The sequence below is a fragment of the Mauremys reevesii genome, linkage group 13 (assembly GCF_016161935.1).
Source record: "Mauremys reevesii isolate NIE-2019 linkage group 13, ASM1616193v1, whole genome shotgun sequence".
Classification (NCBI taxonomy): domain Eukaryota; kingdom Metazoa; phylum Chordata; order Testudines; family Geoemydidae; genus Mauremys; species Mauremys reevesii.
In genome coordinates, this window is record NC_052635.1 from 17,698,949 (window position 1) to 17,820,844 (window position 121,896).

Consider the following 121,896-nt stretch of genomic DNA (forward strand, 5'->3'; position numbering starts at 1 on the left):
CTTTTGCAGCCCGCCACTGTGCCGCCTGTACCACTTGTCAACGCCACAATATTGGTAAACCTGTAAAAGTGGCTCAGGGATTCCGGGGCCTGCCCCAAGCACCCTTCTTGCATTGGCAACTTGATTTTGTACAAATGCCCAAGTGCCAACGATATGAATTCATTTTGGTTATGGTATGTTTATTTTCTGGTTGGATTGAAGCCTTTCCTTGTCACAAGGCTGATTCACTGTCTGTTGCTAAATGTTTGTTAAATCATATTATGCCTGCCAAGGGAATTCCTGCCACTCTGTCCAGTGACCGGGGTACACATTTTACTGGACAAATTGTTCAACACTTGGATCGTATATTACATATCACACACCTGCTGCACTGTCCCTACCACCCACAAAGTGCAGGTGCTGTGGAAAGGCGAAATGGTGTACTTAAGAATAAGCTTGCTAAGATTTGTGACTCCACAGGGTTAAGCTGGCCAGCAGCTTTACCACTAGCCCTTATGGAAATGCGATCCACTCCATCCCAAAGACATAAACTGAGTCCCTTTGAAATTGTTATGGGACGCCCTATGCGAGCTGTGGCTACCATTACTCCAGTCCCAGACTTGAACTTGACTCACAGTACGCTCCTTCAATACTGCAAGGGATTAATGCAAGCTGTAAGTCACTTCCATTTTCAGGTTCGAGCCGCCTGGCCGACGGACCCCACCTCCGACGCTTGCCACAACCTCGAGCCAGGTGACTGGGTCTACGTACGGCACCATCATCGAAAACACGCCTTGGAACCCCGGTGGAAGGGTCCTCATCAGGTACTGCTTACTACCCAGACGGCTGTTAAACTATCTGGCATCGCAGCGTGGATACATGCTTCGCAGTGTAAGAAGACACCCTCCCCGGCGAACCAATCATCACCTCAGGACTGCGCAGAGTCAATTTTGACTCCAGAAGAAGACGCAGAGGAACAGCCTGCAATACCTTACAATCTACGCTCTCGTAAGGGTTGCCAGAAGCAGACGACAACCTAAAGCAAGGCCCACCAAAAGAAGCAGTAGTGAGCCTAGCGCCTGCTGCCTGGTGGATGTAAAACCGTGACTGCGGTTCCCTCAGTTGAGGTTGTCAGAACCAGAAGGGCCTTGCCTCCAACATGCACCTCTGGTGGCGCCTGTTCCTCGGCTGCTGGTGTCTTAAGGTCTGGGGAGCCCACAATGACAATTCTTTTATCCAGCAGCAAGTGTGGATAGCTCAGACCCTTAATATTTCTAAATGCTGGGTCTGCAGCCACATCCCAGCCCATTCTCAAGCTGGTATTCCTGTCCTGGCTATCCCACTCAATTCCCCAGATCTCACTGGAGGACCTCGTCCGTTTAACAAAACATGGAACAGCAATGACACTTGGGAAGCAGTGGGAATAAATGTATCTAACTGGATAAGTGTGGTGGAGGGAAAGGGTCACTGGTGTTGGGTGTGTAATGGGACAGGGCTGGATCTGGGAAAAAGCCGTTGCCTTCAGCATATCGTGGCCAATGATGTATGGGATTATTCAAACAAAACTAAAGAGTGGCGGGCCGGGTATGGGGATATGAATTTTTTCTCAACCTGGGATCAAACAGAAAAATCAATCTCATGTTTCCCTTACAGTAATCTTAGTAAAAATAATACAATCTTTCAATGCCATACAAACACTACCACTCCTCGTAAGGAGGATTACCCTGTTCCCTTTGGAGGATATTACTCCTCATTTACAGACACCTATGTAATAAATGGATGCAATCGACCCTTCCCGGCCTTAATAGGCCATCATTGGGTTTGTGGAACCAAAGCTTATACTGCATTACCAGCTAACTGGTCAGGTATCTGTTATCCCGCCCAACTCTTCCCACAATTCCGAGTGCTAGGTTCTTTCCCACGAGAACGCCTCCGTAATTTCAGGCGAAAAAGAAGGGACTTACCAGATGCCCAATGGTATATAAATAACATAAGCCCCTTAACCTGGGAAGATGCCATTGGCGGTTCCCTTATCCCACTTGGGGGAGTAATACACCATGCAAAAAGGCTCCTGAGGTTACAAGCAGTAGTTGAAATAATGGCAAATGAAACCGGAGAGAGTTTAAAAACTCTGGCCAAAGAAACAGAGGCGATCCGACAGGTGGCCCTTCAAAACTGTCAGGCATTGGACATAGTGCTGGCGGCCAAAGGAGGGACCTGTGCACTCATTGGAAAAGAATGTTGTGTGTATATACCTGACAATACCAATGAGGTAATAGATCGTGCTAGCCACTTAGAACAAATCGCATATCTTCCCCATGAAGAGCCGAGTTCTTTATGGAAGTGGCTAAGCAACCTGTTCAATTTCTCTGGCCTAGGAAACTGGTTGTTTCAGGGAGCCCTGACTATCCTGTTTGGAATCTTAGTGATTTTTGTATGTTTTCAGTTAATCTCCTGTTGTATCCAAAATTGTGTAAAATATGCCACCCAGGTGACTGCCCCAAAACAGAGTGCTAATATGATGATTTTAAATATTGCTGATGAACAAAAAGATAAAGAACGGTTAATATGTGGAACCCAGTCCATCGTTGGTCATGGCGAAGCGTGACCAAAAGGAGGGATTGTGAAAGTAGAATGAATTATGTTACAAAAATAGATAGGATTAAAGAAATGCTGTCTGTACCTTTAAGGAAAGTCACTGGAATGCTGGAGTCCAGGTGTCAGGAAAACAGACATTAACATAGAACAATTGCACCGTTTAAGGGCAATTGGTGAAGCATTAGCCTTAGATCGATAGGAGTTAGTAAGGAAGTAGGATATGCATGCTATGCCCCAGGTGAATTTTGCTGTTTTCTCCTTTGTCCCTTTGTTTGATTCCCGCTCTTTTATCTGTATAAATAAGACTGTTTGGGTCTTGCATGGCCACTCACATTATCTGAATGTTATTGGCGGAGCGCTGCGCTAATAAAAACAGAGTGGTCTGACAAATTGTGAGTCTTGATTCTAACTTTGACACAAACAATATGTATTTTAATACTAGGAATGAAGAATGTAGGTCATCAATATAGGATGGGGGACTCTATCCTGGGAAACAGTGACACTGAACAAAATTTGAGGATTGTGGTGGATAATCAGCTGAAAATGAGTTAGCTGTGTGACGCTGTGGCCAAAAAAGCTAATGTGAGCCTGGGATGCATAAACAGCAATCCTGAGTAGGAATCAAGAGGTAATTTTACTCCAGTATTTGGCATTGGTACAACTGCTGCTGGAATATTGTGTTCAGTTCTGGTGCCCACAATTCAAGAAGGATGTTGATAAATTGGCGATGGTTTAGAGATGAGCCATGGGAATGGTTAAAGGATTAGAAAACATGCTTTAGCATGATAGACTCAAGGAACTCAATCTATTTAGCTTAAAGGTTAAGGGGTGACTTGATTACAGTTTACAAGGTGCCAGCTCAGGCTGAAGCCCCAGGCCAATTCACTTGTGTATTAATATAGATCAAAGTGATTGTTAAATGTATAAGAGTGTATTTGGTGTTGAAACTTCATGAAAAACTAATGGGATGTTCTTTGTATTGTTTTCACTCATCTCTATCCTGTTATAATGTAGTAACAAACATTTATATTGTGTATATACCCCTGTAAATAAACAACCCACCAAAGGAGAAAGAAGCCTTGTAGGATGCAAATGAAGATCTCTAACAGAAAAGAGCTAATTTCAAAGCAAATGGTCAGTGTGTGCGTGATGATTAGGGCCCTACCAAATTCATGGTCATGAAAAATGTGTCACAGACCGTGAAATCTGGTCTCCCCCCCCCCCCCCCGTGAAATCTGGTCATTTGTGTGCTTTTACCCTATACTATAGAGCAGGGGTTTGCAACCTACAGCACACGTGCCAAAGATGGCACGCGAGCTGCTCTGGGGTTTCCGCTGCCAGCCCCTGCCAGGTCCCACCGCCGGTCCCACTCAGCACCCACTGCCAGCCTGGGTGAAGGAACCCCAGGCTGGCAGGGGGCTGAGACCCCGGCTGGCAGGAACCAGCTGCCAAAACCCCAGAGCGGTGGTGGGCTGAGTCGCTCAGCACGCCACCGCTCTGGGGTTCCCGCTGCTGGCCCCTTTCTCCAATTTGTCCACATCTTTCCTGAAATGTGATGCTCAGAACTGGACACAATACTCCAGTTGAGGCCTAATTCGTGCAGACTAGAACGGAAGAATTACTTCTCGTGCCAGGCCATCCTTACTTCTGCACTGCTGCCTTCAGAGCTGGGCGGTTGGAGAGTGGCAGCTGCTGACTGAGTGCCCAGCTCTGCATGCAGTAGCCTAGAAGGGTGGCAATACCATACCATGCCATCCTTACTTCTGAGTTGCTGCTGGTGGTGGCTCTGCCACTCCTGGCCAGCAACCACTGCTCTCCAGCTGCCCAGCTCTGAAGGCAGCACCACTGCCAGCTGCAGTGCAGAAGTAAGGGAAGCAGTGCACAACCCCCCTACAATAATCTTGTGACCCCCCCACCACCTCCTTTTTGGGTCAGGACCCCTGCAATTACAACACGGTGAAATTTCAGATTTAAATAGATGAAATCATGAAATTTATTATTTCTAAAATCCTATGACTGTGAAATTGACCAAAATGGACCATGGATTTGGTAGGGCCCTACTGATGATCAGAGGTCAAAGACTCAAAATGCATTTCCTCCCCACCCCCCAACCCCCCGTCACACAAGGAAAAGCCCATGTGGGTAGTGACACTGTCAGCTTGTTTTCTGTGAGAAGAAGCTATACGTGTGGATTCAAGGAAAGAGCCTGGATCTCTGAACTGTTTGAACTCTTACAGGGAAGTAAGTGCACCAGATGCAAAGTGGAGATTCCCAGAGACAATCTGGGTACCCTGAAAAGACTTTTGGGAAACTGGCAGTTTATTACATCACTGCCCTCATTTGGAATTACAAACTGTGACTCATCTGTGCATATGAGTGCAAAAGGAAGAAGTGGGACCGCTTAAAACTTTAAACGGAGTGGAGATTAGGGATAATCTTGGAATGGCACAATATCTGAATGAATATTTTGCCTCGGTCTTTAATGAGGCTAATGAAGGGCTAGGGAATAGTGATAGAGGGACCGATGGGAATGAAGATATGGGGGTAGACATTACGGTATCTGAGGTAGAAGCCAAACTTGAACAGCTTAACGGAAGTAAATCGGGGGGCCCGGATAATCTTCATCCTAGAATATTAAGGGAATTGGCGAGTGATATTGCTAGCCCGTTAGCGATAATTTTTAATAAATCTCTAAATTCGGGGATTGTACCATTTGACTGGAGATTAGCTAATGTAGTTCCTATATTCAAGAAGGGGAAAAAAAGCGACCCGGGTAACTACAGGCCTGTTAGTTTAACATCTGTAGTATGCAAAGACATGGAAAAAATCTTAAAAAAGAGAGTGGTTACGGACCTTGAGGCCGATGGCAACTGGGATAAATTACAGCATGGATTTACGAAAGGTAGATCGTGCCAAACCAACCTGATCTCCTTCTTTGAGAAAGTAACAGATTTTTTAGACAAGGGAAATGCGGTGGATCTAATATATCTGGATTTCAGTAGGGCGTTTGATACGGTACCGCATGAAGAATTACTGGTTAAATTGGAAAAGATGGGGATCGAAATGAAAATCCAGAGGTGGATAAGGAGCTGGTTAAAGGGGAGACTGCAGAGGGTAGTATTGAAGGGGGAACTGTCAGGTTGGAGGGGGGTTACCAGTGGAGTTCCTCAAGGTTCGGTTTTGGGTCCGATTTTATTCAATCTATTTATTGCTGACCTGGGAACCAAGAGTAGGAGTGGGCTGATAAAGTTTGTGGATGACACCAAGTTGGGAGGTATTGCCAATTCGGAAAAGGATCGGGATATCCTCCAGGGAGATTTGGATGACCTGGTAAACTGGAGTATTAGTAACAGGATGAAATTCAATAGTGAGAAGTGTAAGGTAATGCATTTAGGGATGACTAACAAGAATTTTAGTTATAAGCTAGGGACGCACCAGTTGGAAGTAACAGAGGAGGAGAAGGACCTAGGAGTCCTGGTTGATCGTAGGATGACTATGAGTAGGCAATGTGATGTGGCGTTAAAAAGCTAATGCGGTCTTGGGATGCATTAGGCGAGGTATTTCTAGTAGGGACAAGGAGGTGCTAGTCCCGTTATATAAGGCGTTGGTGAGACCTCATTTGGAGTATTGTGTGCAGTATTGGTCTCCCATGTTTAAGAAGGATGAACTCAAACTGGAACGGGTACAAAGAAGGGCCACTAGAATGAACCGAGGAATGGAAGGTCTGTCGTATGAAAGGAGACTGGAGGAGCTCGGTTTGTTTTCCTTAACCAAAAGAAGGATAAGAGGAGATATGATTGCACTCTTTAAATATATCAGAGGGATAAATACCAGGGAAGGAGAGGAATTATTTCAGCTCAGTGCTAATGTGGACACGAGGACAAACGGATATAAGTTGTCAGTCAGGAAATTCAGGCTTGAAATTAGACGAAGGTTTCTAACCATCAGGGGAGTGCAATACTGGAACAGCCTACCGAGGGAAACAGTGGGGGCGAAGGACCTCCATGACTTTAAGATTAAGCTAGATAAGTTTATGGAGGAGATAGTATGATAGGATAACGGGCTTAGTCAATAGGTCAATTAAGTGCCACACTGGTAAATTGTACAATGGGTCAATGATATGATATAACCTTTTTCCAGAGGGTATGGCTGGAGAGTCTTGCCCGCATGCTCGGGGTTCAGCTGACTGCCGTATTTGGGGTCGGGAAGGAATTTTCCTCCAGGGAAGATTGGCAGTGGCCCTGGAGGTTTTTCGCCTTCCTCCGAAGCATGGGGCAGGGGTCGCTTGCTAAAGGAGTGGGTGGATCGGGTTATGTGGCCTGCATCTTGCAGGAGGTCAGACTAGATGATCATAATGGTCCCTTCTGATCTTGAATTCTATGATTCTATGATATATTTTACCTGTTTTAACCTCTCAGTAACTCATTTCCTTTTCTTAGTCGATAAACCTTCAGTTAGTTTACTATAGAATTGGCTACCAGCATTGTCTTTGGTGTAAGATCTAGAGCAGTGGTTCTCAACCCAGGGTACGTGTATCCCAGGGGTATGCAGAGCTCTTCCAGGAGGTACATCAACTCATTGAGATATTTGCCTCGTTTTACAACAGGCTACATAAAAAGCATAGCGAAGTCAGTACAAACTAAAATTTCATACAGACAATGACTTGTTTATACTGCTCTATATACTATACACTGAATGTAAGTACAATATTTATATTCCAATTGATTTATTTTATAATTATATAGTAAAAATGAGAAAGTCAACAATTTTTCAGTAATAGTTGCTGTGACACTTGTATTTTTATTTCTGATTTTGTAAGCAAGTAGTTTTTAAGTGAGGTGAAACTTGGGGGTACACAAATCAGACTCCTGAAAGGGGTACAGTAGTCTGGAAAGGTTGAGAACCACTGATCTAGAGTACCAATGATCTGGGGTAAGTGATTGGTCAGATAAGGAGGTGTTAGTACCGTTATATAAGGCACTGGTGAGACCTCATCTGGAATACTGTGTGCAGTTCTGGTCTCCCATGTTTAAGAAGGATGAATTCAAACTGGAACAAGTTCAGAGACGGGCTACTAGGATGATCCGAGGAATGGAAAACCTGTCTTATGAAAGGAGACGCAAAGAGCTTGGCTTGTTTAGCCTAACCAAAAGAAGGTTGAGGGGGGATATGATTGCTCTTTATAAATATATCAGAGGGATTAATATTAGGGAGGGAGAGGAATTATTTAAGCTTAGTACTAATGTGGACACAAGAACAAATGGATATAAACTGGACACTAGGAAGTTTAGACTTGAAATTAGATGAAGGTTTTTAACTATTAGAGGAGTGAAGTTCTGGAACAGCCTTCCAAGGGGAGTAGTGGGGACAAAAGACATATCTGGCTTTAAGACTAAGCTTGATAAGTTTATGGAGGGGATGGTATGATGGGATAGCCTAATTTTGGCAATTAATTTGTCAGTTGATCTTAAGTATGCCCAGTGTCTGTGATGGGATGTTAGATGGGTTGGGATCTGAGTTACTACAGAGAATTCTTTCTTGGGTGCTGGCTGGTGAGTCTTGCCAACATGCTCAGGGTTTAACTGATCGCCATATTTGGGGTCGGGAAGGAATTTTCCTCCAGGGCAGATTGGCAGAGGCCCTGGAGATTTTTCGCCTTCCTCTGCAGCATGGGGCACGGGTCACTTGCTGGAGGATTCTCTGCAGCTTGAGGTCTTCAAACCACAATCTGAGGACTTCAATAACTCAGACATAGGTTAGGGGTTTGTTATAGAAGTGGATGGGTGAGATTCTGTGGCCTGCATTGTGCAGGAGGTCAGACTAGATGATCATAATGGTCCCTTCTGACCTTAAAGTCTATGAGTCTTTTGGGACTGGGAGCAACCTGATGTAATGTGATTTTTGGTGTAAGAGCAACCTGATGTAATGTGATTTTTGGTGTAAGTAACCAAAGTCTGTGTGTTCCATTCTATGCTTCCGAAGTAGTGAGCTGTAGCCCACAAAAGCTTATGATGAAATAAATTTGTTAGTCTCTAAGGTGCCACAAGTACTCCTGTTCTTTTTCCAGTAAGCAGAGTTAAGGTAATGCCTCCTATCCATATCTCCACACTGCTGGCTGTGGGACATGGGGACCAAACCCAACCAACCCATGCCTGACTTATTCCAAACTAAAATCTGTCATTTTCTGTCGTGTTGTGTCCAGTACAATTCTATATCTTCATTCCTCCATGCACTGCCACTGACCACTGCGATAGATATAGGTGTCATGATGTAGGAGTTAATTGTAGCAAGCTATCAGATCTTCCACGGTGATCTGAGGACAGGTGCAACTACAACTAGAAGGAGCTGGGAGCAGGTCTGAGCAGATGATCCAAAGGGCCTGTCTTGGCTCTAAAAGAGAGGAATGTTTGAATGAGATGTAAAAACTACTGCAGAGAATCAGGGCCATTAGAACATCTGCATCCACCCTCTGTAGCAGCTGATACTCCACTAGGTATGTCAGGAAACGTGAATAGAAGAGTGCTTCCCTCCATTCTGACACTCTGCTGCATGCTGTCAGTGCCCTCCTGAACTCCACTTCTACCCTGGCATTCACACAGTGCCAGGTGGCCTCCCTGCTCTGGTGCTGCACTGTTGCCCTGGAAAGTTCTAGCAGGCTGTTGGCATACACCACAGTGCATCACAAGGCTCAGTCTGAGCAGCCGAAGGGGATGTCCTAGAGGGAATGCACAGGATAAGGATGAGCAGGCGCTAACAGCTGGAATTTCTGGAAAAGATGACATAGTCAAGTGTATGTTAGGCTTAAATAGCTTGTGTTTGCTAAACCCAGGCTAATGTTGTATTTTATTGTAATCGAGAGAAGGCCTAAGGAATTCTCTCACACACTATTCTTGTGTACTTTCCTCACTGTCCTCCACTTGTCCAAGAAGGAAATAGTCCTATGGTCTCTAACAGGGACATGGCTCAAAGGGAGCAGAGTTAAGGTTGTGTAGGGGCAGTTAACAGATACCAAGGCCAAAAGGGACCATTGTGATAATCTAATCTGACCTCTTGTTTAACACAGGCCATAGAACTTCCCCAAAATACTTATTTTTTTTAGCTAAATATGGTGTGGGAGGCATTACCTTAAAACTAGGCATTACCTGGTTTTCAGAGGTTTAATGTAATCACCCTCCATGGTCTGGAAGGGAACAAGGTAATCTTAATCAGGGCTGCCCAGAGGGGGGGGCAAGTGGGGCAATTTGCCCCAGGCCCTGGGCCCCACATGAGAGTTTTTCATGGCCCCTGGAGCGGGGTCCTTCACTCGCTCCGGGGGCCCTGGAAAACTCTCATGGGGCCCGGACCCCCGGAGCTTCTTCCGCTCCGGGTCTTTGGCGACGGGGGGTCCTTCTGCTCCGGGGCAGAAGGACCCCCCACCACCAAATTACCACCGAAGCGGGACCCGCTGCCAAAGTGCCGGGTCTTCGGGGCACTTCGGCGGTGGGTTCCGGAGTGGAAGGACCCCCCCACTGCCGAATTACTGCCAAAGCGGGGGCCCCCCACTGCCGAAGCCCGCAGGCCCCCTGACTCCTCTGGGCAGCCCTGATCTTAACTCTGCATTAAGAAAGTGAATATTTATTGAATACTTCAGCATTTTCTTCATTGTTATTGACAATTAAACCATCTCCTTCTGTTAATGGACCTATACCACCGCTAGGTTTTTGTTGTTGTTGTTTCTGATATGCTTTAAAAATTTCCTCTTATATCTGTTAACCCTATTGACAATAGATTTTTCATTGATACCTTTAGCTTCCCTTATCAATTATCTGCACATCCTAACATCTCTAATTCCCTTTATTTTCCCATTTATTACTTTTTTTGTTTTGTTTTGTTGTTGTTGCTACTTTCATTTTCCTTCTTCTTAACCGGTATGGGTTTTTAGCTGAAGTAACTTTTTATGGCCATGGAGCTGCAGTGGTGGCTTTTTTTTGTCTTGGCAGCTAGTAAAATGTTTCTAAATAATTCCCTATTATCATTTACATTTTTCTGTTTATTCCCCCTGCCCCAATCAATTTTGTTCATAATTGTTTTTAGCTTTGAAAATTTGACTCTTTAAAATGCCTACTATATAGATACAAGTTGGGACTGTATTTTGTTTGCACATAATGAATGCTATTAGGTTGTTTCAGATGAAGCATTTCAGCCATTTCTGAGAACATTAGGGGAAAATATGTTGTTTTGCCCATCTTAAACATTCTTACCACCATCTCATTGATCAGCTCCAGTGCCTTCATGCTTCAGAGCAGATATTTGAAATTTGGTAAGGGGGAAATGTCACATTAGGCCAGGCATGGGCCGTTTGTGATCCCTGTGAAAATCTGACCAAATTTGGCCACATTAGAAGTGTGTGAAAAATCTCAGTTCATACATGTTCAGAAGAGGTTTGTTATTCTATGAGTCCACCTGCACCAAGCACACATGTTCCACCCCCAGTCACATCCTACATGCCAGCCAGACTCCACATGCACCATTCCTATAGAGTAACTGAGCATGCTCCATCCTTTGGCCGAGTGAAACTCCCTGTAATGGCTTTAAGGAGCCACTGTGGCACCAATCACTGGAACTGAGAGTATAGAGACTGTCTTTCCTATTCTCTCAACACCCTCTGTCTCTCGCTAGTGCCCAGGAAGCACGGAGAATGGGGAGGAAGCAGTCTGACCCAATGGAAAGAGATGAAGAGCAGAGGGTGGGGGGAACAGAAGTAGACTGGAATCGATAGGAGCAGAGGGAAACAGGGGCAGAGGGACAAAGACTGACTGGGAGGACAGAGGCATAATCACTAACTCATACTTCCACTCAGAATCTGAAAATGAACCCAGGATTCCTGAATCTCACCCTTCCTCTCCTGTCTGCGAAACCACTGGCAAAATGTGCGCTTCTTCCCCCTCTATTGGCTGGTCTACAAGAGGATAACAGCCTACTACTGTTATTAGTGCTATAGAGTGTTGTGAAGGCTGCTAAGTTGTTAATGCTGCTAGTGCTGCTGTTCTTGGAGCTCCGGTATTAGCTGCACAAGCAGAGAGTACAGCTTGCTGAGCCTGCAGACCTCGATGTTATCCACAGGTTTGGTGAAGGTGCTTGGCCAGGTTTATTGTCAACAAAGCATGGTACTATTGCCTGATAGGAGCTACAGGTACACTAACACATGCATGCCCACAACAATGGTACTGGTTCAATCAACACACCAGGATTCCATCCCCTAGACCAGCACAAAGATGTCCCTCCTACAACTTCTCCTTTTATACACTGTGACAAAGTTCCTCTTCTACCTTGGTGGGTCCTGCGCTTCTTGGCGGATTTGCTCACCTCAGTGACCTTCCCCTCTGGTGGAACCCACAGTCTGGGTCAACTCCTCCTGTGTCTGATCAGGAGTTGGGAAGTTTGCGGGGAACCCAGGCCCACCCTCTACTCTGGGTTCCAGCCCAGGGCCCTGTAGATTGCAGCTGTCTATAGTGCCTCTTAATAACAGCTGCATGACAGCTACAATTCCCTGGGCTACTTCACCATGGCCTCCTCCAAGCACCTTCTTTATCCTCACCACAGGTCCTTCCTCCTGGTGTCTGATAATGCTTGATTGTATGATAATTCCTCAGTCCTCCAGCAGCACACCCTCTCCGTCTCAGCTCCTTGTGCCTCTTGCTCCCAGTTCCTCACACACACTTCTCTCCCCTGACTCCTCCTCCCCTGACTGGAGTGAGCTCCCTTTTTAAACCAGGTGCCCTGATTAGCCTGCCTTGATTGGCTGCAGGTGTTCTAATCAGTGTAGCTCTCTCCACTGCCTTCTAGAAAGATCTTAATTGGCCCCAGGTGCCTTGATTAACCTGGAGCAACTGCCATTTGGTTACCACGGTGCTAGGGATGTTTAGCCTGGGGCTAACATACCTGTTCCTCACTACTTTACTGTAGCCATCTGGCCTTGCCCCATCACAACACTGATACAAACAAGTTATGTATCGCATGCCAGATGATGTTATTTACTACCCTTATCCTCATACCTGCTAGTTTGAACAAAATATCTTTATCCATTATCATGTCATCCCCTCTTCATCTTTATGAGGGGTTGGTGTTGTGACACTACACCCCATATTCTTCAAGTATCAGAGGGGTAGCCGTGTTAGTCTGGATATGTAAAAGCAACAAAGAATCCTGTGGCACCTTATAGACTAACAGACGTTTTGCAACGTCTTGCATCCGAAGAAGTGGGTATTCACCCACGAAAGCTCATGCTGCAAAACGTCTGTTAGTCTATAAGGTGCCACAGGATTCTTTGTTGCTTTCCCATATTCTTCATAATTGTATGATTATATGATTATTACATAATTATGATGCATCTGATACAAGATATGTCTTGTGAGGTGTCATTGGAAAAGTTTGATTTGCTGAATTATCCTATTTGTATGCAGGTATCATTTTTGTATCTGAAGTTAGGAATATTGACTACATATCTGCATTTCAAAAGTGGTTACACCTGGGTAACACCCACTAGGCAAAAGGCTTCCAGTCTAGACAGCTGGTTGTGAAGGACCTATTCAGGGTAATGGGCCATTAGGGGAAACAACAGGCCTTAGGAGAAGCTTATCCCCCACCTAATGAGCCTTCCTGAGAATGCTCCAAACAGCCTATGATTAATGGCTGCTATGACCAGACCACATGACACTGAACTCCATTTTGGTACCTGTATTTTTTCCAGAAGCTGTCCTGGGAACTGAGTTTGGAACAAAGGGTTCCCACCATATGGAAAAGCTATATAAGCTATATAAGGTGAAGTGTGACCTCATCTTGTGGCCTTACTCCCCACACAAGAGAACTCCGGAAACACCTGAGGAACAAAGACTGAACTGGGGGAAGTGCTGGTGCCAGGCTAAAGGGATTTCTAGCCTGTGTATGGAAACCTGGTGGACGGTTTGTATTGTCAGTCAGGGTGAGAAACTGCTAATACAAATCCAATCCATCTAGTATGACAGGCTTAGTGTGCGTTTTTGTTTATTTGCTATCACTTATAATCACTTACTTATCTTTCTGTAGTGAATAAACTTATTTTATGCTTTATCTAAACCAGTGTGCCTGTAAGTGAAGTGTCTGGGGAAAATCAGTTAACGAAGGCATTGTGCATATTCATCTCCACATCGAGGGAGGGATGAACTGGGTAATAAATTCATACTGGGTGGGTTTTTAACCAGGACAGGCTGGTACAGCTCTGGGGTCCTGGGCTGCAGAGCTGGGGGTACTGTGGCTGTAGCCTCTCCCTTGTGGTGCATGCAGTGGCTGGCCAGAGCCTGCATGTAACTGCAGCTGGATGTGTCCTTGCCTGTGTGAATGCTGGTGGGAGTGCAGGACTGGGAGTGGTCTGCAGCTTGTCACAGCAGCACAGTGTGAGAGGGATCCGAAGCTGGTGAGTCAGGAGGCTCTGTGGGACTCCAGTTCCAGGTGGCACCCCAGGGCGCGGGGAAACCCATCACAGGTGTGTTCTTGTACCATCTCTTAGGAATATGTTTGAGAGATCTATGTATTTACTTGAGGTCTGTGTATTTTTGTACAATCCTCTCTGGTCAGGAATGTGCTTGCTTGGTTAGCGGACACCTACTGTGTTACTATTCTGCCAAGACCAGGCCTACTCTGTTCACAGCCTTTGGTTCACACTGCTAGTTATGCCTAGGGCTCCAGTAAGACCTACAACTACCTCTAGCAATTGTCTCAAGTGGCAGAAGTCTGTGGTGTGTATCTAAAGGCCACAACCCTGCTGTCTAATATAGGAGTTAATATGGTTCCAAATTCTGTATTTCAGGGTGGGTGTAAATCTACTACAATATTTAAATGTCGTTTTGTATGTATAGTTAAGGTTGCAAAGTAAAGCACTCAAAAGTCAGGAAATGCCAGAATTTAGACTGCCTGGGCAACCTTACTTTACCCCCTTGTGCATATGCATTTTGATACACTCCACCATTACAAGGTGTCACACTATTTTTTCCCACAGGATCCCAGCTTCATTCAGTACACAGGACGGACATTGCTTAGGGAATGAATCAAGATGATACCTTCCCTCATCTCACAGGAGTGTTGTGAAAATAAGTTCATTAATATTTGTGAAGCACCCAAAGCATAGCAATGACCAGCACAGAGGGTTTGAGGAGCATGCAATAAATAAGATCTAGAGCCCCACACTGACCAATGAATAGCAAGAGAAATACTGAATAGCTGCTCATTCAGTGAGCACCGTCCACCCTTCTTTAGAGAGCTGGTTGGCCTGTTAGAGCTAAAATTAGTCTCTAGGAATTATGCTGATTTTGTCTTTATGCATTTTTAAAACAACTGCGAAGGGCACCTGAAGATTAGGGATTATCACTTCTCTCTTTTTTGGCTGCACTTAGAAACCTAAATAAAAATAAATATATACAAATAGTCCAGGGCTTCCAGGCTAGCTGGCTCCCTGGGCTGCCAATCTGGGCTACTGGCAGTGGTAAAACTGACAATAATGTCAATTTCACTTAGCTGCTGTTGGGGGTCCCAGGGAGCAGATTTAACCCCTGTGTTGGTGTTTCTGAAAACAAAACTATTTTGGGATTTCTCAGTTGCAATTTTCCCCCATGAACCAGAAATCCCTTGTTTTGGTGAGCTCTAAATGCTCTGAGTCTGCTGCTGGCATAAATTACATGGCTCTGAGTGCCTATGTGAAGGGGGATGTTTACCACCTGTGCTGCCAAAGGGTTGGATAGGGATGTGGCAGGTTGTCTTCCTCCTGGACATCCCTCTTTCTTACTGCCACTCCTCAGTGGTTTGTCCTTCCAGTGACTGTCCAGGTCATGTTTCCAAGTCTGTCCTTCTCAGGGTATGTATAGAGGAAGAGCCTTCAGGATTAAGCAGGGGACTCAAGCTCCCCCGCACTTGGGTCAAGATCTCACAGTCTGCACCCTTTTATCTTCAGGGTTTTCTCCCCCAACTAGGGTCCCTGCATCAGGGCCAGGCCGCTGTAGTTGTCCTCCTTTCAGGGTTGATAGCGGAGCCCAGGCCTACCCTCTCCACTAGGCTCTGATCCAGGGCCCAACAGTAAGCAGCTATGTCCTACACCCTGGGGTGCTATGCAGCTGCCTCCCAGATCACTTCCTATCAGTCCCCTCTCTTCCCACAGGATAAAGTAAAGAACTAAAACATAAAGATAAAGTCTCTAACCTCCAGAGGGTGACAGGTGCCTTCTCAATAGGCTTGGTCAGATTACTATAGCCAAGTCCCAGGAGCTCAAAGTGTGGGTCAGCTCACCTCCACTGTCTACAAACCAGTGAGCCACTCTGCTTCCCTTTTTAAGATTCTCCTCCAGCCTATGCAGGCTTTGTAGGTGCCAGAGGCACCGACTTCACCAGTTCCTGGGGGATGCTCGACCCCTTCTCTGTCCCAGGCTCCCCCCCCAGCCCATCCTGCCCTCTCACCCCCAGCCCCTCCTGCATGCTGCTGAACAGCTGATCATGACTTGAGCTTGAGGTCTTCAAATCACAATTTGAGGACTTTAATAACAGACATAGGTTAGGGGTTTGTTACAGGAGTAGGTGGGTGAGATTCTGTGGCCTGCATTGTGCAGGAGGTCAGACTAGATGATCATAATGGTCCCTTCTGACCTTAAAGTCTATGAGTCTATGACAGGCGGGAGGCACTAGGATGGAGGGGGAGGAGCTGATACTCAGGGCTGCCGGTGGGTGCTGAGTTTTCCATGGGTGCTCCAGACCTGGAACACCCATGGAGTCAGCGCCTATGGAAGGTGCCATGGAACGGGGCCTCCTGGGCCCAGAGCAGTTATTCAACCCCTTCTTTTCCAGTGTGGGGTTTATGCATTCCATCACAGTCCCCCAAAGATTAATCCATCTAGGTATTCCCTACTTAAGAGAGCCTTACATCCAAAATTTCTGCACTGGAATAATAGTATCCCCTTACTTTAGGTTTTCTGGGGGAAAAAACACAAACTTTAATCAACATTCCACTATTTTTTACCTAACATACTTACATGCCCCCATTATCATAGTACTTGAACTCTTCACACTCTTTAATGTATTGATTCTCACAACACCCCTGTAAGGTAGGAAAGTTCTATCGTTCCCAGTTTACAGATGAGAAACTGAGGCACGGAGCCTACATGACTTGCCCAAAGTCAAAAGAAATTGTGCACAGCAGAGAATTGAACTGGGGCCTCAAGCTGCAGGCAAATGCCCCAACCACTGCACCATCCTTCCTCTAAATTAGCAATTTTATTTGGATTTCTCCTCCTTTTGCTGCTTTTTAATTTTGCTCTGCTAGTGAATGGCAGCTTCATCAGTTTCTTTGAAACTTATATCTGACAGGACCACTCTTTCACCAATTTCTGCAATCTCAAAGTTTTCATCAGTGATAGTTTTGCACATATATCTTGTCTGTTTGATAAACCTGGATCCTTCCCATTTGCCATGGCTTCTGCTATGGTCTCTTACAGCAGCATCTCCTCACTCACTCCCCACCTCAAACTGACCACACAGCAAGGGATGATCATCCTCTCCTGCTGGTTCATAGAATATCAGAGTTGGAAGAGACCTCAGGAGGTCATCTAGTCCAACCCCCTGCTCAAAGCAGGACCAATCCGCAACTAAATCATTCCGGCCAGAGCTTTGTCAAGCCTGATCTTAAAAACCTCTAAGGAAGGAGATTCCACCATCTCCCTAGGTAATCCATTCCAGTGCTTCACCACCCTCCTAGTGAAAAAGTGTTTCCTAATATCCAACCTAGACCTCCCCCACTGCAACTTCAGACCATTGCTCCTTGTTCTGTCATCTGCTACCACTGAGAACAGTCTAGATCCATCCTCTTTGGAACCTCGCTTCAGGTAGTAGAAAGCAGCTATCAAATCCCCCCTCATTCTTCTCTTCTGCAGACTACACAATCCCAGTTTCCTCAGCCTCTCCTCGTAAGTCATGTGCTCCAGCCCCCTAATCATTTTTGTTGCCCTCTGCTGGACTCTCCAATTTTTCCACATTCTTCTTGTAGTGTGGGGCCCAAAACTGGACACAGTACTCCAGATGAGGCCTCTCCAATATCGAATTGAGGGGAATGATCACATCCCTCAATTTGCTGGCAATGCCCCTACTTATACAAGTTCCAAACACACTCTACTGTCCTTTCTCCTACTTTGAACAGCATTTCATGCAACTCTTCTCTCTTCCATTGATTTCACACCTATTCCTGGTCTCTTGCCACTTGTACCTCATTTCTAACCCCTCCCTCCCAACACCTTGCAGATATTTCCATATTTTTCAAAGATGAATAAAATCTGATTATCTTCATGCTCCTTCTTAAACCCAGTCACCACCACTTAAGTGTGTCACTGCTCTCCACCTCTAATTCTTCCACTTGCTCCAGTGACTGTCCTTTGCCACCACTATCACTTTCTCCCTTATCTTTCTCAACTTCCCATACTTCTCAGGTTCCTTCCCCTTACAAGTATAAAAAAACCCACCAACCAACCAAAAACATGTTTCAACTTCTATCTCTATCACCCTATTTCCCTTCTCCCCTTGCCTCAATTCATTGATCTTGCTGTCTACACTCATTGTTGAAAGTTCCTCTTCTCCAACTTCACAGTCTGGCTTCTGCCCTCTCCATTTCACTAACTCAGCTCTCAGAATCTCTACTGACCTCCAACCAACCAAAGCTCAGAACCTCTACTCCAGCCCCATTTTCCTTGACTTCTGCTCTGCCTCTGAAAGCAGTTATCACACCTACGTTCTCTATGTCATCCATAACTCTCTTCTCCTGATTCATTCAGTGGATCATCCTCCTGTGTTCTCCCACTCTCCTTGGCCCCCTCCGCTTCTCTCTTTATATCCCCTCTCTCTTGGCAATCCTAATCTGCTCCTGTGATTTAAGTACTCTCTCTTCCAACAGTCTACCTCTCTGATCTAATACCACCTCAGTCTGTTTCTCCAATAATTCCTCTTAGCTAAATATAACATGCCCCTCAGTCTTTCCTTCCAAACCCAGTGCTTTCCCCTCTCTCCATCACAGATAACACCACTACATTTTCAGTTGATCAGGATCGTAACCCTGGTAATTTCACTCCATACACATCCTAGACCTGTACATCCTGGCTATTTTAAAAAGTTGCCATTTCCTCCCACCATAACAATTCCATGATCTAGCTTTTCTTCTGTCCACAGAACCAGAGTTCTTGTTCGGGGCCTCATCTCTCAGCATGGCTATGATTTCCTTTCCACAGGCCTTCCTACCATCGCACCCCCTCCTCAGCACCATTCTAAAGTCAGCAGAGTGTCCTGTGGCACCTTATAGACTAACAGACATATTGGAGCATGAGCTTTCGGGGGTGAATACCCACTTCATCGGATGCATGTAGTGGAAATTTCCAGAGGCAGGTATAAATACACAAGGATCAGGCTAGAGATAATGAGGTTAGTTCAATCAGGGAGGATGAGGCCCTCTTCTAGCAGTTGAGGTGTGAACACCAAGAGAGGAGAAACTGCTTTTGTAGTTGGCTAGCCATTCACAGTCTTTGTTTAATCCTGAGCTGATGGTGTCAAACTGCTGAGATTCAGTTCATCTGCAAATTTGACACCATCAGCTCAGGATTAAACAAAGACTGTGAATGGCTTGCCAACTACAGAACCAGTTTCTCTTCCCTTGGTTTTACCAGTACAGTACTGGTTTTTTGGACATTGGTCTGGTTAGTCGTGAGATGTAACCAGTACAGTTTAGGACTACAAAATCAAAAATTATTAATTTATCAAAAGATTGAGTACATCAAATCAATCCTTGATAAACCAGCCTAAATCAATTTTATTAATTTATCCTAGTTTTAGTTTTATTTTACACGACGGTTCTCGTCGTTGGATCTCGGCAATACTCAGCATTCAGCACACGCACTCTCACTATATTGTGGCTGCGGCGACTCTTCGATAATACTCCCGCGCATTACATACAGCCCGACTGTGGGAACTCGATGATGATGTCATCACACAGAGCCCGCCAAAATCGACCAATTCGGTGTTAGCTTCGGACTATAAAAGGCCCTCCACAGCACAGGACAGGCACCAGTGATCTGGCATCTTCGGACCGTGACACTGGCCCTCAGAGCTCCGTGCTCTCTCGGTTACTCGAGCTTTTCGCTCCGCCGTTTTCACGGCGCACCTCGCTGCTTCGCCAGGACCCGATGACTTCGCCGCCTTGGACCAGGATCGACGCCTTCGCCCCTTTGGACCAGGACCAGCATCTTTGCCCCCCTCGATCCTGGACCGGTGACTTCGCCCCCTCGGACCAAGACCGACATCCGACGAAGTTTGTAATAATTGTTTATTTTTGGACACCCATGGCACCAAAACGATGAAAGTGCGTCTTCAATGATGAGTTAAAATCGAAATATACATTCATCAAAGCAAGTACTAATAATAACAATAGTGAGGCGGAATGTGTAAAATGCAGAAGTATATTTTCTATTGCAAACAGTGGAAAAACCGACATTGAAAACCACATACAAACAGTCAAACATAGGGCTTGGCTACACTTACAAGTTGCAGCGCTGGTGGAGGCTTTCCAGCGCTGCAATTACACCCCGTCCACACTTGCAGGGCACAACCAGCGCTGCAACTCCCTGGTTGCAGCGCTGGCTGAAAACCCATCCTGGCAGGGGTATAAGGAGTGCAGCGCTGGTGATCCAGCGCTGCTCAGCAGGTGTGGACACTCACCAGCGCTTTAATTGTCCTCCAGGGAATAAGGAGTTATCCCAGAATTCCTGTTCAGCCACTCTGCTCATCAGTTTGCACTCTACTGCTCTTGCCTCAGGTGACCCGCCCTTTAAATGCCCCGGGAATTTTAAAAATCTCCTTCCTGTTTGCTGCAGCCAGGTGTGTGTGGAGTGCAATCAGTTAATCTTTCCAGGTGACCATGCCTCCACGCGGCAAACGAGCCCCAGCATGGAGCAATGGCGAGCTGATGGACCTCATCAGTGTTTGGGGGGAGGAATCTGTGCAGGCACAGCTGCGCTCCAGCCGTAGGAATTACAATATCTTTGAGCAGGTATCAAGGTCCATGCTGGATAGGGGCCATGATCGGAACGCACTACAATGCAGGGTGAAAGTTAAAGAGCTGCGGAGTGCCTATTACAAAGCCCGCGAGGGCAATCGCCGATCCGGAGCTGCCCCCACGACCTGCCGTTTTTACAGGGAGATGGACGCGATACTTGGGGGTGACCCCACTGCCAATCCCAGAACAACGATGGACACTTCTGAGCAGGCTGGGGGACAGGAGGAGGAGGAGGCGGCGGAGGTGGAGGCGGGGGGGGGGAGGAAACCGCGAGTGAAGCTCCTGGGATGGGGGAAGACACCCCAGAGTGGGCATGCAGCCAGGAGCTCTTCTCAAGCCAGGAGGAAAGTACCCAATCGCAGCAGCCAGCAGTTGCAGAAGGACAAGCAGAGGAGCGGGTTACCGGTAAACGGCTTTTATTTTCTGGGTGGAAATGTTTCTGGAGAGGAAGGGGGGTTATGGCTGCATGCATGCCAGACTAGATGTGGAATAGCCCGTTGATGTGGTCTATCACGTCGCGGTAATCTGCTTCAGTTATCTCAGCAAAAGTTTCATCCAGAGCGTGGGCAATATGCCTGCGCAGGTTTATAGGCAGAGCCACTGTGTTCCTTGTCCCAGTCACGCTGACGCGTCCGCGCCACTGTGCTGCGAGTGGTGGGGGGACCATTTCTGAACACAGGCAAGCCGCATAGGGTCCCGGGCGGAATCCACATTGCTCTAAAAGAGCCTCCCGCTGTTCCCTAGTGACTCGTAGCAGGGAGACATCTTCCAGGATTAACTCCTGTGAAAAATGTTGGGAGACTCTTTAGTGAAGAGATAGGGAGATAGTGAAGATCACCCCTGCAGCTGCATCTTCACTCAACCCCTCTATCACTCCAGATTACCCGAAGCAACCAGCTCCCCTCTATCAATCAAGCCCCACTTCTCCCTCTATAAGCACCCCTCACTCACCATTTCGTGGCTTCTGTCGTGTTATGCGTGTGGTAAAAGAATGCTAAAGTGAGAACTCCCTCAGTGTAACAATTCATGTCTGGAGATAGTGGATAGTGGATAGTTAAATGTTGTCATTTCTGGGTTTCTACAGTGACCTTGACTACTGGACTGAACAGATGTTCCACAGCACAAAGGCTTCAAAATTTGAGAAAAAATCCCCGAAAGAGCAAAGAGGACATGCTGAAAACTGTTCTTCATCACTCTGCTAGAGAGAGTAAGGAATTGAAGGAGTGGAGAGAGAAGGAAAGCAGGATCCGCAAGAGAAATGCAGTGGCCAAGAGGAAAAGCACAGAGCGGCTGCTAAGCATCCTGTCGCGCCAAGCGGACTCTATCGAGTCACTCGTTGCCATGCAAGCAGAGCACTACCGTGCTACTCCCCCACCCCCCCGTCCCAAAGCTTTTTGCCTTGTGCCCCAATGTCAGCTCAAACCACCTTTCCCCAGCATTCAGGTTCTTACCACCACCAGCTGCCTCCAACACCTGTACGTTCCCCAACCAGCCCTGATACCTACCACCACCCTTACCCTCTGCACTCAACCCCCATCACCATGCAGTATATGCACCCTGAAGTGCAGGATTCATTAAACAGCACTCCAGACAGGACATATGCAAACTTGTGACTGTACAGTTCACCAACCCACACTCCTGCCCTCTTGTGTTCATGAAATGTTGTGTGTCTGTCTGTCAAGGAAGTTTTTTTCTTTTCAATAAAACAATTCTTGGCTTTGAAAACAGTCTTTATTATAGCAGATAGTGAAAGATACCTTAGCCCAGTAAAGAAAGAGGCACTGCAAATCATTTTAGGGATAATAGAATAACAGTGTAAACAGTGCAATTCACTCCCATGCAAGGCAGCAAACATTACTGTTGGCTTTCAGCCTCAAATTCTTCCCTCAAGGCATCCCTAATCCTTGAAGCCCTGTGCTGGGCCTCTCTATTAGCCCTGCTCTCTGGCTGTGCATATTCAGCCTCCAGGACTTGAACCTCGGTGGTCCATGCCTGACTGAATGTTTCACCCTTCCCTTCACAAATATTATGGAGGGTACAGCAAGCGGATATAACCGTGGGGATGCTGCTTTCCCCCAAGTCTAGCTTCCCATACAAGGAACGCCAGCGTGCCTTTAAACGGCCAAAAGCACACTCCACAGTCATTCGGCACCGGCTCAGCCTGTAGTTGAACCGGTCCTTGCTCCTGTCAAGCTTCCCTGTATAGGGTTTCATGAGCCAAGGCAGTAACGGGTAAGCGGGGTCTCCAAGGATCACAATGGGCATTTCGACGTCCCCTACTGTGATCTTCCTGTCTGGGAAAAAAGTCCCTGCCTGCATCTTCCTGAACAGGCCACTGTTCCGAAAGATGCGTGCATCATGCACCTTTCCAGGCCAGCCTGTGTAAATGTCAATGAAACGCCCGCGGTGATCCACAAGCGCCTGGAGAACCATAGAGAAATGCCCCTTACGATTAATGTACTCTGATGCCAGGTGGGGGGGGGGGGGCAGAATAGGAATATGCGTCCCATCTATCGCCCCTCCACAGTTAGGGAAACCCATTTGTGCAAAGCCATCCACAATGTCCTGCACGCTCCCCAGAGTCACGGTCTTTCTTAGCAGGATGCGATTAATTGCCTTGCAAACTTGCATCAAAACGATTCCAACGGTCGACTTTCCCACTCCAAACTGGTTCCCGACCGACCGGTAGCTGTCTGGAGTTGCCAGCTTCCAGATTGCAATAGCCACCCGCTTTTCCACCGTCAGGACAGCTCTCAATCTTGTGTCCTTGCGCCACAGAGTGGGGGCGAGCTCAGCACACAGTCCCATGAAAGTAGCTTTTCTCATACGAAAGTTCTGCAGCCACTGCTCGTCAACCCAGACTTCCATGACGATGTGATCCCACCACTCAGTGCTTGTTTCCCGAGCCCAAAAGCAGCGTTCAACGGTGCTGAGCATTTCCGTGAATGCCACAAGCACTTTAGTGTCACACGCGGCAGGAGAATCGATATCGATATCATCGTCAGACTCCTCACTGTCACTTTGGAGCTGAAGGAATAGCTCGACTGCCAAACGTGTTGTGCTGGCGACACTCATCAGCACAGTCCTCAGCAGCTTGGGCTCCATTTGCCACAGAAATCGCGATTCACACAGAGAGTAAAACAGAAAGACACTCACAATGGCGCCAAACGTTGCCGGAAAGAGTGAATGCTGGGATGTGAAGCGATGCACCACGGGGCGTTGGCACACAGGAAGCGGAATGACCCGCACACTTCCTTCCCCTTCCCACAATACTCAGCGCCAAAATGGGACGAGGTGCTCTGTGGGATAGCTGCCCACAATGCACCTCTCAATACAGCGCTGGAAAGTGCTGCAAGTGTGGCCACACTGCAGCGCTGGTAGCTGTCAGTGTGGCCACACTCCAGCGCTGGCCCTACACAGCTGCATGACCAGCGCTGTAACTCCCAGCGCTGCAACTTGTAAGTGTAGCCAAGCCCATAAACGGGCCGTGTCTGCAGCAATTGCAAGTACGAGTGTGACATCATATTTTAAGAAAAAACAATTTGAAGATGCTGAAAGAAAACTAGCTGCAGCTGAAGGTTTATGGGCGTACCACACAGTAATGCATAATCACTCATTCCGATCAATGGATTGTACCTGCAAACTGATTAAAACATGTTTTGATGCCAGGTTTACATGTTCTAGAACAAAATGCGAGGCAATAGTTACCGATGTGCTGGTGCCTTATGCGAAACAGTTATTGGAAGAGGATTTAGATGCTGCACATTTTATTTCTATTTATTTGGATGCATCAAACCACAAGGAAGTAAAGTTGATTCCCATAATAAGAAGATATTTTTCATACCAGTCTGGAATACACGTCAAAATTTTGGAAGTAAGAGATTTGCCAGGCGAAACATCTGACATAGTTACTGGTTATATTTTGGAAGTGTTAAAAAAGTATCGTTTAGATACCAAGGTACTTGGATTTTGTGCTGACAACACCAATACTAACTTTGGCGGAATGCGAAGAAGTGGGAAAAATAACATTTTTACCAAGCTGAAATCAAATTTGGGTGGAAGAGAGCTTGTGGGAATTGGTTGTGCCGCTCATATTTTGAACAATGCTATACAAACTGCAGCCGACTGTGTACCAATTGATGTGCAAACTTTCATCACCAAGATTTATTCATACTTTTATATATATACAGTGCGCATTAATGAATTGAAAGAATTTTGTGAATTCGTGGACATCGAATATAAGAAAGTCTTGGGATACAGTGTCACATGATGGTTGGCATTACGACCCGCGATTGAGCGCGTCCTACAAATATATCCTGCCTTAAAATCATATTTTGTCTCAAACGAGAAGAGCCCCACAATTATCACAAATTATTTTGATAATTCAGAGACAGAGTCTTGGCTTTACTTTTTGCATAACGTGTCATCAATGTTCCACAATGCTATTTTGAAAATAGAAGGACAGGAGATTTCTATTATAGAAACTAGCAATATTTACAGTGACTTAAAAACAAAATTAGCTGACAGAAAAGCAAATGTTTTTTTGCCGTTACAGGTGCGGCAAAATTTGAAGCAGCTTGAGGAAGAAGGCATATTAAAACCTGCTATTTTCAAAGAAAAAGTGGTAGAATTTTATGACACATGTATTCAATATCTAGAGGAATGGGAAGGACCTATTAAGCATACCAAAAAATTCAATTGGGTTTTGTTAAACACTAAACTCACCCATGACAACATTCAAGTTTGCAGTGATTACATTCTTCAGTATTTTTCTGAAATCAATTTAGTAGAAGATGAACTGTTTGATGAAACCTGCTTTGTCCTGCGCTACATTACAGATGAAAAAATTACTCACTGGAGACAAAATTCTGTACCACTATCGAACAGATGGATTGAAATATTCAAAGCCTTCAGTGAAAATGATGTTTCCTACAAAAATATCGGCAAATTGGTAGAATATTGTCTCTGTTTACCAGGAACCAATGCACCTGACGAACGTCTTTTTTTCTTTGATGAACAATATCTGGTCCAGTGATAAAACTCAAGTACACGTTGAAACTTTGAAATGTTTGCTAATTACTAAATATAATTTTAACCAAACTTGCATGGAATTTTATAAAAACATCCAGGAAAAGGAATTATTAAAATCAATCCACTCTTCACAAAAATATAAGAAGCAAAATTAGGAATGTAGATTAAGTACTTTTGTATCATTTTTTATTAAAACCATTTTGTTTTACTGCTACACTTGTTTCTTTATTACTTGGATCCCAAAATCCTAAGTATACAATTATGTACTAATCTACCCATATCAATTTTTTTTCTGCAAAATTACTTTCATAATATATAATATATATAAAAGAAGTACATTTTATTGTATTCTTTCACTTAAAGAAAAAAAAAGATAAGCATACTCTGCAATATTTTTTCAACTTATATTCTACGACAGCGACTATTACTCATGCTGGCTGAGCTATTTTAAATGTCCTGGTTTTAAATTAGAAAAAAATGGTCACCTTATACTTGACTCTAAAGTCAGGCACTAAGGTCACCCTGCCGGGCCCATGGTTCCAAGCAGCCCCCCCCCCCCCCCTTCCCTTATTGCTTCAAACTGAAGCTCTGCCTAACCAACCCCTCCCCCCCGTCACCCTTACGGGGGACCTGTCACGTCGCCTCCTGTTCCCAGGCTCCAGCCAGGAGGCAGCCACCTCCCCCACCCCCCGTTTTTCTGCTCTCCCACAAGCACGTGCTTCCACGCTGCCCCCTCCCCGGGGCTGGGCTTTCCCAATGAGCCCCCCCGCCACGCGGCTCACAGAGCTACTCAGCCGGCGCAGGGAGGGGGATGGGCTGTTCCCAGAGCAGCGCCCTCGGAGCGCAGTGTCGGGCCAGGACGCGGGGCTGCTGGGCAGGGTAGGGGACTGACACACTTCCGCCCCGACGCGTGACGTATAGTGACCACGCGCGGCACAGTTCTTACTCCCCGCAGCGCGTGCGAACTACGGAGGCCGAGTAGGGAGGTATATGCGCACGCGCAGTTTTGATTTCAGCCCCTCCCCACTAGCCTGTGAGAAGCGGAAGTAGTTACCATGTTCCGGAAGTGCTTCTGAGTGTCATGGCGGCGTTGGTGAGAGCTGTGGTAAGTGACGGGATGGGTCAGAGTTGGAGCCCGAGCCACGGCCCCAGCGGCTGTGTCCGGCCGGAGTCGGAGCCTCCCTGCAGCGCGGACGGTCTGGCTCAGGAGCCGCCGACAAATGCACCGGGGGGCTGCGGTCTCCGCGGGTGACAGGGTCCTTGGAGTGGTGGCCCCCGGCTCCGTTACCCTGGGGGGCGGGTTTGCCGGGGCATGTCTGGTAACTTCCCAGCGGCGTTTAACAGAAGGTGGCTCCGGAGCCTTGGCCCCGCGCTGTGTCCCGTTGTCGGCAGTGATGTGTGTGGTCCGGGAGGGGCAGGGCCGGCTCCAGGGTTTTTACCACCTCAAGCAGCAAAAAAAACCAAAACAACCCCAGCGATCGCGATCTGCAGCTCTCCCGCCACCGCTTCAGTCTTCGGCAGCAGTTCGGCGACTGGCCCTTCGCTCGGAGAGGGACCGAGGGATCTGCTGCTGTATTGCCGCGGAAGACCCGGACCCTCACCGTTGGCCGCCCCAAGCAACTGCTTGCTGGGCTGGTGCCTGGAGCCGGCCCTGGTGAGGGAAGCTGGGCTGGGAGCACAAGGTTGCAGTGTCTGGGATACCCCAGCCCGGCACTTCCATCCTCTCCAGTAGTACAATGATTTGTCTTTCGAAAAGATTCTGAATTAGGAATATTTAGTTTGGATTCCTTTGTTCCATATGGTGGTTTTTCAACAGCCATTCAAACACCTCTTTTTCTCCACCCCTCTCAAATACTGATCAGCTTACACTTTACATGTGTTTCTTTCTTGATCTTTATTCATGAATAGGAGCATCAAACATGGTCCACATCAGAGACTTTGAATCCTTCTTTCCCCATTCTTTGTAGAAGTTTCTGATTTTTATTTCATGATCTTTTCACTTGTTGGAACCCTGTATGTCAAGACACTTACTTCAAGAATTACTGTTTGCAGTTCTCTGTGACCTGCTGTGCTAACTTCCTGAATGTTAAACTTTTTATTCATTCAATATTTGCTAGTCATTGTTGCAGTTTGTCCAGTTAGCATCAGAGACAAAAATTTGATCTTCTAACACTTTAGTATATAGAGAAGGCACATCTCTTCCATCTTAACTCGCATGTCCTTCCAGTAGCAGTGAAAGTGCATGCTTGAGTCTCTGCTCTTATTATTAATCATATTTATTGTGGTAGCACCTAGGGACCAAATAAGAATTGCACAGTACTTAGCACAATGGTGCACAAGCACAAAGTAGTAGAAGTCAGAAAATACTGGAGGTGAAATGTTGTCTGCATGTCTGGTATGAAGCTTAAGGCTTTGGTTATGTTGGAGCTTTGGGATACGTTTCAGTGGGAGAGGTAGTTGTATGAGTGGGATAGCCTGCATCTCACTGGGATGAGGGGAGTGGTAATGTTCTCAGTTGGAGACTAGCTGGATCAGTCCGGGAGACTGCTAAACTACCAATGCAAGGGGAGGGTGGTAAGGAGGTAAGTGTTGTATAAACTGGAATTTGTAATGTAAGAAACAAATTGGATCAATGTGAAAGAAGATTTTTTTCAATGGCTTATATACTTTTGCTGGGAGTCTGAGTAACAAACATGGGGAATTGGAAATTTCTCATTGATTAGAAGAAATTTGATAGGCATTACTGAAATTTGCATAGTTGGAAAGTTAAGTCACTTGTTATATCCTGCCTAGCAAGGTCAGAGCAGGTGAAAGAAGTAGGGTTGGCACTCTACATTAAATACATCATTATTTGTTTTACAGTTATAGATAACTCAGAACCACAGGATCTTTGATCCATATGCATTCATGTGCTAACTAACAAAGTACAGGAAGGAGTGCTGGTGAGGAGTCTGTTACAGACCACCAAATCAAACAGGGACATGATGGAAAGAAAAGTTGTGTTATGAAGGACTTCAGTTTGGGAGACAAATACTGGAGGTTTCATGCAGCCGGTTGTAAATCATGATTAGGGATTCTAAAAACTTATAGAGGGTAATTTTTTAATGCAAAAGGTATCACACCCCAACAGAAAATAACTATTTTATAGATAGGCAAAGATGAATATAGATTTCAAAGCCAGAAGGGAGCATTGTGATCATCTACTCTGACCTTCTGTATAACACACAGAACTTCCCTAAAATAATTCCTAGAGCAGATCTTTTAGAAAAGCATGCAATCTTGAATTAAAGATTGTCATTGATGGCAAATCCATTGCAACCCTTGGTAAATTGTTCCAATGGTTAATTACTGTCCCTATTAAAAATTTACACCTCATTTCCAATCTGAATTTGTCTAGCTTAAATTTATATCCATTGGATCCTGTCTGACCTTTCTCTGCTAGATTAAAGAGCCCATTATTAAATATTTGTTCCCTATGTAGATACTTATAGACTGTAATCAAGTTACCCCTTAACCTTTTAAAATATGTTAGGATCAAAAGAAACTCAAAAGCACTGGTTATAGGCCCATTTCTAGCTGGAGATGGTAAAATTGTTAATGATGTAGGAAAGGCAGGAGTGATCAACAGATATTTCTGTTCTGTATTTGGTAAGAAGCAGGATGATGTACTCTGATCATGAGAGGATGATTAACTACTTTCCAATCCATTAGTAACTAAGGAGGATGTTAGATAACATAGAATAATAGGACTGGAAGGGACCTCGAGAGGTCACTTAGTCCAGTCCCCTGCATTCATGGCAGGACTAAGTATTATCTAGACCATCCCTGACAGGTGTTTGTCCAACCTGCTCTTAAAAATCTCCAATGATGGAGATTCCACAACCACCCTAGGCAGTTTATTCTAGTGCTTCACTACCCTGACAGTTAGGAAGTTTTTCTTAATGTCCAACCTAAACCTCCCTTGCTGCAACTTCAGCCCATTGTACTATCTTCAGAAGTTAAGAAGAACAATTCTTCTCCCTCCTCTTTGTAACAACCTTTTATGTACTTGAAAACTGTTTTCATATCCCCTCTCAGTTTTCTCTTCTCCAGACTGAACTAAATCATCCCTCATAGGTCATGTTTTATAGACCTTTAATGATTTTTGTTGCTTTTCTCTGGACTTTCTCCAGTTTGTCCACATCTTTCGTGAAATGTGGCGCCCAGAACTGGACATAATACTCCAGTTGAGGACTAATCATCGCGGAGTAGAGTGGAAGAATTTCCGTATATACTTGTTCATAAGTCAGATTTTTTTAGTAGAAATGGGAAGCACCAGAGAAGGGGGTTGGCTTATGAACAGGTATATAGAGAGAGAGAGAGGTGGGACACAGCCCCTCCCCCCAACAGAGGGAGCAAGGAGAGGCAGCAGAGCCAGAAGGGAAGAGCTGGGGCCAGAGTCTCTCTGCTTCTGGCCACGCTGCTCTCCCCCCAGCCTCCGAAGCAGCTGCAGCTCCGCACGCTGCTCTCCCACCAGCCTCCGAAGCAGCTGCAGCTCCGCATGCTGCGGCCGTGCCGCCCGATCTGGCCCAGCGGAGCATGCTGCGGCTGCACTGCCCAGCCTGCTGGAGCAGCTCCAGCCAGGCCAGAGACATCCTTCCCTGGCCTTCTCCAGATAAGGTGGGAAGGGATGGGATGGGGAGAGTGTGGGGGTCCTGAGCTAGGGGTGGGGTCGTGTGGGGGGTGGTCACAGGGGTTACTCCCCTGACTCTCAGCTTCTCCTCTTCTCCCCCCCACCCCAAAAAAAAATTCCCCACCAGTTGCTGTCCCAGCCCATCAGGGTAAGCAGCTGGTGTGCCAGGAGACTTTGTTTATTTAGGTTTACCTCCATGGCTGCGGACACTCGAGGTAAACAAACCATCTCGGCCCACAGCGGCTTATCCTGATGGCCCGGGAGCCAGAGTTTGCTGACCCCTGAATTATAGGGTTGGCTTATGATCAGGTTATAAAAATTTTCCATTTGTACTTATCGATTTGGGGGGGGGGTCGGCTTATAAATGAATCGTCTTATGATCGAGTATATACATCCCCAGAGAGAGAGGGACATTTCTTACCTCCTCTCTGGGGGAAAACCTGTTTTTCACCTCTGCTAGTGACCCTCCATAGTAGGGTGACCAGATGTCCCGATTTTCTCGGGATTGTCCCGATATTTACTTGTTTGTCCCATGTACTGACGTTCGGTTGGGACGCAAATTGTCCTGATATTTTGCCGTCCGGCGCACAGGCAGAGGGGGCTTGTGCCCCTGCCCCGGTCCCGCCCTGACTCTGCCCCCTTCCTCCCCCATTGGATCCCTCCCCAAATCTCTGCTCTGGCCCCGCCTCTTCCCCAAGCATGCTGCATTCCTCCTCCTCACCCCTCCCTCCCAGGCTTGCTCTAATCAGCTGTATGGCAGCACAAGTGCTGAAGGGAGGGGGGAGAAGCAGGATGTGGCAGCCAGCTCAGGGGAGGTGGAGGCGCAGCGGAGGCGAGCTGGTGCAGGGGGGCAGGGCGTGGAACTGCCAGTGAGTGCTCAGCCCCCACCAATTTTTCCTATGCTCTGGCGGCTCTTTTTGCTTTTGTTTTTGTTTTTTCATCCGCCGCCGGCTCTTGGGGTTTTTTTTTTTTTGCTCCGCCGGCACCCCCTGCCCGCGTCCCAGTATTTCACATCTCTCATCTGGTCACCCTATTCCATACACATACATTAACCAATGATATTAATGGCCAGTTTGACACCAGCTTTCATTTTGAGACCTCACGTGACATTTGTTGGTGAATCAGAATGTACGTACTAGAATCAGTATATTTCTGTAACCATCTTACCAGTTGGCATTACGGGCAAAACAGCATAGGGTATTCCTGTGTGAATTTGTTATGGATGACCATCAAGTTGGTAGGAATAGCTGCCTTTGCATTGTTTTGATTTTCTTGAATGCCCACAACTAATAGTTATTATGTAGCTGGAAATTCCTGCCGTCTTCTCTTTTTGCTGGTTTCCAGTAGAATATATGAATCCTGGGATGTTCCCTTCACTGCTGGTTACTGTGTGCTTGCTGATCTCTCTATTCTAGAAGTGCCAGACTGGAATGCCTCAATGGATTACAGTATGCAGTGGATTAATACAATCAACCTTGCCCCAAGCACAGTGGGACAGAATGCTCTATGGCACTCTTCAGGTAGGATATTTCGTTATTCTAAAGCGTGTAAGAATTGGGGATTTGCGTAGGTCCTCACATATGAAATAAAAGGTCACAGTCTTCTAGCACATGAGAGTGGCGGGGGATAGTCCTTGTCAGTGCTGCTACCTGAGCCTCTAGAAAAAGGGGTCTTGTAAAACTGAAATGAAAGGCCTGGCTGGGATGATTTAGTTGGGGTTAGTCCTGCTTTGAGCAGGGGGCTGGACTAGATGATGACCTGAGGTCTCTTCCAACCCTAATCTTCTATGATTCTTAATTAAGGGAGCTGAAATAATCTCAGAGAGTTCTTCTGACTGTTTCCCCCAGCCCAAGTCATTACTTCTGTTCAAGCCCATGTCTATTAGACACTGGATAAAAGGCTGAACCACTTCAGCTAGATTAGGTGGTGGAGATATAAATGTGTCATGCAGGCCATGAAAACACTGCAACCCATGTTTGTTTACTAATTGTGTTTCACATAAGAAATAAATATGTGGAGCTTGGCTAAGCAGTAACTGGTTTAGGAGTGGGGGTGACCTGATTGTGTAACCTGGTGTATCATTTTTATAGGACTCCGATAACTATAGTATCAAATCACCAACCCATGTAAAACGTCTTTGGCATTGAAAGGGTGTTAATGCCAAGGAGAGAGGAATTATTTACTGTTGTACAAGGAGGTATGACTAGGATTAATGGAACAAAAATCTGAGAGAACATCTAGGTTAAATTTCAGGACAAATTGTGTGATGTTAAGATGCGTGGGACTGCCAGCCCATTCCACAGGATATTCAAAATATTACCAAATGCACAGTAGGGAACAAACCTGCACTGGGCCCGGAGAGATGGGCTTGATGACCTAACAGGCCTTTTTCATCTGTAAATTCTCTGACTGTAAATTAATGAATGTTTGAATGTCACACAATTTTAGTGCTTATTCCTCAACACTGTTCTCACTTCTCTTTTGTCACTTTAAGCAGAGGCATGAGACTGGCCGACCCCAGTTGAATAAAGTATGTGGTGGATTGATACAAACCAGTGGTGCAAGAACACAGCAAAGGAGAATGCTTCACAGCACTGATCAGGTTAGAATAGTTTGATACTATTGTTTATTATCAGAGGCTTCGTTGTAGCAATCACTGTACAGACACCTTTAACTTGTGAGAGGGATAACTTTGACAGCATTACTGGCCTAGTGGATGAGGAGAAACAGTAGATGTGCTACATTTTGATTTTAGTAAGGCATTTATGACATGCTCATAAGCAAACTAGGGAAATGTGCTGTAGATGAAGTTGCTATAAGGTGGATGCAAAGACTGATAACTACTCTGAGTATGATGTAAGACGTGGCAGGTAATTATCTTGCTCTACTCGGCACTGGTGAGGCCTCCGCTGGAGTATTGTGTCCAGTTCTGGGTGCCACACTTTAGGAAAGAGGTAAACAAAGAGAGTCCAGAAGAAAGCAACAAAAATGATAAAAGGTTTAGAAAACTTGTCCTCTGAGGAGAGATTAAAAAAACTGGGCATGTTTAGTCTTGAGAAAAGAAGACTGAGGAGGGACCTGATAATATGTTCAAATATGTTAAGGGCTGTTATAAAGAGGACAGTGATCCATTGTTCTTCATGTCCACTGAAGGTAGGACTAAAAATAATGGGCTTAATTGGCAGCAAGAGAAATTTTAGCTTAGATATTAGGAAAAACTTTCTAACTATTAGGATAGTTAAGCTCTGGGGTAGGCTTTCAAAAGAGATTGTGGAATCGCCATCATTGGAGAATTTTAAGAACAGGCTGGACGACAAACACCTGTCAGGGATGGTCTAGGTTTACTTGGTCCTGCCTCAGAGCAGGGGGCTGGATTGGATGACTTCTTAAGGTCCCTTCTAGCCCTACATTTATATGTTTCTATGTGATGATTTTTTTAAATTGTCCAGGGGATGAGCTTACTCAGTCGGAACACTAAATGTTATAGAGTAGACGTTATCACAGACCAAGGCCAGTGATTTGAGAGCTGCCAGGTATCCCTCCAGGAGGCAGAGCACTAAGTGTCATGTTCCCGTCTCTCTCCCCAACTGGGTGACAGGGAGCTGCTGGGAAAGGTCCAACAAACAGCCCTGCAAGGGATGGGGCTGAGATGGGAAGAGAAGTAATAATAGGGGGCAGATTCTTCCTTGTCTCCCTCAGGAGAAAAGAGACAGAAGTGTTGCCCCCACTTTTAAAGGGGACCGGATGCTTCCCCTCTCTTTCTCGTGTGTGAGAGTGGGTGAGGGGGATGATGGGAGGTATAGCAAATTTTGCTATTCACTAAATGTTTAATGCTGTCATACTAAATATTAATAGTGGTAACTAATGATGGTGTGCTATGAACACAGCGTATCCTGCTGACCGGTATTGTTTTGTTTCCTTTTCTACCCGCATCTGTCCATTACATCTACTGTGGCCTCTTGTCTTGTACTTGGATTGTAACCTCATTGGGGCAGAAGCCATCTCTGTTATGTTTTTGTTCAGTGCCTAGCACAATGGGTCCTTGTCTTTGGTGATAGCCTCGAGGTATTACCATAATGCAAATACTAACTCTGGTGGTCCTTGCTCCATAGAGGTTGCAGGCTAAGAAAATGACAAAATACAACAGGTGCACAAGATATAAGAAGGGGAGCGGGTTGGGAGAACGAAGGAACAATAACATTCGCATACAATGCCTGACAACAATCCCAGCTTGCTACTGGCATAGGCTTAGTCAGATGGCAATGGTTTGTAGGCATTATGGCAGAGCTAAATTCTAAAGAGAGATTTGAAAGAGAACAAAGTAGTGGCTTTACAGATATTTACAGTGTCTTTCCCCAGTGTAAGGGAAAGGCAGTATGAAAGAAAGCATGGAGGTATATGTGAGAGAAATGGAGTAGCAGTTAAGACAGGCATCTTGTCCTGAACAAATTTTCCTGGTAGTGAAGTTAGGTTTACTGGCCTGTAATTGCTGGGATTGCCTCTGGAGCCTTTTTTAAATATAGGCATCACCTTAGCTACCCTTCAGTCATCTGATACAGAAGTTGATTTAAATGATAGGTTACATACCACAGTTAAATATCAGAGGGGTAGCCGTGTTAGTCTGGATCTGTAAAAGCGGCAAAGAGTCCTGTGGCACCTTATAGACTAACAAACGTATTGGAGCATGAGCTTTCGTGGGTGAATACCCACTTGGTCGGATGCATGTCCACAGTTAGTAGTTCTCGCCACTGCTGAGCATTCCAGGTCTTTCCTTCCAATCCATGCTGGTTTTCTGAACCCAGAGATGATGCCGCATGCTGTAAACCTGCTCCAGGAACTGGTCTTTTACTATCAGTTGCTCTTCTTCTTTGTCTGCTTCCTGGTTCCACTGCTATAGAAGAAGACCTGCTACTGTTGCTGCCACATCATCTGCTCAGTGGTGTGGCTGGCGAATACATCTGACTTTGGGTGCTGAAATATAGCCCAGGCCGCCTATGTATATTCAAGGCTGTCAGCATAGCAGCACAGGGCATTAAGAAGTATGGGAATAAACAGGAAGAACTAGAAGTACTAGTGAATAATCATGGCTGTGACAGAGTTGGCACTGTAGAGACTTGGGGTACATCTACACTACAGGATTATTCCGATTTTTACAGAAACCGGTTTTGTAAAACAGATTGTATAAAGTCGAGTGCACGCGGCCACACTACGCACATTAATTCGGCGGTGTGTGTCCATGGTCCAAGACTAGTGTCAATTTCCGGAGCGTTGCACTGTGAGTGCAACTATCCCGTAGCTATCCCATAGTTCCTGCAGTCTCCCCCACCCCTTGGAATTCTGGGTTGAGGTACCAGTGCCTGATGGGGCAAAAATCATTGTTGCGGGTGGTTCTGGGTACAGCCTCACCCCTTCCTCTGTGAAAGAAGGAGACAACCGTTTCGCGCCTTTTTTCCTGGGTGAACTGTGCAGACGCCATAGCACAGCAAGCATGGACCCTGCTCAGCTCAATACTGCAATCGTGGACGTTTTAAACACCTCGCGCATTCTCGTGCAGTCTATGCTGAACCAGGACCTGCAAAGCCAGGCGAGGAGGAGGCGGCTACGGCAGCGCAGCGATGAGAGTGATGAGGACATGGACACAGAATTCTCTCAAACCGCGGGCCCCTGCGCTTTGGAGATCCTGCTGGTAATGGGGCAGGTTCTAGCCATTGAACGCCGATTTTGGGCCCGGGAAACAAGCACAGACTGGTGGGACCGCATAGTTTTGCAGGTGTGGGACGATTCGCAGTTGCTGCGAAACTTTCGCATGCATAAGGGCACTTTCATGGAACTTTGTGACTTGCTTTCCCCTGCCCTGAAACGCCAGAATACCAAGATGAGAGCAGCCCTCACAGTGGAGAAGCGAGTGGCAATAGCCCACTGGAAGCTTGCAACGCCAGATAGCTACTGGTCAGTCGGGAATCAATTTGGAGTTGGAAAACCTACTGTGGGGGCTGCTGTGATGCAAGTAGCCAAAGCAATCACTAAGCTGCTGCTACGAAAGGTTGTGACTCTGGGAAACGTGCAGGCCATAGTGGATGGCTTTGCTGCAATGGGATTCCCTAACTGTGGTGGGGCGATAGATGGAACCCATATCCCTATCTTAGCACCGGAGCACCAGGGCACCCAGTACATAAACCGCAAGGGGTACTTTTCAATGGTGCTGCAAGCACTGGTGGATCACAAGGGACGTTTCACCAACATCCACGTGGGATGGCTGGGAAGGGTTCATGACGCTCGTGTCTTCAGGAACACTACTCTGTTTAAATGGCTGCAGCAAGGGAATTACTTCCCAGACCAGAAAATAACAGTTGGGGATGTTGAAATGCCTATAGTTATCCTGGGTGACCCAGCCTACCCCTTGATGCCATGGCTCATGGAGCCATACACAGGCAGCCTGGACAGTGGTCAGGAGCTGTTCAACTACAGGCTGAGCAAGTGCAGAATGGTGGTAGGATGTGCATTTGGCCGTTTAAAGGGACGCTGGCGCACATTACTGACTCGCTCAGACCTCAGCCAAACCAATGTCCCCTTTGTTATTGCTGCTTGCTGTGTTCTCCACAATCTCTGTGAGAGTAAGGGGGAGACCTTTATGGCGGGGTGGGAGGCTGAGGCAAATCACCTGGCCGCTGATTATGCGCAGCCAGACACCAGGGCGATTAGAAGAGCACACCAGGAAGCGGTGCGCATCAGAGAAGCTTTGAAAACGAGCTTCATCACTGGCCAGGGTAGGGTGTGACTGCTGTGTTTGTTTTCCCTTGATGACCACCACCCCTCCCCCCGATTGACCCATTCCCTGTAAGCAACCCACCCTCCCCCTTCGATTACAGCTTGCTTAAGGAAATAAAGTCACTATCGTTTAAAAATCATGTATTCTTTTTTAATTCATTATAAAAAGAGGGAGAGAACTGGCAAGGTAGCCGGGTGGGGTTTTGGAGGAGGATAGGAGGGAAGGAAAAGGCCACTAAAAAAATTTCACAGTAATGACAGCCTTTTGGTTGGGCTGTCCACAGGGGTGGAGTGGGCGGGTGACGGAGCCTCCCCCCACGCGTTCTTAGTCGTCTGGTGGGTGAGGAGGCTAAGGAACATGGTGAGGGGGGAGGGTGGTTATACAGGGGCTGCAGCGGCACTCTGTGATCCTGCTGCCATTCCTGAAGCTCCACCAGATGCCGGAGCATGTCAGTTTGATCACGCAGCAGCTCCAGAGTTGCATCCCGCCACCTCTGATCTTCCTGCCGCCACCTCTGATCTTCCTGCCGCCACCTCTCATCTCGAGCATCCCTCCTGTCCTCACGTTCAGTGGCATCTTTCCTGTAATTTGATACCACCTCCTTCTACTCATTCAGATGAGCTCTTTCCTTGCGGGTTACTTCCATGATATCCGAGAACATTTCATCTCGCGTCTTCTTTTTCCTCCGCCTTATCTGAGCTAGCCTTTGGGATGGAGTAGGGAGGATTGAAAAATTTGCAGCTGCATGAGGGAGGGAAAAAAGGGAGAGAAGTATTTAAAAAGGTACATTTTACAGAACAATGGTTATACTCTTTCACAGTGAACAACACTATTCACCTTACATAGCACATGTGATTTCACTACAAGGTCGCATTTTGCATCTTAATATTGAGTGCCTGTGGCTCTGGTGTTACAGATCTCACAGACCCAGGTCCGGGCATCAGAATTCAGCTTGCATGCGGCCATGGTAAGCCACTGTCTTTCGGCTTCTGCAGCCTTCATATATACAGTGCTTTACCCCTCCCCCCACCGCATGGCTGGTATCATGGAAGATCACTGCTAATCACCCTACTGCGTGGCTGGTAGCTGGGAAGATCCCTGCTAGCCAAATGCGAAAAAGCTCATCGCTATTTCACTCCTCCCGTCCCCCCGCTTGGCTACATGCAAGGAAGGATTTCTTTTAAGCAGCAGGCCACAAGCCCAGTAGGAAAATGGCCATCTGTCCCCTTAATTAAATTCCTGATTTTCAACCAGGTTACCCTGAACGATATCACTCTGCTGAGGATAACACAGCGAGATAAAGAACGGATGTTTCTTGAATGCCAGCAATCACCGGGACCATACGCAGCTATGCTTTGTCATGCAATGATACCCTATTACTTGCTACATGCATGGTGTGGTAAAGTGTCCTACCATGGTGGACGGAACAAGGCTGCCTTGCCCAGAAACCTTCTGCAAAGACTTTTGGAGTACCTCCAGGAGCGCTTCATGGAGCTGTCCCTGGAGGATTTCTGCTCAATCCCCAGACATGTTAACAAACTTTTCTAAGTAACTTTACTGGCCACGAATGCATCCCAAGTCCTCAGGGCAAATCAATCATTAAAAAACGCTTGCTTTTAAACCATGTTTTATATTTACAAAGGTACACTCACCAGAGGTCGCTTCCATGGCTTCACCGTCTGGGCTAGTGGCTTGGGAGGGCTGGTAGGGTAATTCCGTCTGGGTCAAAAAAAGCTCCTGGCTGTTGGGGCTAACGGAGTGCTGTGTGCTCTCTGCAAGCTCGTCCTCCTCTTCTTCATTGTCATCTTCCCCGTCCGCAGAATCCTCAGTCATGGCTGAGATTACAACCCCCACCTCGGACTCCACGGACAGGGGTGAGGTAGTTGTGGCGCAGCCCCCTAAAATTGCATGCAGCTCAGCATAGAAGCGGCATGTTTGCGGCCCTGCCCCAGACCTTCCGTTTGCTTCTTTGGTTTTCTGGTAGGCTTGTCTGAGCTCCTTAACTTTCACTCTGCATTGCACTGAGTCCCTGCTGTGGCCTTTTTCCATCATAGCCTTGGAAATTTTTTTCAAATACTTTTTCATTTCGTCTTTTGGAACGCAGTTCTGTGAGCACTGAATCCTCTCCCCATACAGCGATCAGATCCAGTACCTCCCGTGCAATCCATGCTGGAGCTCTTTTTCGATTCTCAGGAGACTGCATTGTTACCTGTGCTGATGAGCTCTGCGTGGTCACCTGTGCTGATGAGCTCTCCACGCTTGCCAAACAGAAAATGAAATTCAAAAGTTTGCAGGGCTTTTCCTGTCTACCTGGCCAGTGCATCCGAGTTCAGATTGCTGTCCAGAGCGGTCACAATGGTGCACTGTGGGATACCACCCGGAGGCCAATACCATCGATTTGCGGCCACACTAACCCTAATCCGATATGGTAATACTGATTTCAGCGCTACTCCTCTCGTCAGGGAGGAGTACAGAAACCAGTTTAAAGATCCCTTTGTATCGATATAAAGGGCCTCGTTGTGTGGACGGGTGCAGTGTTAAATCGGTTTAACGCTGCTAAAATCGTTTTAAACGAGTAGTGTAGACCAGGCCTTGGTGGGATAATACACATGACTGGAATATTGGTATAGAAGGGTACAGCATATGCAGGCAGATTTCTGAACTATACCTATTAGAAATGGTGACATAAAACAAACATTTTAAAAAGGTGTAAATTTTTATCAGTAAAATTAATCACTGGAACATCTTACCAAGGTATATGATGGATTCTCCATCAATTGATGTATTTAAATGAAGATGGATTCTAAAAATACACTGTAGCTCCACCACAATTTATAAGCTCGACACAGAAATTATTGGGTAAAATTCTATTATCTGTGCAATAGAGGAGGTCAGACTAGAAGATCATTAAAGGTCCCTTCTGCCTTAACATATATGACTGTGTACATAAGGTAACCAAATTCACAGTGCACGAATGTTAATTCTGTCATTTTCTAACTTTTGTGTAAATGTCTTTCAGTTCTTCTAATGTGATTTAGTGTATCTGTGTCTGGGCAATCTTTAATGTTTTACAGTTCTACTTTAATTTATTGGTTAGGCCCCGAATAAAGTAGGCTGGAGGTGTGTATACAGATTCTTATCACTCTAAATAAAGTGAAACAGTGAGTAATCTGTGTATAGGTGCAACGTGTTCTCAGGAGTGCTGGTATGTCAGTTTTGTGCACTGCATTACTTATAAAGACAACTTATAACGGAAGTTAAAATTTCCAGTTTATTTTTTATTTGTCTAAAATGATCAGATTGAATTGCTGGGATAAGAACATGTGATTCTGTGTTTTATTTGATTTTACCTTGTTTTACTTCACAGTTTCTTGCTGCAAAAGATTCCCTGCAGCCATCTGAAGAGAAAGTGGGTGCCTTTACAAAGATAATAGAAGCAATGGGATTCACTGGACCACTGAAATATAACAAATGGGTAACACAATTAATTTGGTAGTCTTAATATTTTTGTGTACACCTCTTCCCCTATATAACGCTGTCCTTGAGAGCCAAAAAATCTTACCACATTATAGGTGAAATTGCGTTGTATCAGGTTGCGTTATATCGGGGTAGAGGTGTAGTTGGTTATTTTATATCTGTTTTGAGAACTAGGTTCTTTGTGACATGGATGGGATATTTATGGGCACAGTCCCATTCATACTACCCATATAAAGGCCTCTCACACAATATGGAGAGGCCTTGATTAACCTGCCTTGATTTATGCACAGGACCTCCATTGACACAAGTAGGAGTTTTATTATTTTGGTGTGTAAATGAATGAAGGCCACTTGGATTCCCAAAAACTTATATCCTCACTTTATTCATCCATCAAAGTTCCTACATCACAGTTACCCTCCAGCAATGGAAGCTGGCAGCAATTCCCTTTGGGAGCTTGTGAACGCCACTCCAAGTTGTCCAGAGGGTTTTGCCGAAGAGCGTTGCATGTTGCTTCCTCTCTTGGTCCCAACAAAGGTGGACCACACTGCCTCTGTTTTGTTACCACTTGCTTAATATTACATATGGCAGATGCTGGAGATCTCTGCTATAGATTTCCAGTGTGATCCTGGATCAAATCACTTAATATTTGTGCCTCAGTTTTTCCAATCCCTAAAATAGTGATTGTGCTACTCTGTCTCACATGGATGTTGGGAGGATAATTTCATTAATGTCTGTAATATGTTCAGGTACTATGGTGAAAAGAGTAATTGAAAAGACTGAAAATAAAACAAATGAAAATGGATTATATATTTAATGGAGGATTATAAAGACAGGATGAAAATTAATTATGGGATGGGGCCCATATTAACAATATGGGTTTCAGTCATTGTGCAGTGGTAACAATACATCAGAACAAAAGTTCCATAAATCTTAACTGAAATAATTTTGCATTGATAATCTTTGTTGTCACAAAGTCTGAACTCAAGTGGATTGCATTTTCTATTGTAAATTGTAATTGTAATGGCACCTAAGAGTTTAGGCATAATTTTGATTAAGAGAGCTTTGGATGTCAAAATCTTCCATTTTTCTGGTAGAACTTCAGCACTACTGAATGAGGAGAACAATTGTGCCTTAAAGCTGTTCTCCTCCTTTGGAAATTATTTCCCTAGTGTCCTTGTAGTCAGATCAGACTTAAATTCACCTTTTGGTATTTTGAAGTGCCGTCTTAAAATGCAGAGTATGCACATTCTGATTAGGTGGTCTGCTAGTACAGTGGGTTCATGGTTCACCTATGGGGTGGGTTCACCTAAAATGGTGGGTTCATTGTTCCCTAGCAGTCCCAAAGGCAGGTGGATGGAGAGTGCTGTGAATTCTCTACTTCTCCGAGTCCCTTCCCAACGGTGAGTGAAAGGGAGCAGTTAAGAGTTTTCCTCTCTGTCTCTGATTTGTATATAAGCAGTCCTCGGACTTATGACACAATTGGTTCCTTACAATTGTGTCGGAACTTGGAACCACAGTCTACTCCATTGCGGGACCGAGTGTCGTAAACTCGAAACCTATAGTCATAAGTTGAATCAGGGTGTCAATGTAGAATCGTCGTAACTTGAACATGAAGTCGAGGACTGCCTGTATCCTATTTTTAGAAAATGTAATGAATAGGCTAATGTTGCACTGAAAGGCAGTAAACAAGACTACCAAGTCTTGGGGCATGTTAAATCTATATCACCAAAGTCTTCGTCTGAGATTCTCTTTTAGCACCTTAAACATGCTTGTTTTATGAGTATATTTGAAGCCAAAAAGAGAAACTTTGATGAGTCTTTGGCACATCAGTGGTTTATTTTTTAAAATATTTAAAAAGTGACTTGTGCAAAATTAATCTCAGAACAGTGTAAATCAACATTAAGAGAGATAGGAGGAAATCAAAAAGACAAAACAGGCCCATCTTCACGTTTCTTTTTTAAATCCCTTGGGATGGCTTTAAGGAGGGGCATTAAAATGAGTGTCTAATCCAACATATGGATAAACAAATCTGATCATAGAAGATCACTGTGTATGCTTGTGTAACTTATCCAGTCTTCATAGTGACCTTTTGGTGGGTACTACAGGTGTTGTTTTCTTTCTCTCTAGAAGATTAAGATAGCGGCTCTGCGCATGTACACTTGCTGTGTGGAGAGAACTGACTACGAGGAATTCTTTCACAGTAAGTTATTGGTCTCTAGGATACTAGAACCTGGAGTGTGCCCCAGATGAGGTCGGGGCTGGCTAGAACCTGGCTACCCAGTGCCTGTGACATGTTGGTCTGGTTGGAAACCAAACACGTTCCCCTGTGTTGGGGCAGGGCTGAATAGAATTTGGGCATATTGTGCCACTCCCCTAACTGTCCTGCCATAACAGAGGTGCCCCATGTCCCCCCCAGGAGGCTGGGTCAGACTATAGAAACTGAATTTGCTGCTACTATCTCATTCTCCCTACACCTTCTGCACTGTGGGGAGAGATGGTTAGAATTCCAAGATGTAGCCAGACAGAACCCAGTGTGATCCACCCATGAGGGCTGTCTACAACCTGAAGATGCCCCTCCCCTGTGGCCAAGGTAGGGCAGGCTATATTCCCAGCCTTTCCGTATTTGTGTTGTAGCTGGCTGGCTACAGCATGACCCTGGCACTCTACCCATTCCAGCCCTGTGATACGGCCATCTGGAGCCTGAATGCGCACACACATGCAACCCCACCCCCTGACCTCTTGTCAAGGGCAGGGCCACCTATAACCCAGAAAAAAGAACAAGAATAATTGTGGCACCTTAGAGACTAAAAAATTTATTTGAGCATAAGCTTTCGTGGGCTACAGCCCACTTCATTGGATGCATAGAATAGAACATGTAGTGAGGATATATATATACAGAGAACATGAATTTGCTGGTGCAAGTGCTGGAGGAACCAACTAGGGGAAAAGCTCTTCTTGACCTGCTGCTCACAAACAGGGAAGAAATAGTAGAGTAAGCAATAGTGGATGGGAACCTGGGAGGCAGTGACCATGAGATGGTAGAGTTCAGGATCCTGATACAAGGAAGAAAGGAGAGCAGTAGAACAGAGACCCTGGACTTCAGAAAAGCAGACTTCGACTCCCTCAGGGAACTGATGGGCAAGGTCCCCTGGGAGAATAACATGACGGGGAAAGGAGTCGAGGAAAGCTGGCTGTATTTTTAAAGAATCCTTATTGAGGTTGCAGGAACAAACCATCCCGATGTGTAGGAAGAAAAGTAAATATGGCAGGCGACCAGCTTGGCTTAACAGTGAAATCCTTGCTCGTCTTAAACACAAAAAAAACCAGCTTACAAGAAGTGGAAGAGTGGACAAATAACCAGGGAGGAGTATAAAAGTATTGCTCAGGCATGCAGGAGTGAAATTAGGAAGGCCAAATCACACTTGGAGTTACAACTAGCCGGAGATGTTAGGAGTAACAAGAAGGGTTTATTCAGGTATGTTAGCAACAAGAAGAAAGTCAAGGAAAGTGTGGGCCCCTTGCTGAATGAGGGAGGGAACCTAGTGACAGAGGATGTGGAGAAAGCTACTGTACTCAATGCTTTTTTTGCCTCTGTCTTCACAGACAAGGTCAGCTCCCAGACAGCTGCACTCTGCAGCACGGTATGGGGAGGAGGTGACCAGCTCTCTGTGGAGAAAGAAGTAGTTCGGGGCTATTTAGAAAAGCTGGATGAGCACAAGTCCATGGGGCCGGATGCGCTGCATCCGAGGGTGCTAAAGGAGTTGGCCGATGAGATTGCAGAGCCATTGGCCGTTATCTTTGAAAAATCATGGCGATCGGGGGAGGTCCCAGATGACTGGAAAAAAGCTAATGTAGTGCCCATCTTTAAAAAAGGGAAGAAGGAAGATCCAGGGAACTACAGGCCAGTCAGTCTCACCTCAGTCCCTGGAAAAATCATGGAACAGGTCCTCAAGGAATCAATTCTGAACCACTTAAAGGAGGGGAAAGTGATCAGGAACAGTCAGCATGGATTCACCAAGGGCAAGTCATGCCTGACTAACCTAATTGCCTTCTATGATGAGATAACCGGCTCTGTGGATGAGGGGAAAGCAGTGGATGTGCTATTTCTGGACTTTAGCAAAGCTTTTGATACAGTCTCCCACAGTATTCTTGCCAGCAAGTTAAAGAAGTCTGGGCTGGATGAATGGACGGTAAGGTGGATAGAAAACTGGCTAGATGGTCGGGCTCAACGGGTAGTGATCAATGGTTCCATGTCTAGTTGGCAGCCGGTATCAAGTGGAGTGCCCCAAAGGTCGGTGCTGGGGCCGGTTTTATTCAATATCTTCATTAACGATCTGGAGGATGGTGTGGACTGCATCCTTAGCAAGTTTGCAGATGACACTAAACTGGGAGGAGTGGTTGATACGCTGGAGGGTAGGGATAGGATACAGAGGGACCTAGACAATTTAGAGGATTGGGCCAAAAGAAATATGATAAGGTTCAACAAGGACAAGTGCAGAGTCCTGCATTTAGGACGGAAGACTCCCATGCACTGCTATAGACTAGGGACCGAATGGCTGGGCAGCAGTTCTGCAGAAAGGGTTACAGTGGATGAAAAGCTGAATATGAGTCAACAGTGTGCCCTTGTTGCCAAGAAGGCTAATGGCATTTTGGGTTGTATAAGTAGGGGCATTTCCAGCAGATCGAGGGATGTGATCATTCCCCTCTATTCAGCACTGGTGAGGCCTCATTTGGAGTACTGTGTACTGAGTACTGTGTCCAGTTTTGGGCCCCACACTACAAGAAGGATGTGGATAAATTGGAGAGAGTCCAGCGGAGGGCAACAAAAATGATTGGGGGCTGGAGCACATGACTTATGAGGAGAGGCTGAGGGAACTGAGATTGTTTAGCCTGCAGAAGAGAAGAATGAGGGGGGATTTGATAGCTGCTTTCAACTACCTGAAAGGGGGTTCCAAAGAGGATGGATCTAGACTGTTCTCAGTGGTAGAAGATGACAGAACAAGGAGTAATGGTCTCAAGTTGCAGAGGGGGAGGTTTAGGTTGGACATTAGGAAAAACTTTTTCACTAGTAGGGTGGTGAAGAACTGGAATGGGTTACCTAGGGAGGTAGTGGAATCTCCTTCCTTAGAGGTTTTTAAGGTCAGGCTTGACAAAGCCCTGGCTGGGATGATTTAGTTGGGTTTGATCCTGCTTTGAGCAGGGGGTTGGACTAGATGACCTCCTGAGGTCCCTTCCAACCCTGAGATTCTATGATTCTATGAAAAGGTGGGAGTTGCCCAACCAACTCTAAGAGGTTAATTAATTAAGATGAACTGTTGTCAGCAGGAGAAAAAAAACTTTTGTAGTGATAATCAAGATAGCCCATTTAAGACAGTTTGACAAGAAGCTGTGAGGATACTTAACATGGGGAAATAGAGACAGTGTGTATAATGGCTCAGCCATTCCCAGTCTCTATTTAAGCCTAAATTGATTGTATCTAGTTTGCATATTAATTCAAGTTCAGCAGTTTCTCGTTGGAGTCTGTTTTTGAAGCTTTTCTGTTACAAAATTGCCACCTTTTAATCTGTTACTGAATGGCCAGAGAGGTTGAAGTGTTCTCCTACTGGTTTTTGAATGTTATGATTCCTGATGTCAGATTTGTGTCCATTTATTCTTTTGCGTAGAGACTGTCCGGTTTGGCCAATGTACATGGCAGACTCCTCTCCTTTCCACATTTCAGGAGCATGGCTGGCTAGAACATAAACAGGCTCTGCATCCTACCCACCCATACCCTGTCTTGGCACATAGGTTTAGAACTGGGACAAACCCCTGGATAGAGGGGAAGGTCTTACTAGAACCGGAACACCCTTTTCCCTTGATGTATGGGAGTGCCTTGGACTGGGATGACCCTTCTCCACTGTTGTGGGTGTGGGACAGCTAGTTCCTGGAGACACAACTCCCTTTCTCCAGCCACACAACAGGGCTGGCTGTTTATCAGTGTGGGAAGCATGGTATTTTTTTCATGCTTATTTAAATTGTCAAAAAACCTGATGGGAATTGCATATGAATTTCCTAAGAACTAAGATTCACCATTAGCTCTGAAAACTTGGGACCTTTTCCTTTATGCACAAACATTCTCTTGGCTAAATTCTCTTTAGTTTTGGTATTTTATATGTGCTCACGACAAGGGTTTTCCTTTTAATTTTTAATTGGGTCTCTGGCTCTATTTAGCAAAACATTTACTTAGAGAATTTTTACAGTGATGATAGTGGGTAAAATTTAGAAAAAAATTCAGAACACATCTAATATTAATATTAGTAAGTGAAGACCTCAGTACCTTTCCTCACAATGTAATTTTGACAGGTTTCCATGCTCTCTTCTATGTCCTGCTCGGGTCTCATTTTTGAACAGGTACACTTTTGGCATGGCAGCCATTTTAAATTTAATTTTAACTGGGGAGCATTAGGACTAAATGTATAAATAGCGTTTGTGTGGGGTTTTTTATGTTAAGGTCATTTTAAGCTATTTTTAAACAGGCTACAGCATAAAGAAGCATTAAGCCCTTTTAAGATAATTTACAAAACAGAGGATTATCAGAAAGTAAGAGTTAGTTACATGGACAGGAAAAAAGGTAGAAAGAGAAAATAAAGGGGATTAAACAAGACAAAATGGGAGAAAAATTTAAAACAGCAAGACAGGAAAAAAAGGCAAAAAGGAGAGAGAATTAAGTGGAAAATTACAAAATGTTACAGATGGCAGAAAGTGAGAAAATAAAGCAGAGTAAACAAGACACAAAGTGATAGAAGGTTTTAAAATAGCCAGAAAGGAAAAAAGCCTCTCACTGGTCGAATAGCAGAGAGAAATTAAAATGGATTATCACAGAGAGAGCAAGCTTTAAAATAGAAATCGAAAAGCATCTGACCCCAATGGCTGTCACTAGTTAAATACCAGCAATTCCAGGACAATCAGCCACACCTCTTGGCTGAGCCAATCAGAAGATATTCTTTAGACACATCATAGAATATTAAAATGAATGCATTTTCCTGAACCAAAGTGAGAAGTTTGTCTAAAGCCAATTGCCTTTTAGGAACTTGTGCCAGGAGGCTTGATTTTCCTAACTCACTATGAATGCAGCAGTTTTTTAGTAAGGATGTGTCATAGCTGAAGCAATATGCCCCTTCCTGCAATAAAAGAACTTTTTAAATTCTAGAATTAGATCTGAAACGTCATACCCCTATTAGAGAGATTTCAGTAATATTTTCTTTAAAAAAAAATGAGATGAAAAATGCAGATTTTTGTGTTAGTGATATTGTGTAGAAAGACCCCAGACTTTAAAAAAAAATAGTGCTTTTTAAAAGTTTGCCTAAATGAATTGCCCACTGTGCAAAAGCAACCCCAACCAAAAACTGTTCCAAAGACTTATTACTGTATATAAAACACACAGCCTAATTTGAGAGGTTAGTTTAAACAGAGTGACCAGACAGCAAGTGTGAAAAACCGGACAGGAGTTGGGGGGTAATAGGTGCCTGTATAAAACAAAGTCCCAAATATTGGGACTGTCCCTATAAAATCAGGACATCTGGTCATCCTAAGTTTAAATGAATTTGTGAGAGTTGCTAACACTTTACCAGAGATAAGAATGCTATTTCTTCTTGACTTAAAAAAAATAAATGTAAATCCTGTTAAACATGAGTTTTACACCAAGTACAGTTTTACAAATAAACTTTTAAAAGATTAGCATAAAAAGCAGGGCATTAATAAGTGCTTTGTAGCACACACTTCTAAAGGTAATGGGAAAAAAGGGCACTGTTAAGTAAGTGAAGCAGCTTTGTAGATGTCAGACACACATTTTTAAAGGTAAAATAACCAAAATCCATGTCTTAAGGATATTTGTAGAGGGCTAGTGAAATAAAAATGTTTTACACAGGCTTATCTGTATATTGTGGAGAAACCCTTTGGGAGGGCTATTTTTTCCTTTTGCTAAAGAATTGTGTAACTTCAATAAGGGGGCGTTGTGGAATATCTGAAAAAATGTGTCCCTCCTTTCTGCTAAAAAACTAACAATTGCAACAAGAGTATTTTTAATAATAGGATTAAAATTTCTGTAACATCAGTTTACAGCAGAGGTGGACAAACTACAGCCTGCGGGCCACATCCGGCCCACGGGACCCTCCTGCCCAGCCCCTGAGCTCCTGGCAGGGAGGCTAGCCCCAGGCCCTTCCCCTTCAGCCTTAGCTCACTGTGCCGGCGGCGGGGCTGCGAGTTCCTGGGGCAGCGCAGCTGCAGAGTCAGGCCTGACCCAGTGCTCTGTGCTGCGCAGTGGCGTGGCTGCCTCCAGCCGGGCTGCGCGGCTGTAGTGCCACCAGCCACTGGTGCTCCAGGCAGCGCAGTAAGGGGGCACGGAGCGGGGAGGTTGGTTAGGGGGCAGGGGTCTGGATAGGGGTTGGGGTAGGGAATGGGGGGTTGAATGAGGGCAGGAGTCCCTGGGGGGGGTTAGTCAGGAAGGAGGGGGGGTTGGATGGGGTGGCGAGGGGCAGTCAGGGGTGGGGGTTCCAGGGGCAGTCAGGGGACAGGGAGCGGGGGGGGGATGGGGCAGGGGTCCCGGGGGGATCATTGGGGGTGAGAAGCGGGGGGGCTTGGCCATTACCTGGCTGTTTGGGGAGGCACAGCCTCTCCTAACCAGCTCTCCATACAATTTCCAAAACCCGTTGCGGCCCTCAGGCCAAAAAGTTTGCCTGCTCCGGTTTACAGGATATTTGTAAAATGAAGTTTTTTGGGGGTAGTATAATATCACTTACATTTGCAGATAAAATATAAAAGTTTTTTAAAAAGACAAGCTATAGCTTTGTAACTGCATAAAGGAGGGAGATAGGAATAGTCCTTATCTTAAGAAACATATCCCCTCCTCCTTTTGTCTAAAACAACTGTCTTTTGCAGCAAACATTTTTTTAATCACAGGACTAAAATTAAATACAATGAGAATTGAAATAAAGTGTTAGTATAGATTTTAATGACAAATTTTAAAAAGGCTTGACTGGTTCATTGCGTTTGTGGTCATTAATTCTGCACTGGATCCCAGCATTACACTATGTCCAGCAAGGAAATGCATCAAGTTTTTCACCTTGTTTGTGGCTTTCTAGCAATAAATAAATAGGTATATCTCCAATTATTAATCTCCTAGAACCAGAAGAGACCTTGAAAGGTCATCAAGTCCAGCCCCCTGCCTTCACTAGCAGGATCAAGCATTGATTTTTGCCCCAGATCCCTAAGTGCCCCCCCTTAGGGTTGTGAGTTCAATCCTTAGGTTTAGCAGGCAAGTGCTCAAACCACTGAGCTATTCCTCCCCACATGACCAGTGTGGCTGGATATTTGCCTTTTCAGGGCAATGCAGATCACAGTCCAAGTAAATCTACAGCTTCTTAGGCTCCAGTTGCAATTTCTGTCAGTTTTCACACACAATCATTAACTACTTCTTTAACTTTGAGGACCTATTTATCACATAATTTGTTGTGGTTTGGGTTTTAATTCTGTAAGAGAACTGACTCAGGAAAGTGAGAGATAAAAATAATGCAAAACTAAGTGTGCAACAGCCCCTGTTCTCCTATTCCCTTAAACAGAAATTCCTCCTTATTTAAGGAGGCAGACCAATGGACTTTTGAAGTGCTAGCCCTAAACTATTGGCTAAGAAGGTATTGTGTAAGTATTGTATAAAAGAGGAATAAGAACAGACCTGTTGATTAAAGATGGAAGCACCTTGAAGTATGCCTCACGAACACCGTCAGTCAAGCAGCTCATGAAGAGACATTGTATGAGCGAAGTTGAAGGACTTGAACACACATCCCAGTGACACAAATTATGTTTGAGACATGGAATGGGAGTAGAGCAACAGGGATAGCTGTTGATGAACAACGTGGGCACAGGGACAGCGTGGAGGAGAAGCATGAGGCAAGACCACTGACCCACGTCAGGAGATCCCAAATGATTCAAATAGTGGGTTGTACAGAGATGAGTCATAGGTATGCTGCATGTAAGAATGGTTAGGTGCTTGGAGAGGACCTGGCCACGGTAGCTTAATTGGCTAGAGCCTTTTGGTTTGAGACCCTACAGAAACAATGTTCTTTGAAACTGCAAACTGAAGAGGTCTCTTGACACACTAAGTAAAATGTTTTAAAAGTACATTATTTAAAAGTACATTGATACTTTAAATTTTTCAGCAGTTGAACATTGGTTTTTCAGATACCTTGGAGAATCTGGACACTGACAGCTTCAAAGGGCCAAATGGATTGGGCCTGATCTGATCTTATCCAGACCCAAACAAGATGCTCAAAACGATATCGAAAGAGAAGGGAATGTTTATTCAATAGGCATGTACTAGCTAACTTTGTGGAAGAAATATGGTATCGAGCCCGTGTGAGCCTGTAATCCTAAAATCATTATGCAAGCAATTGTACAAGTTGATGTCAGGGAATCATCAAGCACTGTCTGAAAGACAAGCAATTTAAGCACTGCCCAGGGGATGTTGTAGAACCCCCAGCTAGAGAAGTCATGACTATAATTCACATCATCTACAGTACAGTTCACATAAAGTCAAAGAGAACAGTAGTAGTAATCTTACGTAGACATATGTCAGTGTTTCTTCAGCCGTGTCCAGATGTTTCTCTACATATATATCTCAACTTCTCAAAAAATGGTATTGAAAATTAATCCATACAAGGGTCCCCAAAACTAGTTTTTAAATTAAAAAAACAACAACCTGCATTTGACGATTTTTGACGAATACCCTATTATAAAACATGCTAACACATTTTTAATTTACAAATAGTATAGTTTATGCTGTGAAACTTTTTCATTAATCCTTTGTTAAAAACAATTGCTTGAGCAAAAGAATGGCACTATATAACAAGTTTTGCAATTTTCTCAGATCCTTTAAATTATAATGCACATATTTGTGTATGAAATTCTGCTATTTGTTTAAAGAAAAAGTTACTGAAAATTCTCTAACTGGATTAAAACTAAAGGATGCCTCTGTTTTACAAAACGATGCATTAACTGTGTTCTTAATGTCAAGTTTAGATCCAATATGAAAACATGCTACTATAGCTTTTTTTCTAATTAAAGTTCTTTTGTTGCAGGGGGTAAGGAGGGGCAGATTTATTCAGATATGCCATGGCTCTCCTTTACTGCAGTTTCACAATTGTTTAGCAGACAGAAAGAATGGCAGTCATACAGGCATTGCCTCCCTACAATTTACAAATGATAAACCTGTGCAAACTGTCCTTTTTATTTCACTAGCCTGCTACAAAATATCCTGAACACATGGATTTTGATATCTTTAAAAGTGTATACAGTAATTCCTCACGTAACGTTGTAGTTATGTTTCTGAAAAATGCGACTTTAAGTGAATGGTGTTAAGCGAATCCAATTTCCCCATAAGAATTAATGTAAATGAGGGGGTTAGGTTCCAGGGAAATTTTTTTCACCAGACAAAAGATTGTGTATCTATCTAATATATACACACACACACGGAGCATAAGTTTTAAACAAACAATTTAATACTGGTACACAGTGATGATGATTGTGAAGCTTGGTTGAGGTGGAGGAGTCAGAGGGTGGGATATTTCCCTTACTGCTAAATGATGAGGGATAGCTCAGTGGTTTGCGCATTGACCTGCTAAACCCAGGGTTGTGAGCTCAATCCTTGAGGGGGCCATTTAGGGAACTGCGGTAAAAATCTGTCTGGGGATTGGTCCTGCATTGAGCAGGGGGTTGGACTAGATAACCTCCTGAGGTCCCTTCCAGCCCTGATATTCTATTATTTCTATGAACTAGCAATTGGCTGAGTCCTCAAGGGTTAACTCTCTCTCTACACAAGGCAGCAGGAACGGAGGGAGATATGTGCATTTCCAGTAAGTACACTGCCTTGTTAATTAGATCAGCTTGCTGAGATGCAGCTGCTGCAAGTCCTGGTCTGTCCCCCCTGCTCTATGGAAGATGGGGTAGGTGGGGTGCAGGGGGAGGGGGACACCCTGACATTAGCTCCCCCCTTCCTTCCCGTGCCGCGCAACCCCCCCCCCCCGCACAGCAAGCAGGAGTCTCAGGGAGCAGCTCCAAGGCAGAGGACAGGAGCAGCACATGGCAGTGGGGGGAGGGACACAGCTGCTGATAGGGGGCTGCTGGTCCACCCTGGTTCCAAGCCCCCACCAGCTAGCTGCAACGGGCAGCTCTTTCTGCAAGCAGTAGACAAAGCAGGTGGCTGGAGGGAGCATTACACAACTTTAAACGAGCATGTTCCCTAATTGATCAGCAACGGAACCATTAACTGGGACAACTTTAAGTGAGGAGTTACTGTATGTGATGACTACAAAACCATTACCACACCTGAAGAAGAGCTCTGTGTAGCTCAAAAGCTTGTCTCTCTCACCAACAGAAGTTGGTCCAGTAAAAGATATTACCTCACCCACCTTGTCTTTCTAAGCAGTTTTGTACATTTAATCCTAATGCTCCCCATTAATTTTTTTTAAATGTCCATCACACCAAAAGTGTACACATCCAAAAATGAGAGTGGGGGGGGAGGGGTGGAACATAAACCAAGACAGGGGCTTGGAAACTTGTCAAAATTATATGGTGATGAAAATTATAAAAGTCTCCACTTCTAATATTAAACATAAGGACGTTTCAGAAAATAATTGTTGCCCCTTTGACGTGAGCAGTTAGCCAAAAATCAGGGCCTTACAGAGTTGATTCCATTAGGATGAGAAATCAGTGTTATGAGTCAGGTGTATTTTGGGTGTAATCTTGTTTACAAAAAAAATACACGCTGTCCCCGTTTGCCTGATCACAATAGAGATTTAGTAAGCAGTTTCCTTGCCCAGAATTCTGCAAGTCTGCCACTGTAATGAACTCTGGGTCCACAAAGCTCTGTCTCTGCTTCCTCTCAGGGTTACACTCACCATTCCTCCTGGCTTTCTATCTCTCTCCAGCATGCACACGCTGCAACCAATCCCCTAGGCACTGTGTTTGCAGCCACAGAAGGGCATTTATCTGTCTGGGTCAGCTCACGCTTGATTATGCAGTTTAGGGATTTGGTGGTAGTGTCTGCAGCTGTGTTTATGACATAAAGGGACTTGAACGCTCCTTTTATTGAACCCGAAGAAGTGCTTGGCATATCCACTGGCTTTAATGAGGTCTGTTGTTGTATCTAAGACCTTCTCTTCCACCCCCCCTCATGGCAGCACAACAAGTTCTCATTTTTCATTGTACCTGACTGATAGCACTCAGCCTACAGTAACCACACCCAGACTTTACAGCATCCCACAGAGCTTTGTTTTTCCTTCCTCTTGTGAACTGCATGTATGTTTGGTTTCTTTGGCTGAAAAGGAACTGACAGTTGGAGGCTGTGCAATTCTAATGATCCCTCTTCACGTGATGCTCACTCCTGAGAGGTGTAATGCTTTGACTTACTAGTTGGCTTCTGAATCTCTTGTCTTAAGCTCCAGGAGAAATTGTCTATAACCTTTACCTTGAAAATAAAATTTAGTTATTTGAAAACTGTTATATCGGACTGTTGAGCATCTTGGTGAGGTAGGAAAGGTAGCAGGGTGTTGCTCTGTGAGTTGAAATTCAGCTGAATTTTTTAGCCATCTATAAGGCTCCTAGTTCATGGTATAACCCTTAACCAAACACTTGACCGGTAGGTGGCAAGATTCCTTTCTGTTGCGGACAGCTTTGCTTGAAAAAGGACAATAAGTTTAGCTGCGTTGAAATCTTAGCCCATGGCATTCTTGCAAGCTGCAAATTGGGAGATCTGATTTTTCCAAAGTTCTAGGTATCTTTCAGTTTTTGCATGATGTTGTTTTTTTGGGTAAGTTTGTCACATTTAACAGCTTGAAATTCCACTATCTTGCCCTTCCTTTATAACTTTTTAGTTAGCCCTGCAAGTTGGTAGCCTTAGCCTCACATGAGGTTATGGGAGATAGCAAATGGTCAGCTTGTACATGTGGAGAGTAAAATAGTTTTTTAATAAAGTTACCCCTTGTGCAAGGGTCAGCAGTGGAAAATAGTACCAGGAATCTGAAAAGGTGTCTGCTTCATGTAGCTTGTCATGCAAAGCAAAGGAAGCTAATTGCACATTTTATCATCATTTATTGGAGGGTAGATTTATTTTCCACTGTTGTTTTTTTTTAAGAAACTTTTTCTGATTAAAAGAAAAACACATTTAGCACTCTTTCCAAAGTTTTTTGGTTACACCCAACATAAATATTCCAGTTTCATGTGTTTTAATTGTTGCTAGATGGCAGATCCTGCTAGTACTATATTTGATACTATGAAGTAAAATTTACACAGAACCTTAATATTGCATAATTGAGTACAATGTATGCGAGTTGGCATTGCTGTGAGACCTGCCAATTTAAAAAATGTGTATAGTAGATGTTGATTAACATGAAGTTGCATATCAGCCAGATCTTACAGAGTTTTCCAAATGCAATAGTGGCTCACCCATGTCGTCTTTTTTATGTCATCTTCAACAGTTTCTTTTCTTTGATACTAGTTCTCCAAGGTACGCAAATTTTTCCACTTGTTCTAGTTCTTTGTCTCCAACTTTGATCTTTACTTCTTGTCTTCCACTTGCCATAGTTTTTTGGCTTCTCTTCTCCATGCTCTCTTTGGATTTGGTAAGCCCTGGAAAGCTAAAGACATTTTGATAAAAACAAAAATCAGTATACAGAGACAGTTGTCTTATCAATACTGCTATACATGTTGAGATGTTGGAGTATGAGGAAGGCCAGTGGATTTAAGATATTGACTGCAGAAATGAACTGGCTGAGGGGAATACTGAGAGTTTAAAGATTGCAGAAAATAAAAAACGAAGTGATAAGAAAATGGCTAGGGCAAGAAATAACGCTGTTCCAGAAAATTAAAGGAAGCTGACGGCGATGGTTTGGACAAGAATGGACCTGGAAAAGATCCCATACATGCCACTACGTATCAGTGTGCAAGGAACTAGAAATAGAGGAAGGCTGAGGATGCGATGAATAGGCACAGTGAAGAATGACATAGCATAAAAAGGTTTAAAGGTAAATGAAGTGGTGAAGTTGGTACGAGACAGAAAGTGGTGGAAAGACTTCATTTGGCCCCATTGTTGCTGAGCTGATGGATGGACATCAAGAAGCACATCAACCAGAATGCAGTTAGCCCAGCTTTTGCCCTTGCCCACCAACAACAAAAGAAGCAAACCTAATGAACAGTGAGCAGCTGCGAACCTAGTGAGCCATGAACAGAAGGGAAGCAAACAGAAGGAGTTTGCCTGGGAGTTCACCTAGGGAGAGAGCCCACAGAGTTTTTTGCCTTTCAGGCTTCTGGGAACAGTAAATACATCCTCTGAAAAGGCTCTTGATACAGTACAAGGAAGAAAATATGGATTGTGATGGATCAGCTGTTGTGACTTGCACAGGATGTGTCATGTTTGTCTTTCTCCTGGAGGGCAGAAGCGACTTCGTCTGCACAAAATGCAAGCTGGTCTTCATACTGGAAGAAAAGATCAAAGCACTGGAGGCCCAAGTATTGACCCTGCGTTGCATCAGAGAAAATGAAGATTTCCCGAATAGAAGTCAGGATTTGTGTAGCTTGATCTGTGGATTATATATTAATTATATTGATTACTTAAAGAATTCCCAGTTATTACTCTGAGGTTTGATTGATTCTCGTCCCAAGATCAGGCCCAGTATTATCAAAATTACTGTTCCTTTGGGAACCCTGATATGCACAGTTGCAACACTCACACTTTAGAAACCTTTCTGTATTTGTAATAGTTTATTAATAATTTAGCAAAGTCACAAACACTCTAACCCAGCAAGGTGGAGATAACACAGAATATACATCTGGACCTCTATATACTTACTCCATCCCTTTCAGAACAACCTGAAATGTTAGCCATTATCATTTTCATTACCATCCCCTTCCTCGTCATCACCAGTAGCCATCATCCTGGCACCTGCCAAGGGCTACATCTCTCTCTCCTGCTCAGAGGCTGGGATACAACTCTTATAATATGTTATGCTGATGCCACTATGCCTAATGCCTATTCAGTGGAGGTTTCTCCTCTCTTTCTTATTTGTATTTCCTCACCTTACTAATGTTGGGGTGCCCTTCTCCTATAGTACAGCGGTTCTCAGACTTCATTGCACCGTGACCCTCTTCTGACAAGAAAAATGACTATGTGACCCCAGGAGCGGGGACCAAAGCCTGAGTTTGCCCAAGCCCCACTGCCCCAAGTGGTGGGGAGCCAAAGACAAAGTCCAAGTCCTACCGCCCGGGCACGGGGGCCAAAGCTGAAGCTCGAGGGCTTCAGCCCTGGACTTGGGGGCCTGAGCCCCGCTGCCCTGGGCTGAAGCCCTTGGGCTTTGGCTTCAGCCCCAGGAGGTGGGGTTCAGGCTTTGGTCCTGAGCGGCAGGGCTCAGGTTACAGGCCCCCCTGCCCAGGCTTCAGCCCCAGGCCCCAGCATGTCTAACGTCAGCCCTGGTGACCCCATTAAAACAGGGTCACAACCCACTTTGGGGTCACAACCCATAGTTTGAGAACTGCTGGATTATATATTATCAACTTATTACCAAATACATCAGTTTGTTGCCATGGCTTTCTTGTGGTCAGACATCTGCATAGGTTCCTATCTTAAAATATCCAAAAGCTGGTGTTAGCTCATATTCCTGTGGTTGCCTGGTGTCAGTACGTACAAACTTCCTCCTTAAACACACTATTCCCAGGTCTCTCAAAACTTAGTTGGGCCATTGATCTGTGCCAGAGTTTATAGGCCTCGAGCTTTATGCTAACTGCTAAAGCCAATGTCTTACAGGAGACAGGCCTGCTAAATAAAATAAATGCTAAAGCTAGGTCTGTGGGCCACATTCTGGTATTGTGGGCATAGCATGCTGAAGAATCGGAGAGGGAAGTGCAATGGGGGCTGAAAACAGGGAAGAAAACTGGTAGCGTGTGACCTCCTGAAGAAGGAGGAGGAGAACCAGTGTGCCCCCAACACTGATAGAGGTAAGCAACTGCTTTCAGGCTCTCTGTACAGGTAATACTGTTGATAATGCCTTGGAAAAGTCATCGGAGGAAGGGGTCAGAAGGGATGGGAGTTTCACGACCACCACTTCCAAGAGGAGTAGCAGAGTGGCGGTGGTCGGGGACTGAGTATCTATCTGCTGCCCAGACTGAGACTCCCTAAAAGAGTGCTGCTTATCTGGAGCAAGAATTCAGGATGTGACAGAGAATCTGCCAAGATTCATCAAGTCCTCTGAAGTTCTCCTAAGGTGCATTGGATTTCCATCTTAGCCAGTATATTCATCTATCAGTATTTTTTCCTAAACCAAATAAATCTCAGCATGAGACCTCCTTTCATATGTTAGATGTACGTCGGACTTTGGCCTTTTACCTGAATAGGACCAAGCAATTTTGGAAATCACCTAAACTGTTTGTCTCCATCGCAGAAAGATCTAGGGGGTACACGATTTCTTCACAGAGACTGTTAAGATGGATCTCTGGATATATTACTGATTGCTATAATGCAGCTGGTGCTTTGCCTCCCCAGAGGATAACAGCACACTCTACTAGATTGCAGGCAGCTTCCACAGCATTAGTCAAAAACATTCCAGTATTTGAGATATGCATAGCTGCTACATGGGCCTCAGCGCATACCATTTCTAAATGCTATGCCTTCGTCCATGCTACCAGATCTGATGCCGCACTTGGTAATGCAGTACTGTCTTCAGTCTTGGGCTTGATTCTGAAACTCCCTCCTCCCTGTGAGGATACTGCTTGGGAGTCATCTGAAGTGGAGCACCCATAGGGGCACTACTTGAAGAAGAAGAAAGGGTTACTTGCTTTGTTCAGTAACTGTGGTTCTTCGAGATGTGTGTCCATGTGGGTGCTCCACTACCTGCCCTCCATCTCCTCTGCTTTGGACTGTGCTTTGTTGGACATTTGGATAGAGAAGGAACTGAGGGTGGTTCACCCATGCAGCCCTGTATACCCTCAGAGCATGCCATGAGGTTGCACAGAGATCATGCATGGGCCAAACGGACACTGCTAATGAAAAATTTCCGATCAAGGTACATGCACACCTGAAGTGGAGCATCTATAGGGAGACATCTCGAAGAACAACTGTTACTGCACAAGGTGAGTAGCCCTTTCTTCTGTTTGTTGAGAGAAACTGGCCATACTGGTGTGTGGCAGTTTTTGTTATGATTGTGGTTTTAATCATGTGGAGAACTTGATCCTGCTCACATTTGTCAATGGCAAAACTCCAGCTCGCTTAAATAGTACAGGATCAGTCTCCTAGAGACCTTAGATAAGCATCTCATGTCTTTCTATGTACTTAAATCAAACCAAATAAAGAATAGTCTAGTTAAAGGGCAATTTACAACAGGTTATTTGAGCCATCCTTTAGGAAATGCAAATCCACCCCTAGGGAAGACAATAAAAAGAAACATAAACAATGGCAGATAGTTTGTAAAGTGAGAGTTAAAAGTAGGGAGCTAAGAGGGATGTTGAAGAGCAAATAGAGGAGAGACATAAAAACATAACAAGAAATTCTTTAAGTATATGAGAAGCAGGAAGTCTGTGAGTATTGATGGGTACGCTGGACCACTAGTGGGTAAAGGGGGCAACTAAGGAGGACAAGGACATTGCAGAGAAGCTAAACGATTTCTTTGCATAAGTCTTCTCCCACAACTGATACTAGAGAGATACCAACCTGGACCTACTCTTCAAGTAAAAATTAGAGGACACTTTCAGAGATTGAAGTGTTAGGAACCTGTGCTAGAACAAATTGATAAATTTTCAGAACAGCAATCACTAGGACCAGATAGACTAACAGACGTTTTGGAGCATAGATGCTCCAAAACGTCTGTTAGTCTTTAAGGTGCCACAGGACTCTTTGCTGCTTTTACAGATCCAGACTAACCCGGCTGCCCCTCTGATACTAGGACCAGATGGTATTCACCCCAGAGTTCTGTGGGAATCAAGTGCTTGAGCTGCCTCAAGATTGAGCTGCAGTGCATTTGGCTGTACGTAAACATGTTTGTTATTGTATTTGTTTTTCTGTAGCACTTGGTCCTGGCCCATGACTGAGACTATCTTGTGCTAGGCATGTGCAAACACATAGATACAGAAAGACAAGAGGAGCACAAGGAAACTGTGACGTTGTGCAGTCTATATGGGTTTATAAAAATATGGTAATAAGTGAATATAATGTAACTGGAATATGCTTCATGCAAAAGGTCTCTTGTAAGGTATCATTACAAAGCTTATAATCTACTGCGTCTGATCATTCTATTTGTATAAATGTACCACTCTTGTATCTGGGACTAGAAATATGAAATATAACTCTGATGGCCTATTGTAATTATGCAAAGTGTGGGTCATTAATGATGGTTTGGAATCTTAATGGCTCCCATCAACCGGGACAATTGACTGGGGCTCTGTTTGCAAGCAAGCCTTCCTGTGAGTCAGGCTGGGAGGAATGAAGGCTTGGGGTCTTACAGTGACATGTGATCATGTCACATGAACTGGAATCAGAGGTGAAAGTAAGCCGGTCCGGTCCACTGTACTTACTTACTCGGGGCTCCCCCCAGTGACAGGAGCTCCGGGCCCTTTAAATCCCGGCCCCAGCGTGGCAAAACTTGGGGTTCCCCCCCGTCCCGGGGGGCTCCCAGCCACCTCTTCAGCTGGGAGCCCTTGATTGATTTAAAGGCCCTGGGTCTCCCAGCCACAGCTGGTGAACCAGGGCCTTTAAATCTTAAGAGGCCACGCCTCTTGCAGATGAGGCCACACACCCCCCCTCAGGACTCCAGCAGTACCGGTAAGTCCTGTAAGTTACTTTCACCCCTGACTGGAATCCATCTTTAATCTGGTGCTTTTCCAGTGTGTGTGTGTGTGTGTGTTTGTGTGTGTGTGTGTGGGGGGGGAACCCAGAGAGAGACAAAGGATTCCCGCCTTATGCAAAAGATATATAAAGGGGTGGAACAGAACAAAGAGGGAAGAGGAACCATCATGAAGAATCCCCTAGCTACCACCTGAGCTGGAACAAGAGCTGTACCAGGGGAAAGAATTGTGCCCAGGCCTGGAAGGTGTCCAGTCTGAGGAAAAAAATTACTGAAGCATCTCTGAGGGTGAGATTATCTGTATTCAGTTTAATTAGACATAGATTTGCGCATTTTATTTTATTTTGCTTGGTGACTTTGTTCTGACTGTTACTGCTTGGAACCACTTAAATCCTACTTTCTGTATTTAATAAAATCACTTTTTAGTGTATGTATTAATACCTGGGGGAGGAAACAACTGTGCATATCTCTCTATCCATGTTATAGATGGCGAACAATTTATGAGTTTTATACAGGGTAAAACAGATTTATTTGGGTTTAGACCCCATTGGGAGTTGGGCATCTAAGTGCTAAAGACAAGCACACGTCTGTGAGCTGTTTTCAGGTTAACCTGCAGCTTTGGGGCAAGTAATTCAGACCCTGGGTCTTTGTTGGAACAGATGGGAGTGTCTGGCTCAGCAAGACAGGGTGCTGGAGTCCTGAGCTGGCAGGGAAAATGGGAGCAGAGGTAGTCTTGGCACATCAAGTGGCAGCTCCCAAGGAGGTTTCTGTGACCCAACCCGTCACAGAAACCATGAGACAACATTGGTCAGTATAATGGGCAGCTTCTCAGCCTACCAGCTTCCTATCTGTTAGGTTTTTTTAAGCAACATGGCAGAGGAGAGTTTTAAGGAGGACAGTGAGGTAGTTTTTACATGTTTACAGCGAACTCCTCTGATGTGTGAGGGGCAACATGGAAGACAGCATGAAAATGCTAGTTTGAAAATTTAACAAGTCATTGGGAGCTGACGACTTGCTATCAGGAGTAGATGTTTGATTGTGTCCAGTTTACCAAGCAGTGGGTGATCCTGGGAGTTGCAGACCCATAAGCCTACTTCAGCATCAACTAAAATTGGTTAAAAGTAGAATTATCAGATTTCTTTAGACAGGAATGGACAAACCAGCAACAGCATCTGTAAAGGAAAACTGCCTCTCTAATCAATTAGAATTCTTTAAGTACATCAGCAAAGTAATGGATAATGGAGAAACAGATGTTGTAATTGACTTAGAATTTTAAAAAAATTGGCCAAGTCCTCAGATGGCACAAAATATTTAGGTTAGTCAAGATTTGAGAAACCTGTGGGGAACTTCTGAGGGACATAGCCAAGGTAGGAAAATGGACAGCATGCAGGAAAATGAAATTCAGTGTTAAGTGCCAAGTTCGTGCACATCGGAAGGACTAATTTAAATTGATCATACACATTGTTGGTTTCTGAATTAACTGTAGACACTCATGATAAAAGTAAAGGTATCCTTGTGAACAGTTCAATTTAAAACGTTTGTGCAATGCGCAGCAGTGATTTAAAAAAAAAAGTAATACTGAAAATATTATCATTCCATTATATAAATCGATGATAATGCCTCACCTGGAATATTATGTTCTGTTCTAGTTATATATATTAAAAAAAAGAGCAGAAATAGAAGGGGTCCAAATATAGGTAGTGAACATTATTAGACACATGGAGAGACTTCCATATGAAGAGAGATTGAAAAGATTGGGACTCTTTACCTTCTGGGGATGAAAAGAGAGGAAATGGTATAAGTATGAAAAAAATGAACAGTATAGTGAAGTTAATTAGGGCTCTTCTAGTTTCCCTCAACTAGCAGGTCATCCATTTTGGATCTGCTTTTGACCAACAGGGATGAACTAGTTGTGACTGTAAAGTGGTCGGGAACTTGGGAGGAAGTGATCATGATCTAATAGAATTCAAGATCCTATGGAAAGGAGGGCATGAGAACAGCAAAAGAAGGACACTGGACTTCAGGAAGGTGGATTTCAACTGAGTCAGAGAAATAGTAGGCAAGGTCCCATGGAAAAACCAATTAAGAAAAAAAGGAGTCAAAGGGGGCTGGCAGTTCTTAAAAGATGTAATACTAGAGACTCAACATCAAGCTAGTCCGATACAGAGGAAAGATAAGAGCCAGTGTGGCTGCACAAGTAGCTTTTTAGCTATCTAAAACCCCAAAGGGATGCATACGGGAAATGGAAGGAGGGGTATGTCACCAAGGAAGTATACCTGGGAATAGTGCAAGCGTGTAGGGCCAAAATCAGGAAAGCCATGGCAAAGAATGAGTTACTGCTGGCAAGGAATGCTAGAGACAACAGGAGGGGATTCTTCAAATTTGTTCAGACAAAAAAAAGAAAGATCAAAGACAGTGTGGGTCCACTGGTTAACGGAGAAGGTGAGCTGGTAACAGAAGATGATAGAAAGGTGGAGCTGCTCAATGCCTACTTTGTTTCAGTCTTCTCACAAAAAATAACGTGATCGGATGACTAGCCAAATTACTATAGACAATAAAAGGGAAAGGATGCAGATCGGGATAAGTAAAGAACACATTGGAGATCTTCTGACCAGTTTGAATGAATTCAGATCAGCAAGGCCTGATGCTATTCACCTGAGGGCACTGAAGGAATTAGCTGAAGAAATCTTGGAGCCAGTGGCAATAATATGTACAAACTCATGGATGACAGGAGAGGTCCTGGAGGATTGAAGAAGGGCAAATATAGAGCCCCGTCTATAAAATGGGGGGAAAGAGGAGCCGGGGAATTATAGACAAGTCAACCTGACCTCAATACCTGGGAAGCTAATAGAGCAATGTGTAAAACATTCAATTTGCCAATACCTGGAGGATGAAGGGGCAATTACTAGCAGCCAGCTTGGATTTACCAAGAACAAATCATTTCAAACCAGCTTGATTTTCCTTTTAGACAGGGCAACTGATTTGGTGGATTGGAGGAATGCTGTGGACATAATATACCTGGACTTCAGCAAGGCTTTTGACATAGTCCCACATGGTATTCTGATAAGTAAGCTGGAGAAATGCGGGGTTGTAATTAAGTGGACACACAATTGGTTAAACAACCGCAAACAAAGAGTAGCTATTAATAGAATGATGGATTTGGAGGGAGGTCTCAAGTTGAGTTCCACAGGGATCTCTTCTGGGTCCGGTGTTGTTTAACATCTTTATTAATAACTTGGACATAGGAATAGAGAGCATACTGATCAAGTTTGCAGATGACACAAAGCTGGGGAGGTTGCCAACACTTTGGAGGATAGAGCTAAAATTCAGAGGGATCTTGATAAATTCAGTGAAGACAAATATTAAGGTGCTACACTTAGGGAAGAAAAACCAAATGTACAAATACAGAATGGGGGAAAACTGGCTTGGCAGCAGTGCTACTGAAAAAGATCTGGGAGTTGTGGCTCACAACCTCAAAGTGATGCGATGCTGTTGCAAAAAAAGCAAATGCAGTTTCAGCTTGCATTAACAGAGGCATAGCATGCAAGTCACGGGAGGTGATAGTACCGCTCTGCTTAGTTCTGGTTTGACCTCAGATGAAGCACTGTGTCCGGTTTTGGTCACTAATGTATAGAAAGGATGAAGAGAAACCAGAAAGAATCCAGAAACGAGTGACAAAGATGATCAAAGGGATGGAATGCAAGCCAGCTGGGCAAAGGCTGAAGGAACTGGATATGTTTAGTTTGGAAGCGAGAAGATTAAAGGGGGATATGATAGCAGTCTTCAGATACCTGAAAGGCTGCCATAAAAAAGGTGGAGAAAAGTTCTATTTTGCTAGAGAGGGCAAGACAAGAGGCAATGGGTTTAAACTACAGCATAGTAGATTTAGATTGAATCTCAGGAAAAACTTCCTAACTGTAAGAATAGTGGGACAATGGAACAGATGCCTCGGGAAGTTGTGGAAGCTTCTTCACTGGAGGTTTTCCAAGGAGGCTGGATAGCCATCTATCTTGGATGGTTTAGACACAACAAATCCTGCATCGTAACAGGGGTTAGACTAGATGACCCTTGCAATCCCTTCTAACCCTATGATTCTATCATACAAGAACAAAAGGTCAAAAAAAATTGAAGGCAACAAATTTAAAACGGTAAAACAACGGTAAAATAAAATGTATATATAATTTGTGGCATTCATTGCCACGAGGTATCACTGAAGCCAAAAGGTTTGTAGGAGTCAAAAGAGGATTAGACATTTTCTGTCTCTCTCATTCTCTCTTTCATCCTGAAGCATCTTTGCAGAGATGGGGAGCAGTACAGTGTCGCTACTCATTCCTGTCCATGGCTTGTTCCTCTATTAAGCCCAGCCTGGTTATGTCTTTGCACATGATGTTCTGCCATCTAGATGGTAGTTGACCTCTAGGTGGGACTGACCTTGGTTGTGCTTGCATTATTTTGTTTGGCATCCTGTCATCTGTTTGTCATCTGCAGCGTCCCCACCATTGTAATCTTTTTGATTTGTAACCAATCTTATACCCTGATTTCACAACCTACTCTCCTTCTAACTTCTTCATTGGTCTTAAATTCATTCCATTTTACACCTGCCATCTTTTGAAGAACTCTCTGCCTTCAGCCTTGTGATGGCTGCTTCCAGACCATAGAACAGTGGTTCTTAACCTTTACTGCAGCCTGCACCCCTTTGGTTCTCAAAATATGTTCTCACCCCCCTTATCAAAAATCAAAATATGTTCTTGCACCCCTTAAACCTAGATATTTTTTGTTTGTATATTACAGTAATCGTTAAAAAATGTATAATGTTAATAAATACGTAGGTTTGATGAAACGAAGTAGTTGTACTTACTTGCCTGTGCTTAATTTGTGTTTTTGATGATTTATCTTCTGAAAAAATCTGGCATGTCTCACACCCCCAGGGGGTGCATGCTACCCCAGGTTAAGAACCACTGCCATAGAGTATTACTGTTAGATATTTATACAGATAATGAAAACATACTCAGTTACATTAGATACAATGAAAATAAATTGCAGCCTTGGGGAATCTGTCTATCAAGGATATAAAAATAGTCCCAGTAAACAAGTTGTTGAGTTAGTTTTGTAACATATGTGGCATATACAGAATACATTACACGGTTTTATTGGCACTCATTTGGGATTTGCTGATACTGAAAACTCATATTGATAAAATCTTTATACTACACCATTCTATATTCTCTGCATAATAGATGGTATGCAGAGGTGAACAAAAATATATGAAAGATTGCATTTTACAGGGAAAGCAAAATACATATTTTCCAGCTTGGCCAAATTAACGCAGCAGAAAGAACCTTTACATTTTGAAATTCCTTAATTGAATGCTTGGTTCCACAACCTGAATGTTGCATTAACATTAGCTTTTTGCACTTAATATAGAAAGGCGCCTAGTGTATCAGCAAGTCGGGTTCTTAATTTGCATGTGATTAGTCGCTGTGCTTCTAGAACTCCCAGCTGTTTGTTTACTTTAATTTTCCCAGTTTATAGACTGTCTGTTAGGATCTCTGGGCATATGAACAATGAAGGATTTAAAATATCCAAATAGTAAATAATCAAATTGACATGATGTCAGAGATGACACTCAAAGGACTTCCATAGCCTAATGAACCCCTTCTTTCCCACCCCTCCAGAAAAATTCGAGAGTGAAATTCTCCCTTGTGCAGAGACCCATATGAGGTCTGTGCATCTTTGACTTACATGGTGCATAGGCTTTGTATGGCCTGCTTTATAGAGTTGAACTTTGTCTTGGGTAAACAGAAGAGCCTGTCAGTGTGCTCTGAATGTCAACATACTCTACCTCTGTCAGACCAAGGGAGGAAGTCTGTTCCAGAACATGAGGGGCCTTGACATATGCAGACATGCAAAAGAAGGAACTGGTAGCAAGTCTGTCCTAACTGATCTCAACAATCAGGTTAAAGCATGAAGAGTGAGACAGTTTCTGAATTAGCAGGTGTGAGGTCTGAGCACTGAGATCAGATAAAGAGGTATGGGATGAATAGAGGTCTTCTCTGTGCTAATAGAGTTAGACCTGGAAAGAGAGATGGGTCTTCCTTATTATTATTTGTTTTTAACATTTACAATGTGGTAGCACCTAGAGGCCAGCCAGTCAAGGTGCTGTCCAAACGTACAGTAAATGACAATTCCTTCCCCCTAAAAAGTGAGTAAAATTTGTTTTCGGAGCTCTCTGTGGAGTAAAACACAAACTTTTGAAGTAGATCTAGGCAGGATCTTCTAATATATGTTTAGTGTATGAAACAACAAGTTAAAGTACAAAAATATATTTAAGGTAAGAATGTTTCTTTAAAATGTAAAAATCAATGGAAAACATCTTGCAATTTTTCTGTGTTTAGTTTTGTTTTGTTTCTCCTAGGGTGCCATATGCCTGATACATTGAACTCTTGGTTTCTAATAGCCCAACTTCATGTCTGGTAAGTGAAAGTTATAATAATAAGTTGTTTATTTTCATCATGCAGACTGAAGCAATCCTGTCAGGTCAAAAAGCAGTTCCATGGTTAGCTTCGGTGTTTTAGCACATTTTTATTAAAGGTCAAAAAGACCCAAAGAGAAACTAATATTTGTAGTATTCTCGAAAATCCTCAGTAGCAGAAAGAGCATTGCCATGAGCTTATCAAAAAGCCTTACTCAGGCTGGATGGAAAACTCTCATTTAGCTGTTTTAGGAAAAGTTTACATTTACGTAAAGTGGTTTAAATTGTGAGAATTTGTGGCGATTTTAATTGCTGGCTGTCAGAAACCTTTAACAAATTATAGCACTGACATTTACACTTGCACCTCTAAAATGGCCCTGCAAGTTCAGTAAATGCCAGATTGGGTGCATGTAAAAATATTTAACGCCATAAGCAATATTTTTTTCTTCATTTGTGAAATAAGTAGCCAAAAAAAATCTAATTTTCATCTAACATAACACATTCGAAAAGGTCAGAGGGACGTAGCAGGGACACACAAGGGAATACAGTATTTTCCAGACTGCCAGTTCTCTTAGGAGCCTAACGTCTGAAGAATTAAGTTTACTACTGTAACCTATAGGATCTATCCACAGGCCAAAAGAAATTTCTGGGAAGAAATAGTCACTTGGCCCAGCAACCCTGTCCCCCTCATTTTTCTGCATCTCTTATTTCCCGTCTTTCCCCTTTAATTTCCAGACTCTGAAATGTATTGAGAGTCTTTGCATCTTACTTCCTTGGCAGCTTATTCCACTTAAAAAACTGTTAACATAACATTTGAAACCTGTATTGGATATATATGAATATGTTGTGTGATTATTTAATGAAAGGCCCTATTGTATTGTATCTTTTTGGTCACAGAGTTGGGAGTAATGTGGGCACCTAAATAATAATTTCCTGACTATTTGGGTTTAAATTTTCAACCTAAAACTATGTTTGGACTCTGTTACCTTGCTTTTTAAATATGTGTGAATCAGACTGAGAAACAACTTTGATCTTAAAACAAAGAAACCCTAAAAACATTTAATGGAAATATTAAAAATAACCTCTGTTTGCCCTTCCCTTAATTTCCCTTCCATTACCTCACTGAAAGATTCATTCCCCCCAACAACATAAGCAGAACCTCTGGCAATTATCTCTGTGGGTAGCCAAAGTGCTGGAAAGAGTTTATCTTCAAAGGTAAGGCTGCTACTGCTCCAAATAGTCTGTTGTTACTTGCAGCTAATCATAGGCACGTGGCCTCCCAGATCTTCACCCAGTCACGTGCTTCTCCTTTCCACTTCCAGTCCAGATTCTGCTGTACCCTAAGATGTTTGAGGTTCTTTCTGAAGATACATTGGCAGTTTCTTATATTCTTCTGTTTTAGAGGAAGGGGAGTTCATGGTGCTTTAATGTGTGTCTTGCATTGTCCATCAGCTTTCTTTAATATTTCTTTCCATTGCACCTTCATTAGATTTAATTCCTTAAAATCTGTTTTCCTTATATCTAATGGTCTTATTCTGCTGCACATTCTCGTCCTCGGTCCATTCCTATCCCCTAATTATATACAACTCTAAACAAAGTTTTTTCTCTTTCAAGTACTTTAGGAAAATTATGTATCCTGCTTAGCAGTGATTTGGGCAAACAGTGCATATTTAGCTACTTTAATCTTTCCTCCTAATTAATTGCCTTCAGCCCTCTGTTAATTTTGGTTGCTGGTTTCAGATTTCTTTCCAGTCCTTTGACATTTTTCTGTTATTGGAGTTCCCACAACTGAAGACAATATTCCAAGGAGGGGGACTAGCTATTTATGCTAAGGGACTATGCTGGCACAAGACCAAATGGGTATAAACTGGCCATTTGTTCTGGGATAAAGGTCTGATTACACCCAAAGTCTGAGGGCCAGTGTCTTTTGACCCTCTTCAACTGAGATTGTGAGTTTCCTCAGGCTTTTTCTTCAGGTCTTGTTCTCTCTGGTCCAGACCTGCCCAAAGTTACACTCCTTGTAGTGACAGTCGCGGAATCAGTGCCCGTGTTGTCCACAGGAGTTGTCATGTCTGTCCTTCATCTTCCAGCAGCTGTGTTACCTTCTTTCTGAGTAGCAGTGAGCCCCTGCTCCTATGTAGGTGTGGGACAAGGACACTTAAGGGCAGAAGCCTATTGTCATAGGGAAATCTGACCCATGGACCTTGAGGTGTATTCCTGTGTGAGGTATGTTCCTCGGATAGCAGTCTGCATTTTCTACCACCACTTTTGAGTCCTTGGCTTATTTCCGTCTCTAACATATTGGGAGCCATCATTCACTTCATAGTAGGCCCCTGAATGGCTTGAGTGACCAGATAGTCCTCCATGAGATATGTGGCCTCAGCTAGGGTTACTGGCCATTATCTGCAAACCCAGTTTAGACCAGCAGTCGGAAGAATCTGTATGAACTGTTATAGGACTATGAGTTCAGCTACCTGGGGTCAATATAAAATCCCAGGCAAAAGCTTCAGTGAAATAGATTTTAAGTTCTAAATCATAGAATCATAGAATCATAGAATTCAAGATCAGAAGGGACCATTATGATCATCTAGTCTGACCTCCTGCAAGATGCAGGCCACATAAGCCGATCCACCCACTCCTTAGCAAGTGAACCCTGCCCCATGCTTCGGAGGAAGGCGAAAAACCTCCAGGGCCATAGCCAATCTTCCCTGGAGGAAAATTCCTTCCCGACCCCAAATATGGCGGTCAGCTGAACCCCGAGCATGCGGGCAAGACTCTCCAGCCAAACCCTCTGGAAAAGGTTATATCATACCAGGCACATAATTGACCTATTGACTAAGCCCGTTATCCTATCATACCATCCCCTCCATAAACTTATCTAGCTTAATCTTAAAGTCATGGAGTTCCTTCGCCCCCACTGTTTCCCTCGGTAGACTGTTCCAGTATTGCACTCCCCTGATGGTTAGAAACCTTCGTCTAATTTCAAGCCTGAATTTCCTGACTGACAGTTTATATCCGTTCGTCCTCGTGTCCACATTAGCACTGAGCTGAAATAATTCTTCTCCTTCCCTGGTATTTATCCCTCTGATATATTTAAAGAGTGTAATCATATCTCCTCTCATCCTTCTTTTGGTTAAGGAAAACAAACCGAGCTCCTCAAGTCTCCTTTCATACGAAAGGCCTTCCATTCCTCGGATCATTCTAGTGGCCCTTCTTTGTACCTGTTCTAGTTTGAATTCATCCTTCTTAAACATGGGAGACCAAAACTGCACACAATACTCCAAATGAGGTCTCACCAGCGCCTTATATAACGGGACTAGCACCTCCTTATCCCTACTAGAAATACCTCGCCTAATGCAACCCAAGACCGCATTAGCCTTTTTAACGGCCACATCACATTGCCTACTCATAGTCATCTTGCGATCAACCAGGACTCCTAGGTCCTTCTCCTCCTCCGTTACTTCCAACTGGTGCGTCCCCAGCTTATAACTAAAGTTCTTGTTAGACATCCCTAAATGCATAACCTTACACTTCTCACTATTGAATTTCATCCTGTTACTAATACTCCAGTTTACAAGGTCATCTAAATCTCCCTGGAGAATATCCCGATCCTCTTCCGAATTGGCAATACCCCCCAACTTGGTGTCATCCGCAAACTTTATCAGCCCACTCCTACTCTTGGTTCCCAGCTCAGCAATAAATAGATTGAATAAAATCGGACCCAAAACCGAGCCTTGAGGAACTCCACTGGTAACCCCCCTCCCACCGGACAGTTCCCCCTTCAATACTACCCTCTGCAGTCTCCCCTTTAACCAGCTCCTTATCCACCTCTGGATTTTCACTTCGATCCCCATCTTTTCCAATTTAACCAGTAATTCTTCATGCGGTACCGTATCAAACGCCTTACTGAAATCCAGATATATGAGATCCACCGCATTTCCCTTGTCTAAAAAATCTGTTACTCTCTCAAAGAAGGAGATCAAGTTGGTTTGGCACGATCTACCTTTCGTAAATCCATGCTGTAATCTATCCCAGTTGCCATCGGCCTCATGCTCCGGAACCACTCTCTCTTTTAAGATTTTTTCCATGACTTTGCATACTACAGATGTTAGACTAACAGGCCTATAATTCCCCTAAATACTATGATATCTATTAATTTAAAGCATTGTATTTATTAAAATAAAAACACAATATCCTTCATAGAATCTCAGGGTTGGAAGGGACCTCAGGAGGTCATCTAGTCCAACCCCCTGCTCAAAGCAGGACCAAACCCAACTAAATCATCCCAGCCAGGGCTTTGTCAACCCTGACCTTAAAAACCTCCAAGGAAGGAGATTCCACTACCTCCCTAGGTAACCCATTCCAGTTCTTCACTACCCTACTAGTGAAAAAGTTTTTCCTAATGTCCAACCTAAACCTCCCCCTCTGCAACTTGAGACCATTACTCCTTGTTCTGTCATCTTCTACCACTGAGAACAGTCTAGATCCATCCTCTTTGGAACCCCCTTTCAGGTAGTTGAAAGCAGCTATCAAGTCCCCCCTCATTCTTCTCTTCTGCAGACTAAACAATCCCAGTTCCCTCAGCCTCTCCTCATAAGTCATGTGCTCCAGTCCCCTAATCATTTTTGTTGCCCTCCGCTGGACTCTCTCCAATTTATCCACATCCTTCTTGTAGTGTGGGGCCCAAAACTGGACACAGTACTCCAAATGAGGCCTCACCAGTGCTGAATAGAGGGGAATGATCACATCCCTCGATCTGCTGGAAATGCCCCTACTTATACAACCCAAAATGCCATTAGCCTTCTTGGCAACAAGGGCACACTGTTGACTCATATTCAGCTTTTCGTCCACCGTAATCCCTAGGTCCTTTTCTGCAGAACTGCTGCCCAGCCATTCGGTCCCTAGTCTGTAGCAGTGCATGGGATTCTTCCGTCCTAAATGCAGGACTCTGCACTTGTCCTTGTTGAACCTCATCATATTTCTTTTGGCCCAATCCTCTAATTTGTCTAGGTCCCTCTGTATCCTATCCCTACCCTCCAGCGTATCAACCACTCCTCCCAGTTTAGTGTCATCTGCAAACTTGCTAAGGGTGCAGTCCACACCATCCTCCAGATCGTTAATGAAGATATTGAATAAAACTGGCCCCAGCACCGACCCTTGGGGCACTCCACTTGATACCGGCTGCCAACTAGACATGGAACCATTGATCACTACCCGTTGAGCCCGACCATCTAGCCAGTTTTCTATCCACCATACCGTCCATTCATCCAGCCCATACTTCTTTAACTTGCTGGCAAGAATACTGTGTGAGACTGTATCGAAAGCTTTGCTAAAGTCCAGAAATAGCACATCCACTGCTTTCCCCTCATCCACAGAGCCGGTTATCTCATCATAGAAGGCAGTTAGGTTAGTCAGGCATGACTTGCCCTTGGTGAATCCATGCTGACTGTTCCTGATCACTTTCCCCTCCTTTAAGTGGTTCAGAATTGATTCCTTGAGGACCTGTTCCATGATTTTTCCAGGGACTGAGGTGAGACTGACTGGCCTGTAGTTCCCTGGATCTTCCTTCTTCCCTTTTTTAAAGATGGGCACTACATTAGCTTTTTTCCAGTCATCCGGGACCTCCCCCGATCGCCATGATTTTTCAAAGATAACGGCCAATGGCTCTGCAATCTCATCGGCCAACTCCTTTAGCACCCTTGGATGCAGCGCATCCGGCCCCATGGACTTGTGCTCGTCCAGCTTTCCTAAATAGTCCTGAACTACTTCTTTCTCCACAGAGAGCTGGTCACCTCCTCCCCATACCTTGCTGCAAAGTGCAGCTGTCTGGGAGCTGACCTCCTCTGTGAAGACAGGGGCAAAAAAACATTGAGTACACTAGCTTTCTCCACATCCTCTGTCACTAGGTTCCCTCCCTCATTCAGCAAGGGGCCCACACTTTCCTTGACTTTCTTCCTGTTGCTAACATATCTAAAGAAACCCTTCTTGTTACTCCTAACATCTCCGGCTAGCTGCAACTCCAAGTGTGATTTGGCCTTCCTAATTTCACTCCTGCATGCCTGAGCAATACTTTTATACTCCTCCCTGGTTATTTGTCCACTCTTCCACTTCTTGTAAGCTGTTTTTTTGTGTTTAAGACGAGCAAGGATTTCACTGTTAAGCCAAGCTGGTCGCCTGCCATATTTACTTTTCTTCCTACACATCGGGATGGTTTGTTCCTGCAACCTCAATAAGGTTTCTTTAAAATACAGCCAGCTTTCCTCAACTCCTTTCCCCGTCATGTTATTCTCCCAGGGGACCTTGCCCATCAGTTCCCTGAGGGAGTCGAAGTCTGCTTTTCTGAAGTCCAGGGTCTCTGTTCTACTGCTCTCCTTTTTTCCTTGTGTCAGGATCCTGAACTCGACCATCTCATGGTCACTGCCTCCCAGGTTCCCATCCACTATTGCTTTTGAAAGTCAAGGAATTCAGAGTTAAAGTTATAAAACCAACATTTTGAAAGTGAGAAAACCTTTGGCTTAGAAAGCTTGGGAATACTCAGTTACAATTTAACAATAGCTTTAACTCTGCCACTTCACTCTGACTTATTTTCACTGTACTCATGGGAAAACCCCACAAGTTGTTACACAAACTGAAGTCTGTCTTGTTTTATATGGATTGCAATAGGATTTTTTGTTGTATGATGAAGTAATAGGCTAGAGGGTGGCTCACATCTCAGGCTCATTGGATGAGTAAGATGTTGATTGCTCTGGCTGGGACAGGGTAACTTGGAAAAAGATGGTTTCTAGCCTGTGTCTGAAGCATTTGATCTTAGACCACTGTGGGAGGATGAAAGAAAGGGTACTCATCAACTGTTATTCTTTGAGAGTCTGTACTCACCCTACCTGGCCACCTTCCACAGCCCTCCAGCACAGAGACACCAAAGTGAGAGCTGCACTGACTGTTGAGAAGTGAGTGTTGACTGCACTGCGGAAGCTTGCAACACCAGATTGCAACTGGTTAGTTGAGAATCAATTTGGAGACAGGAAATCCACCGTGGAGGCAGTTGTCATGCAAGTGTGCAGGACCATTAATCGCCTCCTGCGACATAGGACTGTGACTCTGGACAATGGGAAGGATATAGTGGATGGTTTTGCAGCAGTGGGGTTCCCGAACTGGGGTGGGGTGATGGATGGCATGCATATCCCTATTTTAGCACCAAACTGCCTTGGCATAGAGGACATCAACAGAAAGGTTTACTTTTCTATGGTAATGCTGGCGGATCACCGGGGACATCAGTGTGGGCTGGTCAGGAAAGTTGCATGGTGTATGCATCTGTAAGAACACAGAACTATTCAGAAAGCTGCAAGAAGGGACTTTCTTTCCCAACTGGCGGATTACCACTGGGAATGTTGCAATGCCAATAGTGATTGTGGGAGACCCAGCCTTCCCCTTGCTCCCATAGCTCATGAAGCCATACACTGGCCACCTTGGCAGCACCAAGGAGTGCTTCAACTATCAGCTCAGCAGGTGAAGAATGACAGTTGAATGTGCCTTTAGTTGTTTGAAGGGTTGCTGGCATTGTTTGCTAACAAGATTGGACATCGGTGAGAAAAAAAAATCTACATGTAGCTGTCTGCTGTGTCCTGCATAATATCTGTGATACAAAGGGGGAAAAGTTACTGCCAGGGTGGAAGTGGAGTGTCTGTCTGCTGGTTTTGAACAGCCAAATCCCGGGGCTATAAGAAGAGCTCAGTCATTAAAAGACCATGTTAATAGTGAGTAGTGTGTGTTGCTGTAGTGTGCTCTACCTGGCCTTGCTCTTTTGCAGCGTGGTATGAATCTTGTAGTCATTGCTGTGTACGTAGGAATATAACATTGTCAATGTACCTATTAATATTGTCTGTGATTGATGCTACGGGTTCTATGACAAAATGAAGTAACAGTAAATTGGTGGGTGTCAGACCTGCTCAGCACCAGACAGCTTATGTTGTGAACTAATAAAGATGAATTTTGTTCCAAAAAATAGAATTTTATTCTGTAAGATGAACCAGGTAATTAAAAAAAACATTTAAAACTTAATAAATTAAGGGAACAGAACTTATGAAAGGGAAAGAACACTCCATTTCAGATACAAAACTTCAAAAATTCATGGGCCTTTAAAGGGGAGGGGGGCTTCCTGTCTACCAGACCCCTCGGCAGCAGAGTTCAAAACGGTGACCAGAGCAGTCAATGTGGGGCATTGTGGGAGAGCTCCTGAAGGCCAATAAAAGTAGATGTAAGTAACACAGTGTCTACACTATCACTGCATTGGTCTAACTACATAGACTGTGGCTCTACACCACTCGGGAAGATGGTGTTAGTATGTCAGTATAGCAGGGCACTTACGTCGGCAGAGCCAAATGTAAGTGAAGACACATCTACGGCTAGGTTGATGCAAGCTACCTTGCATTGACCTAGCCATGTAGTGTAGACCAGGCCTTGGTGTATTTGTCAGATAAGTCCTTAAACTGAAGCTTTGGTGGTCAGATGTGAAATGATGTTACTTAACTTGAAACTATTAGTTTAACTGCTGATTAATGGTGTGAAATTTAATTTGTATCAAGTACTTTAATCGTGATTAGTCAGGTATAAACTCAAAGTTACTGTCTTTTAATAAGATTAAAGAGTGGCTAGCTGTATTTCACTCGCTGGAAATGTAAAGATTTTAAATGTATTTTTGTGTTGGAATTGCATGGTGGTTCTAATCCAGTTTATTATTTGGCTGTAATAAAAGTCTCGCAGTACAATTATTTCTTCATTGTATTCATCTAATTTTTTTTGTCAGGCAATATGATTTTGCCTAGTTTCCTCACTACTAACTTCAGGATATTGCATTGGAAACAATCTGGGTCATTTGGTGGGACATCCACCTGTAGGACACTTACTGATTTAAAAAGGGCACCCCTGCTTGTGCTTATGAAGACAGAATTTGTCCCTTAGATTTGATTTCAATGTACATAGAGCATAAAGGATCCAATCTGACTCTAACTGGTTAAAAATGCAAGTATTTTAACTGACTGTGGGTACTATCTGCTTTTTCCACCACCAGTGCAGAACAGTGATTGTTTTAGGTAACCAGATAAAAATATTAGAAGATATTTTAAGCATCAAAATATCATAGTTTTAAAGTAATGGTGCAAACAACTTTTTAAAACTAGTAATCTGAGGTGGAACAGTTTCACCTTAGTGGTGTGACAAAGATGAGTCAGTATTTGAGTGGACTACAGAACGTGTTCTGTAGTGAAAAAGTAAAACATTTCATACCGTGTTGATCTAGGTATAAAGTTTATAGTCTAAGAAAATCTGTGTCTTTTAAACCTCAGATGGCAGGTGTAGTAACAAACTACCAAATTTTCAAATAAACTGCAGAATTCCATGACCTCACTCTTGGTGCTGCTGAACTGCTCTATGACAGAACTATGCATCCAAACACACAGCGTCCATTCAGGCTTCAAGAGGAACAAGGTTTACTCTGAAAACTACTCCATTCTTGCATTACTAGTGATGGATTGTAATTATTGGTCTGTTGCACTCCTGCCTTCTACCATGACACCACTGAGGGATAGTGTAGCTTGGATGGGAAGCAACATTTGTATTGAGGGAATCTCTTGCCAGGGCTCCTTGCTTTCTTCCTTGGCTTCACTACCCAGGCTGTAACATATAAAACCACTTTTGTTTACCAGAGTTGGGCTCCCAAACATGGTCTTTTGTTATCTATCTTAGTAGGTGTGGGGAAAGCAATGGGATTCCAAGATTATTACTGATCATAGTGTTTGTATGGGCAAAATATGCAAGAAAGAGAGCAGAAGATGTGACAGAAGCTGCCTTAACCTTAGAATATCAGGGTTGGAAGGGACCTCAGGAGGTCATCTAGTCCAACCCCCTGCTCAAAGCAGGACCAATCCCCAGACAGATTTTTACCCCAGTTCCCTAAATGGCCCCCTCAAGGATTGAACTCACAACCCAGGGTTTAGCAGGCCAATGCTCAAACCACTGAGCTATCCCTACCCCCATCCCTAGCCTAAGGGCTCCATAACCAACTCCAGCCAATCAACACTCACCATTTCCAGATGTCCTCCATCAAGAAATTAGGTCCATGAGATGTTTTTCATCTCCAGTTTCTAAGTTTAAAATAAACACTTGTGTGCGGTTTGGAAAATGTGGCTCGATTCTGACAAGTGTCTTGGTACAAATGGCTTTATGGGGCTCTAGTTTTATTGTCCATCAGTAATTCACCTCCAGAATAATTTTTGCTCCGTTTTCAAGAAAAAGATGTTTTTTTCCTAATGGTCAGGACCCTGTCTGGAATCTGAGATATAAACTGATTTCTTTCCTTTTTGCACATCATCCCCAATAATAAAGATTCTGCAGCTAATTTATTCTTTCTACTGAGGCAGGAGCCACAATATGCAAAGGTAGACACAGGTCTTGTGTACACTAGAGAAACATCTAGTGAAACAGAGAGAAATGTCTAAGCACTAGAGAAACCGATCTAAGCGCCATTTTAATCTCCTAACCTATGCACTTTGCATTCACACATGAAAGTGCTCCAAATGGTTTACAAGCACGCTACGAACCAAGCAGAGTAGAATATATTTTTTCAGGGCTAAATACCGGTTTAGCCTGAGCTGTTTTAGTGCCAGTTTTGATGCAGAGAAGCTGAACCAGTTCAACCTAGTTTTCCTACTAATGTCCCACAGTGCACTTGGAACCTTGCAAAGTCTCCCAGAATGCGCTGGTCTGAAGAGTGGGTCATTGCAGCTGAAACAGTTTAGGGCAGTGCTAGGGTTTGTTCACAGCAAGCTGAGTTGTAAATCTGCCACATGCTGAGTTTCCATGGGTATGTGTGGATCCTGCTGCTGTGAACTAAAAGTTTTCTAGTGCACTTTAATCTACTCCCATTTCAAAGCAAGGTAAATGAAAGCACACTAGAGAACTTTTTGTGCACTGTAGCAGGGTCCAGGTAGACACTTAGTGCACAGCAAATTACTGTGAGGTAGATTTACACCCCACATTGCCACAAACTAAGTTGCAATGTGGGGTGTACAGAAGTCCTTAGGCTATGTCTACACTACGTACTATGAATCTCATCTTGCATAGACATACCCATACTAGCTCTCATGTGAGCTAATGTGCTAAAAATAGTAGTATGGCTGTGGTAGCATGGACAATGGAAGCCATGGTAGCAGGAGCTAGCCGCCCTGAGTACATACCCTCCTGAACCCCGTGGGCATGTACTCGGGGCAGCCAGTCCATTCCGCTGCTGCCCATGCTACCACAGCTACCCTATTTGTAGTGTTCTAGCTCAGATGAAAGCTATCATGAGTATATCTGCACAAGCTGGGAATCACACCGCTAGCTCGTAGTATAAACATAGCCTTAGTGTGGACATGGGTCAAACCTGCAGTGATTCTTAAACTGATACAGCTTGAGTAATGAGGACACAGAGGCAGTTCAGTACAGTCAGTTTAATTACAACAGGTTCAGTTCCCTGAAGGTGACCTGGCCCTGCTCCAAGGACCTTCACATTCTTAAAGAATTGTTGAGAAATGAGCTTGGACAGACTCCAGTGCCGCCTTCTGTAGCTGGACTGGCTCTGCAAGGCTTACAGGAATAAAAAGCAATACAAACATACTGTCACCAAGGCTTTATCTACATTTGGGAAATTTTCCCCAAAATTCAATCTGGTTTTAAAACTGATTGGAACTGCACTGGCTCCAGAAGGCAGAGCCATTTTTATAACCTGCTTTCTGAGGGTTTCACTAATTTGAAGAATAATTACAGCTATGGTAGCCTTGTCTATGCTGCAGCTCCAGCCATTTTTTAAACAGTTTTAATATTCAGGTAGATTTCCCCACTGTAGACTAGTCTGAAATCCAGCAGATCTGACTTTAAATACACAGAAGGAAAGTTTGTGAAAGTAAAAATGTGCCATTTTTATAGAGGAACTTTTCTAAGCAGAGCAGAATATTATTTATACTTATAGCACTTTCCATGCTGCAGTGAGATTTGTAAGGAATTTAAAATAAAAATAGCTTTTTTTACTCTTCTAAGACCTGAAGAAGCAGTTGTAAATCAAACCAACTTCTCTGGTGCTTGTTCTCTTGCAGGATGTGTCTGGTACGAATGAAACAGGAGGGTCGAGCTGGAAAATACATGTGTCGCTATATAGTTCATTCTATGTGGGAAGACGTTGAACAGCGTGGTAAGGTGATGGGGGTAAGTTATCTTTGTCTGGTGTTGACTTTCTTGATTATTTTGATGACACAAACCATTTAATGTTTTGTGACCTGGCACATATTAGAACAGTGGCTGTGGGATTAAGGTGGAGCAAGACTTGGTCTGACTGGTTTTAGCTGGGATTTCAGTATTCCATGTACCCAGGACAGTGGATGGGAGCAGGGAGAGAGGACAGAGTTTCTATATAATGCTATATAACTAACCGCAAGTACGATGTACAGTTTGGATTCTCTGCATACTGGTCCTGATCTCAGAAGGGAGCTTATAAAGGAACAAGAGCTTCAAGGGCAGTTCAATCACAAGTTAAGGGTTTAATGCAGGAAGCACTGAGTGACCTGTACTATGCAGAAGGTCACCCAAGGTAATCACAATGGTCCCTTCTGGCCTTAAAGTCTTTGAATCAGAGTGTGCCACTCCATACCAGCATTGGCCTGGGGCCTCAGAGAGTGCAATGCATGGGGCAGCAGCACTAGGAGATGACCTTCACAAACCTTGAAGTATAGCGACCTCTGCAAGGCTGATGGAAATGAATGTCCTCATCTTCACAGGACTCCAGTACTTCTGCAGGCAACGGTTGGATGGGGAGGCAATGTCTATTGTGACTTGTATTGGGAAAAGAGGAAACTGTGGTTATGCTATGGCAGGAAAAAATGGGATTGTTCAGGATTAAAGTAAATAGAACAGATAGAAAACCTAGAAGAGTTAATATACCAGTTGGCCTATATGGCCCCAGTTACTAAAGAAACGAGTCCAAGGCAGGGTCAGCTAGGGAGCTGGGTCAAGTAACATTCAAAAGAGGGAATTTTAACCATAGGTTAGAATTAATCTTATCTCCTCCCCCGCACTCCCTTTTGTTTCTAAATTGCACTAATTGTATTGTGAGCTCTCTTCTGTATGTGCAATGGGTCCACAACACTTGAAGGTACTGCTAATGATATTGGTTGCTTCAGTATGCAAGGGAGTGTTTCTCTATTAGGTGTACACTCTTCTCTTTTCATTGCTCAGAGAGTCCTAGGAAGTATTGATTCTGGGAGATTTCAGTTGCTCCCTCAGTGACAACTGGTTTTTTTGTTTTTTGTTTTTTAAAGTTGCCTGAAACTTTCTGAGAACTCTGCTGTCCAGGTGCTTTACCCAGTTAGTTACAGAAAGTGCACACAAGGCAGCCCCTTGTTGGATCTAGTCTTTGGAATAGATCTGAATTTAGGGGTCTCTCTGTCTCCTGTAAATCAGGCTATCCCCATTGCCTTCAAAACTCCCCTTGAAGACTTAAAAAGAATCTTGAGAAATCAGTCTTGTCTAATCAGGGACCGCACACACTAAAAGGTATTCAGCGTGGTTGTGTGGTTACTGCATAATGTCAGTACCAACCAGAGTTAAAGTTGTGTGTGTGACCTAACTGTATGTTTCCATACCTTAGCATGTTTAGATTTCTTTTAAGTTTAACCTTAATTCTGAATTTCCTAGGTTTATATCGCTTGGTTTGCGATAATGACAGCATCCCTATAATGTACTTTCTCCTAAGTTATTTAAATGTGTTCTCAGCTGTAACTCCATTTTAACAGAGCTTTTGTCTGGGAACAGCAAATATTTAAAGACAGAGCTTGTATGTATCTACAAGCTTGATCCCACAGACTGCTCCTTTAAGAAAATAAGAAGGGCCATACTGGGTCAGACCAAAGGTCCATCTAGCCCAGTATCTTGTCTTCCGACAGTGGCCAATGCCAGGTGCCCCAGAGGGAATGAACAGAACAAGTAACCATCAAATGATCCATCCCCTGTCACCCATTCCCAGCTTCTGGCAAACAGAGGCTAGGGATACCATTCCTGTTCATCCTAGCTAATAGCCATTGATAGACCTATCCTCCATGAACGTATCTAGTTCTTTTTAGAACCTTGTTATAGTCTTGGCCTCCACAACATCTTCTTGCAAGGAGTTCCACAGGTTGACTGTGTTGTGTGAAAAAATGCTTTTTTGTTTGTTTTAAATCCACTGCCTATTAATTTATTTGGTGACCCCTAGTTCTTGTATTATTAGGAGGAGTAAATAATACTTCCTTATTTACTTTCTTCACACCAGTCATGATTTTATAGACCTCCGTCATATCCCCCTTTAGTCGTCTCTTTTCCAAGCTGAAAAGTCCCAGTCTTATTAATGTCTCCTCATATGGCAGCCGTTCCATACCCCTAATAATTTTTGTTGCCCTTTTCTGAACCTTTTTCAATTCCAATATATCTTTTTTTGAGATGGGGCAACCATATTTGCATGCAGTATTCAACATGTGGGCATGCCATGGATTTATATAGGATCAATATGATATTTTCTGTCTAATTATCTATCCCTTTTTTAATGATTCCCAACATTCTATTCGCTTTTTTGACTGTCACTTTACATTGAGTGGATGGTTTCAGAAAATTATCAACAATGACTCCAAGACCTCTTTCTTGAGTGGTAATAGCTAATTTAGACCCCATCATTTTATATGTATAGTTGGGATTAGGTTTTCCAATGTGCATTACTTTGCATTTATCAACATTGAATTTCATCTGCCATTTTGTTACCCAATCACCCAGTTTGGAGAGATCCTTTTGTAGCTCTTCGCAGTCTGCTTTGGACTTTATATTGAGTAGTTTTGTATCATCTGCAAATTTTTGCCACCTCACTCTTTACCCATTTTTTACAGATTATTTATGAATATGTTGAATAGGACTGGGCCCAGTACAGACCCCTGGAGGACACCACTATTTACCTCTCTCCATTCTGAAAACTGACCATTTATTCCTACCGTTTGTTTCCTATCTTTTAACCAGTTACCAATCCATGAGAAGATCTTCCCTCTTATCCCACAACAGCTTACTTTGCTTAAGAGCCTTTGGTGAGGGACCTTGTCAAAGGCTTTTGGAAAATCTAAGTACACTGTATCCACTGGATCCCCCTTGTCCACATGCTTGTTGACTCCCCCTCAAAGAATTGTAGTAGATTGATGAGGCATGATTTCCCTTTACAAAAATCATGTTGACTCTTCCCCCAACAAATTATGTTTGTTTACGTGTCTGACAATTTTGTTCTTTAGCAGGCTTCCTGCTTCTGATGTACTTAACATTTTTTTGCTATTACTTTTTGAATCTTTGGTTAGATGTTATTCAAATTCCTTTTTGGCCTTCCTAATTATATTTTTACACTTCATTTGCCAGAGTTTATGCTCCTTTCTATTTTTCTCACTAGGATTTAACTTCCATTTTTTAAAGGATGCCTTTTTGCCTCTCAGTGCTTCTTTTACTTTGTTGTTTAGCCACAGTGGCACTTTTTTGGTTCTTTTAATATGTTTTTTAATTTGGGGTATACATTTAAGTTGAGCCTCTATTATGGTGTCTTTTAAAAGTTTCCATACAGCTTGCTTTTTGTGCTGTACCTTTTAATTTCAGTGAGTATTGTTTGTTGGACATGTGGTGAAATATAGATGTTTCCAAGCTCTTAGGATTTCTTTTGCTCCTATTCATTGCTTCATTTGGGCATGTAACTCATCTTAGATGATCTTGTCAATATATCCCGTCCTCTCTGCCTGTGTTGCCAGCCTAATACACTGTTTTACCCCTAGTCCCACAGTTGACTATGTGATTTCTTACATCACCTGCTAAACATGGACCTCCACCTCTGTGCTGATCTTTCCCTTAGGACTCAGTTCTGCAACACCTACAAGAAATTAGCTAAACAATGGCTAGAAGAGGGGCAGCTGGGACAGTCCTTAGTACTTTGTCCACTGCTACCCACACACGTACGTATAATTGTGCTCAAGGCTTCATTGCAGTGAGCTTTGTGGAATGGTCTGCCTTCTGCTTATCACCCAGGCACTACGTTCAATCAGCTAGCTGATCCAAAATGGGCACCCAGATCTTGTCTCTCCAGTAGTCCAGTCCTTCTCTAATTAATCTACAGCCTGCCTTTGAGAGATAAGGCTATGGGTACATCTGCGGGTAGTGATCGAGCTATTGGGGATCAATTTATCGCACCTAGTGTAGATGCAATAAAATTGATCCCTGATCGCTCTGCCGTCGACTCTAGAACTCCACCATGGCGAGAGGCGGAAGCAGAGTCTATTTGTGTAGCTGAAGTTGCGTATCTTAGGTCGACACCTCCCCCCTCCCCGCAGTGTAGGCCTAGCCTATGTCTACACTACAGCTTATGTTGGCATAACTCATGTTGCTCAGGGGTGTGAATAAACCACCCCCTGTGCCACATAAATTACAGCAACCTAAGTGCTGGTGTGGACAGCAGTATGTCAGTGGGAGAGCTTCTCCCACCAATGTAGTTTCTGCCATTCATGGAGGTGGTTTTATTATGCCGACAGTAGAGCTCTCTCCTATTGGCATATGGCATCTTCACCAGATGTGCTGCAGCACCGCAGCTGCATCAGTACAGCTGCACCACTGCAGTGCTGTACGTGTAGATATGCCCTTAGATGATAGTAGCAGATGCAGAGAGAAGAAGGGGACTTTAATGTTCCTCTGTGGCAGGCTCATTCTGCCGTTTTTGCCACATGGGTGAGAGGGCAGTGGGGGAAAGGGAGGAGCTCTTTCTCGTCTTGTCACACACCTCTTCAAAGGCTCTGTGGAGGAACTCTCTAAAGTAAGGATAGAGAGGTTCAGAGAATTTCTGTCCCCACTTACGATGGTGCATGTTCTGGTCTAAACCTTTACCTTGCTTCCCCAGGAGTTTGCAGTTTCTAACTTGGGGCCATTGCAACAGCTGAGAATAGTCAGAGCCCAGTGGTGTGAGAGAGTGATATAGAGCTGTTACACCAGCTCGGTGGCACCCAGGTAATTCTCCTCCACCAGCAGTGTTCTTCAATGGCCTAGTCTGCTGTTTTTATGACCCTTCATTCTGCCAGAGCAGGGTAAAGAGGCTATTGTTTTCCAGGTGGAATCTGAGGTTTTCTTCACCAGCCTCCATAAGGCAGTTCTTTCATTGGTGGTACTCACTGTGGGATTGGAAGTCAGGGTTGCCTCTTGGGGATCTTCATTAGTGGGTAGTCATTTTTAAAGTCTGGGAGCCATAGTTCACTCTCAATCTAATCAAGCCATCTGAACTAGGCAGGAAAAGAAATTTCACAGTAAATCTGAATTTGCGAGCAATAAGATTTTTTTTCTCCTGGTCTCGTGGAAATAGCCATAGGGCCAATCAGTTCTTGTCTTCACAGACAACTCAGTAAATCTTGTACATAAACAAACATGGAAGCACCCAGAGTAAGACAGTGGCTCAAGTAGTAATACCCCCAAGATTGGCAGAACCACACCAGCTAACTGAGTTAGTGGTGGTCTGTCTCCAGGCAGACTGGCTCTGTCATCAGATCCTCCTTCTTAGAGACTGGCGATTGGGTATGGGGAAGTTCAAGGCAGTTTACTCAAAATGAGGGATTCCCTCAGTAGACTACTTTGCTACAACAGAGGAATCCAAGCTTCACAGGTTTTGTACCAGGTTCAGAGTTTTCTGGATTCTGGACTGGACATCAGATTTATTCTGTTGGGGAAGACCCAATATGCTTTCCTCCTACTAGCTCTCTAGGGACTAGCTCTGTTGATCATGGTATTTGAAACTTATGATGTTAACATTTGGGGAACATGGTTCCTGCTTGACATTTTTCAGATCATCTTGCATGGGGCCAAATTTATCTCAGTATCTGGGTCTCATTACATCTGAAAGCATGGTTCATGAAAAATGTCCCTTAGATATTAGGTATTCTTAAATATGGACATTGGTCTGAACTCTCATAAGCCTGTTCTCTCTAATCCATACTCCCATCCTTAGAGCTTTTTCTCTAAAAGAAGCCCTTGCAGGGCATGCAAGGTTGGTCTTGTTCTGTTTCCCAAGTTCTGGAGTTCCTCCAGGAGGAAGTGGAGAATGAAGTCAGTCTTGAGAAACCACAAGGACCAAGTTTTGACCTTAGGAACTATTGGAGGAGATGCTGGAAATTCTTTTATTGGATTGCACTGCTTAATTCCAAGATGCTGTCCAGCCAAAGCAAATCTCCTAGTCAGGCCTGAGTCAATTGTCTTGTCCTAGACTGTTTAATCTGCTCTTTCTACCAGCTTTCTCTCTCTCCCTATTCGAGCTTCTAGCTTCTGTTAGCTTTATCTGAGTGTCATTGGAAGCCACCAAAAATATATTTATCATGGCAGCTCTCCTCATTAAATATTCCTTTCTGATTTCTGAGTAGCTACTTCCAAGGTAAATTTCAGATTCTGGTCGTCTTATCCAGCCTTACTTCAGATAAAGGGAAGATCACAGCATGCTTTTAGGTCCCTGAAGTATCTCATGCACTGCTCCCAGAAGGTTAAGAAGTCCAGTTTGTCATGGTCTAGACATCTGAGAAGGCCTAGAGGGTCATCTTCTCACTGTCAAACAGATGGATTTATTCCTGTACTAAGGAGACATAAATGGCGGGAGGGTCTCCACTACCTTTTGGGAATTAAAGCTCATTCCATGAGAGAATATGGTTTCCTGGGCCAAAAGAGAATCTGTATCTGTATGAAATTTGCTAGTCCACCTTGGTGCAGCCCTGAAGAGAAAAGGAAACTATTTCTGTCTTAAAAACTGGATTTCTGCAAGGGAATCCACCAGTCTGAACTTCCACTGGGTTGCATAAAGAGTTCAGTAATTTATAGCTGCTAAGAAAGTTTTTGTATGCAGTGTTGTTGTAGCTGTGTCAATCCCAGGATATTAGAGAGACAAGGTGGATGAGGTAATGTCTTTTACTGGACCAACTTCTGTTAGTGAGAGAGACAACCTTTGAAGCTACATGGAGCTCTTCTTCAGGTCTGGGACATACTCAGAGGGTATTAGACACCCACATTAGACACCCGCAGCTGCCTGTGCCAGCTGACTCGGGCTAAGGGGCTGTTTAATTATGGTATAGACATGGGGCTGGGGCTGCAGCCTGAGTTTTGGGACCCTATCAGAGGCTCAGATAGTTTAGCATAAGTAGTTAGTACATATTCTATGGGACAATTCAAGATAAAGTGGGTCATTAACACCCCAGCAGTCATAGGACAAAAAGTGGGGGTTAGTGGGTTACAGATTGTTGTAATAAGCCAGGGTCTTTATTAAAACCATATCAAAGTTATAAATTTAAGCTCTCAGACTCATCTTTTGAAAGGATTATGCATGTTTCCTTTGAGGATGAGGACTGATAGGTCAGATATATAGTGATCACTTTGTGAAAGGTGTTCACCCACAGGTGTATGGTATTGTTGTCTTTTATCATTTTCCTGTGGGAGTTCATTTGAGAATGTAGTGATTGTCTGGTTTCACCCACGTTGTTGTTGTGGCATTTAGTGCACTGGATGAGGTACAGCACATGTTGTGATAGGCATGAGTAGGACCCATGGATCTTGAAAAGTGTGTTGTGGGGGGTGTTGATCATACAGCAATCTGTAACCCACTAACCCCCCTTTTTGTCCTATGACTATAGGGTGTTAATGGGTCACTTCACCGTGAACAGTAAGAGCGGTAGGACAAGGGAACAGACTGCCTGGGGAGGTTGTGGAAGCTCCTTCACTGGAGGTTTTCAAAAGGAGGCTGGAGAGCATCTGTCTGGGATGGTTTAGACCAGGGATCGGCAACCTTTGGCACGCGGCCTGCCAGGGTAAGCACCCTGGCGGGCTGGGCCGGTTTGTTTACCTGCTGTGTCTGCAGGTTCGGCCGATCACGGCTCCCACTGGCCGTGGTTCACCACTCCAGGCCAATGCCGGCGGCGGGAAGCAGCGTGATCCGAGGGATGTATTGGCTGCCGCTTCCCGCTGCCCCCATTGGCCTGGAGTGGCGAACCGCGGCCAGTGGGAGCCGTGATCGGCCGAACATGCGGACGCGGCAGGTAAACAAACTGTCTTGGCCTGCCGGGGTGCTTACTCTGGCAAGCCGTGTGCCAAAGGTTGCCGATCCCTGGTTTAGACCCAACAAATCCTGCATCTTGGCAGGGGGTGAGACTAGTGATCCTTGCAGTCCCTTCTAGCCCTGTGGTTCTAATCGTCCCGTAGAGTATACTAAATATCTGTTCGATCTTGTATTTAGCTGTGACCATTCTCAGTATCATTCCCAGATCTGAAGAAGAGCTCTGTGTAGCTCAAAAATTTGTCTCTCTCACCAATAGAAGTTGGACCAGTAAAATATATTACCTAATATACCTTGTCTCTCTAAGGTAGGTTTTGGTTGGTTAGACAAGGCTGAGGAGAGCTGGGTACAAATTTCTGGAGTAGGTGATTGATGTAGCTACCTGACTGATAAGCAGAAAGCAGAGCAGTTCATTAATTTAATCTTGGACATTTTTAACTGTATTCTTCTGTTAAGAGGCTTTCGGGCATGTGCACTCATTAAAATATAAAAATCTTCCACTGGTCAGGTTATTTTTAAAAGGCAGTTTGTCTAAGATCAGTAAGAGATAGGGTACATTTTGAGAGAGGGACGTTCAGGAATCCAATCCCCTTTCATGTATCGTAACCTGTAGTTAATACAGCTGATGCAGAAAATGGACATTAAGTTTTATATTTCAGAACTGGCATCAATGTATTTAGAATTTGCTGTCTGTTCTTAAAAATGCTGGATCATTGCTGTTAAATTAATACGTGTTGCATTTTTACTACTAATTTATATCAGCTCCAACTCCAGTTTGACTTTGTATTATTTCATAAACTGATAGTTAAATCTCTGAGATCTGAATCTCAGCTGCAAAGTTTTGGGACCCTGGAGCCTGGGCTCCTTCAGCACTCCAGAGTGTCAGCAAGAGTCAGGAATCAAAACATGACACAGCTGTAAAAACAGACAGAGAGCTTTTGGCCTCAGCAATTCTACTGGTGTAGGCAAATTTCAGATATAAATTTTACTCCGCTGCTGCTAGTACTAATGAAGTCAGTTTCTTTTGGTGGGTTTGCAGCCAGGTGTGTCCAGTTCTGTGGCTAACCAGTGCTCTTTACTTAATTTTTCCACTTGTGACATTTCTACCAAACTTAAAAAACAAACATAAAAATTGGCTTGATGCAATGGCTCAAAGTGTTAATAGTAACATTAGGCTGGGTAAAAGGCTTCCTTGCGATCCTGCTCTGCCAGACATCTCCATCTTGTGGCTTACAATGAGCAAGTTTAAATTATCCAAACTGGCAGCTGCTTAATCAGTTTGTAACGGGGAGCCAGAGTCAGTACTAGAAATTGCAGCTCTTTCTTTCTTTCTATCAGAGGACCTTGGCAACAAAGATATTAGATTAGCTTCCATATCGTGTTTTGGTAAAAAGCAAGACTGTGGTGTCTTGAGTGTATTCTCATACTCCTGAATCAGGGTGCAGTGGAGTTGATTGTTAGGACTCCATACCATGGAACTTAGAGAAGGGGAGACGTCAGAAAATTTCTGCTCCTTATTCTTAGATCTTCCCTGGTAACATCAAGATTCACTATCATTACTCCACATAAATTGTACTCTATCTAAACACATGCATCAGGGACTGATTTGAAATAAACATTCCGAATTCAAATATGTTTCTTTTTAACAAGGGTGTTTCTGGTATGATGCAGGGATACTATATGTCTGAAATGTACAAGATTTGCTTGTTCGGTACAAAAACCTGATTTGTATCAGTGCATGTTTTAAAAGTTGTAAGAGATGATAGGAACAGGATGGGACTGTCCAGCCCAACATGGCAACCCTGTCTAATTTATCTTAATCCCACCTTCTTGCTTTCCCACCAGACCATTCAAAACCCTACTTCTAGATGTCTTTTGAATTCGTTTATTGCCTCTGCCTTGCATAGCACAATACAGCCTTTGTTATGCTTTCAGCTAGAGCTGTTTATACACAGTGGCCCATATTTGCTCTCAGTTACACTGGTGTGAATATAAAGTAAGGCCATTAAAATCACTGGCGTTACTCCACATTTACATCAGTGTAACAGAGCAGAGTCTGGCTCAGAAACTTTGAGCATAGATTTCTGCCTTGTTCTGCCACTGTTAGGATCTGTTTTAAAAGGAAACAAATCCAGCCTTGTCCTACGTTAGCCACATTCTGACTACTGGAAACCAGTCTGGGATTCATTTTGGGATTATTCACGTCATATATTACGTTTTCTTACATTTGCCACAGTTCAGTTCCAAAAGAAGCTATTCCTCCTAGTGGAGGATAAAAGATGCATGAGGTTTTCCCAAGGAGTCAAGAAGCATGATCAGAATCAAGACAGGGAGAACAGGCAGCGTAGGAGTCAGGATGAGAAGTACATCATAGAAAACAAGTGTTTTATGGGAAGAGGGTGTGGATTGGGGCAGGAGGAAAGTGAGTGGCCCATGAATGGAAGTGCATTGCATGGGAGGGAGTCTCATGTGAGATGAAGGAAGCTTACTGGGGAAGAGGACAGGAAGGTGGAGGTCTTGGGTGGATTGGGGTGGAAGGAACAGGAAAGTTAAGCTTTGTTCCAGACTCTTCATTTTAGTGAGGATGAAAAAGTCTGATAAAAATTCAGTTTTTTGAGTTAGAGGATCATTTTCAAATGCTTATTATATTTTGTGAAATGCTTGAATTTTCTAGGATATTTTAAAGGGAAAGCTCCACCACCACCCTCTGCCCCCAGGAGATTTATAACTACAGTATTTAAAAATCACTTTATGACAATTTTGCAGTGTCATTTTATTCAGACCCTTTAAAAAACATATTAAGGCAATCAGAGGTGTAACATTAATGTGTGTGATTCTTTGCTTTGAATAGTTTGGACAAATGCTTATTAAAAGTTGCAGCAACATGTTTTGTGTGACTCCTTTTTAAGGTTTAAATAGTAATGTTTTGAATGTCAAAAAAGAAACAAGGTGAAGAAGGGCTCTGTGTTGCTCGAAAGTTTGTCTCTTTCACCAACAGAAGTTGGTCCAATAAAAGATACTGCCTAGCCTATCTTGTCTCTCTTATATCCTGTGACCAACATAGCCACAATACCACTGCAACAAAGATGCATTAAGAATATTACAGACATAAGAGTTACAGTGGCACAATATTACTGATGACCTAAATTAGGATAATGGAGTGTTACAGTTCTTTTCCCATAGGAGTTATGATATGAGATGACTTCAGAAGATGCAAGTGTAACCCACACTAATATCATGGGGATAGACCATGTATAGAGGTTTGAGTGTGCTGCTGTTTCTGAGCTAATGGACCTAGTCCTCTAGTGTTTTTAGATACAAAGGTCCTGGATTCAGTCCCTACAAACCTGAACTGGGATTTGAACTACAGTGGGATGAGCTTCCTTGGCAAGGAGGAATGTGTAACCCATGGTAATGAATTATGCCTTTTCTAATGGCTGGACCATTTGCAGCAATGACCTTAGTTGGGTTGTCAGGATCTAAAAGCATGAGTCTCTGCTGCTTGAGCTGAAGCACAAGGGCCACTCATTCATAGGCTTTAGCAGAATTATAAACATCCAGCCATTACACCATATTAGCATGGGTTATCTAATGTTTTCAGTAGAGGAGTAGGTTTCGGATGTTAGGCTCCCAAGATGTGCTGATGATTCAGGGGAAAGATGTCAGCAGGAATGTCATATTGGGGGACAAGGGAGTGTGAGAGAGAGGGAGGACTTTCAAAAGGATTAGGAGGGTGGCTCTTGCAGCACTATAGTTAAGACTGAGCAGAGCTTTGTGTTCAGAGCTGAATTTCCAAAGTACTCTAAAATCCACATGTATACTTGTATTGGCCCTCAAAATTGCTTACACCACTTGAAATCTTAGGGTAGAGTTAGTAGTGCAAGTGTAGGCTCATTTGGTCAATGGATTCCTGGGAGATATCCCTCCTAAAATCACCTCATTTTCAAATTTCCTAGTTCTTATCGTGGATTTTTGTCCATAGCAAGGGACTGTCCTGCGTTCATCCATATAGGCAAATTGTATTGAAAACAACTATGCCTCATCGGGTTCCAGGATAGATGGTAGATTGTGTGATACAAATTTGGGGTTATTTGGTCGAGGGATTTCTGAGATAAAGTCCCTCCCTCAGATGACCTGTTTTAATTTTCTGAGTGCTGTAGAATCAGGCACACAGCACTGAAACAGCCGGGTAGCTAAGAATGAAACTCTTTTGGTGCATATCATAGGTACATGGTGTTGAGACCAAAGGAGTGCTGTGATCATAGAAACTGTGCTCAGTCTCAGCTCACTGGCCTGCCCTTGAGCTTATCTAGTGTACTGGAGCTGGTATAAATTGTGCAGAGTGCTGGGTCCTGATAGGGGCAAGCAGTCTGGGGCTCTCCTTGGGGCCTATAGCTGGTAGCTGAGAGGCTGTGAGAAGTGCTTAGGAAACCTCCCTACAGTACCCCCTTATTCCCATAACTCCTCCCCCCGGTAATGCCCCTCTCACTACCCTTTCTCAAAAAACATGGGAAAATTCATATGTGAAACCCATTGTTACAGTGGAGTGAATGTTGCTGCCACTGCTCTGTGCTCCTTGAGCCCTTTGAGAATGCAAGAATTTAAATCCCAAAACTCAAATGTTTCCAGACTAGGAATTGCAGAGCTAAGGTGATACTTCCCACACAACACAGCCACACAACCATAACTCTGCCCCATGAGGATGGCAATAGGTACAGGATATAACAGCACGTACCCATCTGTAACCAAACCTGTCATTGTCAATGTGCTCAGCACAATTCCATATAGCAGTCCTACTCTTCCTGTCCAGTGGCCCCTTGCTTGTACTCTGTTCCTCCTTTACCGGGCTTTCTATTATTGTGCCTGGCATCAATATCAGAACTCATGGTTATCAGAGGAGGCCTTCCAGACAATTACCAGTAAATTGAAGGTGTCCGCCCTCCAACACAGCAATAAGCACACTCGTAATCAGCTGAAGTGAAAGTTCAATGCCCTTGCACTTCGCAGTCACAAGGCATATTATAACCAAGTGGCGGATAATGTTGAAATCAGTTTAGCCAGGGGAGATTTAAAGCTGGCATTCAGCGTGATCTGCAACCTCAGCAGTCAAGAAGTAGTCGCAACAAACAGCATCCTGAATGGCAGCCAAGGCTGTCCATGTAAATTAGATGACAACATAGAATTGTAGGAAGGGACCTCAAGAGGTCATCTAGTCCAGTCCCCTGCACTCATGGCAAGACTAAGGGCAGGTCTACACTATGGGAGAAAATCGATATAAGATATGCAACTTCAGCTACGTGAATAACGTAGCTGAAATCGAAGTATCTGATATCGAATTACTTACCGTCCTCACGGCGCGGGATCGACATCCGCAGCGCCCCATGTCGACTCCGCTACCGCCGTTCGCGTTGGTGGAGTTACGGAGTCGACATGAGCGCGTTCGGGGATCGATATATCACGTCTAGCTGAGACACGATATATCGATCCCCGAGAAATCGATTGCTACCCGCCGATACGGCGGGTAGTGAAGACGTACCCTAAGTATTATCTGAATCATCCCTGACAGGTGTTTGTCTAACCTGCTCTCAAAAATCTCCAATGATGGAGATTCTACAACTTCCTTAGGGAATTTACTCCAGTGCTTAACCATCCTCTCATGCTGGGTAGAACATTATCACAGCGCCCTGGACCACCCTCCAGCTGCTGCTTACTCAGAGCTGGACGATTTGGCAACCACTTTGGTTTTGGACCCAGACGCTTGTATTGACTCACCAACGTTGGATGAAGTGAAGTCCACCATCTGCAAATTGAAAAATGGACATGTAGCTGGTGCTGATGGCATCCCCTCAGAGCTGCTAAAATGTGCTATTGATCCTGTAGTGGAATCCCTTCTGGCCATCTTTCACCTGGCATGGAGAACTGCAACCTTGGCCACCACCTGGAAGGATGGTATTGTGATCTCATTTTATAAGGGCAAGGAACCATGCAGCGAATGTAAGAGCTACAGGCCAATCACCTTGTTATCCGTGCCAGAGAAGGTGTTTGCACATAGTCTGCTGGTGCATTTGGAGCCCCTGCTGCATCAGAAGCGTTGCACCCAACAGTCAGACCTTACAAGGAACAGGTCCACATTAGACGCCATTCTGGCCCTCCGCTTCTTGTCGGAGATACACTGCAATTTCAAGAAACCCCTGTACATAGTGTATGTTGATCTTAAGGTGGTGTTTGATGCCATTGACCAAGTCGCACTATGAATCCATTGACCAAGTTGCACTATGGAAGGCCTTAAAGGGCATAGATGTCTTTGCTGGATTTAATTAGCAAGCTGCATAATGGAACTATACTAATTAATCAGATGGCAGCACCTTTTAAATCAGTATCTGGTGTCAGGCAAGGCTGTATCTTGACTCCTGCACTCTTTTGTTGGGCAATGGATTTCATAATGCAACATTTCTTCAGGTTCATAGGCATTAAGATCGGTGATCTCTCTCTCTCTCTCTCTCTCTCTCTCTGACCTTAACTATCCTGATGACATTCTTTTAGTACAGAGACCCAACAGGTTTTGTGAGGCACTCCAGCAAGTGGAGGAGGAGCCAGCGAAGGTTGGCCTCCATGATTCTTGGTCAAAGACAAAGTTGCAAAATCTAGGATCAGGTCCACCCACGACCCAAATCTCGTTGAATAATGGAACTGTCGAAGCACTCTCCATTTTTTGCTATTTGGGTTCTATACTCACCAGTTCCTCCAACTATCACATGGACGTTCTCCACCAGATTGACATTGCAGCGTCTGCCATGGGTCATCTACAGTGAATATAGAATCAACATCATTTCAGCATGACAACTAAGTTCATGATCTATTTGAGTTGTATCCTCTCCATACTGCCGTACGGTCATGAAACATGGACATTATGCCACTCAGACTGGGCAAAGCTGGAGGCTTTCCACACAAAGCTGGAGGCTTTCCACACAGAATGCCAATGTTGTATATTGGGCATACATTGAAATGACTTAATTTGTAATGCAGACATTTACAATCACTCCAGCCTACTGATGACTGGGGCCATTGTCCGCAGGTGGCATCTTACGCTTTTCGGACATGTCGCCAAAATGCTGCAAGACATTCTGGTGAATGCAGTTCTCCCGGTGGCTTGTAACATCCGGGATAAAATTCCACCAACTGTGGAGGCAGCCCAGAGTCAGACCTCCTATTATGTGAGTGCAACAAGTCTGTTCCAATGTTCAACTCTTGGCCCATTAAGCCCTTGCAGCTGCACAGGAACAGACCAAATGGAGAATGATTACTAAGACTGACCATTCTGCTAAGCATTGAAGAAGAAGATGATGATGATCAATATCAGGCTAACAGGCCTGTAGTTACCTCAGTCATTTTGAATATTGGCACAGCATTAGCTGTTCCAGTCTTCTGGAACTTCCTCATTATTCCATGATTTGTTTAATATCCACATCAAATATTACATAGTCCTGCCCTGAGTGCAGGGGACTAGATTAGATGACCTCTCGAGGTCCCTTCCAGTCCTACACTTCTGTGATTCTATCAAAAGGGCTTCTCAGTGAATTCTTTTAAAATTCTTGGGTGTTAACATCCTCCATAATTATTACTGGATTAAAAAATATTTTTTCACTGTAAGAAATGAGTACATCATCCAACTTCATTCAAATACAGAACAAAACTATGTATTGAACATTTCTGCCTCTTTCTGAATTATTACTGACAATTTTACCATCCTTATCTAATAATGAACCTATACGATTTCAAAGTTCTCTTTTTCCTGATACATTTTTAAACATCCTTCCTGTTGTCCTTTGGTTATAGAATTTTCATTGATATCTTTAGCTTCCCTTATCAATTGTCTGTATTTCCTAACTGATAATTTATAATCAATGTAATCAACTTCTCCCTTTTTGTGTGTGTTATATATTGGTTCAAAGAAAAATTATTCCCATTTTCACTTCTCTTCCTAATCAGGATTGTTTTAACCAAGAAGCCTCCTTCTGTGATTGTGAAATTTTGGTTTTTGCACATCTAGTAAAATATTCTTAAACAATTCACAATTATTTTTCAAATTTTTAAGTTTAAATTTATTCTCCCAATCAATTTTGCTCATATTTATTTTCAGGTTTTTGGTTATTGGAAATTTGAAAGCACTGTGTATGGGTGGTGTGTGCATATTACTCGTCAGGATTTATATTCTGAATGTAATTAGGTTGTGATAACTTGTACCTAGGCAACCACTAATTTTTATTTCAGTGATCAATCCGTCGTATCCATCAGAATAGGGTCTAATATAGAATTACCACATGTTGGTTGTAATATTTTGTATAATGGAAAGTTATCAACTGTAATTTTTATGAACTCCAAAGATGTTCTACTAGTGACAGCCTGAGTCCTATAGACTGTCCCCCAGATTGAAATCCCCCATGATAATTCAGATTTTCTTTCTGCATCTTAAATGTTTAAGGAGCTGCTCATCCTGTTCCTTCTTCTGATTTGATGTCTATACCAGACCCCCAGCAAATCCATCTTATGATATATTGGTTAGAACATTAATCTGTAAGCATTCCAGCCCTAGTGCCTCTGAGTTGTCAGATCAATCAATGGTACTCAGTTTACCTGGGGTTGAATACAAAATCCACACAGAAACTTCAGCTTGTACAAAATGCAGCAGCTTGCCTTGCTAACAATAATTTGATAAGAGCACATCACCCTGGTACTTCTAAACAATACTACTGGCTAAACTAAGGAATGGTTGAGAATAAAATCTTCTGAGCAAATTTAGCATGTTCCTTAAGATTTGCATGCAGTGGCAAAGCAGCACAGCAATCTGGTTCATAACTGGTTCACTGTATATTTAATTTGTTGCTTAATTTACTTAACTTTTGACTCCCCAATTAACAGTTTGTTGTGCACAGCCAATTATTTATGACCCTCCATTTCTTACTATGGCTCTCATCTCACCTATTCTATGCATTCTTTTCTCTCCTCCTCACACCCTCCCTCACTCCCTATCCTCCTCTCTGCTACCCTCCCTCTTGACAGCTCACACCAGCTTGACCTTCTCCCCTCTCCTACTCCTTTCATATCACCCACTACCTTTTACTCCTCCCTCTTCCCACATCCATATCTCACACTTTCCTCTGCTGATACCGCCATACCTCTGGTGATATCATCCCCAACACTGGTCCTCCCTCCCTCCCCTCTTCTTTTCCTTCACCTTTCTCCATCACTACTTTCATCCCAGTAATCTCTTTTAAATCTCACACTTGGCCCATCCTCTCCCTCCTTCTCTTCTCCTGCTCCTTCTGGATCACCTACTCCATTTCCAAAAACATCCCCACCACCCCATGACTACTTCATGTCCCACTCCCTCCATCTCCTGGCCCTCAGGGTCTCTTCCTCTAGCACCATCTCTGCAGATGCTGTCTAATACAGTGGCCTCTTGTTCTGTCCTAGTCCCCATTCTAAATGAAAACCTAAAGAACAGGAGGGAATCACAGAATCATAGAAATGTAGGGCTGGAAGGGACCTTGAGAAGTCATCAAGTCCAGCCCCTGTGCTGAGGCAGGACCAGATAAACCTAAACCCATCCCTGACAAGTGTTTGTCCAACCTCCAATGATTGGGATTCCACTGCCTCTCTTGGAAGCCTATTCCAGAGCTTAACTACCCTTTATAATTAGGTTTTCCTCATATCTAACCTAAATCTCCCTTGCTGCCAATTAAGTCCATTATTTCTTCTCCTATCTTCAGTGGGACACGGAAAACGATCGCCATCCTCTTTATAACAGCCCTTAATATATTTGAAGACTATTATCTGGTCTCCCCATAGTCATCTTTTCTCCAGACTAAACATGCCCAGTTTTTTTTAACCTTTCCTCACAGGTGAGGTTTTATCATTTTTATGGGTCTCTTATAGACTCTCTCCATTTTGTCCACATCTTTCTTAAACTGTCAGAATTGGACACAGTGAGGCCTTACCAGTGCTCAGTAGAGTGGGCCAATTACCTCCCATGACTTACATACGACAATCCTGTTAATACACCCCAGAATATTAGCCCTTTTTTGCAACTGCATCACATTGATTCATATTCAATTTGTGATCCACTGTAGTCTCCAGATTCTTTTCAGCAGTACCAGCACATAGACAGTTTTTCCCTAATTTGTAGTTGTGCATTTGATTTTCCCTTCCTAAGGGTAATACTTTGTACTTGTCTTTATCAAATTTCACTTTGTTGATTTCAGATCAATTCTCTAATTTATCAAAGACATTTTTAATTCTAATCCTAATCCTGTTCTCCAAAGTGCTTGTAACCCCTCCCAGTTTGGTATTGTCTGCAGATTTTGTAATCGTACTCTCCACTCCATTGTCGAGTCATTAATGAAAATATTGAAGAGTACCAGACCCAGGACTGACCCCAGTGGAATCCCACTTGCTAGGTACTCCCAGTTTGACAGCAAACCATTGATAACTACTCTGAGTACAGTCTTCCAACCAGTTGTACACCCACTTTATAGTAATTTCATCTAGAGCACATTTTCCTTGTTTGCTTATGAGATTGTCATGTGGGACTGTGTCAAAAGCCTTACTAAAACCAAGATATATCACATCTACGGCTTCCCCCATCCATTAGGCCAGTAACCCAGTCAAAGAAGAAAATTAGGTTGGTTTGGCCTGATTCATTCTTGACAAATCCATGTTGGTTATTCCTTATAACCCTATTATCTGCTAAATGCTTACAAATTGATTGTTAAATAATTTGTTCCAGTATCTTTCCAGGTATCTAAGTTAGCTGACTGATCTATAATTCTCAGGGTCCTCTTTTTTCCCCCTTTATAAAGACAGGTACTATGTTTGCCCTTCTCCAGTCTTCTGGAACCTCACCCATCCTCCATGAGTTCTTGAAGATAATTGCTAACAGTTCCAAGATTGCTTCAGGTAGTTCCTTAAGTACTCTAGGATGAATTTCATCAGACCCGACCAACATGACTACACCTCACTTATCTAAAATATTCTTTAACCTGTTCTTTCCCTATTTTGGTTTGCGTTCCTTCCCCTTTTTTGTTAATATTAATTGTGTTGAGTAGCTGGTCACCATTAACCTTTTTAGTGCAGGCTGAAGCAAAATAGGCATTAAACACCTTACCTAACCCATCAGTTATTGTCCAGTGTTTATATTGTCTCTTTTTTGCACCCCACATTTTCATCTCAATCCTTTTTACTCCTACTGTATTCAACAGTTTATTTACAGTCTTCCTCCGTTCCTCCTTTTTGTCTTTCTAATAGCACTTAGCATTGCCTAAACCCGGAGCCCCTCCTGCACCCCAAACCCCTCATCTCAGGCCCCACCCCAGAGCCCTGACCCCCTCCTGCACCCCAACCCCATGCCCCGGTCCTGAGCCGCCTCCCGCACCCTGAACCTCTCATTCCCAGCCCCACCCCGCAGACCTCACCCCCGCACCCCAACCCTCTGCCCCAGCCCTGAGGCCCACCCCAAACCCCTCGTCTCCAGCTCCATTTCTTCAGCTGGGTCCCCAGAAAAAAAGTTTGAAAACCACTGGACTAGACCATCTTGCTATGCTTGGGCTAGAGGAAGAGAATGTTGTCCCTGTCCAGTTTAATCTATGGCTGTGGCTACACTTAGCACTTCAAAGCGCTGCCGCGGTAGCGCTTTGAAGCGCTAAGTGTAGTCAAAGCGCCAGCTCTGGGAGAGAGCTCTCCCAGCGCTGTCCGTACGCCACCTCCCTGTGGGGAATAACGGACAGCGCTGGGAGCCGCGCTCCCAGCGCTGGGGCTTTGACCACACTGGCGCTTTGCAGCGCCGCAATTTGCAGCGCTGGAGAGGGTGTGTTTTCACACCCTGCTGCAGCGCTGCAAATTTGTAAGTGTAGCCAAGCCCTATGTCTTTTGGTCCTTTTCAGTAAACTGTTTGTAAAGAGACTTTAACCCTTTATATCCCTGATCATTTATTTAGGAGCCTTTGGAGTTTGCTTATTCACAACAGTACCAAGTCTGAATGAAATACAGGAGTTAGTTATATTGGAAACTTAAATATTTTCTACAACTATGTTAAATGCTGTCTTTGAAACAACCTGTTTGAACAAGCCATCCCCAGCATTCTGGAGCTCTTACTGTGCAGCTTTCTTCAGGGTTCACTTTCCTCCCTTGCCTTTTACTTGAGGGCAGAACTAGGGAAGAGAAATAATTTTTATTCACTTCAGAAAGGTTACAGTAATAAAGAAACTCTTGTTAACATCAGAGAACATGGCAGCCAGGAGTTTTCACAGTCTGGCATTGTTTATTTTACCAGCAATTTGGAACCTTCTGCACTCTTAAAATACTGGCAAGAAAATATTTAACTGTTAACTGTTCTGTGGCTTGCATATGTGTGATACTCTGGGGAGGAGAAGTGCTTAGGGAGATCAGGTTTTTCTCTGCCTATGAGTGAAACTGAAAAGTGCAAACTATCAGTGTACGGAAGCTGAAATCAGTGTGGTGATTCAGATGATGAAGTCTCAAGTCTGGCACAAATACAGAACTCATGGTAGGCTATGTGATGGGAGGCCCAATGGGTCACACACGGACAGGGCAGGCATGGTAGGATGTGTACTGGGAGGTGCAGTGGGCCGAGTACGGATACGGTAAATAGGTCATGGTGGCTGCAATGATGATTTTCAAAATTTGTGTTCTTAATGGCATAGAATTTGCCCAGGCCGGAGTTCTGGCCTCCCAGGGGGGAGGGATAGCTCAGTGGTTTGAGCATTGGCCTTCTAAACCCAGGGTTGTGAGTTCAATCCTTGAGGGGGCCACTTAGGGATCTGGGGCAAAAATTGGTCCTGCTAGTGAAGGCAGGGGGCTGGACTCAATGACCTCTCAAGGTCCCTTCCAGTTCTGGGAGTTTGGTATATCTCCAATTATTACCTTTATCTGATAAAGGTCAAAGCAGCAGTAGAGGTCCCCATCATGAAGCAGGCACATGGATTACTCATTAATTTCCATGACATTTGGCAGTTTTTACCCCATTCTGGATTTGAATAAAGTAAACTCCCTTCTCTGGTAGTTGTACTGTTGGATGGAGATTGGGTGACTTCCTGTTCCTAACCAGTATTGCCTCATCTATCCAGTCCACCAGATATCTCTTTGATTCTAAATTCTGGGTAAGAACTGGTGATTGTTTCCTTTTGAATGGCTGTGGTGTCCTGCCATTTACCAATGCCGTGGCTCTAGCTACAGCTTCCTGAAGCGAGCATCTCTTCATCCACCTTTATCTGGACAATTGGTTAGTATGAGCAAAGATGAATCAGTCCTGACAGTGAGGAAGGTGCCATTTTTTCTAGAAACTCATGAGTGGGTTATAAACTGTGCCAAAGGCAGCGTTTTCTTTCGCTCAGATTAGTCTATCCTGGTCCAGTTTTGATGCTCAGGTCAGCAGTGTGATCTTTACTTCAGATCATCCACTAGCCTATACCTGTCCCCGGTACAAATCAGAACAGGAAGAACTGTATAAAGAAGGAACCAGTCAATACCTGGAAAGATCAGCAAAAAGCTAGTTAGAATTGAGCATACTAAGCAAACATCTAACTCATGGACATTGAGATAAAGTTGAAACAGAGAAGACCTCAGCCTCATGCAGATCAAAACAACCTCAATGAATAGTCCCTCCACAATCATATTACCAATGTGTCACCCATTCTGGTCTGTGTCATAGAAACATTGTTGACACTGCAGGCCCAGTGCTAGCTTATCTTGTACGCTCAGGCTACTATGTAAACCACAGATGCAGGCCTAAGAAATTATTATGTATTTCCTTCTAGGTTCAAAGGAAGAAAGGATTTACTTAGTGGCATAAAGGGCAAAAATATGAAACACCAGTGTCTTTGAAACTGAGTTTAATCTAATCTGAGACCACAAACATTTAAAATGCCTTAATCATTATGGCATCACTACGGGGCAGAGTAAAGTGTGTTTTTGTACTTTAATTGTGTATTTCCATACCTTAAAATATTTATATTCATTTTAAGTGTAACCTTAATTCAGCGTTTCTTGGGTTTGCAGTGTTTGGTTTGGGGATAATTACAATATCCCTGGAATGTTTAGATTTGTTTCAATATTAAATTTCATTATGATGGATAAAGATGAATTGAGTACTCAACAAAATATTAGTGGTTGCCTAGATATTTGTGATCAGAACCTGGTTACACTCATTTTGTGCGAACAGAATACAGTCCCCTTATAATTGTGCAAAAAAGAATTAGAGCAAAATGTGTTTGGGGAAACAAATAAAACTGAAAAGCATGAACAAAAATTGGGATTTGTTTAAGAATTTTGCTTGATGCCCAAAAAGCCACAATTCCTTAGCCAGGGCTGGGGGAAAAAAAAGCTATTTCAGTGTATAAAATAAATCTGCTTAAGCAGATGTGAAAACTATACTCAAGAACAATAAATCATTATATAACAAACGGGGAAGAAGAGGAAGATGACAGTTAATATAGCTCTAAAGTTAAGAAATGCATGGTCAACAAAAAGTTAAAGGTATTAATGACATGTCAATGTAGAGTTAAAGACAAGAAGGTTTTTTAATGCATATCAGGGGATGGGGGAGCGGAAGGAATCAGAGTAATGGTGTAGCTCCATTATTATATGTGAGTGGTAAAATTGTCAGTAATGATGCAGAAAAGCCAGGTGTATTCAATAAATATTTCAGTTTTGCATATGGAACCCAAATGGATGATCTGTCTGTACCATGGTGGTGGGGTGACTGAGCCACCATCGTTAAAGTTGCTCAGTGATTTTCATTTTAACAGAGGTTAAAACAAATTCTGTAAAATCTGTTTTGAATTACAGTGTCAATGCTCCCCTCACCAGTGTCAATTTCAAATGCTTATTTTTGTTTATGAACTGCTTGAATTTTGAAACCCAGTCTGACACTTGCTGTAACTAGTTCAAAAAGCATCACATGACCACAGTTATTCCAGTTTCTCATTTCTCTTCAGACTCCTTTAAAAAAAAAAAAAAAAGCCTTAGAGCAGTCTGAAGTAGGAAATTAAATGTGTGTTATTCTTTGCTATGAGTAGTTGGCAAGAATATTTGTTAAAAGTTGCAACATGTTTTTATTAATAGTTATTAAAGTTTAAGAAGTTACTATTTTGGGATGTCGGCATCAGAGGTATATTGACACAATGTTACGGATGGCATAAGCTATGATGACGGCATAGTATTTATGTCAACACAATGACAGAGGTTTTTTAGATGGCATACTCTTACTGCTTACTATGCTGTGATACTGGAAGACTTTTGAAAATGCAGTTATAACCCATGCTAACACAATTAATTATCTTTGCCACCATCTAAGGGATAGACCATAGACAGTGTTTTATGGGTCTGCTGCAGCATCTGAACTAATGGCTATTTGGCTCTGAAAGCATTGGCCTCTACTGCTTGAGCTAAAGAACTAGAGCCATTAGCTCCGGGACCAGGAGTTGACTCATAAACCCCTGTACATGGTCTAACTGTTTCAGGGGGACAAAGAGCCCCAGTGTGTCAGTGAGGTTTATACAGTGTTTCCAGTAGAGGAAGAGGTACTGCTGCACAATTTGGAATAACTATTATATCTTATAGTGGTGGAATACAAAATGTCAGTATAGTAAATCTTGCTCACATCACTGAGACATGGTTCAAGGCCACCTTCAATTCTACCCTAACATGGTTAGTCCCCACAGGATACTCTATATATCACAAAGCAAGAAAGACTCCAGAATGCACCAGAAAAAAAAGAAAGAGGAGGCAGAGTAGTAATCTTGTTCCCCTCCAATGTTCCCCTCCAGTCTGAGATGCAGAAGATGCTCCACCTAGAAACAAAACATGATCTGTGGGGCAAAGGACAGAAAGGTTCCTAGGAGTCTTAGTGATGTAAAGACCCTCAGCTGGGAACCCTGTCAGCTTTCTGGAGGAACTTACAGAGCTGCTGCCCAGCATAGTACTGTAATCCCCCAGATTCTCTCCTCTCAGGGACTTCAACCTTCACACAGACAATGCAAAGGACACGGTAGTACTTAATTTCATGTCCCATGTAGAACTCATGGGGATCTCCCAGGCAGTCTCTGGACCCACACATATAGCAAGACATACGCTGGATCCTGGCATCAGCCTAAGAGTGGATTTTGGAGACACTACTAACATACCACACTACTGGTCTCACCACCTTCAGCTGGCAGGCTTCCCTCCTTCCCAGCACAGTAGTGAACAACCAAAGCTTGTCCTTCCCCAAGACTCCTGTACCTCTGGGTTTAAAACTCACTGTAGGAGAACAAGCCACCCAAATAGAAGGTGCCGATGAATTCGTATAACAATACAGTCAGTCACCTGATGTCGATTACCATCAATGCCTTGGTCCTATGCTGCCCATTCTCCCCTCACCAGTGGAGAATATGACCAGGGGTCACAGAAGAGCAACAGCAGATGAGTCCGAGGCAGAAAGTTAGAATGCCAGTGGCACAAAAAGGATTCTGAATCTATCCACCACAAACAGCTCTTACAGAACTTTGCCACTGCAATAAAGGAGCAAGATGAGCCTTCTACTTCTCTGCAATTGATGCAGCACAGTCATGGCCAGCAGAGCTATTTCAGTCACCCAGACTGCACAGCCCAGATGCCAGCCCCAAGCCTCAACTGCTGTGAAGAGCTGTCAACGTATTTTACTGATAAGATCAACTGAATATGTATGGAGCTAAGTGGGAAAGAAAATTCCATCCCTGAGCTGATTGTATTATCTACCCTACCAACCCTGAATGAGTTTGGCCCCATCACACATGCCAAAGCTCAGGAAACCCTGAAAAGTATTAGAGCCACAATCTATGAATCCATGCCCCTCCTGGCTGGTGAAAGCCAATGAAGAGCAACTGTGTACACTATTAGTGGAAATAATCAGTGCCTCCTTTAGAGAAGGACACGTACCAAACTCCATGAAAGGTACGACAATAGTTTCTCCAGTAGTCAAGAAACTAACCTTTGGACAACACTCCAACTACTGTCCTGTCTCCAGCCTCCCAGTCCTGGGCAAGATAATTGAGAAAGTAGTAACCACTAAGCTCCAAAAAATGAGATCAACCAGCATCGTGGAAGCCTCACAATCAGTGTTCAGACCAGAGCTTAGCACAACGATGACTCTAGTGATATTGAAAGATGATCTCATGGCAGTAGACACAGGTAAGTTCTCCACACTCATACTGCTGGACCTCTCTGCAGCCTGTGAAACAGTGAACTGCAAGGTTCTACTAACCCACTTACGTGACATAGCTGGAGTACATAATACAGCACTGCAGTGACTCCAGGCATTCCTTCCCAGCAGAGTTTAGAGAGTTGTGTTGGTATGTGGGCCATGAGTAACGAAGGCCCTAACCTGCAGGGTTCCATAGAGAACCATACAATCCCTTTGTCTTTCTGATAGCTACATGAGACCACTGGGAGAGAGCAAAACTGCCAACGGTATGCAGTTACCACCACTGCTTACATGGCAGACTATGTCTACAAGAGATCAGCTCTTTGATGAGGATCAGCTGGCTCAAGCTGAGCCTAGGCAAAATTGAAATGCTGCTATTCAGAAAGGGGAAACACTTTGAAGAACTAGCTAAGACGTTATCTCCACTTCCATGAAGGCTCACAGACCCCGTTTATCTAAGTGGTGCAAAGTCCCAGGTTATTGTTCAGAGATTCCAAGGCCAGAAGGAACCATTGTGATCATCTAGTCTGGCCTCTTGCATAACACAGGCCAGAGAACACCCCGAAAATTATTCCTAGAGCAGATCTTTTAGAAAAACATCCAATATTGATTTTTAAATCCACCACGACCCTTGGTAAGTTGTTCCAATGGTTAATCACTCTCTCAGTTAAAAATTTACATCTTATTTCCAGTCTGAATTTGTCTAATTTCAACTTCCAGCCATTGGATCGCTGCTCAATTGATGAGCCCATTATTAAATATTTGTTTCCCATGCAGATACTTATAGATTGTAATCAAGTCACCCCTTAACCTTCTCTTTGTTAAGCTGTATAGAGTGAGCTCTTTTAGTCTACTGCTATAATGTCACTTAAGGGCAATACGCATTAACACAAACTCATAACGGCAAGGGCATGTCCAGTGTAATGTACTTTATGTACTTCTTTAACCTCCACACATTTTGTTCAGTTTCACTTTGAAATTGTGCCTCTCTACAAACAATTTCAATGCACCTTCAGCACATACAATAACACAATACACTCCACACATTCCTAACCATCAAACTAGAATGCAAAACCTTAACTCTGACTTCATACTTCTCCCTAGGAGAATCATAGAATCATAGAACTGGAAGGGACCATACATTGTACACTCCAACAATGCCTGGATGTCTAACAGTATATATGTCAATGTTGCTGAAGTTGGAGTTAAGGTTTTGCATTCTAGTGTTTTGGTGAGGAATGTGGTATGTATATTGTGTTACTGTATATGCTGAAGATATAAGGGAGTTGTTAATAAAGGGAACAGTCTTTCAGCAAAAGTGGTGAATATGATGTTAAAGCATGTCAAAGGAAGATACGTTAGCTGGATATTGCCTTACTTTTAAGCATCTGTGTAGGTGTGGGGGGGCACCCAAGCTTTCTTAATTTGTTTTGAACACAGATTTTTATTTGTGAGGATACAGGCACTGGTGCATGGATGGCCTGATTCTGGTAACTGCTCTGAGATGGGGCACTCCAGAGTGTGAAGGAGCCATACCCCGGGAGAACTCAGATGTTTTTGTTGTTTTTAGCAATTTTAACTCATTTGAAATTCTCTAGCAGCTTTGCTGTTTGAGAATGGAGTGTAAAAGAACCCTTGCAGTCATCACCATCAAAAGCCAGCCTGTGAAGGGTGCCCGCGGTGAGAAAGCAGATAGGAACAAGAAGAGAATGGTTTCCAAAGAGCATTGATTTTGATTTACTTGGTTCCCTTGTTTTATAAGAGAGGCTGTTTCTCCGGCTCTTTGTAGTTATGCATTGTTGGCTGCATTCCTCAAAAATAGTATATCCCTTTAAATTAATTTTATTGCCTAAGATATTCCCCCATCCTCAGTCATATTTCATATTTCAAAATGTTTGTCTCTAAGATGTACTTATTGCCATGTTTGTTTAACTTTATCTCCTTCGTTAATCCATTTCTTACTAACCTAAAGCCACTGCTTTTCGTTTTTAATATAGTAAGTTGCTTCCCTGGGGATATTTAGTCCAGGACTTGTCCCTGTAATGGGACTGTTTGTTTTCTTTACCCCATTGCAATTGCCTGCTGTAACATTTGTAGTATGTGTTAAGTAATCCTTAAGGTAACATTTTTATTATGTCATAAAAAGTGCATGGCAAATGTATTATAACTCGTGGAATTTGTTTGTTTAAAAATGGAAGGATAATTTATTGAGTGTGTTACATGAGACCTGCTCCCCTATTAGAGTGTAGAAGTGCTGCTTATTTAGAAGTATGTTCTATTGAGAAAAACCACGGTCTTTGGCATGCATAGAAAGTATGAGTGTGGTTGGCTAGAAGTGACATCATAGTTTATGTACTCAATAAAAATTTAATTAAGTCATTACAGGAGTTGCAGTCATCATTTAGCCCTCTGATTTCTTCTGTTTAGTTTTTTATTAAACATTCAGTAATAGCCAGTCACCAAATCTTGATGGCCTATAAAATATCTGCATGAATTTTAATAGCTCATATAAATGGAAAAATATGAGTAACTGACATAAAAGGAACATTTTCCTTGTGGTTGCACTACATGTATTCTTATAAAAATCAAATTATGAAAAAGGATAGTGATTTAATGGAAGAGTATATAAACAATAGATTTGATGGCATGACATAAAATAATTAGAGTTTTGAGAGAGTAACTATTATATAGGCACAACCACTAAGGCTATCGGGATATTATGGGAACTTTGGTGACATCTTTGATGAAACACCAGCAGTCTGTGCTATCATCAGAGTTCTGAGATTTTCTTATAGGTGTATTCATAATTTTTCTTTGCTGTGTAGTGTCTGTATTTGACATGGTATTGCAACCCCCAAAACAGTAATGCACTTTGCATAGTAAACACATTTTTTTAAACACTATACTGATCTCCAACATCTTTTTAAAAAATTCTCACTTCCATCTTCAGTGTCACACATGGGAGGAGGGGGGCATTTATTTTATTTATTTATTTTGGATAGTTTTGAAGGATAATCAAATGAGACATTTTTAGATGTGAGCATTTGGAACCTGCCTGGTCTGGGCAGAATACAGGAGAATATCCTAGAACGCTGGCCATACATAGGCAGTCTCGGCTGTTTGTGACTGAGGTTGGGGGGATGCAAATAAACAGAGACCATATGGGGCTTTTTTGGTCCCTCTTTCCACACAATGTCAAAAGGCCCGTCAGAGCTCCTTCTGAGAGTGTCCCTTAAATCTGTCATATGGGTCCAATATAGGAAAGAATCTTTCCCAAGTCCTTGCCAGTTAAAATGCAGCTATAGCTATGTGAAGAAAATGTTTTAGTTCTAAATTGTTTGGGGCAATTTGTATTGACAAAAAGAAAAGTATAGATGAAAGAAGACCCAGCGTGAGTCTGATTTAGCCATCCCTCTGAGTGTCTGGCAGTCCAGCTCTTCCTCGCACAGTTAGGCAGCTCATAGCTCTGCTGATGCAGGGCTCAGTCCTGCAAGCTGATAAGCAGCTATGCCCAAACTAGCAATTACACCTCTACCCGGACATAACGCGACCCAATATAACACGGATTGGAATATAACGTGGTAAAGCAGCGCTCCGGGGGGGGCGGGGCTATGCACTCTGGTGGATCAAAGCAAGTTCGGTATAATGCAGTTTCACCTATAACGCGGTAAGACTTTTTTGGCTCCCGAGGACAGCATTATATTGGAGTAGAGGTGTATTTAGGAATCTGATTAAATTTAGCCTGTGGGTAGCCCCAGTGACTTTAGGGTACCTACACACCTGCTTAAAATTTAACAGATTCTTAAGTGCTTTGTCGGGTCACTCCAGAGGTCTAAGCACCTTGTAGAATTGAGCCCATATATGTTAGTTTTAGTTTGACTGCACAGTCTCAGACAGTAGCAGAGCCACCTCATTCAGTCCTCATATCTGTGAGGCGGAGAGAAAGCAAAAAAGGAGGATCAGAGAAACTGAACGACCTGGTAACTTGCACCCAAGAGTTTTTAAAAATTGGCCAAGTAGCTCTCTGAGCCATTGATGCCAATATTTAACAAATCTTGGAATACTAAGGAAACCCAAGAGGATGAGGGAAAAAAATAATGTTGAGGCAATAATTTAAAAGAGTAAATGCAATGACCCAGGAAACTGTAGGTTGGGTGGCCTGACATGGATCCTGGGCAATACACAGACTGACATGGAAGCACCCATTATTAATTATAATGATGGTAGCACGACTAATGGCAATCAGCATGGCACTTGTCAAACAAAGCAATATTAATTTTTGATAAGATTACTGGGTGAAATTCTGTGACTTGTGTTTATGCCGGTCAGACTAGCTGCTGCTAATGGCTTTAATGTCTGTTAATCTGTGGAAGCAACAGTAACAGGCAGTTTGGGACCAGGGCAGGGCCAGCTCCAGCTTTTTTGCCGCCCCAAGCGGCAAAGAGAAGGAAAAAAAAACAACCCCCCACACCCGCGATTGGCGGCACTTTGGTGGCTGCTCTACCGCACCACGTCATTCTTCGGTGGCAATTCAGCAGCCGGTCCTTCCCTCCAAGAGGGACTGAGGGACCCACCGCCAAAGACCTGGACGTGCTGCCCCCTTCCAAGGGCTGCCCCAAGCATCAGCTTACTGCGCTGGTGCCTGGAGCCGGCCCTGGGCCAGGGAGGAGTTGACAGGAATTGGGAGGAATGTGAGACTAATGAGAAAGCATCCCAGGCTGGGGACTCTCCTACCCTCTGAGCACACAGGGAAAATACCATTGGTAGTTTTCATTTCTACAAAGTCTGTGCCAACTTATAATGCCTTATATATACCTCTCCACCCCGCAGCCTACATGAACCACACTGCTCACGCCCCAATCCTGCCCCTCACAGATTGCACTGCTCTCATCTCCCCCCACCCCCATGAACCACATTGCTCTCACCTCCCCCTGCCCCGAACCCCACGGACCATGCTGCTCTCCCCCAACCCCGACCCCCACGGACTGTGCTGCTCTCCCGCCATCACCACGGGCTGCACTGCTCTCACCGCTCCCATCTCTCAGGACCTGTACAGATTACTGTATATTGTTTTATTTTTCAGATTGATTCTTTTACTCTAAAACAAAGTATGAGAAGCATGACAGAAAATTTCTATGCAGCTATATTTGGATACGATGAGGTAAGAGCATAGAGTCGACCCTGCCTACATCTAGTGCACTGTTTTCTCCAGTGGTGCTGAAAGCTAGGTGCTTCACAGGAAGGAGTAAAACGCCCAAAATATACATCCCAGCACAATGGGGACAGAATTCTTCCAGACTGTAGCAGTTGTGATCAGTTTGTGCTTTGAAACCTGACTAATGAGAGCCCTTCTAGGAGGGACAGCATGGTCTGCTGGCTGAGGCATACAGCTGAGGCTTTGTCTACGCTACCATGTATGTCAGTATTAGTGATGTCGCTCAGGGGTGTGAATAAGCCACCCCCGAGCGACATAAGTTACACTGACCTAAGCGCTGGTGTGGACAGCACTGTCAGCACAAGAGCTTCTCCCACTGACATAGCTACCGCTGCTCGTCGGGGGTGGATTAATTAAGTTGACAGCTTAGAGCAGCTACACAGAGAACTTGCATCAGTGCAATTGCATCAGTGCAGCTACACCTCTGTAAGCTCTCTAGTGTAGCCATAGCCTGAGTGGCAGGACATCTAGATTCTCTTCTTGGCTCTGCCACAGACTTATTGTCTAACCTTGGGCAAGTCACTTCCCTCCTCAGTGCCTTAGCTGATCCAGTTGTACAGTGGATATGGTATTTATCAAGCCTGTCTAATGACCCAGAAGGGTAAAAATGCCCTGATGTGTGTAAGGGCTGTGTGACTCTCTGATGGAAGGCACTACATTAAGGGCAAGGTGTAGCTGTTATTTCTTTTGCCTGAGCTGATGTCACTGCAGGTGCTGTACTCATTCATAATCATGTACTTTAGTTTTTTATTTAGCTGTTTGCCTTATAAACAGTGAGTTCCGCAAGGTATTGAACAGCAGATGCATCAAGATCTTTCCTTTTATTGATTTTTAAGTGTAGCCAGGGGATGTAAATGTGTGTGTGTCTCTCTCTTTTTTAAACCCACCGTTATATTTTAAAACCCCCACAAATGTCTTGTTAAATAAAGATCAATATTTGCCTTTAAATGTTAAGCTAATTTTTACCTAATGCATGGCTGATAGCAGCACCCAGCAGAGGACAGGCATTCAGATGTTGCAGGGTTGTTCACCATATAATCTAGACAAGTGGCTCTCAAACTTTTTTTTACTGGTGACCTCTTTAACATAGCAAGCCTCTGAATGCAACCCCTCCCTTATAAATTAAAAACACTTTAATATATTTGACATCATTATAAATGCTGGAGGCACAGCGGGGTTTGGGGTGGAGGTTGACAGCTCGCGACCCCCTGAGGGGTCCCGACCCCCAGTTTGAGAACCCTGATCTAGACAGACAGCAGAGGTTATGAAGAACACAGACAAAGAAGTGCTACAGATCTGAATCCAGTGAAAATTAACCAAAAAAATCCAGATAGGCCTAAATATCATGAGATTACCCTGTGCTCTTGCATCACAGGCTGAGGTGAAGAGCAGCGCCTTATTGGCCTTCTCAGCAACAGTTATGACATATGCCCTTTAGCTCCTGTCCTTGCCCAGCGTCATCGCAGTCCCCCCCATGCTGTGCAGCAATGCTCTCTAGTCTCATAAAGTGTAAGGTTTTGCAATAGTGATCCCAAAACAGAGAAAACTGGTGTACCAGCCTGTACACAGAATTTGCTCTGTTTTTTCTCCAGAATCAACTCATCCGGCCATTTCTTTTGGACTGTTGTGTTAAGCAGCTACACATGCCCCAGGGAGAGGCAGATGTATGGTGTATATTGCAGTGTTGTTGTAGCTGTGTTGGTCTCAACATGTGGAATATAGACAGATACGAAAAAGGGACTGCAACTCCAAGAGTGTGGGGCTGTAAGAGGTGTGTAATAAACTGAGAAGATCCAGTCAGACAACAGGTAGTTAAATCTCACCCAAGTTTTCCGCTTGGTGTTTACATTCGCCCCGTGTACAGTGTCCAATCCTTCTCTCACTCCTTCTTTTAGGGGATTTTGTCTGATGACCGCGTACTGGCAGCAGCACTTTGGAGAAACTTTTTCAACAAGCACTGTGAGGACCCCAGGCAGCTGGAACTGCTAGTGGAGTATGTGCGCAAGCAGGTGGGCAGTAGCTCAGAGCATAGCCTCTCTTACTGTTACTAGGAAAGTAAACTCTGTATTGCTTGCTTCCCAAACAGCACTGCACAGGGCTGATTACAGAAATGAGATTGTCCAAGAGTTTCGTAAAATCCTGTTCCAGTTTCCCTCCCAAGTGACAATGTCTTAGTCCCTTCCCTCTACTGGAGCTTGATGCCTTGGGTCTCTCCCTGGAAGATTTGCTTTCTTATGCTGGAGCTGGTCACAACTTCAGATTTAAGGTTGAGGTAGAGGTTTTCAGTTTAGCAGGAACTTTAAACCTTTAGTTTCTAAAACACCTATAAAAGTGGCAAAATAATGGAATTAAGGATGTGAATTTAGGCTGATATTTCAGTTGTTCATGGTGGTTTGATAAAAATGGATTGAGACTGAAAGAATAGTAAGAGATCCAAAATAATCTCTTTTCATATTTCTCACTAGATTGTCGCACTTTTTTGGACCCATTTTACAAGAAATCTGAAACCCTCTGGGCTTTACTACACATACAGCTGCGCAAATGAGAAAACAGCTTTTAAAACATTATTTGTACTTAAAAAGACATGAAAATCTGTAAATGATAGTATGGCACACTGAAATAGAGGTTTCCACATTTCACCAATTCACCACACGTGATTTGCCGATACATATATTTCACACTGGCAGGGTGGAGAACCATAAGGACAGAAAGCACAGCAGGCAGAACTGCTGCTGTAGCTGCTCCTGTTGCCCCTAATCTGCAGAAGTCCATGAAACGTGCCAGCATCTTTTCAGAAGTGAGTGACCATATAGACTTTTTACAGAGATTCCCTTCCACTATTATGGCAGGTTCTTGTCATAGCTACTTTCAGTTTTAAATAGGCATAAAATGCTATTGACACAAAGAGCCTTCTGAGACCCACCACAGCTTCTCACTCTTTTCAGGAGTGTTGAGACCACCAGGAGCAGAGTAAGCGTTGCAGTTTCTCCCTCTCATTTCCAGGAAGGTCCACTTTCATAGAATCAGAGAAAATTAGGGTTGGAAGAGACCCCAGGAGGTCATCTAGTCCAACCCCCTGCTCAAAGCAGGACCAACCCCAACTAAATCATCCCAGACAGGGCTTTGTCAAGCCGGGCCTTAAAAACCTCTAAGGATGGAGATTCCATCACCTCCCTAGGTAACCCATTCCAGTGCTTCACCACCCTCTGAGTGAAATAGTTTTTCCTAATATCCGACCTAGACCTCCCCCACTGCAACTTGAGGCCATTGCTCCTTGTTCCGTCATCTGCCACCACTGAGAACAGCCGAGCTCCATCCTCTTTGGAACTGTCCTTCAGGTAGTTGAAGGCTGCTATCAAATCCCCCTCACTCTTCTCTTCTGCAGACTAAATAACCCCAGTCCCCTCAGCCTCTCCTCATAAGTCACGTGCCGCAGCCCCCTAATCATTTTCATTTCCTTCCACTGGATTATCTCCAATGAGTCCACATCCTTTCGGGGGGGGGGGGGGGCAAAACTGGATGCAATATTCCAGATGTGACCTCACCAGTGCTGAATATAGGGGAATAATCACTTCCCTCGATCTGCTGGCAGTGCTCCTACTAATGCAGCCCAATATGCCATTAGCCTTTTTGGCAACAAGGGCACACTGTTGACTCAGATACAGCTTCTCGTCCACTGTAATCCCCAGGTCCTTTTCTGCAGAACTGCCGCTTAGCCAGTTGGTCCCCAGCCTGTAGCAGTGCATGGGATTCTTCCTTCCTAACTGCAGGACTCTGCACTTGTCCTTGTTGAACCTCATCAGATTTCTTTTGGCCCAGTCCTCCAATTTGTCTTGGTCACTCTGGACCCTATCCCTACCCTTTAGCATATCTACCTCTCCTCCCATTTTAGCGTAATCCACAAACTTGCTGAGGGTGCAATCCATCACATCATTAATGAAGATGTTGAACAAAACTGGTTCCAGGACCAACCCCTGGGGCACTCTGCTTGATACCGACTGCCAACTAGATGTCGAGCCGTTGATCCCTACCTGTTGAGCCCAATGATCTAATCAGCTTTCTGTCCACCTTTATAGTCCATTCATCCAGTCCATACTTCTTTAACTTTCTGGCAAGAATACTGTGGGAGGCCGTATCAAAAGCTTTGCTAAAGTCACGGTATATCACGTCCTTCGCTTTCCCCGTATCCACAGAGCTAGTTATCTCATCATAAAAGGCAATCAGGTTGGTCAGGCATGACTTGCCCTTGGTGAATCCATGTTGACTGTTCCTGATCACATTCCTCTCCTCCAAGTGCTTCAAAATGGATTCCTTGAGGACCGGCTCCATGATTTTTCCAGGGACTGAGGTGAGACAGACCTGTCTGTAGTTCCCCAGATTCTCCTTCTTCCCCTTTTTTAAAGATGGGCACTATATTTGCCTTTTTCCAATTAGCCGGGACCTCCTCCGATCACCACGAGTTTTCAGAGATAATGGCCAATGGCTCTGCAATCATATCATCCAACTCCCTCAGCATCCTCAGATGCATTGCATCCGGCCCCATGGACTTGTGCATGTCCAGCTTTTCTAAATAGTCCTTAACCTGTTCTTTCTCCAGTGAGGGCTGCTCACCTCCTCCCCATACTGTGATGCCCAGTGCAGCAGTCTGGGAGCTGACCTTGTCTGTGAAGACTGAGGCAAAAAAAACATTGAGTACTTCAGCTTTTTCCACGTCATCTGTCGCTAGGTTGCCACCACCATTCAATAAGCGTCCCACACTCTCCCTGACCTTCTTGTTACTAAAATACCTGTAGAAACCCTTCTTGTTGCCCTTCACATTCCTTGCTAGCGGCAACTCCAATTGTGCTTTGGCCTTCCTGATTACACCCCTGCATGCTCGAGCAATATTTTTATACTCCTTCCTAATCATCTGTCCAAGTTTCCACTTCTTGTAAGCTTCCTTTTTGTGTTTAAACTCACCGAAGATTTCTCAGTTAAGCCAAGCTGGTCGCCTGCCATATTTGTTATTCTTTCTGCACATCGGGATGGTTTGTTGCTGCACCCTCAATCAGGCTTCTTTAAAATACAGCCAGCTCTCCTGGACTCCTTTCCCCCTCATATTAGCCTCCCAGGGGATCCTCCCCATCAGTTCCCTGAGGGAGTCAAAATCTGCTTTTCTGAAGTCCAGGGTCTGTATTGTGCTGCTCCCCTTTCTTCTTTTTGTCAGGATCCTGAACTCAACCATCTCATGGTCACTGCTGCCCAGGTTGCCACCCACTTCTACTTCCCCTACCAATTCTTCCCTGTTTGTGAGCAGCAGGTCAAGAGGAACACAGCCCCTAGTTGGTTCCTCCAGCACTTGCACCAGGAAGTAGTCCCCAACACTCTCCAAAAACTTCCTGGATTGTCTGTGCACTGCTGTATTTCTCTCCCAGTGGATGTCAGGTTGATTGAAGTCTTCCATGAAAACCAGCGCCTGTGATCTGGAAACTTCTGTTAGTTGTCCAAAAAAAGCCTTGTCTACCTCATCCTCCTGGTCTGATGGTCTATAGCAGACGCCCATCATGATATCCTTGTTGCTCTCGCCTGTAAACTTAACCCAAAGACTCTCAACAGGCTTTTCTCCAGTTTCATACTGGAGCTCTGAGTAGTCATACTGCTCTCTTACATACAGTGCAACTCTTCCACCTTTTCTCCCCCACCTGTCCTTCCTGAACAGTTTATACCCATCCATGACAGTGCTCATCATGTGAGTTACCCCACCAAGTCTCTGTTATTCCAATCACATCATAGTTCCTTGACTGTTCCAGGACTTCCAATTCTTCCTGCTTGTTTCCAAGACTTCTTGTGTTCGTGTACAAGCACCTAAGATAAGTAGCTGATTGCCCTACTTTCTCAGTATGAATCAGTAGGCCTTCTCTGTTTCACTCTCTTCCTTGTGTTTCCTCCCTGTATCCCTCTTCCACCCTTACCTCAGGGCTTAGGTCTCCATCCTAAAGCCCTCTTCACTAGGTTAGCAAGCCTGCCTGTGAAGAGATGCTCTTCCCTCTCTTCCTTAGGTGGATCCCAGCTCTTCCTAGCAATCCTTCTTCTGGAAACAACATCCTATGGTTGAAGAATCCAAAGCCCTCTCTCCAGTACAACCTGCTCAACCATACATTTACCTCCACAATTCGATGGTCCCTACCTCGGCCTTTTCCTTCAACAGGGAGGATGGAAGAGAACACGACTTGCACATTAAACTCCTTTATCCTTCTTCCCAGAGCCACATAGTCTGCAGTGACCCGCTCAAGGTCATTCTTGGCAGTATCATTGGTGCCCACATGGAAAAGAAGGAAAGGGTAGCGGTCCGAGGGCTTGATCAGTCTTAGCAGATAGTCTGTCACATCCTGAATTCCAGCTCCAGGGAAGCAGCACACTTCTCGAGTTTCCCGGTCAGGATGGCAGATGGATGACTCCGTCCCCGTTAGGAGGGAGTCCCCAACCACCACCACCCATTTACTCCTCTTGGGAGTGGTGGTCGTGGAACCCTCATCCCTTGGACAATGCATCCCATGCCTTCCGGTCAGTGGTGTCTCCTTCTCATCCCTTCCCTCAAATGACTCTTCCAAACCATGCTGCACCATAGGCAAACTCCCCGTTTGCGTCTCCTCTGTTTCCCTCCTTCATTGATCCCTATGACCTACCCATTGAGGTATGTCACCTTTGTATAAAAACTAGAGAACTAACAGAAACAATACCTTTATTTAGCGTCAGTTAAGGTTGTATCTAGACCCGGCCTTCTCGTGCACCACCCAAACCTTAAAGGCATGGAAATAGGAAGTTGAGGACAAACTAACCTGCATTTCTTGACCCTTCACATGGTCTATAACAATACGAGTAATACCCTGCAACACTCCATAAGGCATTCACTTCCACCTCAAAAAGGTTAAGAAAAACAATACACAGCCCATTTCATGCATATGTGCGGTCACCAGGGGGAAATGATCAGCAGATAATACCAGTGGTTATCAACTCCAGGTGATGACTAAAGACCAAAGGGCCCCAGTTCATCATCTGCGAAGCGGGGGTAGTACTTCTTTCCTCCCACCCATAGCTTGTCTTCTGTTTTCGTATAAACCTTTTGGGATAGGAGCTGTCTCCTGCTGTGTGTGTACAGATCTTCAGGCACTACTATGATACCAATAATAATAACAGTCATTTAAGGTTGGTGGTAGAGGCACTTAGTACTTGGGATAGAGGTCTTTTTGTACAGGTATAAATGAACAGTGTCACTTATTCATATCAGTCACCGGGACAGTGTCAGCCAGCTGTGGATTGAATACCTCTCCACTCCATTTTTCAAGCTTGAGGAACTGGTCCAATATACTGGTTGCAGGCCAAAGCTTCCTCAGCACACCGCCCTCTTCTTTGCCCCACTGTCAGGATTTTCAGAGACCATTTTATTTCAGGCATTAGAAGATCTTTTGTTAGACTCAAACCTTCTATAGCTCCCTGTCTTCTAGCCCCTTTGTGAAGGACTTTCAGCCATTTACCCCTTCCTTCTAGTCCTCTTCCACTCAGTGCTAAAAGATTCAAAACAATCCCACACTTCTACTTCCTTTCTTCAAAACATGCTGCTTACCTGAACTCTTGGGGAGTTTGGAATTGTCGGAGGAAACCTTCAGACCATCTTTATCTCTTCCAATGAGTTCAAGTCAGAAATACATTATTTCCTTGTGAATTTCAGATGCAGTACCTGGACGCTATAAATGGAGAGGACCTGCTACTGACTGGTGAAGTGACTTGGCGCCCTCTTGTGGAGAGTAATGCCCAAAGCATCCTGAAGCCAACTTCCCCAGCGTATAATGATGAAGGACTCTGAGACCTTCATCAGTCAATGAACAATGTGTTAAATTTTCATTCTGTGGGGTACCCAAGAAGGGAAGGAATAAATATTTGCTGTTGAAAGAATCTATTTAAATAAATAGCCTTTTTGTATTGATTTACATGTTGGTAAACCTGACAGCAGTACTCTTTTGAATATTTTATCTAGGATAAATCTGCTAGTTCATTTGAGAAATACCTGGCTGTTGCAGAAGTATAAAGTTGACCCTGTAGATAGATTCTGAGAGACAGCATCCATCCTTTGAAAACCAAATATCTTACCAAAAGTGATAGGTACCTCAAGAACAGGGTTCTCTGCTCTTTATCTGGCAAGAGGGGAGCAACTTCACACAAATACAATGACATTACTCTTTCTGCTCCATGAAAAGTTGTTAAACACAAGGCTGAGTTCTGCATGTTCTCAATGTTGATATACCTCTGTCCTGGCTTTGGGGGACATAGTCTATTTTTGCATTAAAATGCTTGGGAATTGGCTGAGAAGATCCTGAAATGATTTTCAATTAAAGCCCAGTTTAGGGTCAGACTGTGACTGGCCCCTTGCATAGGTACACAAGGAGAGGTAGGTGCAAGAGGGAGGGGACAGGGCCATGGTGGGACTATGGCTAAAAGCCACTTTAGAGTCCTTATTGTTTCAGAGTAGCTCTATCTTCCTGATATGCTCATATTCTTTCTAGAGCTGTGCTCTAGTGATTGCTGCAGTAGAGTAACATCGCAATGGTCTGTTCATGTTCTCTATGGGATAAAACTATGTTCTACCCACAAAGAAGAGGTTCAAGACCTTTTCTAGTTAACATTTTAAATAGTTAAGCAGGCAACAGTTACCCCAATAGAATTATTCAATGAAAACCTGCACCAAATAAATCAACAGAAAGTCGGGCTTTATTGCACAAACTAAAGGTCAACGTTGGGTTTCTAGTTCAGGACTGAAACTGGTTTTATTTCTCTGTCCAAAATCGTCATAGGAAACCATGTGACCAAGTAATAGAACTGTACTTGTTTTGTGTACTTTATAATGCCTTTGCTGAGAATGGGAAGAACAGTGCCCTGTCGTGTCAGAATATAGTCCTAATAAACCAAGTCACCAAATGTATAGACGAGTCATCTTTACTGTGTGATCACACTAACACACCACAAATGTTCTTATTTCTGGTGTAAGTCTGATGTCTTCTGTAGCTGCCCAGGACTGTGGATGTTCCTGCTCCTAGTGCCATCTTCTCTAGGCAATTTGCATCGGTGTTAGACATCACCTTTCCTGTCAGTGACAAATGGGATCCAGAGCATGATCTCCAAAACACAGGCGAGTGCTTCTTAGCCTTTGTTTAGGGAGCAACTACTAGTGAGTTTTTCTTTGTGTGCGTGCGCGCGCGCGCACACACACACACACACACACACACACACATATATATAAAGTAATTTTGTTAGTTTTTTCAAAAGCAAACTTCCTCAGTTTAAGTTGTTATAAAATGAGTCATGTAGAGAAACCTTATATGTGTGAGGTATATCCCACTTCTGTAAAAACATTACAAACCAAACAACTTTCTCTCCGTTTATTTAAGATGCTTTTGTTGCAAGCTGAGCTAAGGAGAGAAACCTCTTATGTGTGAAGTATTATGCAGTATGTGTGAGATAATAACACCTTGTAATTCATTACAGCTGTGTTGTATTTACATAAAAGAAGGCTTAGCTGTGTAGGAATTTGCTGATTAATTTATTTTTAATGGGAGTGAAGTATACCAAGTACCAAAATAAACTTTACTGTGTGTATCTTACTGCTCCTGGAATAGATGGAAAAATTAATGGTAGATATTTTGGCTCAAAACTACCTACATTAATTCATAAACAAAATAGCCATTTAAACTTTAACCCCTTTCCTGCTATGTCATTTAAATCTTGACTCATGCTATAGTACCTGTTGTGTCTCCCAGGCCACGAGAACACAGGACTAAAAGCATGGCACTACCCATGGAATCTAGGAAGTGGACACAGGAATGGGGCCACAGACTTTGCCATGCCACAGATATGCAAGGCCTGCAGACCAGAATCCTTTTATGCAGTGGGTCTGCAGGTGAGGGATCACATTCCTTCTGATACTGTGAATATGTGGAGTCCAGAGGACCTTCACCTTAGCCCTTCCTACACCATAGGAATGGAGAGTCTACAGAGACCATGGTGCTTCCCAGGCCACAGGTATGGGAGTGCCACAGATTCATTTGGGAGCATACATGTGTGTACCTTCCAAGGATATGGTAACTGGAAGATCTGCGACCATGACACCTTCCCTGGTTCCAGAAAATGCCCCTGTATGTTCTGCCACTGCAGAGTGAGCCAACAGTGAGGATGTATAGGTGAGGAAAGGAGTGGATGCAGCAGATTAGATTAGTCAGATAGGACAGATACATACTCATACAAATTACAAGCACTGTTAGAGCTACAGAGAATGCACAAGGGCTGGAACTGGGCAGGAGAGGAACTTGCCTTTCCAGCCCTGGATTCTCTGCGGATAAAGGATGCGGAGTGGCTTTTTCCTTGAGCACAGGAGATCCCTTAACCTCCCTTACTCTCAGATGTATAAACTCCAATAAGACACACACACATCATATTTGCAATATATCTTTGCATCCAGGCTCACCAGAAAGAGTGTTGTTATGATGGAAGATGCCACCTCCATTATGAACATAGATGTGCATGGAACAGTTACTCAAAAAATGAGACCTCTGTCTCTTCTATTAAAGCTATCATGGTCTGAGTGGTTCCCTCCAGGACTCAGCTCTCATAGGTCCGACAAGAATACAGAGCAAAAAACTCCATGCACTCATGAGCTTGCTGTGACCTTCCATCCAGTTCCCCAAAGGTTCTGCTGCTTCAGCCTGGGCCAGGACCATTTTCAGTGTGTAGTTTTCCCTTTTGGCTTCTCATCAGCACCCAGAGTTTTCTCATAGTGATCACAACCTTCAGAAAGGAAAGAGTCTGAAGACCTGCACATCAAGGCCCCTCATTCTTGTTCACTTGAGCTGTCACTGTCAAAGTGCATGGTTTCATTCCAAGTGGAAGGGTAAGCTCTCTTGTTCTTTCCCTGGACCTAAACTGCTTGAGACCATAATTCTGAACCAGCCAGAGGCTAGTTGTCTTTCCTGTAGACATACTACCTTGTTGTGAGGAGCCCTTGAGAGTCCTCACGTTTCCACTGGCTGTTTCTGCATCTGGTGGGCATTGTGGCAGTGATGAGCAACAATCAGTGAACTGTCCTGCCAATGAGATTGCTCCAGCTCCTCCAGAGCCCAGGTATGTTAGCACTGCAAAGCTCATCCTTCCCCCCGTTCTCCAAGGCTGTTGGGGAGGGGCGGGCTGGGATGGATATATTTATGGGCAATCCTTCCTTTATGTTCTCGTTTTAAATTTGAGACAGGCACCCAGAGCACTGAATGGGTGCCTATGGTTGTATTTTAACAGTTTTGAGTAACTAACTCAGCTTCTTTTTTGAGTGCTTGCTCACGTTGATTACATTGTAGGTGTGCGTGTGCCCACGTGCATGGTAGTCGGAGATTTTTGCCTTAGCGGTATCTGTAGGGCCGGCTGTGGTGCCCCCTGGAGTGCTTCACTGGAGTGCTGGCCCATGGTGGTCAGTCAGAGCACCTCTGTCCCTTGCTTTGCAAGTGGCCAGTGGTTCCTTTCCTGTCCCAGTCTTGTGGTTCCAGTTGTAAATAGTTTGTTAGTTAGTAGTTAGGTAGCTGTAAAGTGTTCAGTTAGTTAGGGTCCCAGCAGGGACTTTGCCCTGGCATGCCCTGTTCTCTGGTTTTAAGCCCTGCTCCACGTGTAAGAGACCTATGCCTGTAAGTGACCCTCACAATAGTTGTCTGCAGTGCCTCAGGGAGACCCACGTGAAGGAGCGTTGTATCTGTAAGAACTTTCGTTCTCGGACACAGAGGGAACCGACACAACGTACGACTCGGCCTTCCTGATACAGGCTGCCCTACACGCAGCCTCAGAGCCGGCTCAGCCTGAAATGGCACCCAGCGCTTCAGCTTCAGTGCATAGTGCACCCATTCCCGGGCTTCTCCCGGCACTGTTCCCCATCCCCGGTGCCAAAAATGGTGCTGAATAAGACGGCACCGAGCAAGCCCAATAAAGGTGCTCTGGACAAAGGACTCTGTTTGGGCCTTACGCCCGCTCCAGATCCGCATAATGGCTCTGCCCTGGGGAGTTCCTCCCCCCCGAAAAGACCCGACTCCGTGGAACAAGTACAGGGTCCAAGCCGACAATGCCCACTCAGCTCTTGGCACCTGCACAGCCAAGAGAGCTCCCACTGCAGCCAGCACCGCGTTCAGCAATGGAACTGTCTAAAGCTCCCCACAAGGGCAAGCCCATCAATAATACCTCGCACAAGACAAACAAGCGCCACCAGTCTCCAGAGCCAAGGCAGACCCCAAGGTTGCCACGCTCTTGGTCTCCGCGTCTGTCCAGGTCTCCAGCCCGTTGTTACCAGTCATCAGTACCAGGC

The 121,896-nt window shown here is 44.0% G+C and overlaps 1 protein-coding gene across 4 annotated transcripts; it reads left to right on the forward strand.

Annotated features, from left to right (window-relative positions):
- Positions 1-26,844: 26,844 nt before the first annotated feature.
- Positions 26,845-118,488, forward strand: LOC120380873 (ubiquinol-cytochrome-c reductase complex assembly factor 1). Of its 4 annotated transcripts, none has more exons than XM_039498759.1 (11): positions 26,845-27,346; positions 31,780-31,884; positions 32,862-32,966; positions 40,501-40,608; positions 42,738-42,810; positions 66,882-66,939; positions 79,067-79,175; positions 109,401-109,478; positions 111,125-111,303; positions 111,428-111,541; positions 117,241-117,376. In XM_039498759.1, the coding sequence occupies exons 1-10, from the start codon at positions 27,005-27,007 to the stop codon at positions 111,519-111,521; spliced, it is 1,251 nt and encodes a 416-aa protein (XP_039354693.1). In that variant the 5' UTR covers positions 26,845-27,004; the 3' UTR covers positions 111,522-111,541; positions 117,241-117,376. The 4 variants fall into 4 exon arrangements, with proteins under 4 accessions (XP_039354693.1, XP_039354692.1, XP_039354695.1 ...); XM_039498758.1 differs by having other exon boundaries at positions 26,849-27,346; positions 32,859-32,966; XM_039498761.1 differs by lacking the exon at positions 111,125-111,303 and having other exon boundaries at positions 26,863-27,346; positions 117,241-118,488.
- Positions 118,489-121,896: the final 3,408 nt, after the last annotated feature.

Coding starts and splice junctions, on each gene's coding strand:
- LOC120380873 (XM_039498758.1), top strand. CDS start 27,005: ATGTCTGGTAACTTCCCAGCGGCGTTTAACAGAAGGTGGCTCCGGAGC. Junction 31,885..32,858: donor TGCTCTATGGCACTCTTCAG/GTAGGATATTTC, acceptor TGTCACTTTAAG/CAGAGGCATGAGACTGGCCG. Junction 32,967..40,500: donor TGCTTCACAGCACTGATCAG/GTTAGAATAGTT, acceptor TTTACTTCACAG/TTTCTTGCTGCAAAAGATTC.